This window comes from Taurulus bubalis (assembly GCF_910589615.1).
Source record: "Taurulus bubalis genome assembly, chromosome: 15".
NCBI lineage: Eukaryota > Metazoa > Chordata > Actinopteri > Perciformes > Cottidae > Taurulus > Taurulus bubalis.
Window position 1 is genome coordinate 9,186,833 of NC_136603.1, and position 144,179 is coordinate 9,331,011.

General features: G+C 41.2%; 1 protein-coding gene across 1 annotated transcript; it reads right to left on the reverse strand.

The window, feature by feature from the left end:
- Positions 1-31,017: 31,017 nt before the first annotated feature.
- On the reverse strand, positions 31,018-118,304 carry epha3 (eph receptor A3; the record flags this gene model as incomplete). The annotated part of the gene is made up of 17 exons (XM_079231028.1): positions 31,018-31,123; positions 35,985-36,140; positions 41,571-41,764; positions 41,956-42,105; positions 44,433-44,642; positions 46,367-46,428; positions 49,618-49,803; positions 53,874-53,999; positions 55,181-55,245; positions 55,780-55,885; positions 56,133-56,295; positions 61,660-61,784; positions 66,550-66,909; positions 70,546-70,701; positions 101,658-102,318; positions 110,354-110,418; positions 118,211-118,304. 17 exons carry the CDS (start codon positions 118,302-118,304, stop codon positions 31,018-31,020), a joined length of 2,985 nt encoding a protein of 994 aa, XP_079087154.1.
- Between the last annotated feature and the right edge of the window lie 25,875 nt (positions 118,305-144,179).

Sequence of the window (144,179 nt, forward strand, 5' to 3'; positions counted from 1 at the left end):
TTGAACATTAAGATGTTGTAATTTTGGGGATAATTAGTTGGCCTGTCAGTTTTATGGCTGTACCTTGCTAGCTCAGAGATTAGGCCTCCGAGACCTCCTGCTCTGCTGCACATGCAGCACTCTGCCATTGTGTGTGTGTGTGTGTGTGTGTGTGTGTGTGTGTGTGTGTGTGTGTGTGTGTGTGTGTGTGTGTGTGTGTGAGAAATAGAGAGAACAGGGAAGAGAGAAATTGAGAGGCACAGTGAATGCCACTGAGAAGGAATTATAATGCCGCTATTTAATTAGCAAAACCTCATTCAACTTCCATTAGTGATTCTGAACCGCTATCCCCCTCAGTCATATATTGTAATGCGTCTTTGCACATACATTGATTGTAAATTCATAGCTGTCATTTATATTCAAATACCCTTTGTAATCACTGTAATCGGAACTTTTCTGATAGAAATAGCAGGGTTTTATTTCAGGGTGAAAAAGCATTACTAATATGATCTGAATCGTATTCCAAAGATTAAAGAGGAGAGGGAAAATATATTCAACACGCTCACGGTGGCAGCAGTCTGACGCCCCACATGTTAAGCACCTTTTTGCCCTTTTCACTCGCCGTGTTCTCCAGCTCTTTCTGGGAGATGCTGATCCTGTGTTCCCAGGCAAGATGACATGTTTCAAGTCTAGGAAAATAAACAGAAGAAAAACAAAACATGAACAAATTATACAAATACCTTTTAATCATACAGTAAGCCGGTGAGAATGCATAATTTTACAATTAGAATTCTGAAGCTATTTAACTCATCATGATGGTTATATTTACATCACACAGGATAGTGTAATCAGTATGTTAGTGTACATTTACTGATAAAATGCATGCACAGCACACACATGGGCATTGGCAAGCAACTGTGCCTGCACACACATTCTCCGAGGATCTGACTTTTTTCTTTTGAAAAAACTCAACAATTATCCAGCAAGCACAATACTGAACATGCTGAGGGAATAAACCTGGCAGCACAACAAAGTCTGAGTGTTATTTTATTTTTTTAATAAGTAATAAAGGCATGGCTGAGATGCAAGAAAGTCAAATAAAGAGAGCAGGCAACAAAGAAAGACATCTCCATCATTGCACATGGCTGCAGCTTGTGGACATCATACCGTGTTTACTGGCTGCAGTCCATTAGCTCATACAGACTGTTAGTAATTAATTCCCTCAGACATACACTTATACTCACAAACACACTCTCCCTCACATGCACATATATGTGCATGGAGCAATTATTCATGACTTGAAACAGGAGAAGACAAGTAATTGAATTATGTTCCGCATAAACAATAAACTCAGGAGAAATAAACCTGCTGTTTCCATACCCCCGGCTTTCCATACAGCCGTCTTGGCAAGGCGCCTGCATGTGACACACATACACACACACACACACACACACACACACACACACACACACACACACACACACACACACACACACACACACACACACACACAGAATCAGGGTCACATTCATAGGGTCAGATTCATATTAATCAGTGTAGTCACATGAAAACCTCACATCACAAGCCAAACACTGTTTTGAGTGGATTCTTAGATTGGAATTTCTATTTATTTTTGCACCTCATGAATTTGCTATTATTATCCATATATGTCAAAGTTGTGCATTACTCATTATTACTGAAAAGATCTTGATATGCTGTGCATCTGGGCTTTTGGTCTCACTGGACCTCTGGTTATCTTGCAGCTAGAGTTTGAAGAAAAGATAGAGAGAAAAATCTGTGACTCTCAACCTTTAAGTTCAGCCCTTGGAGCTAAACATGCTTTCATCTGCTCACCGTCATCTCCTCTCTGTGAAGGAGATTTGATTCATGGTGAGTGACAAATTCCGTGCAAGCTGCTAATTAATGGAAAGCAGGTCTCCCTGAAACTCTCTTTACAAATTAATATGATGACTATACATGAACAGTGCTGCAGATATAAATCATCACAAGATTATGTTCGGGACTGACGTTGTGTTGTGAACATTTGATACAGTTAAAATCACTTTGACTATTTGTCATCTTATTTCTTCTTCTTTTATGGATTTTTTCATTTGACATTGGCACCATATGAGTTCACCACTAAAGTTGACTTAGTCCACAACAAATAAAATGATAAGAATTTATAGAAACAGACTCCATACCACCGTCACTAAACTATAAACACACATTGCAAGATGTGAATATGATTTCAGTAAAAAAGGCTTTATGGAGCTGTTTGAGGCACCGTTTCCTGGAACAGAAGCTTTATTTGGCTCGTGTTACAACTAACTTGTATTTGCATTGTTCATACAGAAGTTGGGAAACCAGATGGGGATGGGGGCTTCACATCTTTATCACTGCACTAGTGACTCCTACTGGTTACAACGTCCGTATCGGTCGTCTGTCCAAGGAGCTCATTTCGACCATAGACTATATACTGCTTGTAAAGAGAAGATCGGGTGGATGGATTAGTCAAACAAACATCTAGGAGACTGCTGCTCATGTCCCATGTGAAATCAAAAGTCAACTTTGACTTAATTTAATTAAGGTATCATTAACTTATGCACATATTCCTAAGTTATTCAACATTAAGTCATTTTGGGAGTCATTGGCAAGTGTTATAAGGACGTGTTGGTTCTACTAACTTATTTATGACATACTATATAGTATGACTTTTTGCTGACTTTTTTATTTCATGCTATACTATGACTTGTCTGGTTGAACAGAACACATGTTTTCCTTCTTGTAAGATCCAGTTGTATATATCTCTCCCACTTCTTACCTAAATAATGTCTCCGTGGCCCTCTAAAAGCAATCTAGATGACTTCCATTATCATCCATCTTCTTAGGAAACAGATGACATTGGATATGGATACCTCTCCATGGGTTTTTTCTCCTTCCCACAACTAAAGGCTCTGCAGAGAGGAAGCCTCTTTTTACACTTCACTTTCAACAGTCAAATTGTGAAAGCAGGAAGTGTAAACACTTCAGACAGAGCGGGCTGAGAGGAAATGAGAGCCACTAAGAACTGACGATTCATTCATCTTTAGTTTAGTCATGCCAAGAAAATAATACAAACTGTGATTCAATATCATTAAAAAAAGATGAGATCGAAACTCAATCGAAACTTTTTTTTTCCAGAGACTTTTGTACTGGACCCTAGTTTTTTACCATGCATTGTATTTTAGCAGATTTCTTAAAGAACAGGAGATATAATAAACACCTAGAATAAGGGTTAACTATTTCATGAATATTTAATCTAAAATAATCACATAATAAATACATCATCTAAAATGTGTTTATCATGTACCAAAAATAGCATTATTTAGTAAATGCGTTGTAAAAGTACAAAGAAAAATTTAAGTAGTAAGAGTAATATTTTGTGAAGCACTTCAATTGTCTTTTTACTGTACCAAACCCTACACGTCATGACAAACGAGTCAAATATGGTCAGACCCGGTGACCTCTGTGAAACAGACGCCGTCTAGCGGACATCATGCTGGTCTGAGGCTACTGCCTTAGGGTATTACCTTATCCACCAAACACACACACACACACACACACACACACACACACACACACACACACACACACACACACACACACACACACACACACACACACACACACACAAATTTCCCCTGGCTCTGTCCTGGGCAGCATATGGCAGTCCTTGAGGTTCAAGGACACCAGTGTTTTACAGATTTAGGAGATTCATCACTGACAAACACACATTCATCTCAGACCTTAGCCTGTGGAACGCACACACACACAGGCCACACACATCCAAGCTTGTGCACTCACACATGCAAACAAACGGACACTACATACATGATGGAAAAAGAAGGTAGGCGAGAAGCAGAAGTAGCCACCAGCTCTACACAGATTAGTGTGTATCTGATGGCTGGAGGTGCATGACAGTGGTTTAACAAAAGGACCCCAAAGAGAGAGCTAAACACAGACACACACATGAATACACACCATGTCTGTCATTGACCTTATGACGAGCCAATAAGTTATTTCTAGTACAGCGCTGACACAAGCTTAAGTTTCTCTTTAACAGTTTACATTAAAAGCAATGTAAATCCTCATGTTTGTTTTTCTGTGCCAGAGAGAAATGGAGAAACTGGCTTGTTATTTCTGTTGATGTGGATGGGATTATATGTAATCCGTGCACACAAATATTGAAACATGCAGACTTGCCGTACATGGTATGGTGCGTTGATCCAGAGATACAAAAAATGCACCTTATCTGACATGTAGTCAACCAACCACTAGCATTGGCCAGCTCCTCTTATTTATCAGCAGCCTGGCCTTGGTGTCTCAACACGTTTGAATAATCCGGCTTGTGTCTGAGTAAACACAGCTCTTATCAGCTTCCCGTGGATCTGATGGATCATATGTGTTGGAAAGAGCGTTTGTCACAACCCAAGGAATATACACACACAATACGAGACACAATAGCAAAATGTAACTTTGAATTACAGTAAATGTTAAACCATGATGTGTAAGTGTAGTTTGTGTGTATGCGTGCGTGCGTGCGTGCACGTGTGTGCGTATGTGTGCGTGTGTTTTTTTTAATTTCACCTCTGTTATTCTAATCAGATAATAGTCTTTTTGAATCTACTAAAAGGTTTCATGAATATAAACCCAGTGCTGTATAAGTGTATGGGCCGGGCCTACTGTAGATGTCAAGTTTTTATATGGCTACACTGATTAATATGAATCTGACCTAGTAAGTATGTGTGTTGGTGAATGTATGTGTGTGTCGAGGACTAATTAGCCTGTTTGTTCTACATGCTTTATGGGTCCTGGGGGGACGACAGGAGATGGGCACATACACACCTTCCTCCCTGCAGAGGCCCATCTGTTGTACAGACACACACACACACACACACACACACACACACGCACGCACGCACGCACACACACACACACACACACACACACACACACACACACACACACACACACACACACACACACACACACACACACACACACACACACGTACACATTGCCATAGAAAGCCACTATAAAACTGCTGATGAGGGAACAAGGATATTGATGGGATCACTCATTTGAGCTGTCTGTTCGGAAATATTGCTCCTCTCGCTGCAGAGCAGACACAGTGATGAAGAGGAAACGAAGAGGAGGAAGAACAAAGGCAGGGGAAAGAAGCTGTGCCGCAAAACAATCGGACCTTTTGGTGATTTTACCATGATTTAAATTGATATTACTGGTCGGAATGTAATGTTAAATGACGGTTCACAGTGTGCTTTTGGCCTATAGTGTTGCTGTTGTTTTGGATATTGTTTTTAAAATGATGCCACACATACACACACAGACACACACACACACACACACACACACACACACACACACACACACACACACACACACACACACACACACACACACACACAGACGCACATAAGACAGACAGATAGAAAGAGGAATATTAGCAATAGAAAACAGGAGAGGAGCAGATTTGCTCATTGACTAGCATAACAAAATGTGCGTGTTTTAAAACTAATCTCTTCAGATATAATGTTCCTAACACAGACAGGCATCAATTTTCCCAGGGTGAAATTCAGAATCAAGTTATTCTCACAGGTTTATATCTTTCAATCAATGGCAGAGGTCCATCACCTTTCTATGATGCTCTCACCCCCTGCAATTTCAGCATTATATGAACACATTTCAAAAGCCTCTGCAGAACAATGCAAGTCTTAATATTGATGGTAATTATTTCCTAATGCAACACATGAATGGTAATGTTTACAGCATACTTAGATGTTGATCACTTTGAATAATACATCTGTTACAATATCCGAGTCATACATTTGCTGTGTTAATTTAGTCAGTTATTGTTTTTTATTAGTCTTTTTAGTAAATTTTTTCATCCTGTTTTCAGGTCTGGCCATGTTAGTCTTATCTTAGTCAATGGAAACAGTTGCTCAGTATAGCATTACCATAGACGATAAGATGTGGACATCATCACTGTGACGTCACCCTTTTTTTTTTGACTACAGTTCCGTGTCTCAACCCCCGAAACAAGTCGATAATATTACCTCTCATTTAATTCTCATTTCTAATTCTTGTTACCAAAATGAACACGGGTATACATGCACCTGGGTATCACACTACTCTGCCGTTTGGCTCAAATACATTTTGAGGTAAAAAAAAAACTTCTGAAACAAGCAAACGGATCCATCCCCCTCTGAAGTGCTCAGAAGCTGCCGGCCTGGAGGCTGTGTACATCCCTGTGGAATCTATTTCATTATCACACTACACTAACGCTGCTCACACAAACTGAATGTATACAGTAGAACCTCAAACATCAGGGATCCCCCACTGTACACTATCAAAACTCTCCAAAGAACAAAGGGAGATAGAAGAGTCAATACGACACCTCACTGGGAGACGGATAACTGCGAGGCCGGGCAATAACACATCGTGTGGCAAGCTCTTTCTCACTTGGCTAACCTTGAATGACGCCTCAGATGAGAAGAAAATGCTATTTTCACCTCACTTCTGGGCCAGAAGTGGCTTCGCTATGAGCTGTGTGTGTGTGTGTGTGTGTGTGTGTGTGTGTGTGTGTGTGTGTGTGTGTGTGTGTCTATGCTCTATTTTCAGTCAGAGATTGCTTTCTTACAACTGAGACCATTTAATTACAGAGTGACCAGTTTATTAGCTCCACCTGTACCATCTACTGCATGTCTTATCTAATACAGTCCTACACAGTAACACATCAACATATAATATCAGGTATATTTAGAAGTGTTTATTGTTTTATATTTCATACAAGAATGGGACTGAATATTAGAGACACTTCTGCAATCCAACACAATACCGCCAGTAACAACAGACTCAAAAAGGACAATAGAGTTGAATTGACACCTCTCTGTCAAGGCATCAACAAAAATAATATAATACTTTAAGTATTACCTCATGCCTATGGGAACCATGGCAAGTAAACATGTCAAAGAATAGAAGATACACACACGTTGAGCTGGTGTTTACTTCACGGCAGGAAGTGTTTATTCTTCTCCACAGATCATACTTCAGGTATCAAACATATCCGTTATAAACTAATGTATTTAGCTTCAGTTCCTGTTTTGTCACAAAGCTAAAAATAACAGTTTGGCAGAATGTTTATGTTATGTTGACCATTTAGCGTGCTAACTAATGAATTGGCATTAAAGTTGGACCACCAAAAAGGTTCATCCTGAGGGGGACATGACTGTACCAAATGTCAAGGTAATCCAAAGACCTTTCTCCCAAAAAAACAAAGGTCAACCTCATGGTGGCCCAGAGGAAAAGTCAATAGGATTTATTCTCTGAGAACCATAAATATCCATTTGATATCTCAGTCTGAAGTGGTGGTCTGACTAAGGCTACATCGACACTAATATAGATCTCCATCCATACGAATGTTTCAGCATCGTTTTCGAAACAATCTCCATTCACACGACAACCTTTGAAAACGCACATCACATGGCCATTCACGTGTACTGGGCATGCGCATGACGGTGAAAACAGGAAGCAGATTTCTAGACACTGCAGTTCAATCAGGAGAGACAGTGAATGATTAGTAGTTAACGTTTACTATGCCAGATGATGCGTTCATGAGTTACAAATAATTAGTTTGGCGCTTGAACTCAACGCAGAGATTTGAGATTGCGCTGTGTTTGCCCTGAGCGGCAGCATTATATCAATCCCCCCCGAGGATGGCTGGAGGTTCTGCTGGAGTTGCTGGTGATGCAGATGGAGTGCTGAATCTGAGAAGGCGGATGGTGCTGGGGAGGCGGAGGGTCACATGAGACAGCAGCAGGACGCTAGAAGCGGGGATACAGCACATTTAAAGGAGACGGCAACAAGCTGATAGTCTAGCGAAGAGGGTGTGACTCTGCGCTGTCGGCTGGGGGCGCCCAGCTGTTAAACAGCTGAAAGAATATGACTCTTCTGAGGTGATGTCCGGCATAGGACGTGGGCTGCTGGTGAGGGAGCGGTACAAGTGAGAGGCCTACGAGGCTAGCGTGAGGGGATGGTCTTCCTGTCTGAACTTACACTAGAGCTTTATTTGGTTTAGTTGCAGAAAACGCTGCGGATGAAGAACGGCAATGGCGGAAAGATGAACCAAAGATTTCTTTGATTGAACGGCAAGTCTGACTGCTAAGACCCAACCAAGTAGCGTACGCGGGTGTCTACGTTATCGTTTGCAAACTTCTCCGTTTTTGTTCCCTGTTTCCCTGTAATGCAAGGAATCTCAATAAAATAAGAACCAGCTCGCTTATGGCTGAACCTTTACATACTTTTCATTTTCTTCTGGTGAGCTGTGGAGGGATTAATCGGATGAATAGATGGGTTATTCATAGCAGCGGAAAAATTCAATCACAGGGTACGACTGATCCAGTTAAATGAATAACACTAAGTGTGTGCAAAAGCTGGGTCAAATACTCAGATCATATTAATGTGTGTGTGTGACGTCAAATATTAGGGGCATGTATGCAACTGGCTGGCTTTGAAAACAAATAATGATGTTGTTTTTTAAATTCTTTTTGAGCTCAGTAGATAAATAAGTTACACTAACTTTTCTTTAACGTCCAAAAAGTAGGCTGTGTGTGTGTGTCTGTACTGTTTGTGTGCGACTGTGTTTCCCTTCCTACATACCAAACCACAGTTGGATGTCGTTTTCACAAGTTTATTCCTCTATCCATCAAACACTCAACCCTCGGACCTATCAGACCCCACCTCTCATTCTCACTGTGTGTCTCATTCTCTCTCTCTCTCTCTCAGTGGGATTCAGAGCCCTTTCCCTCTGGCCTATAACCTTTCAGGTCACAAGCTCCCTGTCCTTGACCCTCAGAGTCAGAGCAGCCTTGGGAAAGTGCCTGCTGTCTGATTTACAGATACACGGGATGGTAGAGCTCCGGGGAGGTCAGCAGGGGCTCGCATAGCTTCCCTCTCCCACGAACTAGGCCTATACTCTGTTAGTGGTGATTTAGTGATATGGTGTTCTGGATCCAAGGGGCAATGTCAGAGGACATGTGGGAGATATGTAGAAATCTGATAAATGTGTTGCAACTGAGCTCTTTCTCAGTTTGCAGCTCCATCATCTCAGGCAAGCAGGGATTGGGTTCAGATAGGACACGGTTTCTGTGCAATAAGGTTCACATTCCCCATTCTCCAGGATATTGCAATATTTTCTCTAGTTATAGACATTCAATATTTTAGAGATTCTGGCAGGTGGTGTTAGAAGGTTCTTGTTGATTAGAAAAGTGTTTTTTGGCAGACGTGATCAGTAAAGTACCTTTGTTCAATGGCTTTTAGTTGTGGTGGAATTTAGAGAATAAACATCAGGATATTTTACTTAACTACAACATTTATTCTCTGTGTTTGAAAAATATCTTCTACCCCTTAAAATATGCAAATTGGGATTATACTGTATCTCTAACAACCTTCCATTGGGATGTTTCTGAACCACATCTGCAAAAGTTATTATTTTTGTAATTTTCTCAGGTTAAACATAGGGAAGGAAGCCATAATGTTAACATGACACTTTGTTGGTCCCTGCAGGGAGATTATTTCTCTCTTGCCCCCTATTTACAGATAGGTCATAGGTCAAGGTAAACTACAAAGCAGCTCCACATGTTCAGGTCCATCTCAATAATGATCAAGTTTGAAATGTTTTGCACCCATTTATTCACTTTTGACAGCAGTTTGTTGAGAGAAACCAAATGGTTGTTTTACTGAGCAATTATTTACATTTAAATTAGATATATTATGAGTAATCTTCCATGATTTGGACAAACTCTGTGTTAATCATACTGAGAGCAAAATATTGGGTTCATAACTTTAAGTATAGCAATATTAGATATCCAGTTTTTGAATCATAAAGAAAAACAACAACGAACAAACTTCTTTTTGTTTCAAATTGTTTTCATTTTTGAATCAAGTGAGAACTTTTATTTTGGTCTGACTTCATTTTACAGGTTTTTACTTTCCCTTAAATGCACAGATGTTGAATACTCATGAACAGTAGTTTAATATGTTTTTGTAGTCACACGCGGGTGATTTGACAGGTTGGACTCATACACGGACATTTATACACAAGGGAACTGATAGAGGGAGTCGTGGATTTAGATAAAACCCAGTCTACATGGATTAGCTTCACATTCTGTATTCCTCCTGTACATCATCCGTTTTAACCGTGTTGGATTGCTTATCTGGCACAGGGGATGAAGAGCATTGTGTGACAGAACCATGGATACTCTCCTTACTTTGTCCCTCTTAAATTAAAAATAAATAAATTACGTCATCCATCTGCCATTTTATTTAGAGGTAAAACACAGTACATCATGAAGCTGGCTATGCACTCACTCCTATACTTACATTAATTTGAGGAAGTGTTATTTTAAACTGATATATTGTTGTAGTATTTTGCTGCATCAATTGTTTGTTGTCGTTGAAGAATCTTGGAGTAATAAAATGTAATGTTTATCGATACACATACACTTATGTCACAAGAAAGTTCAACTTAAGGTATTAATTTGATGTAATACACATACAACATATAGTGTACATCATTTTAAAAATTTTTGAAATTTGAGATTTCTGATTGTATAGTAAAGCTCTGACTAATTGATTGATTAACTGATTGATTGATTGAATGATTGACTCAATCCAAATGTTGACTCTTTTGCAAGAATGTGGCTATTATTATAGAATGTGGCTATTATTATATATGTACAAGACTATAACCTTATTACTATATACCTACCTACATACCTAATAAACTTAAGATAAACATACTGTATGTTTCCAGCATAATATTATGAAACTTTGTTTTAATTGTTAGCATATTTAAACAATGTAGTCTTCACTAATTTGCAGAGAGCAAGGTCCTTCTCAGTTATCCCGTAAAGCCTTGAAACACAGAGTTTACAGTAAATTAGGAAACTGAAATCTACTGAATAGTTTTACCATCAACAAGAATGGTTTAAAATATTGTATAAAAATGCTGAACAGAGCTTCTCTGCCTTCAGCCTCTCCATCATGGTGGTCCTTCATTTATTGCCTCTATTAATCATATGGCAGTCATCAATTCCGCCCGGGTAGAAATCACATGGATTTGTCCCATAACAAACATGAGCCAGTTCTGACATGTTTAGAAACAATGTCAAATCACCTAATGACAGCTCACACTAAACAGACAGCTGAGTGCATGGCATGGTTTCAGTTTTGTTCATGTTTAGAGCTTTACTCAAACAAACATCATCAATTTTATTCCACTGATGTTTTGCTTTTTCCATATGAGCTCAAACATCACATAAATACTCATACTAAAGGGCTCCTTTCAAAATGTGATCCATACTATATACATCAAATGCCACTCGCTGCTCAACTAAATATTGCACAACAAAATTATTCACTCATTCACTAACATTTACTGCATTACGCAAAGAAGCCATCGTCCGACTTATCCGTTCTGATGATGATGATGATGATGATGATGATGATGTATCTTCTTCCTATAAAACAGCCATGTTACATACTGTGTTCTGAGAGCACGAGGCAGCTTTTATGATTCATCATGAAACAAGCTAAAGACAGACAGTCACTATCCTTCACTGAGGAACAAACTACAAACAGTTCAGAGACTCGTTTAAAGCCTAAAGTGATAATTGGGTTCCCAAGCCAAGGTTTTCTTTCTTGGTATTCCTTTCAATTAGTTATCGGCATTAGAGGAAATCAGAAGCCTGACTGAGCACTACTTAATTACAATTTTAAACACTACAGAATAAACTAAAATGTTAAGAGTAGTAAAGAACAAAATAAATGAGTTTGGGTTGTTTTTAAATCATAGGCTGTATTATTCATATGAGCTATTAACCAATAATCTTTAGTTTTACATGGAGACATGACTCATTCTTTTGGTTAAAAAAATGTAAGGTGCAAAATGTATTTAATATCTCAATATATATATATATATATATATATATATATATATATATATATATATATATATATATATATATATATATATATATATATAGGCTATACTATTTATATAGGTCACCAAGCTGTCAAACACAGTCATAATCATAAATGGAGACATCTGCTAAGTTGGCTAGCATGATATCTCTGGGGAATTCATATCATGTACGGTGTGGTGGTGGAAGGCTTAAGTGTTGATGCCTGCACAGTATGCCAGTTTTGTTTGGTGACTCAGATGAGCATATGAACATTTTTATCAACTCAGATCTTTATTCACACACATTTTATGGAGGGTGCACAGTAAAACGACACGCACACTGTCCTCAGTGGGAATCACACCCTTGCATGCCAGTGGAACTGTTGGCAGCTTGAAGCGGATTCTGAACCGTTTTAGCTCATGTGACAAGTGGATCATCTTGTGTCACACTCAGGGTGTGAAAATCCATGCATTGATCATTGATCATGTTGATAATCTACTGCATGTTATTATCTCCTGGGAAGGTGTAGAAATTGCACGACATATCCACGGGACGTTAATACACATTTTACGCCACATAGTTGTTAGAAAGCGGTCAAGGTTATGTCTCTGCAACACGACCAGTTAGTTAGGTTTTTGGGAAGATATCATGGTTGGTTTAAAAATAAGTTCGCAAACTAATTAGGATACGTAAACAACGCAGAAAGTGAGTTTTTCTTTGTTTTGTTTTTCCTAATTATCATATTGTTTTCAAGTCATCATCATCTGACTGGTCGTACGATATTGCTCACAAAATGCACAGATAATTCCACCATAAGCTCACTCCCCTGTTTCCCCACGTACACATCAACTGCCCGTACACAACTGAACCCTTAAACATCAATAACGAATCATAAAATCCCCTACGAAACTCCAGCAGGCCAGATCTTCACACATTAAAGCAGCCGACATCATGCCAGCCGCATCAGCCACCACATTCTGTAATAGTTATACAGCTTACATTAAGAAGTACAGTATAAACAGCTCCGTCCATGCACCAGACCTGCTGAAAGGCAACAGTTGCTTCGACCAATCTGTAATAAGCATACTCAGCCCTATGGCACGCATTAAACATTAACACTGGGACAACTATACAGTCTTGTAATCCAGCACTCTATTCCTTCATGTGAGCCAAGTTCTTTAAGCTCAAACAGGGATTTAAACAACGCACACTCCTTGCTTTCTTCTGAACAGAGTGCAGCAGCCACATAGTGTGCTGCTTCAATGACAGGCACAAGTGCATCTGGTCACTTTGAACATTTTGTCTCCTACTTTCACAATGTGGTTACTGTCAAATGCATGCTGGTTTCCAATAATGTATGTATTACAGCAGGGCCAACAAATGGCTGTCCTTTGTGTGGTTGGACAAGGTGAACTTTTTACCCAGAGCATGCAAATTGGCTCTTGCTCTGAAGCTCTGAAGTAGCGAATAAAGCCATGCTTTGGCAAGTGTGTGCACGATACTGAGCATATGGAGGGTTGTGGATTGTGGATGTTTTAAAAAAAAATTCCCACCATTATAGGGTTATTTTTGACACGTTAAAAATGAAATTCTGAGACCAAAATGGCCTAATTCATGTCCTACACAAACAAACAGGAAGCAATTCACTGAACCTCAAGGACTCACTCTTTCTCTGTGAGGAACAATGATGAGTGTTTTCCAGTCCCCACTCAATGGTCACTTCAATTGAATTCATTTCACATGGTTACATTTGTAAGCGAGGTGTATTAGATGACATTTTAAAGTCATTAATCACATCGTTTTCATTTCAATCCAGTGTTTTTCAGTGCTGTACTTGAAAATGATTGGTTGACAGGAACCAGTGACTCAACTCATGGTGCTGAATGCAACTGAGATCATGGGATTCATTAGTTCACCACATAATTCACCTCTCTTTTCAACAGACAATGATTGCCATGTAACCTTTGCTGTGGAGGCCTCCTGGCGATGGGTGATGACCAGCCGATGCTTTTTGAATGTGTGTGTGCCTTTGTGTGTGTGTGAGTATGTTGCTGTATGTGTATGTGGCTGAGGATATTACTTGTATACTACTTCTGCACTGGTGACTGAATCCCAAATTGGCACGGGAAAACATAAAGGAAGACTTTCAGTGAACCTTTCCCCAGAAACGTAAACTGAATGTCGCATAGGCACGCACACCCAAAGCCTGGTCCTGTTTAAAGCCAGGAATTAGGCTGCACTGCTTAGTGGTTTGCAGTTCAACTCTGGTATTAATTGAAAGCTGGGTAATCTGCTTTATCAGGAGCAGATTGCAGAGTTCATGAGATGTAACCTTTCTTTTATATGCCTCCAAATTGGCTTCTGACGCTGTCAGAAGTACAGGATGTTGTTACGATATTTGAGACTGCTACCACAGCCACAGTAACGTTTGCCTTTTGACTTTAAATTGAGGATGTTGACTTTTGAGTTCTCATTATTAAAAGTAGCGTGAAATTGTTTTACTCTCTCATTATGTTTGGGATTAAAGGTCAGGGTATACGTTTGGTTCAAGTCTTTGAGGCTCACATCTCGTCCCAACGGTCAATTTTGGTTTCTTTCCATCATGACAGTAGTTTTTTTTTTGTTGTAATATGAATTCTATGAAAATACCACATTATGCTTTTGATTTAACGCCACTGCGAGGTACTCCCACAGGCCAGTGTCGGACTTGATACAGCCACTCTGAGGGTAACCAGACATGCTTCTGCAGCCGGTAAGCAGTTATTTGGGTTCTAGTTAGATGTATAAAAGCCAGGTGCTGAATGCCAGAACAATAATTTGGTGCAGACAATATACAGTTTACAGCAATTATAAGTGGAATAAGAAGAAAAGAACAAAATTAAGATTGACTGTAAATAAATAGACAAAATTAATGTAAACTAACAAGAGTTGGTGAGGTTAAAAATAATTAAACCAATTTATCCCACTTCAGAATATAAGGAAATAATTTACAAATATAATGTTCTAAAAGAGAAATATTAAGTTTGTGAGAAAAATAAACATTTGTTAAAAAAGTACATGAGATACAGTCACATTGAAAATGCTGTTAGACTCTTTTACATGTATTGTATAACATAAGGATAGATGAAGAAGGTTAGAATAGTTCCACCAGAAAAGGACAATGCATTCAACCCATTAACCGAAACATTTTGCTCCAACAGTAAGATAATTTAATATTATAAAACATATTTATCTATACTTTATTGGTTAGGTACAGAAAAGGTGTTCGATGTCTCTGTATAGCGATGTTGATGCACATATACATTATTATGAGTAGCGATATTCAAATTTTGTTGGACTTTTGGAGACAAACATTTTTGGGAGATTCAACAAGTGTATATTGATTGTTTTTGATGACAATGTACTTATTGACTCCTGTGTTACTATATTTGAGATGAAGATAAAAACATGTTTTGTTTATAACTGTAACTGAGGTTGAGAAGGGCTATATCAATCCTAAACTAACCATATCAATAAATAAAAAACAAAAACTCATCTCCTAATTTGTAAATCGATAATAATTTACTTAAACTTTGATAATTTGTCAATTAAGTGATTCTTCTTTCACCAAATCATTATCAAATGACCTGCTAATAAAACTTAACTGTGAACGCTAACACCCAAACGACCAGTAGATACTATTAACTGAAATAATTGTGGATATGTAAGAATATCCAAGGAGGGCGATGCCCCTTTGAAGGGTATATTTTAACCAGAGTTGCATGTGGCAGCAGGAGAGAAAGTGACTGTGAAAACCTGCCTGTGGTTGTGATTCAAGCCCACATTATGTATGATATATCAGCAGGCAAAATTGGCTTGATGGGATAGTAATTAGGAGCCATATATTTTCCCAGCAATGTGACGCCAGGATCATTACCGCCTATCGCTGTGATGAATGTTTCATGAGACTTAGTGGTTATGAATATATTTGTTCGCATTTTGTATGTACATATTAAAATTGTGGAAATTTCCACTGAGAGGTTGTTTTAGAACATTTAGATTTGAGTTGCCGTCCAGTCATCGGTAACAGCTGAAGGATGGATGCTGCCAAAAATAAACATTAATAAATAGATCAATCATGGCATAGATAATAAAATGGTTGCCCCTTTTTTCATATAATTAATGATTGCTATTATTTTCGTACCTGGATCTTTCAGTGTGTTTCCTGAGTATTTTCTAGTTATTAAAATATTGGCACACAGTCAGCTTTTGGCAGGATCACTCGAAAGAAATTTCCAATAGTGTACGTGCCTTCAGTATATCAGTCTATATCAGTCTCTGGATTAGTAAAAGTAGCTTAATGCATCAGATGTAAACGTAACATAAAGAAATGTAAACACAGACTACTCGGGGTTTCCGAAAATGTAATTCATCTCACACACAAATGTGCCCACACACACTTTCCCAGCGACTGAAGCTTGCACATGTACGTCTCTGTCTCTCAGAATGTTGCAGGTGCAGCTCGTTTGACTGATGAGCCTGTAAGTGTTTCCAAAGAGAGAGCCGCTCTGTGACAGCTGTCGCTACATACACCGTTAACATGAAACTGTCCCGTCCCTTTGTTCTTTGCCTCTACTCTCCATCCCACTTTCTCTTTCTCTCTCACTCTCTCTGGCTAAGCCACGCTGGAGTCAATCTTTCATCCAGAGGACTAAAGTGCCAACTCTCAAGGAACAGTAACAAGAATAAAACTCCAAGTCATCTGAAAGAACTCAGCTCTGCTCCATAGTCCGATAGGACGGGGTGAAAACCAATCTGTAGTGGTTTAGTGGTTCAGACCAAAGAAGTGAAGCAGCTGCAGCTATGCCACTGCCAGGATTGCATTTCTATCTCCACACATTGGCGGAAAGTTCAACAATCACCCCAGAGCCCAGCCTCAAAATATGATTAGCATGGACCCGGATGATAATGGCTTTTATATGCAATTATGCCAAAGGGGGAATTACCCAGTGTATGGGAATAATGTAGTTGGGGAATGAGACAATTGCTTGCTAATGTATGTTTTTGTTGGCTGACCCACTGGAAATTTGTTTATTATCAGGTTTTATATTCAGACAGGCTGTGTCTGCAATAAGTCATGTGATGGATATTCATGAAATACAAGTTTTGTTTTTGTATTCAATTAATTAATTAATTTAAATGTTTGAAGTAAGATTGCAGATTAGGCGATAGACACGCGCTGCACTGACTGAAACAAAAGAATAAAGTAAGTGAACAATTTGCACTCATTGTTTCCCTCTCCAATGAGAAGGGATGATCAAAATTTGAATTATCCGACCAGGATGCTCATAAAAGCCGTAGCTGCTACCCCACAAGGTTGGATTTTTTTCACTGGGAGTCAGCTGCCTGGTCTGGCGGTGTTGGGTAACCCAGTCAGAGCTCTGTGGCTTGTCTTGGTGTAAACAGATGGTCTCGGCTCTGACGACTAATTTCTGATCTCACCCAGATTAGGAATCAAGCTGTCAGATGAGCTTTCCAAGCTCTACAGAGGTGAGACGACTGAAACGGCTTGAAATATGAAGTGTAAATAAAGGCCAGGTCCCATTTCCTGGAATAACTTGACAAGTGACAAGCTCTAATGTAGGAGCCCATTACTTTGTGAATGTGTAGTGTATCTTACTACAATGTCTTGACATTAAGATACTCAGATACTCAACTTTAAAAAAGGTGGTGCCCAGAAAGTGCGTAACACAGTTACAGACATGACAAGTTGGTCGCACTCCTTTTTTATTAGACATTTCTCTTGCACTTAAAATTATACTTCTATTGTCTCTCATTTTTAGCACAAGCGTTTCAACAAGAGATACATAGGGATATAATTGTGTTGTGATGTGTCAGTTCGAAGTCAGGCTAACCGTTAGCTAAACATTTAGTTTGACTTTGAATTCATTCGAACTGTCAACTGAATACTGTAGACTCCCTGCTACTGTAGTCTGCTATTGTAGACTCCCTGCTTTTATTAATTGTATGTTAAAAACATACAATTAATAAAATGATTGCCTGGTACACCGCTAATAGTCCCAGGTTGATACAACTTCAGTTAATAGCTGTGGTTTAGTTTTAGCTAGTTTAAAGACTTTTCATTATATTAGTGTCTCTGTCTTCTTAGATAACCAGAGGAATGTTACCCTTTTGCTACTACAGTCTTATCATGAGAGACAGCAACGTTTCCTGTCTGTTTCAATGAGGTAGTCTATTGGATCATTTCACTCCAATACCAATGCCAAATAATTTCAAAGCAAGCAGCTGATAAGCCAGCTTTGTTACTGGAATCTGAAGATTCTTATTACACCGAATGTTTATAATAAAAATCCCAATTAAACAACCTCCCTTTTTTAAACCGTTAATCATCCTTGCAACTGCTGCAGCATATGCAGTTACAGCCTTAATGAGAACCAAATGTCCTTGACCTTTACTCTCACTGTCCTCCTTCCTTTGTGTTCTTCATACACTGACGGTATTCTTCCATCCTATGATGTCATCTTATAAGAACAGTGCAAATTCTCTAGACCAGAAAAGAGGGAGGAAGAAAGACTTTCCAAGTGGGATGAAGTGATTATCCCTTTAGGTATTCTGCTCGTAGAGCTTGTAGCTTTATGAGGACAAAAGTATCGTAACGAAGCGGCTGAGTACAATGAACATATTCGTCTTGATCTCTCCACCTTGCTTTTCAGAAGGGAGACAGGAGGAGGAGGGAGGATTTGGTTTGTGTGGATTTGATCAGTGTGGACCTTTACTAGGATCCCTTTTCACATTTTCCATCCAAAGAGTCTGAGGCGCTAGCAGACCATCACATCATTACAAGGGCTGTGATAGCCATACCTCTGTTATAAGGGAAAGTAGGCAAGGTGCCTGTGTGTGTGCGTGTGTGCGTGTGAGAGCCTGTGTCTCATCTACCAGTTTGGCTCATTTCAGATGTGTTTTGTACCCTTTGAAATAATCCAAATCATCAATTTGTAATTCTTTAAATTGGTTTGTCTATATTGCTCCCTGATGCTGTTTGTGTAAATGTTTCACAGTTCATAAATTGGGCATATATTCATATCTAAATTATGTTTAATAGCTTGAAGAGTTTTTCACAAGTAAAATAAGATAATAAGATACCATTGCAGCCATTGCTTTTAAAGCACATTTTTGGTTCAATAAGCCAAGACAGACACCAGCTTCCAACAAATGTGCATTACATAACCATGACATTTGTTTAATTGTGCAAACAATTTTGAACGATTCTTTCTTAATGTATTATCCCTGTATGCTCAAAATGTGTGTGATTAAAATGTTTTGTTCACACTATTCATTGCTGCTTTTACCTCAGGGTTCAATCTGTTTTAATGTGATATCTTTTCAATGCCATCGTATGGTGTGCTTAAAGTGGTAATAGTCTTGAGATAAAGTGGGATTTATAGAGGGTCAAGATTAAATCATTTTCATTTTGTAATCTTCACGTGCTATTGTATTCTCAAACAAAGAGAGTGGGGCTACTCAGCGACCAATAGTTGAAGTGAGATTAATGTGACGCATAGCAGTGCAGAATGTGTCTCTCTATGAAGACATTGTAAACATCAGGCAGGAGTCCAACCACAGTCTTGTACACTTTTTATCTTTTTATTCCAAAACCTACCTTTGGCAATCGTCAATAATACTACTACATATTTTTTTTTAAATCCTAATTTATATCATGATTTGCACAGTACTCTCCATACATGTATGTGTAAGTACACATGTAGTCAGACATGCAATCAATAAAGCAAAAAGGCTTTTATTGCCTCTAAATGTTAGGTTTGTTCCTTCAATGGCTTGCTATAATGCTGTATTAACAACATAATGCTTCCATTAGTACAAAGTGTCGTCTTACCAGATCAATAGCGACATGTCTGACAGTCCCCACGAGTCTGTCTGTCTGTCCCCTGCTCACTGTTCATGTCATTAATGCATTACTGCAGGCACTTCCCTGAACTGTTTGGACGGCTGTAACTGGAGAGGAAGTCAGAACCAGAGCATGATAACCCAGCCGATGCGGCCCGGCTCGTTAATGTCGTTTTCCCTCACGACAATCATCGGAAGTGGAATAGTTTTATAATTTCTCTTAGGAACAACAAGCTCAGTCCAGTCCCTGCAAAAGTGATTCTACATCTATGCAGGTGCACAACAAAATAACATATAAAATGTCCATAAATGCCAACCGAGCTTTGGCGCTCTTATCATATTGAGCGCCCACACTAATTTGGAAATGTACAATAAAAGCGTATGTGTGAGCACACATTTAGACACACATTTCTCCCTCCCCCGAACACACGCACACATGCACACACACAAACAATAACGTCCCCATGAAAGGAGTACTGAGATCTAAGGAGACTTAACCAAGTTTGACAGTCAACAGCCCTATTAAAGCAGGCCCCACTGCAACCAAATACGGCGGTAATTGTAAATGTCAGGCAGAATTAACACAAGAATAAATAGCTTTGCGTTTCTTATGTGTATATATGAGAGGGAAACATTACAGCACAGCCCTAAGACATAACATTACACAAGTCAGTCATCAACTATAGCTCCATAGCATGTCTTCTGTATTATGTTAATCTTGAAGGGAATATGAACCCATGCTCAAAAGCATCAAATTATACATTTTGACAGTATAAACAGATTACACATTTTCAACAGAACACATCTAATATACCATTACACTTGTATGTATTTTTCCGCATTATCTTCCTCCGTGTGATCAAATTGCGAATGGAATGGCGATGATTAAAAGGACTAACCCAGAGCTGGACTCTTCTTCAGCATTCCTGGAGGACTATTGTGGTATCACTGACTGACTGACTGACTGAGTGGCTGGCTGGCTGACACACGGACTATGGTAAAAAATCTGAATTGGCTTACTTTTGGGAAAGGCCGGAAAGAACTTGTCATGTCTCCTCTTCTGACACACATACTCACAAGAGGAAAGAAGAATAAAGGGGAAAGAGAAAAATAAATAGACAGGGAGTGTGAGAGAGAATAGAAAACTTGCTTTATGCACTATGTGGAAGCAATCATGCATGTATTCCTATTGGTCTCAGCAGTATGTCTGCTTGGGCCATTTGTTATTTCCTGTGTTATGTCCCAGTTGCCCAGTGCTCTGTGTGGATGTGTGCGAGCACAGTGTTTTGTTCACTGGTTAGGTCATGGTTCCTGGCCTGAGTCCTTCTAGACTGGGTATGGATTAGCGTATGATTGTTCTGGGAAGAGCTGCCCACACAGCAACTCCATTGGGAACATCCAGAGAACTAATATTTTACATACTGATTGGTTGCTCCCCATCATTGTGTCTTTAAGTCTTTAGCTGGAAAGCAAAAGTTAATGTAAATCAAAGTATTTGGGGAATGACCAAATTCAGGATGTGATCGCATTTTGTTGCAATGTAATAACATTAAATTGCAACGTGAGTAATGCCGTAGGGTAATGAGATCATCGCAGCAGGAAAATGGATGCAGCAGAAGAATCAGCTTTTTTATTTCCTGCATTTCTCCTCTTTGTTGCTTACATTTCAGATTTCTTTGGTTTTAAAGTGCTGCCGTTTTTTTCTTCTTCTTTTTTTAAAAGGTAATAACCAATTTTAGTTATTCTATAAATCACCCCATTAACTAATACTTTGTCCAATAAAGATAATTTTAGTGAAATCCATCTCCTCTAACCAATTAGTGCAGACCTTTATCAACAGTACCCATCCGAGAATACATTTGGCCATTTCTTAAACGCCACAGCAGCTGGTGAGTGCCGGCTACGACATCTTCTGGAACTCAGCTGTTTAAGTCAAAAGTGGCATTAACATGTGGCCTTGCAATTCACGGAGGTCAAGCTGAGCACGAAGGCATGAAAAGTGCTAGAAACACCAGTAGTCAAAGACAGACCTTGTCAGAAATGTATCCCTGTGTCCCTGGCCCTCGACCCCAATCATAAAACTCACAGACACAGAGGAAACCCACCAGTAAATCAGCCTGTCGCTGGCTCTCACACTGGGTTTGATCCTGTTGATATATGGCTTTAATATGTGGATGGGAAGATGGTGCAATGAAGAGAATGCAAGACAGACAAAGAGAGAGAGAGAGAGAGAGAGAGAGAGAGAAAAAAAAGAGAGTGACACAGAATAACTTTTGAGATTAAATAAAAGTTCTCTTAACAGCATTCACACAAAAAATACAATTTCATTGCACAACTTTTTAACTGGCAAGACTGGGAGGAAATATAATATGATCATCTGCATATCAAGAAACATCAACTGTTTTCAAAATCCCAAAGGCTGACAACAACAAATGCAAAAGGTTTTTCTCATCAACGTCAGTTGAAGTACACACAGAAAAGTATTTCCCCTGTTTACATGTATCAGGAAAAGGCCTGTAAACTTGCTCTATAATCCACATCCTTTTTTGTTTTTGCCAAAATGTTAATAGCTGGATGTGAAGTAAACAAATGGCAATTTTGCTCGAAAAGAAAGACTCCATCACACTCAACTGTGACATTTATTCAAGGGAATGATACAAAAAGTGTGACAACACTGAAATCGGGCTCCTATTTAGCATCGCGATCAACATGTAATCATCCTGCCTGATTCTTTAGAAGGAGAGAGAGAGAGAGGGAGGGAGTAGGAGAGCTGCCTATTTACTTCTGTTTAATTGATACTAATTAGATGTTAATGTCTAGAAATTGATCTTAATGAATAGTGCATACACAACTACGTGATGCCAATGAAGCGGAATTGACTTGAAGAGCAGAGAAGAGAGGCGAGGAGATGAGAGAGAAGTAGAGGAGGCGCTGAAAAGTGAGGACAGAGGGCATAGAGGTGAAGAGCGAGGAAAAGATACTGAACTGAAAAGAAACCGAGGATGAAAAGGAACGGGGAGGGGAAAAAAGACTAGAGAGAAAGGAGAATAGAGAGCAACAAAGATGATGGAGAGAGAGAGAGAGAGAGAGAGAGAGAGAGAGAGAGAGAGAGAAAGACGTAGAGAGATGACAGAGTGCTGACATCAGAGGGCCAGCAGTCCCCTCACATCACTCAGCTTTCATGGAAAATCAATTCTCCCCGGTATGGACAGCGTTGTCAACAGCAGGCAGGACCAGCAGCTCTATAGCCGCGCTTCAAGCATGAACATTAACAGACAGAACGGTAATAGACATCAGTATCACTACAGTCACTCTGATCCTCAGATAGGGTTCTGGGCTGTGCACCAGAGGTTCATTTGTGGTAATGTATAAGACGACACGTTTTAAGGTCACTTTGCGAAAATGCATTGGGGAAACACAAAAAGCAATACATGTAGAGCTGGAGCTGTAGAGGAGCAGCGTTACGCCTCTCTGCTGTTGAAGGTGAGGACCGGGTGGGCATTGATGTTGAGCACACTGTGAAGGAGTCACAGGAAGAGGGGGAGGACGGGTCCATCAGCTCCACTGCACCATGGCGACAGGCATCCCTGTGCGCCTGTGTCATCATTGTACCTCCCATCGTCCCTCCACGCTGGTGAACACCTATGCTGGCCGGAGTATGATCCAGCCAGTGAAGCCCAAAGAGGACAGCATCATCGAAGGACAGCAATCTCAACCGGCGTGAAATTAAGTTTACTTACTTACTTACTTACTACTTACTACTTACTGTTTTTTTTAGTGCATCGTATTTTAATTTCTATGTGTAATAAAAATAAATAATGTTCAACCCTAACCTTGTCTGACTACTTGGTTGCCTCTGTATTGATCTCTACCGCTTGCTGTTCTAAAATACATTTGGATACAATCTGAAATTATGCACACATTCAATGAATGTGTTATGGATAGCCAGAAGCTTTTTAACCTGCTATTTCAGAGACCTACATGTCTTAGTGTGTTGTGTGGGTTGAAGAGTAACACGGCACAGTACTTAAAGAGCTTTCTTTGGAGCTCATTGACCTTTTTTTTGGGAAGATTTCCCACTGAATAGCTGGAGCCAATAATTTAGGTTAATACTGGACAAATAGCTTGTTTAGCCTTATAGAACCTCTTGCATCTGATAATTCTGGTTTTTGGAAAAGCCAATCCAACATTTGAAATAGCTTGTTCTAAAAAACTGAAAACAGCAAGAACATTGTGTTGACATGCACAAATCCTGAGGGTGATTTGAAACTTCTTATGAACTTAATAAAACACAAACATTGTTTTCGTTCCTGCACTTGTACCTCCTTGGTGATAGTGACTTTACCTTTGGTCTCGCTTGATCAAAACACAGAACTACCTAAGTGAAGTAGTTGCCTCTCCGTCGTACCACCACCGGTGAGGATGCTGTGATGATAGCTTCCCTTTGTGATGGCGCCATTTATTAAAGTGACAGAAGCGGCCTGAGATCTGCAGTCGTGGGACCTGTGTGTGTGTGCTGTGATGATAACGCTGCTTGTTACTTTGGTGATACAATGATTGAAGAGTCAGTGTGTGCTTAGGTTCCATAGAGAGCACAGGCATTACAAAGCCAGCAACCGGCATCCATTTATCTTTGTATGTGTATACGTGTACATGTGTGTGGAGGAGACAGTATTGTGACAGCTTAGTGTTCCCTGCAGTGTACATGTGTACATATAAGACCTTCTTTGTGTCAGCACTGCCTCGCTTCGTGTGTGTTCTTGCACAGTGTGTACGATGCTGGAGGGCCAAGAGCCTCGATTCTTCCACAATCTACTGCACATAGATAAACACGGTTTGAAACAAAGATAATTCCCGGACGACATCACAAAGATAATTACAGGACGACATCCCGGTTCTTTATAAGTCAACTTGAACTCAGGAAGTGAGCTTACAAGGAGGACATTTTCACAGTAGGATGAAGGGGTGGCTGAGCGGAGCAGGATGAATCTGCAGCATGGCGTCGGGCCCTGCAAAGCAGCTGCAGACAGCTGGAGGCCAGTTTACCAGGAAGCAAGTGGGAAGAGAGGGAGGAGAGAGAAGAGATAGAGGGATCAGGCCACAGAATGGGCTTCATAGGGAGGAGACATCTCTCCATGAAGGGTGGGGTTTGGTCTACTGACTTTCTAACTAAACATGCTTTCGAAAAAAAAAAGACAAAATAAAACGTGAGAAATGTTTACAGTTCTTTGTTGGATGATATTGATGACTATATGTCCTGCTGTCTAAAAATGAGAACATATCAGATCAGATATATCAAACAAACCCACAATCATTAACCCTAGTAAACTGACGTCGGGTGATTTTCACCCGAGCGATTGTGGTTACGTTATTTTCATTGTGTTGCTTTTGTCTGAGTTGCGTGCGTCCTTCTGTAGCTTCATGCTGCTCACTGACGTTATTGAAGGTGGGCGTGTATCTCTGCTCCAATCCCTGGTTCTTTCAACATACAGTGCCTGTTGAAAGAACCAGGGATTGGAAAATCACCCGAAAATCATCCGAAAATCATCCGAAAATTGTGTGCCAGGTTAGATTTTGGATTGGTTTTAAAATTGAAGGGAGACTTTTCCTTCACAGGACAAGACTCACATGTCCCCGGAACGGGTGGACCAAAGAAAGTTTTATTGACGATTCCTTAATTTTTCACCCAATTTTGAGTCTTTTTTTAGGGTCCCCCAATGATACCTGTTTTTCATTTTATGATAACTTCTATAGGATAAAATAAAAGAAGAGTACTTCAATTTCCCTTGTATTGTTGTATTTTAATATATTTTGATGAGAATGGTGTACTAGTTTTAACCTTAGTGTCCTTGTCAAGTCGGCATACGCAGATTGCCACATTTAGTGAATAACTTGTGTCTCTTTGCTTTGTGAATGTGTGCGTGGGCTTAAGGAGGCGGTTTGCTCATGAAGAGGTTACATTATTTATTCAAAAATACTTCAAGTTAAAAGCCACTGCAGCAAAGCTGTTTGTGAAGGTTCTGAGACATCCAGGCCCATATTCCAACAGTGGTGGATGTGACAAATCTGGAAAAGTGAGAGCTGCATTTTTGATGATTGCATATTACCCTTGTTCAAAATGGGAAATACATTTTACACATCATGACTTTGTTTTCTCGTTACCGTTGCTCTCCATGTGGAACCATGTTTTCCGTATGTGTTGCAGCTATAGAGGAACGCATTGCAAGCAAGATGATGAATGATGCTGGTTAATGTTCTCCTGAATTATTGCATTATCATATGCTATTGTTTCAAAAGGTTCTTATCTATTTGGACAGAATTGCCACAGGCAACACACTCCAGCACACCTGCCTTCTGTCCTCCTCTCTATGGTTTCCTCTCCCCTTAACTTTTCAACCTCTCTTCCTCCTCCACTTCCGCCCTCCCTCTGTCTTTCCCATCACCCCAGTGATTTCAGCACCAGAGAGGTTTTTTAGACAAAAACAAGACTGAATTGGTGGCGTTGTCAAGCATAGTGTGTTCATTGTTACTTGAATTTGGAGAGGGCAGTGTCCTGTTTTCTCTCTGTGCACATCTGCCTGAGAACATCTGGATAGTGTCAGCCTGTCAACGCTGAGCAGAGCAACCATCACTCCTCTCCCTGTCTGACACATCTCATCTCCTCCCAGTCAGCAGAAGAAAAAAAGAGAAAAAGAGACAATGCAGATCTTCCACATTAAAATTACACAACAAATTGACTTCAACCATGGAGGATCGGAAACAAAATGCTTTATTGGATGTGGCCAGGAGAACAAGGAGGAAGTGGCAGGGAGGAAGGGATTAGAAACATAGGCTGAGGTGGAAGCTGGTTAACAGATGGAGGAGGGTTTGAGGACAAAGGTTCAATGTAGACAGGTGAAGATAGTGAAAGATTGTAGAGTGTAGAATTGTAGAATGTCTCTTATGACATACTGCTTATGACAATCCTATAACCAGACAGACAATAGACAGTTCTCCAAAACCCCAGATGTTCAATAGTAATTCTAAAAGTCATGTATTTATACGATGGGCATGCATCACAACCATATGATAACAGATGAACGTGGTAAAAGTCTGGTAAGGGTACGTATGAAGAAAGGAAAATAACGACCGATGGAAGTCATGGCCTGCAATACTAAAGTGAAATAATTAATATCATCATTTCATTTTCCATTTTTGAGAGCATAGCATTTTAAATCAAAGTTTAAAAATCGAATTATCACGGTTGTGTTTGCAAATGTAAAATTACTGTTTGTCCAGATTTCACCCAATGTGCATCATAGAAAAAAGAAACATACTTGTCCTATTATTGTGGTTTTATTAATAAAGGCAGGATTCTCTCAGGAAACATTTGAGGATATTGAGGTTATAACACCCATCCGGCTGAAATGCAACAATCAGAGAGACTTTTGGAAAATGAAGGTATATGTTCTCGATGTCTAGAAGTTGACAACACTGTTGAAGCTAAGATAGATATAATACATATTTCTTCACAATGTATGTATTCAAATGCTTTCTTTTAATTATGTAATTTTTGCCATCATATTATATTTTTATTATTGAATTAATTTCGACCCTTTTTACTCGTGTTGTATGTGTTACTTTGATGTATATGTATATTCTTTTGTGACTTATTGCCACATTTACATATCAGAATTTAGATCATTTTAAACTTTATAATGTTTACATTATGTATGTACTGATTCTTAGATTATAGGCATTGATGGAGAAGAGCTTTCTTGGCTGTGAATGACCTCACGGACTCCTTCTCTGTTCATGTTGATTGCCCTGTGAACTCAGAGATTTAAAACACATGTTCTCTACACTATATATGTCAGTCAGATGATTGCTGGCTTTTATCCTGAAGAAGGCAATATGTGCCAGGAGACTGATCTATGGACTGTAAAATAAAAAAAAGATGGCATCTGAGTTATTAGATCACCTTTGATCTGTTAAACAGATGGAAATACCCTTACAGTTAAAAGAAAAGTCAACATGTTTTGTTGTTCTGTGAAATAATCACGTGTTAGAATAAAAACACAGGAGCAGGTCTATCATCATCCATTTTTTTGGAAAATATTTTGCGAATATTTATTATAAAAATATAAATGTTTCCACTACAAATCATTTTACATTAGTAGACAAGGCAATCTACATTTGCACACGTAAACGCTCACACAGACACACGGGTCAGTCTTTAGACAGAGAATGAGGGATCTGGATATTGGGTGCATAACAGTATTGCTCTCTCAGATCTCCCAGGTTTATAAAGTAAGTCAAAAAAACAAAACACAGATAGCAGTGACACATAATTTACTGTATGCTACAAAGAAATTATCAACATTGCGCTGTATAATGTTAACAAATAAATAATAATGTAATCATAATTGCTTTTTATTGTAGAAAAAAAACAAAGCAGACAAATACAATCCCAAAATAAGATAAAATATAATACAGAAGATTTTTGTCTCTTTTTTAATTAAAAATGTTGCACAATTTTTATTTATTCTTTTATACATACAAACATTTGTACAAAGAGGGATGGCCATGTACATATAGTGGGATCTGTAGCGCTCGCTGCTATCATTACGATGGTTTACATTATGTACATGCTAATTAGAACACATAGCAGCAACAGCAGCATCCACAGGTAGACAAGTAACAGAGGACCGACTGACACACTCAGCAAGGATGAGTTTCCTAAAAGCACCGACATCACCTCTTTCCATGAGATCAGGTTAATCTATACCAAGGCCATAACATTTCTAAGGGTGCTCTAATCTGGATGTTTACAACAACATTGCATATTAAGTATCACAATTGGGAGATGCGAAAGTTCCGTAAATGGGAAACTGTTTATTTATTGGCTCATAAGCCCCTTTTTAAACAGAGATCCTGCAATTATGCTGTAAAAAAAGAGCCCTCATTATACCGCCGTTGCTTTTTCTTTTGACTGAACCAAACAAAGCCGGCATAATGCTGTCCCAGTTGTGATTTTAGTTAGCATCCTGCTTGACAGCGTCAGAGTCTGTACCTTTTATAGAAAACAGCAAGGCAAAAATAATGGAGCACCAGTCCCACCTTGCACAGGCTGTGTGAAAGGGGCTTTGGAGACAGAACTGTGAAGCCATTTTAGCGGCACATAGGAAAGATTCTCTTATGTGTTTTGTGTCTTCTGATCTGCCTTCATCGAGACCGCCGATCAAACTTTGACACATTAATTAATATGTTCTATTAAGTGCTATCAAGAGCACTCTGGTGGTTAAATAATACCCATCCAACATCACAGTACCAACATGCCAATTTAGACACACGGTTTATGTGTTGCACTGAGGGATTGACTGGGTGACATCAAAGCAGCAGACAATAAACGTTAAGGTTGGAGTACCAAGATCATCTCAATGCTACGGTGCCTTTAGGAAATCCCACCCTGGACATATATTGTACGAGAAGCTATCTCAGAAAGCAGTCACTTATAGAAAGTGTTCCATTCCTTTCAGTGCATTTTCACACCTTGTTAGTTTAGGGCAGTGATGAGAAAAAACCCCATGAGAACACAATAAAAGACCGAGACTTTGTTGAAAATAAATCAAAACTGGTACTTTTTGCTTGGAGATCCTTCCACAATCCAACCCAACGAGAGGAGGCACTCTGCTTTTTGCATGAAACCCATCAGAATTTCACGGACTAGTTTCACAATAGAACAAAGTTCCTTTTACAGCGAAGGTCAGATCCCACATGGCTTTTGTTAATAAGTTATGAACCTCAGACTAAAGCAAGACTACAACACTCTCAGATCAGTGCTGTTGATCTCAACCTTCTGAACTGATCGTATACAGAGTACGAATCCCACTCCAATGCGGAGAAAGAAAAGTATACCTGATGCTGTGTGGGGTTGATAATGCTAACCTGTCTTACCTGAAGAAGAAATTCAGGTACAAACTCACTTCCAGTTTCAAACACTTCCGCACCACAACAAGAATGTCTGAGGCAGAGGTCTGAATGAACCCACTTCATTGTATTTGTCTTTCTCTCTTACAATGTCCCCCTTTTCTCTCTTCTTTAACCTTAACTTTTCATTCCTGTCTCTGCTCTACTCCCTCTGTCTGTTTCCCCTTGTTTGTGAAAATAGAACGAATAACGTACACATCCTGAGATTTCACACGAAGGGCATCGGGTTGAGGGAACGGCATGATAACTGTACAATATCTGTTCGTAAGCACATAGAACATAGATGTCACCATAAAGGAAATACTGTGTGTGAAGTGTGTTATGGCCTCTGTACCTTCCAAGCACAGCATTCAATACATGTGACGGACTCATAGCTTCCCAACAATGAGACAACTTAACTGATTATCATAATTATTGCTTTTATGTGACATGTCTACTGAATGCAAATGCTATAGGTTAGAGCTACAGAGTAAAATGGCTCGGTTAACGTCTAGGTGTGTCCATTCCAGCTCGGTTCGCTCATGGATAGAGACAATAAATGTAGGTAGTTACAACAAAATCTCACACCTCAGCCCTCCATTAGTCCAGGAAGGGTCCAAATCCGGATGAGCTGCTGCTGTCTGCCATGCTATATGAGGCATCTCAGGCGTTTTCGCTGCCTCGTTCCGCAGGCTGCTTAGTCGGCGTGGTGGGAGGAGACTGTGAGCATGCCCGTCCCCTTTTCAGGTTTAAAGGGAAGGCTCTGCTGTCCAGCCGAGCCATTACTGGAGAGCTCCGGCTTTATCCCAGTCCAGTCCCAGTTTGTATTCCGAGGCAGGTCTCCCTGACCTTCTTGGCTTTCATTAGCTCTTCCTACCCTCCTAATTGTCTGTAAGGCATCTCAACTTGGGCATGGAGGGACGGATGGCCGAAGAGTCAGCCAGTTAACTAGCTGGCAGGTCTGCACTGAACTCTTTCCCATTTCTCTGTCAAGACTCGATATCGTCTTTCAACGAAACAACGGAAGCCCTCATTTGAATCATGTCATATTCATCCTTCATTTCCATCCGTTTCCAGTTTACATATGAAGCCCCTCTGTTGGACTGCGGGTAGCAACCACACCGACAGACAGGTCTCTGGTGTTTTTACTCGTTAGGTTCATTTCTTAAACAGGTACTGGGCCATTCTTGGTGTGGGAATCTAGGGCTTTGAGGCTGCTCACGATTTTTTTCTGCGGTCCGACGATAGTCACTCCAACCTTTTTCAGATCCCTGGTTTGGTGAAAGAGAGGGAGAGAGACGCGGAAGGAGAGGACGAAACCCAGACACAAGCAGGGAGGGAGAGGTGACGGAGGGAAAGATGGAAAGAAAAAAGACAGAAGAGTGTGCATTAGTGACAGTGGATGTGACACCCATGTGATATTTAATGACATGCTCCCAGCGCTGCTCGTCTCACTTTCCCTGTGCGTCTGTCATTCACAAAGGACTACATTTCCCAGACGGCCACTGGCCTGACACATCCCTGAAGGGGGGGGGGGAACTAGAAGTGGAGGGGGTGCTGCCTCCACTTCCCATTACTAACAAACAGGGAAGTGGACCTATGAGGCGACACTGACAGCTGCTATTATGACCCTGTCAGTGGAGGAAATGGCATGGGAGGGCCACGGTGGCAGAAAAGACCAAGTTTCCTGCATTGCATTGAACTGGATTTCTTTGACAGGGTAGGCATAAGTATGTGGAGAGGAGCAACACTGGTACATGTGGAGGATATTACACTCTGATTCAGATACATCTGTTAACTTGTTAAACTCTTAGACGCTCGAAAAAGATTAGTTACATGCATTCAAGTGTGATAAAAAAACATTTGTACAGGAAAGCCATTACAAATAAATCAGAGCTACAGTGTCGGTTTCACGTTATGGATCATACACATCAGATACAAACAGTAGTTAGTCAGCTCAATTAAAGTATCAGGCCAACAACAACGATCTTAAAATACAGAGCATTATACACAGAGTATTGTTGATATTGCAGTAAAGAAGGAGTCACAACGCATGTTGAGACTCATCTCTTTTACCTAGGAGTGATACCGATGGAATAGTATTAGTAGAAGCAGAGGAGTTACAGAGTGGTGACATTACAATAACAAACACTTTCGGGCATTATTACTTTTTTAGTTTCATTCAAACATGTGCACAATTATGTTTGTTTTATTCAGATGCAAGCAGAGCATTTAGTTGTTCAGAGCAGCCAAAATAGCACACATTAATAAACATCTTCACCAGCTAGAAATCGAAAGTGACAAAAATCACAATATTGTTTCACTCTGTGCTACAAAGTAAAGGGATAGTTCACTGACATTAAAGTATTGCTTTGGATGTAAACTGTACAATTTATTGTGTTCTTTAATTACGTTTAAAATAAATCAAACCAAATGAATTGTTGCCTTATGTTGCAGTAACAAACAGCTCTAGTATGCCATGAAAATAAAATAGCTTGGTTTCCATCCATACACTAATAATTACATTTTGGAGAGTTCCAAGTGTCTCTAACTCTTGTTTGGAGTTACAGCTCACAGCAGGATGGACACATGGCTATTGAGTTATCTCTGAATATCAAATAACTATCTATCCCTTTAAAATTCAGACGAGTGAAAGCCCATCAGTGATTCTGGAGGTAGGCTACTGCTCCCGGACGGGGCCAAGGTCTTTGTCCTCCACCCACCATCCAGAGCCAGAGGAGGCTGAGAGGAGCTGGCCGTTAGAGAGTGGTGATTCCCATGGACGGCTCCCATTCTGGGCAAGTGGCCGGTGTGACGTGGACCTCCGTCAGAACCACTCTACTGAGACACAGCCAGGCCCAGCAGCATTAACACATTGAACTGGATGTCATCAATAAGTGCATTCTAGTCGAGACCACATTTTAGTTGCAATAAATCAGGCTAACTCCTATACAATATAAATCAAACACCTTACAGTACATTACATTTTTCAGTAAAGAAAGAGAGAAAACACTCTGAAGTAACATGGCTGTTACTGGTTATAAACATGGTCGCAAAAATGTTATGACTTAAAATATACCTTTTTTTCACATTTAGTCAATAGTGGACAGTCACTTTAGAAAAAGAATGACTCACAGCCAACAACTACAAATGACTTAAAAGCCTAAATCAATAACTCTGCAAATACAAGTGGAGTTGACTATAATGGTGGTTGTTTGCTAAGCAAAGGTAATAATATAGGCATATTTTTATTACACACTATATTATTATTAAAGGGGACCTTCTATTCTGTCTAAGAGTGTAATGAGGGCAATGGTATTTAAAAAGCAAACATAATAGGATAATAGCATGACATGAACACAACAGTGTTAAGTTCATTTAATATGATGAAGAGAGATGAATTTAAAGTCATGTGTAGGAAAGTTGTTATTTTAACATTTTAACACAATAATGTATCTCTGTTGTGTCTTGCTCTTTTGAGAGACAAGGCAGCTGTAAAAAGCTATATTTAGCATTTTTGATCCAACATGCTTTCTTCATAAGAGCAGCAGTGAGAGGAGGTGAACCTGTTCCTCATCTTTATCAGACCAGACATGTTTCTATGAAAGCCACATGGATCATCTCAAGAACAGGCAGTGATGAACTACTGCAACATGAAACACGATTTACAATTATAAATCATATAGAAACTTAAAGAAAGTCACACGCGCCATAAAATGAGAAAAATGAACAGTTGAAAGTTTCTTTCTTCAGCGTGTCGTAGCAATTCCTCACATCCCAGAGTATAACGTCTGCAGGTTTTTTCTCTTCCGTGTCGTTTAAAGTGAATTTTAGTGTTTTTCTTGAAGAGAAGCCAACCATCTTTAACCACTATATCACTTTATGAATCCACATTGGCACAGGCCCTTGTCTCATTTGTTGTGTCACGAGTTGCTGAAAGAAAGTGGATGCTGGGTAACGTTTGGGTCGATGAGCACACAGCTTGTGCATATAGGCCATGTGTAGTTGTCAGTGTCTTGTCACTTCAGATTACTTTCCTTTGTCTAGCAGGTCAAGTTCCTCACTTACTCAATCAAAATGAACTTTGCATGCACTCTGTCTAGATGAAGAAAATAGTCCAAATGATGCAGTACTTCCTAGTCAATACATTTCATCCTATCTTGAAAAAGGACTTAAATTTCTCCAGCAGATGAGTCAGCACAAGTATGATTACCGTTTCTCTGAGGTCACAGAATTGCCAAGCCTTGTGCTGAATATCAAGGACTAGATTAAGACTGTACAAATCAATAGAGGAATCTATACTGAGCAATGCATAGTCTCAGCCAAGGCTTGTATCTGAGCTAGCTTTGAGTGCCTTAGGCTCAGCCTTCACTGGATTAATACTGCCCTGATCCAATTTAGCCTCCAGATACAGAAAAGCATCAAAGACCAATATAATTTCTTAAGTGGGAGGTTACTTGAGATTTATATTGTCTATACCCAATGTGTATTTCCACCCATTTGCTGTGCAAGTTGTTATTGTTTTCGTAATGTGTTGACCGGAGAGAACTTTTCATTGATTAAACATGTTGATTAAAGATGTTCATTGAATACATTGCTGGCAGAAAACACATCTTTTGAGTGGTAACCTTGAGAAAAGAGACAGAGAAACAGAATGGTGCTCCAACGGAGAAAATACGATACTTTCTTAATAGTTGCCAAAGAATAATACATTCTATGATTTCTAATACACTTCATTTCCAAGTCCTTGCAATTCGATTTGCCAACGTGGGTTGTGTTAAGCTCCTATTCTCTTCATAGTACTTTAAACGGCCTCTACTGGCCAACTGGTGGGGACATCAACGCCACAGCTCATCATTGTTTAAAAGGGCACACATTACGCACTGCTTCTTTCAAGGCCAACACAGCTAATGACTATCTGGTTTGGTAAGTTATTGACAGGAGTTACAGCTCGCTGACCGCTGCTCCACCACTGCCCCCGCTGCTGCCCCCGCCGCTGCCATCACCACAGTGAACGGCTGCTTTGATCACAATGATTAGACATGTCCAATTATTTACCCGGTCACATTCCACATCAATTAAACCAGCAGCAGGCCAACAGAGCGAGGGAGAAAGAGGGGAACACAGAGAAAAAAAGGGACAAATCATTTCTGCACTGTGACTTAGATGAAACTAGCCAGCTGCCCTTAATTCCCCAAGTAGCTGCACTCTGAAGTTTAAAGGTTGCATGCTGATCAGTAACTTCTCCCATCTCTGTTATCACTGTGCTTGGGATTCATAATGTTTAGGGAACCAAAGGTGCCACACCATAACCATGAAAGTGTCTGTAACACCACACATCTGGTTTGCATCACACAAGCATTTTCTGTTGCAAATAAGTTGTTTGCTCTATGAAGATATATTTTAGAAGACATGACCACATGTCAGGCTTTGTGATATGATCAGTGTGACACAGATGATATCACTTAACTGCAGCATTTGCTCCACAACTAAGATATCTCTAGATTTGGCTTCCAAATAGTTGTCTGTCTCTTTTTTTTTCCACGGTTTAATGCTTCACAGTATAGAGAGTGCTATGCATACCTATTTGACAGGTGTTCCTTTGCTTGCTCTTTCAAAGGCGCCCCTCTCTCCCCTTTTATCTTGTCAAATCTTCCATCTCATTCTCTCCATCAATAGTTTCTCTCTCATCCTCTCTCCCTTGTGGAACTTACAACTCTTATCCTCTCTTTTTTTCTTTCTCTTTTTCAATTTCTCTGCTATATCTCTCTTTTCCTTTAAAGCTCTCACCTTCTCCTTCTGTGGTCATACTTGCAACACTAAGAGCATGGCTAAAGGCCTGTCATTATGAATTACCATTACTCTCACCCTTTAGTAAAAGGGCTCTATAGCTTTCTTTACTTACAGACAACAAGTATGTGTGTGTGTGTGTGTGTGTGTGTGTGTGTGTGTGTGTGTGTGTGTGTGTGTGTGTGTGTGTGTGTGTGTGTGTGTGTGTGTGTGTGTGTTTTCTTCACCAACAGTCGCTTCAAATTTCTGGGCCTTGCTGTGTGTACTGGGGCCCTGTAGAGACTGCTGACATGAATGGGCATAGTTCCTTAGTGTGTGTGTTAGTGTGTGTGGTTGTCTTACTCGGTGGAGGTCTTGGCCAGGGTGTCACAGGAACTGTAGCTGACCCCAGAGAAGGCCTCTTTGCAGGGCAAGGTCCTCATTCCATCCATCCAGTCACCCAGCGTACCCATAGCGGGGACCTCCGAACTGCTCCTGTCCAACAACAAGTTGGCTGGCCTGATGGGACACAGGAGAAGGAGTAACATGAATGGACACTGAATACACACATTTCATTTACATTTAAATTCCTTGGTTAATGACCTGAAACATATTCAGATAAGTAAAATGTGTGAGTTTCAGAAACACAAAGGCATTAGCGTCACCCAGAGCATCAGCTGCTTATGATGTGAATATTTACACAGTTGGTGTTCAGCATATAAGTTCTGATCTTGATCCACAAGCAAACAACAAGGCAGCAGAGTCAGGAATGGAGAATGACGATAAGAAACACCCCATCCCACCCCACTCCTGGGAAATCAAAGCTTGTATGGACACTATGGAGGGCATGGCTAATGACATGCTACGTGAGCAGCAGCATACGTTGCAATGTTAGAAAGAGCAGTGTAGCAAAGTCATTGGCAGAACAAAAGCGTACACAGCACGGTCAGCAAATAGACAGAAGAGTCTGTCATGTGTGAGTGCAAAATGGTTAGCAAGCTTCGCTCTGTTGCTTATTTCTGCCACTTTCTACTATTGCTACAACTGTCACTAGCCAGCAGCCGGTGCTTCATTCCAAGCTGTGTGAACAGATTTTTCATCATCTAGTTGTTCTCATTCATGCATTGGTAGCTCTAAATAACAGTGAGCACAGATCATACTCAGATCTAATCACAACACTCCTGCACATGAAATTCAACTTTTCTTGACTGGTTTGTCCTTAAAGCTAGTCGTGTAGATGCTACCAGGAAAAATGCTAAATGTTATCCAATATATTTATAGATTTTTCCGCACTTATGCACAATCCACAGGGCACAGTGATAGTTATTACAGTAAAAGGCAAAATGTGTTGACTATCAAGTGCATAGTTGTACAGAGTTGTGCACAGTCTGTCGGTGGGAAGTTTGATTTACAGATGTTGAAACTAAATTTAATACATTTGAATTTGGTAGTCAAAGCAGCTGTGAAAGAGAAGCAATTGCGATTGGAATGGACGTAAATTAATATAAGTGGTATATATATATATTTTTATATAGCATTAAATAAGTGTATACAATGTGCTAGAATTCATTTGTGTGTTTTTTTAATGTAATTATATGTATACATTTGAGCATATATACTATTATACACATTCGGTGCTTGCATAGCCATACAGAATTAAATGTAAACCAAGCCTTTTGATCTGATTGAGCGGTGCTCCCCCACACACACACACACACACAGGTCTTATATGTCTGTTGCATACAGGACAGTAGACCTTTGAATACAGGGGGGAAATCAAACTGTCACACAAATTATTTCCATAATGTATTAAACATATTCAAGAACAAGATTAGTAACAAAAGCAGCATCAGTTTCTGTCTAATGTCATTACCGTTTCCTGCAGTACATGTACCATGCGGCAAAATGCAACATTAGATCTAATTAGAGCTGATGGCTTCAATTGGATTAAATCAAATTAAATGCACCGCGTTGGGCTTTAGAGGGCTCAGTCAACAGTAGAGGGTGAAGGAATGGCTGCAGGCGCTGTTCTGACTCGCTTTTGATTGATGGTTGCCGATTACGGAGGAAGAGGAGGGAGGGACGATAGAGGTGGAAATATATCTAGAGTGAAGAAGAGAGTGGATGGGGAAACTCTTGCTGTGACTTACACAAATACTAACAACTTTGTTGTTGGGAAACCTGATCACGGCATGGCAGGAAATGGGAAACCAGGTCAAACCACATACGGTCGAACTGGGACTCAAAACACAATAATCAATATCTGAATGAGGGACTAGTTAGAGTGTGTATGTATATTTCTGAATTTGTGAGGGGCATTTAAAACTGGGTTGCAAAGATACTCTTTTTTATAAGGACACAGTGCACCTGTCTTGGGGAGTCGACAAAGGCACCTGCGTCAAAACAAGCACAAACAAGCACACACACAAACACACACACACACACACACACACAACACACAAACTGGAGTAGAGTCTTGTGAAAAAGGCAGGACAGGGCAGGATATAAAAAAGGGTAGTTCTCCCACAGGGAACACTATTCATAGCCGTGTAAATAAACTCATTAGAATACCGGGAAGTCAACCTCCGCCTGACTGATTTGGATAGGCATTTCTGTTTGTGTGCAAGAATCAGGGAAGTGATACACAATGCTAGGCAACTTTCATGGAATAAGGAAAGTGTAGTAACATGTTGACATTGTCTTTTACTAAAACAAATTTCAATAATTGGGATTTTTGCAAATTAGTTCTTGTGAAAGGGACATTGGCATGTAAAGGGATGTAAGTACATGTATGAAATTAAATATTACAGATACACACTTTCACAACTCTTTTGGGAATAAATGTATCATTTATTAGCTGTATCTTATCTCAAATAAAGAGATATCTACAAAATAATTTAGTTTAGTTCTAATTAATCAAAATGAAATGACCACTGTAGGGTGTATACACATCCATATATATATATATATATATATATATATATATATATATGGATCAAAAGAATTTTACAATCAAAAATCATCACGCCAAACAACTTACTCAAACAGACAGGAAAAAGTGGAGAAAAAATGTGAATTTGAGGCAGTGGAGTGGGTGTTGTTGATGATTGAGTCTTTTACTGCCAGATCAGAGGCCTGTCAAAATACCGAGGGCCCCCGAGAACCTCCTGGAGATACTGGTTTGTAGGAAAAGGAGATAATCGTGGTCTGAGGGGTGCAAGTGGGGATGGTTCGGATGAGGGGGAAAGAAGGAAGTGTGTAAGTCTCAGTAGACATCTTTCATGAGAAAAACAAATGCAAAAATGTTCTTTTTCGTGTTGCGTAAAAAGATGATTGTGATGGTTATAACTGACTTTTCCCTATAATACATTTGGTGGAAAAAAGTTTGGACAAAAACGAATTCATACCCAAAATGTCTTAGATTAAACTTCTGGGCTGTCAGGATAAGGATGTTCAGCTTTTTTTGCAGGATTATTGATCGTCTCCTGTCCTTTCCTGTGCATTTTTCTTCTTTTTCTCCTCTGATCTCATTCTCGTCTTCATCCTCGGCTTTCCTTCCCCCTTTCCTGTACGCTCTGAGAGATAAACTGCAAATGACCTTGTTTCCCCACCCTCATCATTTTCTTTGTTTCCTTTGTTGTTACATTTTCAGCAACATCTCACGGCAGCTCAAGAGACAAGATGATCGGAGGGGAAAACCGAGAAACAGAGGGATGCTACGGAGGAGAAAATAAAGAGAAAAGCAAGCATATGTCTAACGGTGGAGCGGGATTAAAACCCCTCCTGGACTTAATACCATATAAGAAAGCAGAAAACACCCGCTTGAACAGAAGTATAAATACACCGGAGAGAAAATAAAGTCAACCCCCATTCTCGTTTTAGTTTTCCTTCCATCTTTCATTCTTCTGACCTCTAAATAACCAGGGCTGTGTAGTCTCTTGTTTTTAGAGCTCCCGAGGGAAGAACAAGGTGGATGAGGAGAAGAGCTGAACCGATACTGTACATGTAGGCAGGAACGAGTGGGAGGACTTTACCTCTGACTGTGTTACCAGGGACAATTCCCAGGGTGTCTGGGAGAAGTTAGACCAAAGCAGGCCAGCATAGGTGTCTGAAATACAATTTTTAAATGTGACATTTGGTATCCTCTGGATGGATGTGATGAAGTTTTAATCAATACTACTCAGGTGGTCTGCAGGAATCCATTAACCTAAATTGATTCAAGTGTGACATTTTGATTTGATTCCAGTCAAGCATGCACGGCTCTTACTCTGAAATCGTAATTTGTATTACTATCTAGTCTTTCAGTTTTATTTGAAATAATTTTGAAATAAGCTTACATTTGAACATATTCAATCTAAATTTCATTTAAAGGTTCTGTATTAGTTTTCAATGCATTCCAATTGTGTATCCCCACCCTGTTTTCTATACCACCTATTCAGCTTAAACAGTTGACATTTGAGATGTTCTCAGTTTCCTCTGCAGCCATGGCCCCTTTCTCCCAAGCCCATCACCAGCAAAACAGGTCAGCCCATTTTCAGCCCAGACCTAACTACTGAAAATGAACCACATATCCATATTCTCCAGAAAGAATTTGTTAGAAAATGGATTATAGAGAGGAGTAATGTAATACATTAGATGTTTTCTTACATGTTCACAAAAGGCTTGTCATTATTACTTTTGTCTTTTTTTATTGTGTAAAAAAGCTCAAACTGACTTCATCTGTAGCGGTGCATGACTGATTGACATGTATTCAAACGGAGTAGTAGTTGTATTCTAGCACTTTGGTTGCAACCACTGTCAAGTTTTGTTGAACACAAAGAAACAAATGTTTTAGTTTAAAGACAGGACAACCTGTGAGCTCATCTGCTTTCGACTCCCCGTAAGGCCAATCGGATAGACAGCGGCTTCCAACCCTGACTGGGCTCCTGTTGGCCCATAATTAGTCTCTGACAGCCAACCTTGGCCCACTGACCCCAGTCCCGCTTCATCCACATGCAGGGACAGTAAACTCTGACCAGGACCCACCCCCGAAGCCTCCAGATGCTCTGCTCTGGTCCCAGGCTTCGGTCTGGGCTTTGAGGAGGAGGAGGTGCTCCATTAGCCGGCCAGGACAGCCCAGAGACAAACGAGGTGTGTGGAGCTGAGTGCAGCTGCTCCTGCTGTGCAACTGCCACCGCCGCCACCACACACACACACACACACACACACACACACACACACACACAGTTCTCATAAATCACCACAGCTGCCTCTGTCGGCCAGCCTGTGCTTGCCCGGTGTTAAAAGCCAATCAGGAAAATTACATACAAACTCCAAGGGACCTATTTTCACTTTCTTATGAAATCATTAGTCAATGTTATAAGCTTTGACGTCTACATAATACTGCAGTCGTCTGCCGCAGCCCCAGCGCCTGTACCCCTTACTGCGCAGAATTGACCACTGTACACGGTCTGCCCTGGTTCCCAATGGCCCCCTGGGAAAGAATGGAGGTCCCAACAAAGGAGCTCAGTATAAGGGAGGGGTGGACGGCTATGCAATGTGTCATAAGAACAAGGGGAGATGGAAAGAAGAATAAGACTTTTGAATGCATTGCAAAAGGAAAGATAAATAATGTGTGATGAATCAAGTTAATTTTCATTTACCACTCTGCAAACACAGGAAGCAGAAAGGCAGGTTGGTTTTCCAGTACAATAATAATGGTGAATTGTGCTTCATCCTTGAAAAAAGGAAAAACTAAACTAACCTAAAGTCCTGTGATCCCAGAGCAGATAGTGTATTGAACTGCAATAATCAACAATGCTGCACAAGGAAGGTATAATGGGAACTACTTTCAGAGTTAGATTGCCTAAAGCCAGGTGTTTGTTTGTCAGCTGTATGGGAACCAAAACAGGAGGACTAAGATGCAAGGAAACAGTAGCCAAACAAACAAATACAAAAAAGAAAAGTAACCTGGATGTTGTGTTGGCCGTGATTTTGAGGCTACCGGGGTTGCGAATGAGTTTATCCAGGATGCTGACGATCTGTTCAAATTTAGGCCGGTTATTCCTCTCTTTCTGCCAGCAGTCCAACATCAGCTGGTAAAGGGTAGCTGGGCAGTCCATGGGCGGGGGGAGGCGGTATCCTTCATCTACAGCCTTTATTACCTAGATGTAGAAAGGAAAACGCACGATTTGAGAAATGACGTATGAGATTTTTTCAACGTCAAAACAATATCGTTTCGCTCTGATGTGCCATAAACCTCTTCACAAAACCCATTTCATATAAATCAGTGGTAGGTACTGGTATTTTGACTTTGACTTTGATGTTGGGGTGGGTGCAACATGGCAGTACTCACATCCTGATTGGACATCTCCCAGTATGGCCGTTCCCCATATGACATCACTTCCCAGAGCACAATGCCATAACTCCAAGCGTCACTGGCTGAGGTAAACTTCCTGTAGGCAATGGCCTCTGGAGCGGTCCACCGGATAGGGATCTTACCTCCCTGAGAGACAGCGAGGAAGAGGAGTATTAATCACTTGGACGGTCTGTCAGTCAGTCAGTGGCACAATCTCGCTGCATCGCCGTGTACTTTGGCTGATCAGGTGTGTAAAATTCATAAAATGGCACCACAAAATAACATCCTCAAACATGGATCATCAGAACAGTGGGTGACAGCAAGTCTATACAAGATTTTTTCATAAACGTAATATTGGATGTATTACATGCCTACACGCAGGTGTATGTGTCCTGAAACCCCTTCAACCCCATTGTGGCTCTGTGAAACCATCTCAGTTTGAAAGTTATACTAACGTGCTCTTTCACACTTCACACAAACATATACAATACAGAAATGTTTTTCAAAAATGTATGATGAAAAATGAATGTTAATATTCAACCTTACAGAAAGAAAGACACAACATGAATCAAACCACACTACAAAGTGTCCTGCATGTCCTCTCACTTCAGTGTCTGCTGCATTTGTCATTCTAGCAGCAAAGCAGGACAAATTAAGGAAATGGAGCTGGAGAAAGGAGGCCGATGGCAGCCAAAGCTAACAGAGACATTAGCCAAGCCACCCAGCTCTTGCCTGGTGCTGTGCAGTCGCACACACGCACACCTCTCAAAAACACACTCCTGTAGTGCATGATCCGTAAGGAAACACTGGGGGACGGTATGAGACATCAAAGAACACGCGAGCACACTCATAGTTGCAGAAATGAACACAGGTGCGCACAGAAACCGAACGACACACACACTGCTCTCACACTAATACTGTAGCCACCTGCTCCCCCCAAGAGTGCACAGTGTGTAAACACTACACTCTCACATCAGACTTTAACGCACACAAACACACAAACACGCAAACAAAGTAAAACTATATGTTTTGCCTTCAAATTTGTGGCCAGACAACTTCTGGAGAGGGCCGGGTGGAAATCTGAGTGCTCGTGTGGAGCATTGTCATTTACGGTAACGTGAGAACGTTTATTTTTCTGTCTTATTATTTTAGATTATGTATTTCTGGGAGAAAAGGCAAACGGCACACTGAATGTTTATTTGACAAGCAATTCTCAGCCAGCAAATTATACAGTGTTTAAACAGGCTGCACGCATGGCCTGCACCACAGGATCCCATGGTGGAAATGACCACACACACACACACACACACACACACACACACACACACACACACACACACACACACACACACACACACTGCACAATAACAGATGAATGCCTGAAGTGTGGTGTGCCAACTGATAATGTTTCATTTCACATTCACATTCATTTCACATGCGATTCATGACGTGAACAAAGTGAAATCTCCTCTGTCATCTGGTCTTCCAAGACGTTGACACTTTGAGGCTTTGTATATGTAGATGTGCATTATTCCTTGCTTGTGTTGTGAGAAAGATCCAAAGCACAGTTTAGTATAGTTGATGTGGAAAAGTTGATGTGAAAACATTCATGTTTTTGGGAAATCAAATCAATTGCTGGGCGAGCTGTTGTTGTTGTTCAGATTTTAGTGGCATCATCTTACAAGTTAAGAGAGTTGAGGCCAAGTTGCAAATTGAAGTAAAGTAGGTTGAAGCAGTAAATATGGCAGGAGACATGGGCCAGAACATGTGAAAATAGGATGGTCCATGTCTCAAACTTTCTTGATGGTACAAACCATTTTTTAATTACAACAAGCTTTTAAAAGTGAGATCGGTTGTCATTCAAAATAAGTGCATGTGTTCCCTTATTGGATTATGCATTTGTGCCACTTATGAGGAACAACACATTCTGTCGAGCCTCAGAATGGTTTGACATTGCAGTCAGTACAGACCAGATGGAGAAGACTGACACCCAAACAGCAAAAATTACTTTGTTATTGCACCCGAATAAACGCCATTTGGTGAGACTGGGCTTGTCTTATCACATCTCTGCTTTTATGTGTGTGTTCATCTCCACTGCCTTGGTAGGAGAATGGAAGACTGAATAATTGTGTCTGTTTGCCGAGATCACCTGAGTATGCAGCATGTGTGTGTGTGTGTGTGTGTGTGACAAAGACCAAGATGAGAGGACAGAGGCGTTAATGTGGAGCCAATTTCATAACAATTCCATCTACATTATCATGAAGCGTCTGTGCATGAAGACAAGAACATGGATCATCATTGCTGTTTGGTGTTCTGGTCATTCTCACTGGAGAATAAATATTGTGATCCATAAAAGGAACAGGGGATGCTTAAGTTAATGCATTGAGTATCATAATCCATTGTTGTGTTGCGGGTGATTTATGTGACATTGCCTGTCATTTGTGTCCTTAGAGTGTGTTTGTGCTGCAGCTCACCCTGGTGGTGTAAGCAGCCTCCGGGTCGTCCTCCAGGACTCGGGACAGGCCGAAGTCGGACACTTTACACACCAGGTTGCTGTTGACCAGGATGTTTCGAGCCGCCAGGTCTCGGTGAACGTAGCCCATGTCCGACAGATACTTCATGCCCGAGGCGATGCCACGCAGCATGCCAACCAGCTGGATGCCTGTAAACTGGGCATCATGCTTCTAAAAGAAAGACGAAAGGAAGAAAGAAAAGGACTTTTAGAGTATATAACATGAAACACAAAGGAAGTCTGACCTTTCTGAATATGTGCGTGAAATTAAACCGTTCTACATTAGTAGCCAAAGCATTTCAATTAACCTTTCAAAACCACCTTTGACATTCTGTACCTCATCTTCAACATTACTGTGAAATACTATAATTCAGAGACACAATAATATATGGAAATTAGGATTATACCAATATATTACAATAAATCGATGCATCCATCTATCTATCCATCCGTCGTAGTTAGGGCACTGGGCTCCATTTAGCATGCGAGTGAATAGTTTGTCTATTTCCACCTGTATTTCCTTAATTTGCTCCTTACATGCACTGGTTTGCTCCGTGATGGTCAAAGGCCACGTCATTTACCCGATGAGTGTAAGACAAGTTTGTTTTCCTTTGAAAATCAACTGGGCCCACCCTACTTCACAATTTTGTCTGGAGAAATTAGTGGCCAGACCACCTGGCTTTGTCGCTTCAAAGCTTTGCAGATCCAGAACACCGACGTAAGCTACAATGCATACAGTATGCATGTGTATGTGTGTGTTTGCACATGGGACACAGTTTCGATGATGGAGTGCAGGCCTTTGGGAAAATGTCAGGAAACAACAGCTACTGCTCCTTCATGAGTCTGGAGTCTGTGCAGACACATGTGGAAAAAGGCTAAAAAAGGCATCAGTACACATGCCTTCATGCCAGTGTTGTGGTTTGGCTGTTGTGCTTTGACTAATTTCAGTGAGGCAGGTCAGTTCCTCTTTAAGAGACAGAGGCATGGCAGGAATCATATTCTCTCCTGGCCAGGACAGCAGTGGGGATACAGTTCATGAAACTGTGTCATTTGATAAGTTCTGTATGGAAAGTTTGGCAGAGTCAGAACGGCTCAAATAGACCAATATCTGATCCAGTATTTAATGATTCATAGAGATGCCGTAACATGTTTTTCTTAAAACAGGTGATAAAATACTAATTATATATAATTATAACACGAAAAAATATATTTGGTCGTGCTGTTTAACTGATCTCTGACTGAAGGACTGACTTTTTCAATAAAAACCAGACTGAATACCATGTTTTCGCTGTGTGAAACTGATGCCATGTCTGGCAACGTTAGATATAATCTTTGTTAAAAAATAAAAAAAAAACATATTGAAAACAGAGGGCAGCTTTTAAGCCTTGTTAAATCCAGATCAGCACATCTTTTTACTCCCCCCTCTGATGTTACTCTCTTACTCCATGTGATCATCGAGTCCTGCACTTTGAAGGTAAATAGCTGCACTTTAGAAAGAGTTTAGTTTAGTTAGAGTTTTTTAACATCAGTTTGAACTAAATATATTTAGCATTTCAGAAATGCAACCTGTGCAGACTGATGTCATTTTTTTAAATTTAAAGGCAAAGAGTGACAAAGAGACCTGACGTGGGACATAGACCGTGTTGTACAGATGCAAGACATTTTTTTCAGCACATTAAGTTGTTCCCTGGTGTTCCTTAATCCTCAGATAGCCATCGAGTTGGTGTTCCCCAAACTTCCTCAGGGTCTGTACCACTGAAATGCATCATGATCCATTTCTACCTGTGTGTGTGTGTGTGTGTGTGTGTGTGTGTGTGTGTGTGTGTGTGTGTGTGTGTGTGTGTGTGTGTGTGTGTGTGTGTGTGTGTGTGTGTGAGGGGAGGTGTTAATACTCACTCTCAAGAAACTGTCCAGGGATCCATTTTCCATGTATTCTGTGACAATCATGACGGGTTTACCTGTAACAGAGGGGAATTGTTTTTCAACCGTCGGTCACAGCACTAAACAAAAGACACGCATAGCCCAACCCCATATTCACTTCAGATTTATTCTCTCAAACTGTTGTGAGTCAACAGGGAGGGCTGTAGCTTGACTTAAAGCAGACGTACACATGCCCTGATCAGGACCAGGTTGAGCTGTTTTCACCCACGCACGCACACACACACACACACACTCAACAGAAAAAAATTATCCTAGTCATTGTTTAAGGGTCCCAGCAGGTCACCTGTCAAATTGTGACATCTTTATTTCAGTGGAATATCTGGCTGTAAATCCGCGCCGCCTGCTCTCATCTGTACCTGATCAGACTACGGCCATCACAAGGTTTATCACAGGAGGGAAAAGAGAGAAAAAAATCTTTAAGAAACCTTTAAATCAGCCATTGTTAAATGAACAGCTTCGGTGTCAGGACTTGTTTGTGTCCCAGATGGCTTTGTTCTCCCTGCTACACTCTTGACTTACCACCAGCCGTATGCCTCTTCTCCATTTTATTCTGATTAATGGACCCACCTCCCTCCTCCCCCTGCCCTCTTTCAGTCCCAACCTACCTTTCCTCCATCATCCCCGTCTCTCTTTCACAATCCTTTCCTTTTCCTTCTTTCCCTCTTGCATGTATTCATGCGAACCCTCCCCACATCTGGCAAGACACAGACTTTTTTTTTTTCTTTAAGGCACGGGACTGAGCAGAGACGGTGATGGAATGGGGTTTTCAAAGAAATAAATCTAATACTCTCATTGGAAAAAAAAAAGTTAAGTAAATGTGCCAAGACAGAGAGTGTGTTGACTTCAATCAAGGTTGTACAATCAATTTTCTTTTTTCTTTTTTTCTTTTCACAATGACGTATGCTTTTTTGCTACTCTAAAAGAGATATAACTCTCCTAAGTGCATGAGTTATCTCAGTAGCTGCAAAATTGTTCTCTTACAAGGAAAAGTAAAAACTCTCCCATCATTGAAACACAGTCACAGCTACAGTTAAACACCCTCCACCCACACCCAGCATCCCTAAAAGGCTGTGATGGATCGCTCCGTTTACCAGCGGACGGCTTTTATAGTCTCAGACGGGAACACACACACCCGGTCCTCCCTCCTGTCTTCCGCCCTCTTCCCTTCCCTCTTTCTCTCTGTTCTCAACATTGGCAGCAAAGATAAAGGCCCCTAAGCCCTTTTATTCTGTGAACACAAGTGTGAGTGAGCGTTTCTTTGTGTGTGTGTGTGTGTGTGTGTGTGTGTGTGTGTGTGTGTGTGTGTGTGTGTGTGTGTGTGTGTGTGTGTGTGTGTGTGTGTGTGCCCACAAATATGCAGGCTGTGGATCAGCCAAAAGCAGCAGCAAGGTAAATGGGGTGTGAAAGTCTCAGGATTATTAAGAATTAACAGGAGCAGCTTAATAAATCACCCTACAGCCATGTGTGTGTGTGTGCGTGTATGTGTGTATGTGTGTAGGTGTGTGTCTGTGTGTGAGAGCATATCAAATGGACCTCCTAAAACTATGCCATGAACTCATGCTGTTAAAGCTAAAGCTCACGCACATGTGTTCAGGGTATCCCCTCAAATGTCATGTGTATACCCACTCATACACACACACACACACACACACACACACACACACACACACACACACACACACACACACACACACACTCATAATAATGCACATTGGCTTCCCCTATTAGTCTAAAATAAGCAAATGAAACCACAGTCTTGTGTTATTGCAGCATGTTTCATCATCTGGACATTAATATGAAGAGTGTTGTACTGTAAGATGTATAAAGGCAAACAGTTTAATGATGAAGGATCGCGGACATAAAAACTCTTTCATTTTTAGGATCCATAAGTATTCAAGGCTGAATAACAAGGAGGTAAGAACAAAGCAGAATCTGACAGTGAATGTGCTTTACCTCCCGAAGTTATGTTTTACCTCTTGTGCCCTTCGAAAAATATATACATGTATATATTTTCAAATTTTAAAATGACAATGAGGTCCAAAACCTCACTCATTTTGGTTTTCCAGAACATTTTCACTATATTCACTTTCCTTTCATTTTAACTGATTTCCAGAACTTTCACAGAGAAGGTATGTGCTAACTTAAATGTAAATATAATTAATGTTATTATTATGATTATTATTATCTATTTATTTTGTGTATGTTTGTGATCTTGTCAGTGGTCACTCGAAAAAAATGACTCGTTAAGTGTTTTTGTCATCGACAAAAACTGCAACTGAAAAAGGAAATTATGAGAAACAGAAAAGGACGGATGATTAAAATAATCAACACAATATGGCCTGAGTGTCCTGTCTTCTGCGGTTTGTACATTACATTGCAATTCCTTTATCCCTTTACAATGCTGTTTTTGATTAGAAGAAGTCATGCCAGTAAGTCACTGAAGTCAAATGCCGGAAATCCAAGAGTCAGGGAGCCATTAAGGCATTGAGATGAGACAGAAAAGGAGAGCTGAAGAAAAGAAGAAGGAAGTCAGGAATGTTCTCCTTGTATTCCATTCTACTCTTTATAATAACCACACTGCCACACTGGCAGAACTACTTAACTAGCCTGGTGCCGCAGGGAGAGATGGAGGCCAGGCCCGTTTCTCAGCGACAAAGTTCAGAGTCATTATTTCCTTCTTCTGCAGTCATTCCTTTTTAAAGAGGCCTTCTGTGTGCTAATGATAGTCTTATAAAGAGGCCCAGAGGGGAGCGACTCAGAGATATGGATTTATGCCCGCTTTGGACACAGGCTTTGATCAAAGCACATTGATCTGCAGAGATTTACACCACGGCAACTCAATAAAACTCCTGCTCTCTTTTACAAAAGAGTCGGACACTTTAGAGCCATTTGTCAAAAACAAATGCAAATCCGGAATCGGTAAAAAGACTCCCCGGAGAAAGTGAATCTGTAATGTGAATGAAAACCCTATCTCTGTTATCTCTTAGCATACTATTATATTTTACTCTATAGCGTTCTATTATATTATGCTTTTTGTACTTTGCTTAAAACAATATTGACAATTGTCTCCCAAAATGTTTATTTAATTGTATTTTATTTGAAGGGAAAATCCTATTTAATTAAAAAGAACAAATCATTGAATTTGTTTATAATAATAGTTAATTCCTTTCTATATTCTTTTATGTCACGAGTCATGATGCACTTACTGCGTGTCACCACCCCCTCCAGCCTGATGATGTTGGGGTGGTCAAACTGTCCCATGATTGACGCCTCTGCGAGGAAGTCCCGCCTCTGCTTGTCTGTGAATCCTCCTTTAAGAGTCTTGATGGCCACACAGATCTCCTTCTTGCTTGGCATCTTCAGGCGGCCACTGCACACCTCACCAAACTCACCTAAAGATGGATGCAGGGAAGATGCGACAACACAAAACGTTCTTTATTGTTGTTGTTTTTTTATCTCAAACATATATATCTCAGGATTTCCCTTACTCATATCAAACCCTGCTTATGCAACACAGGGATTAGTGCACATCCATCAGAAATGAAGATGTAGATGCATAAAGGATAGCTATTACGTGACGCTAAGATAAACACAAGATAGTCCTCACTTTAGATGGGGTCGTAGTAACTCAATAGTAACTATCTGAATTAATCATGAATTGGAGTATTAAAACATGTTTATAAAGCACATGTTAAACATTTGTGCATCATCTATAAGTCCGGAATAATTGGTTTGCATTATATATTACTTAATTGGTTGACAATATATATATTACTTAATTTACAAGTGGGGAACTTATCAATTATAAAGTATGAAAACCCAATCATGAAACGCATAATAGTCAAGCTTATTGATCAAGAATAAAACATTTATAAGTGTATAAGTTATATGTGTTTATGAACTGCTAATTACTAATGAATGTTCAGGTTTGAAAAATGCTTCATAAATGATTAATTAAGTGTTTACTCATGCTTTACTAATGCTAAATAGTGTGTAGTTATTATAAAGTGCTACCGGATTATGCCATTTCAATCTTGCTCTTAGTTAGTTGTGTCCATCAGACTATGGGTCATGCTAACTTTACACTCGCCACCGCCATTGAGCCGCTGCAACAAAAAGCCATGTTCAAACTGTCATGCATTTCTAAAGGATGTTTGAAGTCACTCAACCCGTGGTGAGCTTTGTTTCACCCCTGAGATCATTGCTAACAAGCTGAGCATGAGGCAGAAGTAATGTACAGTACGTGTCACGATGTACGAGTTAGCAGATGTAATGAACACTGAGAGTCATAGACGAAGATCCGATCAAAGAGGATGTTGATGATTACCCTGTCATTACTTAACTCCAATTAATCAGGGAAAGTATTTGTTGATTTTGGAGAGGGATCCTTGCATACTTATGTGTTATGACCACTAATTATAGTAATGACACCATGTGTAGCAATACACTTGGAAACGGATCCACCCGAATCCACGCTCCAAATAACAACGCGGACAGCAAAGGGATCTTTCAAATGTCCTACAGTGTCCTATTAAAATGCAGCGTGACTCAACATCCACTCTGGGAGAGATCAATTAGCATTCCTTGCTGGTGAGAGGATATGTGTGTGTGTGTTTACCTCAGCCCATGCCTGTGTGTGTGTGTGTGTGTGTGCTTTGTGAGTTTCACCAGGTACTGTAAGCTCTGTAGGCAGGCTCGCCACTTCAAAGGCAGCCAGTCCAGGGATTTGGCTGCACTGTATGGATGAGTGGAGTGTGTATATCTGTGTGTACGTACTCCCGTGTGAGCAACTTTTACCGCATAATGTACACGCATATAATGCGCTCATTCGGGGGTGATGTCAGAGCTAAGACATGTGCCGATCTCTCTCAGTCCAGTACAATCATCTCCCACAGCGGCTGTGGATCAGAGAGCACGGGTCAAACCTTGGACTTAAAGCAGCGGGGTCTGGAAAAACTTAAGCCAGACTAATTACAACCTGTCTAAATACCAAATGCATGCCTGTTCTTCTGGCCCTCAGCAGTGGACAGAGGAGCCAGGCCAAGGCACCTTTTTTCATGTGGTCACTCTGAAAGAGAAGATCTCGCTCTAATAAGGCTTGATTAGGGACACTCACTTCTTTCCTGCTCTGAGTAGAGCGAGGTATCCAACTCTGATGTTAAAGTCAGCCCCATGTAAGCAGAGCGGAGCGTGCGTTCTGTCTTTTAACACACAATCACCGATTGGCAAGAAGATCAAAGTCTTGCTTTAATGGAGACAGATGGGAAAGGAGGAGGACGAGGTAAGTTGTGAATTGTTTGGAGTGCTCCTGTGGTTTCATAAAAGTACAAATAAAAAATGTGTTTTACATCGTGGCTTAAGCTTTAATGCCCACCTGCAGTGTTCACTTTGAATTTACTTCACATAAAATAGATTAAGAGTAGAGAGTTGAAGTCCCACTCCCTAAACTATCTGCCAGCATATACTGTACAATTCATTTGGCTTTCTCATAGAGGGTTTCATGCTTTTTCTAAAAAGAAGAAAAACATGGTCTGATGGTTATTTTTGAATGTATGCTGTGTCTAATACTGTCTTGGTTGCTCAAAAAAACTTTCAGGAGCAACAACACTGTGTGTCCCAGAAATAATAAGTGTTGAAGCCTCAGGGGAGCTGCTTAATGCAAACAAAAGAATCATCATTTTGTCTTCAAGGTCTAAATGAACAAAGGTGTGATTCTTAAGCTAAGTGCAGCATCGAACTGTCCAAACAGAGTTTGCCCCAAGTGGTTCCCATCATCTAGCACCTAAAGTGTGTTGTTGTTGTTGTGAAGCGAGGCAATTATTGGATTTCCTTATTTGCTTTCCAGCACAGATGAAAATAGACTATACACAATGTGATGTTGAACTTCATGTAAGTATGGAGAGGCACTAAAATAAATATACTTTGTCTCTGTGATGCACTGTGCGCATTAAAAATGTATAGTTTACTGTAGTGTGGCCTTCTTTGTGTGTGAGGGTATTAGGGTTCAACTGATACTTATACACATCATGGTATTAATTACATATATTATGAATTTCCCCTCATGTTGTCCATTCATTCTATTTGTCTCTCTTCTTTATGCCTGCGACATTGTCCTGTAATTACTGCGCATTGTGTAAAAGGAATATTTCCCTTTAAAAGTAAATTCAGATACAGGGATTCCCACAGAGAGTCAGAGTAGTGTTAATAGACTCTATAATAAATAAATAAAACACTTAATATTAGAAATAGACACTGACTTGTTTGTATTTGATGAGACAATTCTTGTGCATTGTGACCCTATATATATATATATTCATATGCTTTGTGTGTGCTATATAGTATGAAACATGCATTGTGGAGTGTAGCGTAGTCCAGTGTGGATTCAGGCATTAAACTCTCAGGCTGGTCTGACAGCTTTACAGTGTGGAGGCCTGGTGGGACTCTGGAGGCCGGCCTGCTGTTATGGGCTGTGTGCTTTAGTCTCCATCTATTCTGCCTGCACTCAACATGAATCACAATGCATTACCCTCCCGTCGGCACTCCCGCTCAAGTTATCAGGCAGTACATGAAAAGAGGAGCGGGCGCGTGTTTTACTGTTGCAATCATTAGACTTAGTTGAGAAAGAAGAGAATGAAGAGGAAAAAGATGAAGGAAAGAAAGAGGAGAGGAAGCAATGAAGCAAGTGAAGGTGAGCAGAACAACTTCTAATGTCCCAGTCTGTCCCTCTATCATAGAGGAGAGCTGGGAAGAAGGGACATCAAGCTGGGGCATTAAATGCTTTCTCATTCCCAGCTGTGCAGTATATGGCACACAGTTAAACTAGCCTGCTGCTATGAAAATGTAGATATATGGGAGCTCTCCATGTACCTCATTTTTTTCTATATGTGGTTGAGTACTTGGTGTGTCTTTGTCATTTAAACAGAGCATGAACGAGTACAAAAGTTACTGTGAGGTGAGAGCGAAAGGAGAGGCCCGGGATAGAAAGAAACCATTAATTTCTATTCATAAACGTTCCATTTTTTCACTTTTTGATGTGGAGTGACTTTGTTTTCTGCACTGATGAACATTTCCTTTGATGACCTCAGCAAACCGTTGATCTGAGCACATGCACTATAATTTACACCCATACCTTATGCAGTGAGGCAATAGCTAATTGCTTATGTATCTAAAAATTCAGTTAGAATTAGGAATATAATTAATTTGACTAAATACTAGTGAAGGTCTACTATAGTCTGCATATTTTCGTAAAAGTCCCTGATATATTCAGTCCAACAGACTGACAGAAATTGACAACTTTATCCAAACAGGTTTTCAGAGTCAACGCTTGAAATGAAATAAACTGATAGAAGCAGATGTTCTTGTTGTGTAGTGTTAGTTTGACTTTCCATGGCTGAAATGACCTGCAATGGTGTCTGTGTACACAGCTAAGTCTGGACAAGCTTTTTCCTTTGTCCGTTCTCACCTGCTCCCACCACTTTATCGATGGCGATGCAGGAGGCGTCCAGCTCCTTCGCAAACTCGTGCACAGCCTGGCTCGGGTCCTCGTAGGTGTGAGGGTCCACGTAAGTCCTGATACCCGGCAGACGCACTGCAGCAGGAGAGAGCAGGTTGCATCAGTTCATGACCATTAAAAAAACTGTTGTGTGTCCTCTGAACATTGCATTACTTTATAGGGGCATTCCTCCTTGCTAGTGCTCAGTTTACTTTGAAAAACAGCACTCAGAACATATTGACGATAAGTTTATGTAGATATGTTTATGCCAAACACTGGGTAACGCTTCAACTTTGAAGATGATGTAGTCATAGAATGTCCATGCAATAAAGAGCTCGTGAACAGCGGACTGTGTGTTATGATAACAGTGGCTGCAGATGCTGCTAAGCTGAACAATATGGCACACAGTCATTAATGTACAGCTGATTTGTGATTCACACAAATTAACTTACAATGAATGACATGATATATAATGATATAATGATATAGTTTAAGACGGACTTTGAAAAAAAAGTGAAGCTATGCTTTAGGTAATAAATTTGTACTTTATTAGTCCCTATGGGGAAATTTATGCTGTACATCTGACCCAACCAAATTATTCAGGAAGCGGTGGACGGCCGCAGTTCAGTGCCTGGGGAGTGCGGGGGCCGAAACCTGGGTCAAGGTTAAAGGTAGGAGTATTCCATATAAATAACACATTGTATAGGAATAAAGGAGAACAAGCAATGAAGAGGGAGCAAGGAAATGGGAGTTTAAGCTTAAACATGTTACCCCTTTGTGTTGTTACTTTTACATATTGGTCCAATTTCAACTTCATAAAAAGTTGTGTGAGTGAAGACCTTTTTGTCACCGTTCGAAAATGTATCAATGGAAATAACTTTTCTGGAGTAAACCTATAATCAGAAATAGTGTAAACCTTGAATATCAGTTCCTGCTGTAACACTGAGGGACACTTGTTCCCCATCCAAAAGAAGCCTCCAGGATTGGTTTGCAAATGGACCGAGAAACCGTCTCCTCAACATGGTCTCGGTCCAATTACTGTCTTCTCATGTGACCGAATGAACCAAAGTAAAAGGGGAAACCACTTCAAGCTTGCAAACAGCTGCTCTCAAACAACCACCGTCAGTAAAGATGTGTTGAGAAAAACGTCTCTTCAGTTGTTACTATCAAGCTATCGCTTGAGCTATCGCTATAGCTAGTTGTACTACTCTGTGAAGGGTACAGTGCAGAGAGGAGATATTGGAACATGCATCACAGAAACAGGGGACAGTACTTACAGTGGCCGTTGCCAAAGTGTAGTCTTTTCTCATCAGGATGTTTGGATTTGCTGTGGCAACAGAACCTGCCAATCCAAACAGAGAAAGGTCATAAATAGTGCCACATGTCTCAATAAGACTTCACCCATTGGCCCAGCCAGAAGGCTAGTGAAAGCTGTGTGTGTGTGTGTGTGTGTGTGTGTGTGCGTGTGCGCGCGTGTGTGTGTGTGTGTGTGTGTGTGCACGCGCGTGTGTGTGTGTGTGTGTAATCCCAGCTCTTACAAACCAAGAGAGGATCAGTAAGTCTTTTAATGAGCCATGGATTTATACTCTCTCTGAACAGTACTGACTGCTAATTTCAGCCACACACACACACACACACACACACGAAAAACATACACATACAATTCTTAGTTTTCTCTTATACATTCGCACGCTGACAGGAATTAGAGAAGAGAAATAGAGGACATTTTACTTACAAATATATAGGATGCAGCTATTTAAACAAATATGTATACAATCAACTTTCAGGCAGCATTGAAGGGAGATAGCATAAGAATCACTGTGATTGGAGGAGGAAACCCCCAGTGAGAATCAAGTCAAGCAACGGGCGGACAGACCTGCCAATCAGGACGTAGAGCAGCACCGTGAGGAGGATGATGGCCACGGCGGAGGAAATGGCGATCAGAACCACCTGGCTGTTCTCACTGGAGATGGAGAAGGCTGCTGAAGGACAGAGAGCAACAGGTCAAGAGCAGTGTTGAACTTCATTCTGTAACAAACTCATCAAGGACACACATCCACCATCTTTCAGTGACTTCTTCACAAAACGTGTCTGAAACCCAGAACAAAAAATAGCATAAATACTTGAATGGTTTCCAATGAGAATGGATTCTCACTATTCTTTATTCGTGATTTCTCAGCACAGTGTCTAAATAATTAGGATTAAAGGTCTATTCTGTACTGCACTCACAGTCGGGGCTGGTCTCAAACTGGAAACTGGGGCTGCTGCCTCCATATCCGGCAGCTGTGCGAGCTCTGATCTGCAGCAGGTAGGCGGTGTTGGGCTTCAGACCGTTCAGAGTCACATTACAACCCCGAGCACGGAGGATGGTGTAGCTGGTCTCCTGCTCCTCCTGGGAGACAAGGCAGGCAAGAAGAGAGGGATAGAGGAAGGAATTAAATATTTGTAATATTCATTTTTTTTAAATACTACAATTTACACCAGGTTGGAACTATTAATGAATACATACATATACATAAAAATAAATACAAACACGGTATGCACTATGTGTATGTGTGTATGTACATAAACCCACATAAACATCCTGGACAGTTTGGCAGCTTTCTTCCCCTTCTGATGAATTATGTCCTTCTTATTTATGACTTCTCTCCTACTGATCTCCACTGATAAAACAACAGGAGGATTTACACACCAGGGCTGCATTCGGCACATTGTTTCCAGATGTGGAAGGAAGAGAAATGGTGGTGAGAAGATGAGAGGAGAGGAGGTAGAGTGAGAAGAGAGTGCAGTGATGTTTCCACACTGAGGATAATAGGAGGACCCAATCCAATAAAGTTGTATTTATTGTTCATGTGTATATTTACTGTGCAGTAGTATGCTCCATGTTACGCATGTGTTAAGATATACAGCCATCTATTAATATATAAATATGATACATCAAACAAAATAATAATCATTAATCAAAATAATTGGAAAATGGTTATTTAAAAAATAAAAGGGCTCATATATGGTTAGTGTGTGGATATGAAACAGTATGGATTACTTCTGATTAACAGTCAGTTGAGTAATATTTAACATGCATAAAGAATGCTATATGCATTTGGTGTATTTTACTTTATTTATTTGTGGGAAATTATTTTTAAATAAGTGTATATATATATATATATATATATATATATATATATATATATATATATAGGGGAATTATTTTTAAATGTTTCTCTGTCTGTGCCTCATAGCGTGTGTTTCCGTAACATTGCTCAGCCAATCCATGCGGAAGAAAGGCTTGCAATTGCATGATAACTAAACCAATTTGATGCTATGAAACAAACTGCTAAATAGGGGGAAAATAGGACTACACTGATCTTAAATCTTAATGACGACCTATTAGAGATGACTTCAACAATCCTAAAAATGAGCTACATGTTCTGCAACGTAGCCAAGCTCATAAAAATCATCCAAGGCCGAATTGTGTTGAGGCATAGTCAAATCCTTTTTTTATAGACCCAGTTATAAAGAGGCATTCATTGCTACGGGAAATAGCATAAACACAAGTCGACATTCACATGCACCCACGCACACACACAAACGCACACACAAACGCACGCACACACACACACGCACACACAGTGTCCAAAAGAAACTTCAGGTCCATTAATGGAGTGGATCAGAGTTTTATGGCGCACAAAGCTTTTTAAACTGCTCTATGTGTGAGGAGGTAACTGATACAGCAGAACTGCACTGGGACAACTCTTCATCACAACTATAAATCTACTCGCAGCTTGTCACCGTTACGCGTTCTGGAAAGCATGTGATCCGCTGAAAATCATACACAGGTGAGGTACAAGTACCTTTGTGTGTGTGTGTGTGTATGTGTGTGTGTGTGTGTGTGTGTGTGTGTGTGTGTGTGTGTGTGTGTGTGTGTGTGAGAGAGAGAGATACAAAGAAGAGAAAGAAACTCAAGTCAAACACCTCACTTTTATGCATACGGCAGCCTGACAGGTTTTGTGATTGACTATTCAATTGTGTGTGTGTGTGTGTGTGTGTGTGTGTGTGTGTGTGTGTGTGTGTGTGTGTGTGTGTGTGTGTGTGTGTCTGTGTGTGTGTGTGTGTGTGTGTCACCAGAACACTGCTAGAATTTAATATGGCCTCTGTGCTGCGTTTTACTTTGACAATCTAAACAAAGCTGTAGAAAATTATAGCTTGTATAACACACACACACACACACACACACACAGATGCAAACTCATACAGTCCAAAAACAGGAGATGTGCAGCCGAAGCCTTGTAAATACAGTGTTTGAGCCAGCATTCCTTCCATCTAAGACTAAATAAACAGGCCAAATTAAAGTGGATCTGAAGCTCTCTCTCTCTCTGCTTTTTAGATTGCAGTGATAAAACATACCAAAACAATCAGCAAATTGTATTCCCACAAATTCTATTTTCACAAAGTGCACTTGGAAATGCCTTATCGGCTGTCGAGCACCCTTTAGCTGGTTAAAGCATCAAGAAGATCACACAGCCGGCCTGGGATTTCTAAAGATGAAACACCTCTCTTCTTCTGGAGCGTTTTCGGGTTGAAAATTCGTAAGAATATCACCAAACATTCCCTCGGAATTCTCATATATAGGGAACAGCCCTTGCGCTTTGGAAACTTGGGCCTCTGGTTTTAGGACCGTGTGACAAAGTGGTATGTGTTGGCGAAAAAAGCAGCGCGGACCAAGACGGGGGCAAAAGAGAGGTTTGGTTGGGTTCATTTAAAATAATTTGCTGCAAGCTATGAACCACTTCAGCTTCTAATATTATGAAACGCTTCACATTTTCCCCTTTCTTAAATGTTTTTATACCAACTAGCCTAACACTAATTGTCTTATATATTACTATTCAATAAAGCAGGAGAAATGTATTACTTAGCAGGGTTGTATGAAACATATATTACTAAATATCATTCCTACAGTAATCATATCTGTCATTGGCACTGCATTTATATGTCTTTATTCAAGTTTGATTTAGTTAAAATGTTTCCTACCATATAGTTTCGTACATTTTGTTGTACATTTTAATCTTCTCATTTGGTATCAGTGTAATGCAGAGACTGCTGCATCAGTTCATTGTCTTTTCCTTTTAAGTTGAACTTCCTTTGAAGTTAAAAATCCATCAGTGGAAATGTGATCATCCCAGTTGTTCCCAAAGAAGACTACATTACATGTAACTCCAGAAATAACAGATGTCAAGTACATTGAAGGTTATTTATGCTCTTCAAAACCTCCAATGACTTCAACATAATTGATGTGATGCAGCAGATTATCTATTAGATGCACATGACAAATTATAGGACATGTTTTTGTCCGTTGGCAGGAAACCTTGCACTAAACTGGTGCGTTACTTTGAGCATGAGAAGTCCAATCCGCACTCAGGGGTTACTGTCAAAATGACTCAATGTTCAAACGTTTTACTTGTCCTGCTTAAAGGTCAAAACAGTCTTGAGTGATTTTTAAACCCCACAGATAAAACACAACTGTCATGACTGTCGTTGTCTGCCATTGGTTTGACCACAGACATCTATTGGTCCAAGTAATTCATCGACTATGAAGAAGTATTCCGAGTTTGAATGATGTTGTGTGGTTGTTGGCGAAATGTTCACTTTTCTCCATTAAGAGAAGCTCGAGTCATCGGTGAACGGCTATTGGATTACATGATAATGTACACTGTGTATGTCTGTCTTAAACTTAAGTAAATAAAGACAGAGGAAACCACAAACATCGAAAGGCAAGAACGTCTGACTGATGCCGCAAATCTGAACATCTTCTTGCTAAAAGCTCTCTTTTTATCTCAACTCAAGCTGTTTTCATGTTCTCTTTCACCATCCTGTTTATGTGTGCGCGCAATTATATCTGCGTGTGTCTGCGTATGTGTCTCTAAAAGCCTCTTTCTGCCTCCTAAGTGAGTCATGGTGTGGTCTCGGTGTGGGTTATTTGGGCTCCGACTCTTGTGCTCCTCCGGCCTTGATCCTTGGCGTGCTGGAGGCCCTCAAGCGTTCCTCTGCCTGCCACCCGGAGAGGCCTCTATCCTGGGTTGTTATGGGGGGTCTCCCCTGGTTGTCCCAGTTTGCTCTTCTGCATGGAAGAGCCTTTTGTCTGGCGTTTAAAACCCCTGGGTGTGTATAGCTGCTGTGAAGAATCCTCTGGGAACTTGTGAGTTTGTGGCTGTCGCTAAGTGTCTCCAGTAACTCCTGAGAGACGATGTGATTAACAGGGATCAGCGTAAAGGCCGAGAGATGTTTCATTACACAACTCTGTCACACAGAGTCTTCCTTACACTCTTTTCCATATCTTCTTTTGATGAATATGCATTTGCAATGGATAAGCATGTGTGTGCGATTGTAAAGCTACAGCTGCTGAAGTAAAGCTCTACTTCAGTCATTAACTTTTCTCTCTCGCTGTTTTCTGTTTGAACTTCTTAGGTAAGGATGGCTGAGTAGGGAACAGAGTTTAGAGAGGAAACAGCTTCTGTCTGCCTACTAATCAAGAGATTAGGGGCCACTGTTGGCATTCACGCAAACCGGGATCTGGGGAACACACATGCACACACGCACATGCGTGCTGAATCTGCCAGAGTGATTACATTTGCATCCACGGCTAATTTCACCATCAAATGTCAGCCATAGCACTGCATTGGTGCTGAAAGGCAGTGTGATTCGTTCTGCACTAATTTCCCTCACAGAGGAATGAGTGACCCCAGAGACGCATTTACTGTCGGCCATAAAACATGTCTCCATTAAGGAGAGGAGGACAGGATGAGAAATAGAGGGAGCGATGAAAAAGAGAGATGAGAGGTAAACATGAGCGGAGGAGGGGAGAAGGACGAAGCAAAAGTAGAAGGACAGAAACGCACAAAAAGAAGTAGAAAAGAAAACAGGTTGAGTAATAGAGGAGAAGGGCAGAGAGGGTGCTGGACAAAATAAAAACATAAGAATATTATCAGAAGATTTTAACCCATTCTTAAACTTCCCCATGTATCATTTGAACGCCATTTCAAATTTCCAAAAATGTTTATAGTATCTAACGATGATATTTTTGTGTGTGTGGGATTGAGTTTTTTTTTGTCTGATACAATTACAAATAACTTTTTCAAATTGTATTCAGTAAAGTTAATTAAAGTAACGTAATGCCAAAGTAATATGTAGCATGATTATTATCTCATTTTTGGACTCAATACCAAATATGCAAATCATAAAAAATCTCAGAATTTGAAACGGTCCTCTCATTTCCTTCAGTTATAATTCATCTTTTCACAATGGGATGGCTCTTGGCAGAAACAAAAATCTTTTTTGTTTTATTATCCTCATTACATGAAGCTGTTTCATGGTCCCCAAAACTGGTAATATGACACTTGTAGACAATCCAGCAAACACTGCTGAAAGCAATAGTTTATCATTTTGGAAATTAACTTGCCAAAAGTTGAATGAAGAGATTCATACCATGGCATGGGATAAATGGCATAACTGGAAGAGGATTCTACTGATGGGCCCAAACACATGGAGAGACTTTTTCAATGTATGTCAGCCTACTCTACTCCTTCATACCTCCATGGGTTACACAGCTACACAGCTCACTCATTTACACATTATATTCCATCACATGTTGGCCGTAGCCTTGTATTGACAGGACAGATCACAGTGGTTTCAATTCATGATGCAGCTGCGCTGAGAAAGGCACACAAAGTAATGCGTGAACAGCGACATGTTCTGCACCAACCTTTTCGTAGTATTTGATCTCATAGTCGAGGATGATGCCATTGGGTCTTTCTGGCTGCTGCCAGGACAGGGAGACACTGTTCCGGGACGTCTTTTCCTTTCTGATCACTGTTACCGGGGAGGGAGCTGGATGGGAGACACAGACAGACATGAGAGGGAAAGAGAGAGAGAGAGTGAGTTCCTTCGTTGGGAGGTTCAGTTGAAGTTCAGTCCCCCGGTGTTGCATCCTGGAAATTGTCTGTGGTTCCTGTTCGCCTAATTCAGTTTGCTGCCCGGTGGGGCTGCATTAAAGGCTTTGGCCCGGGGAACGAGACGGTGTACACTAATTCAAACGCTGGCTTGTGCGTATATGCACAAACACACACAGACACAGACACACACGTACAAGAACTAGAAGTATAATAGTGACGTGCATTTCAGCTCTGTGGAAGCGAAGTAGATAGTGCTCAGCTCAGAGCTTATGATTCGACTTTAACTCGTCAAAAACAAACTTAATGCATTGTACTATTTCAGTGGGATTGCAATGAATCAGTTTGACTTTTGGCAGCTTTTGGCAGCAAAAAACTGTGTGTCAGTCCGAGTCTAATTTTCACCTCAACTCTCTACATACTGAGAAACCTTTCCAGATTAAAGATTAACCTTAAAGCATTGACATTTTCTTCTCACATTCATTTGGCCGCGGTTGATTACTTGTGTTATGGAGAGTAAAAGCTTGTGATTGTGGGACAAAGCAGGAATCACAATGAAGAAAAACACAACTGTGCTTGGTAACAACGTTAAGTGTCGCTGGAGCTAGTCAGCATACCAAACTCCCATTCAATCACGCAGAAACGTTCCTGCTTATGTCGCATGCACAATGCATTAAAACGGCTTCTACTTCAGCGTTTATTGGAGCACATGCTACTCTGCATATTATTTGAAATGTGTACTCATTTGAATATATGATATATATAAACCACCCCTTCCCCTTTGTCCCGATGCGGGCCCTGTCCCTTTTGGTGTGGCGCTTTCTCCCTCCCCAATTTTCCCGTCCAGTCCTTCACCAAGGCATCGCCTTGCCTCAGGGAGTTCACATGGTCCCAAGTAATTTAGCACATCCCTTCCTCTATCAAGCCCTGCACCCCTCCCTCGTTCTTTCTCGCTCTCTTGCTCTTCACTCCCTTCCTCATTTCCCTTTTTTTACTGCTCTCTAATTGCCAGGCAGCTCCAGGGCCAGCCCGGCATCTGAGGCATCGACTTTTAATTTTATTAGACCACAGGAAAAAACATGTTTGTCTTTGAAATGTTGGAGCCTTTCTTGATTGTGATTATATAGCAGTGTGTGTGTGTGTGTGTGTGTGTGTGTGTGTGTGTGTGTGTGTGTGTGTGTGTGTGTGTGTGTTTGTGTATCTATTCGTGCATATACTGGCGTGTATTTCGGCGGGAAGTTATTTTTTCTCCTGTAATGAATCCAGATGGGGAGAATCTGTTTCTATACCCCCTGCTCCTTCTCTCCTCCTCTCCCTCTGGTTCTGATAGCGGGGTGATGTTTTTTATTGGCTCTGTGGTTTATGGTGGTAATGATTTACTGTGGCTGGGCCGCTTGGAGGCAGCTTCAAGTTCCTCTCCTCCTCCTTTTCCTTTGCCTTGCTTCTCCCCCCTCTCTCTCTCTCTCCCTGCATGTCTATTGGCGAGCACTTAATTTGCTGTCACTCTCTGTTTCTCTCTGTGGTATAACTGTAAAACTAATACAGCATACCAGGCCCATAATGGCCTTAAAAACTGGCCTTCAGCGTCGTTCATATGCGATGCAAGGGACACAGCTGTCGCAGCTTTTATTTATTCTGTACACTGTTGGACTGGTGGACTATTCAAAGTAGTTTATTGGCTGTAATGCTATAGAATCCATTGAAAAGAAATGTTGTCCTGATTATGCAGCGAGTTTTCAATGCAGCGAGTCCTCGGGACCCACAGGTGGTCATTGAGTGGGTCCCAATCCCATTTGTGTTTTGTGATTGTCGTGTTAAAACTCATGTTTGTTTTCTATACTTCTCCTCAGTTGCTTCCCCTTCTAGCCTCTCACACATTTGACCAAATCACAATATCAATATATATATATATTTTTTTTAAGAATAACTGCTTACTTACTCAACATGTTATAGTAAATATAATCATTTCATTTTGTTTACGAATCTAAAAAGACCATTCCTTCTGCAAATAGTTTTTTCATTCACGTCCTATGAACAAGACGCGATCTCCTTGTGTAAGATATATATATACGTATGGTGAGAACAAGTCGAACAGTGGCCGTGTGAGTGTTATGTTCCAATACATAGTTTGAAGTGTTGATGTTTGAAGTCAAAGCTGTGAGGCGAGGACTGGTCTTGCTGCAGCAACATTTAGTTTCTCCCTCGATGATGGAGACTACAAACACAGGATCTTGTCTGCTCAAGATAGATGCTCAGACGGCAGGATAATCAACCACCAGGTGAAGCAGTGATGTATATATACTGAGTGTGCCTGCGTTTTCTTCTTGTTAGACCCACTCTGTCAAGTTCAGCTGCAGCTCAGACTGTTGATATTAGACTACTCTAATGTGGATCCCAGCTACTCTGTTGTTCGCGTAGTTATAACAATGAGTGGAGGGCAAGGGAGGAGGGATAAGGAGAGCTATCTGACAGCACCTTGACAGCGCAGCAAGGACACACAGCTCCTTCCTAGGGAAACACTTAATCCATCTTTTAACAGCTTTGGCATCTCTACATGTGTGTTTGTGTGTGTGTGTGTGTGTGTGTGTGTGTGTGTGTGTGTGTGTTTATGTGAGAGAAAGTGTACTATAGCCGAGTGGGGCTAGAGCACTGACATACCTAATCCTTGTAAACTCTCAGGGCTGATGGAGGGTGTGCAGCTGCAGGCTGATATTTTTCTTAGAGAGAGGGAGACGAGTGTGTGGCTGTGTGGTATAATGAAGGGGCGTGTTTTTGTGTGTGCTTGATCTGTGATGTGGAAAGACACAGATTCATCTCCTCTGATGATCGCTCAAACCTTAAAGATGTTTTTTTATATTCAGATCACACACAGCCCTCTTAGTGTGAGTGTACGTCAAATCCAATATAAATGCGGATCCCCCTGACTAACCGCACAGATGATGGTTACTAATAAAAGACTCAAACATTTTTTTTTTTTTATTTTGGATGGCCTTTACTTGAAACGTGTGGCTTTTAATCTCTATTGCTTTCCCCTCATCACAACATATGATTTGACTTATCCCCAGGCTAGAAACATGTGCACGTACTGTATGTGAACACACACACACACACACACACACACACACACACACACACACACACACACACACACACACACAACACAATCTATATTTACCTCTCATCCCTGCCCTGTCACTTTAAAGAGGTCATGTCTAAACGTGTCACTTTTTATACAGTCAAGGTGTGTCAACACAATTTGTCTGTGTATTGTGTGTACATACAACCTTTGGCATTAGCATATTCATGACACTAAGAGAGTTGACTTATGTATGATGGAGTGCATCTACCCTCACAGTTTGTTTGTGTGCATATTTTTGCCCTTGAGTGAACTCCAAAAAGTTCAAGCTAAATGCTGTATGAGCATCATTATAATTCTAATCACAGAAAGAGAAAAGTTCTTATTTATGCCTTGATTTCAGGAAATGTGACATGTCCTGACTGACACCCATGTCCCGCCTCACTGATCACCTGCATACAGCCAAAGCACGCACCGTAACCTGTAAATCAAAGCAACTCTTGTGTGCATTCAAATCACGACAAAAGACGGGACTCGCTACGCTTCACGACATATACTGCGACCACTCTGTGTAAATGCACAGCTATTGCCATCTGCCTATCATCAAGGATGTGATGGAGCGTCTGACCTCGCTGTGTGACAACTTTTGAGAGAAAACACCCATCTGTTCACTCTGCTCAAAACACACCTTCCAAAGAGCTAAATCACCTCCCAAGGTTGGGAGCAAAAAAAAAAACTTGCAGAAACACGGGGAGGCATATAGGGAGGAAGACAATAGCATGCTGTGTGTTTGGAAGGATCCTGTTTCCAGATGAAGAGAGAGATAATGGTTGAGGGGGAAACAGTAAAAAGAAAACAAAGAAAACACTGAACTGCAGACAGAAAGGCATTACCAAAAACCAAGGCAAACTGTGTAGGAGAACATTGAAGAAAGTGGGAAAAGGAAAATAATAAATTGATGCACTAAAGCCAGAACACTGCACATTCCTTGCTAGAGTCAGGGATGTCTGAGGTTTGGCGCCTTCTACTGCAGCTAGATTTATTTGACTCTTGGAATTTCACAACACCACTTCCCTTTGCTTTCTTATTCATCTAAAGACTTGATGCGTGGAGAGATATTTGTATAAAAGATTGATGAGCGCTTTAGGTACCCATCCTCATGTTAGGAGTGTCTTTTTAAAAGGATGAGATTTTATTTTCATTTTGCAAAAGACATTCGATCCCGGTAGTTAAACAAGCGAATAGCGGCCCGGGATCGCCTTGTAAATGTCCAGTTCTGATGGTTGGAGTGCATATGTTTGAAGCACATAAACTACAGGCTAGTGTATGATAAGGATATTTAGAGGAAGAGGGAGAAACGGGGCGCAGTGAAGAGAAAAGTATTGAATATTATCTAAGTGCTCGGTAACTACTATTTTTTTATTGATAAACTTGCGGTTCTACCCACAGTTCAATTTAAATACACTCATGCCACACACCCATAGAGTATATGCATGGAGTCTGGAGTCTTGTGTTGGTGTTGATGGTAATAAACCACATAGTCGTAAAACATAATAATGTGATAGTGGTCTGATTCTGTGACTGCATGCCTTTATCTGTATATCCATCTGTTGTGATAGAAGCTCACCAGCTTGGTTGGTGGTGATGGTGACCGCGGCGTACTGTCTCATCTTGGGTGCCAGCGATGACACGCCGTTCAGTGCCTCGATCTCAAAGGTGTAGTTTGTGTGGGCTAGCAGGTCCCCCACCGTCACCGTGGTGTTGTGGAGGCCCGCGGCTCTTGGCAGGAAGTGAACATTGCTCCGGCAAGGCTCGCAACGCAGGTTGCCACCGTTACTGCCGTTAGCGGCCTCCCCTCGGCAGCGTTTGCAGAGGACGGTGAAGGTGACGTCCCTGCGCCCACCGGCGTCTTCCGGCCAGCTCCAGTCCAGGATGACGGAGGTCTCGTTAATGGAAGAGATCACATTTCGAGGCGCTGAAGGGGGTCCTGGTAGAGAAGAAGATGGAGTGGGATGGTGGTGAAAATAGAAGGATGAAAGAAACATTTAAAAAGGAAGAAAGAAAGTAAATTAGTAGAAAGGTGATAGAAGAAAAGGGAAGAAAGCAAATAAAGGAGAGATTGATCATCGTAAAACTTCAAGTGGCAGTGACATTAGATGGGATTAGATTTAGCAGCAGTCATGGGCCAAGTAAAATACATATAGAATCTACAAAAGGGGGGGTTGGTAGGTTTTCTCTCCAACATAGTGGTGCGTTATTGGTTGCAGTTTGTCTGTATTAGAAGCTCACTTGTTTCCCAGGAAGTGAGTTATCCAGGTAGAAAATATAGCCATTTAACAGGCCTTTAAAGTGCAAATGGAGGTTTTCAATCAATGTTTTTTTTTGTAAATGTTGCAGTTTAATTGAGCTAATATGGGTCTGTGTATGTACTACAACATGAATCTCCTTTCCTCTCTTTTTGGATCAGGGAAAAAAAAGGGCATGACAGCATCTTTGATTAAAAAAGAGAGAAAAGACTGTCAAACTCGACTGGCATATAAAAGTAAGAATTGCAAACAGATCCCTCTGAATATTTCCAGATTTGTATATCAAAGCTGTGACTGTAATTACATGGGGAACAAAACAAAACTGCCAAATAACTCTGTTGAGAAGTAGCAGGAGAAGAAGGGAAATGGGTTTAGCGGATTGTGTCTTCAGATAAAATGTTTGGTTTGGTTTGTTTGACTTTACAATAATTTACTTCATTCCCAAACTATGCATGGCTCCTGTCTTGGTAATCTGAATTACAGTTTTTGTGTAAGAGAGAAATCAGAAGGTAGATACACCAACATTGCATCAGGGCATCTGCAAGGCGGAGGAATGTAAATTACAGACTCCATGTTTGATGTTGTAACAAATCCAATATGGCTTCAAGTTCAAGGCGGTTCTGCAACTCCTAACCCGAAAATAATTGTCACAAGAAATTTCTAGAGCTCAACAGTGACTGCAGTTCTGGAAGGGAATTTTCCATTCATTCACTCAATTGTTTCAGCAAATCCTGATATAAAGAGTTTTTGAGAATGGAACTAAGCCAACCAACTAGGAGATGAATGTTGACCATAAACCATTTGATCTGGTGCAAGACAAAGGAAAAAAAACACAAGACTTTATACTTAAATATATTTAGAGTGAAGGAACTACTCATCCCATAAACAATTCCTGATGGCGGCCCGCCGCCTCTGGAAACTCCCAAAAACGTTCAAACAGCCGTTATAAATTTGAAAACAGTTTAGGCAACTGCATAGCTTATTTCTCGCCTAAAATGTTTTCAGAAACGGTTTGTGGTTAACTATTTCCGTAATAAAAGACACAGTTTGAAATCCGGGAGCAGCTCATGGAGACTGAAGACCGATATCCTCACATGCCGCTCACGGTCAAGGTAAACATAGCTGTGGTAAGGGAAAGCAGCGGGAAGAGTTTTCCACGACATTGTGAATAAAACACAAGTTTCTAAAAGGTTCATATGATGCAGACGTGTGGTTTTTACAGGAGTATACCGTTGTTTCACAATCCCATAGCTCCTGGTAAGTCTACCTTGGCTACGAATACAAACAGGATTTTTACTTCTGGAAACTAACTGTTGAGCTCTACTGAGAGCTTGTAATTAAATTAATTCAATATAAATTAGGACACCTCGAAGGGGCACACTTTGTAAGAGGCTACTACTATTCAAAACTAAGGCAAAATAACATCATTTATGGTTTTGTATGATCAAAGACTTCTCCACATGCAAATAATTTGACGTCCTTTTTCTATCATGAGAACAAAATCCCATCCCATATCTTTACCAAACATTGATATCAGTGCTAGCATTTAAGGAGCTCTCAGCCAATAGTAGTCAAGCAATAAACACCAAATAATGTGTCAACATCTCCTGACAAAACTATTACTCCTTTCGCTAACACAGTGAAACTCCCCTTAAAGCAAGCAGCTTATGAATGGATACTATCATCAACATATATTATTAAGAATGCATATATCACTCTGTGTATTTCTAAAAGTAAGACTGTGTGTTCTCTGATAGTAATCTGACCCTGACAAGCCTTTACAGCTAACTCCCTTGACCACATCAAACTCTTGGACCTGTAATGCATACAATATATTACCTGTGCAGGCATGCACATGTACACATGCAGGCAATCATACACTAATTCAAAATGTCAAAATAATACATTGGCATTTAGATTACCATGTGACATGAATTATGGTGTGTAAGAACTGAGGATGTGTGCATAACATTCAATCCCTCACAAAGAGACTCATGTATTGGCAATTCTCTTTCGACTCTTTCCAGCTTCCTACTCGTCACTGGAGGTCACTAGATTTGGGGAAAAAAAGGGGATTTCATGGTGTCTTTCAGCAAGTTATGATGATGATCAGCAAGGCCGACCTGCACATGTGCATTTTTGATTTTGTGGAGGTTAGGTGCATTCATTTTAATTGGTGGAACTGATTTGTTGGGGGTAGACATACTATACAGGAAATACCAAACGGATGATTTCTTTCTTTTTTCATTTGTTCCAGTTCAGTATCCTCATTTTCCTGCCAGCATTTTCAAATTTCCAGAGTCAATTCGAAACAACCTCTATCTCACCGCTAACAGTACAATCACAATCATTATCTTCTAACTACTTATCTATTCATTTGCAGCCTCTGTGTCGCTCAATCTGTCCCAATGAGGTGAAATTTGCCTAGTTGACAAGATGGCGTTGAGATAATCTCAACAGGGACCTGCCTGCCGTGACTGTCGTAATAATTAGGATTCTGTCTATGGCTGGGGGCATCGATTTGTATTTTCTACTGTTCTCAACATTGTGCAAGACGTTTTTTTGTCTTTATTCTCATCCCATTTAGTAACAGATGTATCCATAACCTGACACCAGGGAATGCAGTGATTTACAGTTTTATGGGGAATGCATTTTGGAAAGCTCGCAGGAGGTATATACATCTGCATCTGCAACCCATTTGCATCAGAGGGATACAGAAGAGAGTCACGTAGGGAGCGAAGGTGATAAAGAGTTTTTGAGCAACCATGACTATGATGACCTTTAAATAAATAAGGAATGTTAATGCTCTTTGTCTATTAGTGGCGCCTATTTGTTTTTAGTGGTGAATTGGGAAGCAATCTTTAACTGCATTATGTGTATGAATCCAACTTTAAATGACATTTTGCGAACTTAAAAAAAAATACACATGAGAAGAAACACAAGCCTCTGGATTCAATTTACGTTTAAACGGTGTGCATACACAATATAATGTCCGTTGTAGTATATGCATAACAATATGGAGCGAAGACAAACAAAGGTTTCTGCTGTGTGAAGAGCATCTGAAACCATTTCCACCATCATAGGACACTAAAACTCAATGACAGCCAAATTAATGGGTTTCAGTATCTCTTCACGGCAAGGGTCTGTCAGGTGTCATTGCATGTTTTATGAGCTAATGAGAACAAACCTCCCAAACCACATTGAAAGGCTTTTCTGGTCAGATATCAGATATCAGGATGTCACTGACTCCTCAAATGATATATCAAATAGTCCCAAATGTTACTGCATTGCTAACTGTGATATAAGAGCACACTTACTGGTACAGGCCATGGATGCAGGGTCTCCATCGGCACGGAAGTAGTTTTTCTCACAGCCACAGTGCAGCGACCCCTCATGGTGAGAGAAGCTATGAGGCGGGCACTTTGAACACTCCATATTTCCCAGAGTAGATTTGTAGAAGCCGGCCCTGCACACTGGAGACAGAAGAACACAGACAGATGTATGAGTGCCGCGCACATAGATAGCCATCTAATAAGTTTATGCTTTGCTGGTGCACCTGCAAGTATGAAATTAAAGACGGGGGTTATTTAATGCACTCTCACTTGCTCTCTCTCTCACACACACACACATACACAAACTGCAAGAGAAGGACTGCACGTACATCTGAACCCATTGACTGCTGGTAAAAATAAAAAAAGAAGGAAAACAATGAATCTCCGAATTGTCTTTGTCTCTATTTCTTGCTCTCTTCATCTCTCAAGAGGCAGAACATGAATAATGCAAATTGTCCCCTCAGATAAAAGGACTGCTCTCTTTAAATATCGGTGGTGTTAAATCTGCGCTCAGCAGCTCTTTAAACTCCTACTCACCACAAATCTGTTGCAATATGTGCAAGTAGTGTGACACGCCACCTCTGCAAAGTGTACTGCGTGTACATGTATGTGTGCCTGTGTAGGAAGGGAGATCAAACAGAACGCTCCCTCGTGTTTTTCTCACCTTTCTGTCTCAATTTAGTTCCACTTTGTCATCTTATCTCGACTTGATGATGAGATACACAACATTTACTGGCCATTTCCTGCAGGATTTAACACCAACAGTACTGTACTTCAAAGCAATAGTATTGTACTGCCATTACGCAATAACTGAAAATGTGAATAACACAGGTCACAGTATTTCACAAATATGGTATCTCTTTATGTGTGACCGAAAGTGTCAAATCAAATGTTTTTCTCTAAATCTACCGGTTTATTTCTTGCAATAGTGGGGAAATGGATTGTGTTATGACCTCTTGAGATGATTACTGATCCGTTACTGTATAAATCGGCACGTATTTCCATCAGCATTGCGTTTGCATTGGTGCATAGTTGGCCAACCGTTTGTGTTACGAGGTGTACGAAAAAAACTTTCAGATACTCAGGTGCCCATGACTGGAATTGAGTTCCTAATAGCATTAAAAACACAACGCACTTTCAAAACTGTAACCCTGTAAAGACAGTTGTGTTGACAGAAATAACATTTATTTTTACAATCAACACTTGAAATGATGAAGGCCCATGCAAATGACAAGGTAGTACAAAATGGAAACGCCGGTTCTCCGGCTTCCTCCCACAGTTCAGATTAATTGAAGACTTTAAATTGCCTGTAGGTGTCAATGTGAGTGTGAAGGGTTGTCTGTCTCGTTAACGTCAGCTCTGCGATAGTCTGCCGACCTGTCCAGGGTGAACCCTGCCTTCTTCCAATGACAGCTGGGGTCGGCTCCAGCTCTCTTTCTCTCTCTCTCTCTCTCTCTCTCTGTCTCTCTCTCTCTCTCTCTCTCGCTCTCGCTCTCTGTCTCTCTCTCTCTCTCACACATACTATATCCAAAAAAATGTCTTGCAACAATAGCAGCGAGCCAGCGGAATGTGTGTTCTCAGCAGAACAGGTCTGAGAGATCCCAGTGGAGGACAACATTCTTCTGCAACAGCTTCTGATACTACTGCCATATTCATCACTGACACTGGCACACCAAGGTCCCATGCTGCATGAAACACTCCCCTTCATCCCCTTTACAGTGTGGCTGTGATTCTGCATGCATGCATGCGTGTGTGTCTGCATGTGCGTGTGTGTGTGTCTGTGTGAGTGAGAGAGTAATAAAATGTGAAGCGGGTTTAAACAGCCCAATATAATCCCACTGATGGAATGACAACCACAACACTTACTGGCACACACAAAACAGACCACCCTGATTGGTAGACATAGCAGGAAATTAGACCTGACAGCCAGCGCCCCCGGCCAATCAGGTAAGAGAAGCAGCGCGATAACTGCTGGGTCAGTAGAAAATGCACAGGGAGCATGAAACAGAAGTGTGGATAAACAGACAAAAGTTTGAATGAATTAATCTCATAACAGGGACCATCTGATCAGATCTGATCCCTCTATCTATACACACACACTGTTGACAGAGCACACATGCACTCACAGTTTACACCTGGATAACACCAAACAAATGTTGCCCTGGGCAATGATGTGGCTCATTACTTTGGGTTTATTTTTTGGACAACAATTAAGGTAATATAACAGAGGACTGTGTCGTATAATTCTTTGGCTCCCAAAAATATTACTTTTTTAATATTAAGGTTAAAATAACATAAGACAAAAGCAGACTTATACTTTAAACATGGCCCTCTGCAACCGCTAGAGGAACTTAACATCTCACTTGACATGGACGAACGACTCTGATAAGTCAACGCTCCACAAACGGCAGAAAAACAGCCTAAATTCCACTTGAAAGTAAAAAATAAACGGGGACCTTTCAGTGCTTGACACAGCCGTGAAACTTATTAGGCACAGAGAGGATCCCATAAACCTTTAATGTAGGAATCAATAACCAAAGCTGCACTTACGGTATGAGGTTTTCATATGACAGTACAGTGACATGTTGTATTTTCTTGACCGCAAACCCTAAAAATATTTTTATAGTGGTAGGAAAAGGATAATAAAGGCGCTGTTTCTTCCCTGTGTGTCTGCCAGGATAAAAAGCAGCTCCGACAGAGGCTGATGGGAATATCAGATTCAGCTCGCAGGAGGTTAACTACTCATGTAGAGGAGAACCAAGTTGTGTTACTCTGACATCCACCAACAGTGTGTGCAGGGGCATGAGTGGATAGGATACCATGTGTGGTAGCCTATGTGTGTGTGTGTGTGTGTGTGTGTGTGTGTGTGTGTGTGTGTGTGTGTGTGTGTGTGTGTGCACCCCAGGAGATGAAACACAGCACCTCTTCAGATGACAGAGTATGTGTGATTAATTAAAAGATGGGGTTGTGTGTGTGTGTGTGTGTGTGTGTGTGTGTGTGTGTGTGTGTGTGTGTGTGTGTGTGTGTGTGCGTGTGTGTGTGTGTGTGTGTGTGTGTGTGTGTGAAAATGGCACATACAGAGACACACATTTCACAAGAGGATCACTGCCTTGACAAATATAGAGAAAATGAAATATTTGCAGAGGAGAAAAAATTTGAAGGTTATCCCCCTGAATCATCTTTTATTTATTTTCAAATCAATAACAGCAGCAAGAACAGCATGTACGGTCTGTATCACTGTATCCCTGTAAGTAGTCTTTTGTGATACCCGTACAAACACGCATCTCCATCTCACACACACACACACACACACACACATGCACACGGGCACATGTGCACACGTACAGCTGCAGCAGCCACATGATATGGTGGTTGTAAAATAACTGGGGCTGCAATTCGCTCAATCAATAGTCTAGGTCATTGATGAGGTCATGGGACACCCTCATCAATAATTAACGTGGCTGCTGGATGGTCCAGTGGTCACATGCAGTCCCTCTATTTTACTACATGTTAGTTGATAACCTGACCTGACCTTGGTGAGACCGACTTTTGGTACCATGCATCTCTTAAAAGGGAAGGATTTCGAGACAACAAAGAGAATTCATTGGCTAAATTGGTGCTTTTAAAGCAAAGATATTCCACAATGTTAAGAGTGATTTTAAAACAGAATCTTTTTGGGCTTTGAGCTAAATGTTTTACACCCACTGTCACTGTGTGAAGAAATGACATGAACTTTAGAACTGCAAATCCATGACATGATTATAATCTCATCTGAAGCATTAATAAGCCTTTGATAAAATTGACCTTAATCATCAGAAAAACGTGAGCGGCGATTACACTTCACATGTTACTCCTCACATGACCTCTTGACCTCAAATGACACGTATAAATTGACTGGTGTCACGTAGGGGAAGTGGGAAAGCACCTCTTCCCTTGACCCCAATCTTGGTGTCAGCCTGACCCGGAGGCTTCACATTTGGTCTCCATCGCTTTCTCTTTCTCGCACACTTCAAGGCTCAGTCTCGCTGCAGCCGGAGCAAAACGCCGACCCAACAATTGATTTCCTGTTTCCATACCTCCTCCACCTCTTTTCTTTTTCAATCCGACAAGATCCCAATGACTTTCACTCCCTCTCTCCTCCCCTTCCATCTTCCTCCGTCTCCACCTCCCCTTTCATCCTGCCCACCCTCATCCAGTCCTTTTCTATGGCTTTCCCTTCTCTTTCTTTCGCTCCATCCTTCCCCCTTAATTGGAATAGCTCTCTTTGAAATGGAAAAGTTATTTACTCTGACAGCTCAGGCATTTGGCCGGCGGTCTTATCCGGAGCCACTTGTAATGTTACTGGAAACATGGCAACAGTAAACATCTTGCCCCCTGCCATGAAATCCGCCTTCGGTCCAACCAGTAACAAGCCACAGAAATCTGGAAAAGGTCAAAGTCTTTTTCAAAACCGTGGCAAATTTTGGTGGGAAATTTCCCCCTCCCTGTTAAATGTGTTGTTATGTTAATGTGTGGTGCATTTTGGACGAGCACATAAATGAGAGGAAAACATAAAAATGCACGCACAGCTACATTTTCATCTTTTTACCAACCATCTGAATCTGAGCCGTACGTTAAAGTATTGAATGCATCATAAAGGATTTGTGGCATATTTTAAACATTTCGAAGACTCAGCTGGCATACATACATATTATTATCTGTACAACCTTTCTAAATCCTGGATGATCTAACCTTGAGATAGCTGTAATAACAAGCACATAAGTTACAGAAAAGTAAAGACACATTGATATACTGAGGGCTCCAGTTCAGTGGCACAGACATCCAAAAAGCTGAATCACAATCAATTTGTTAAAGCTAATACGTCCGTAACCCGATAAAATGAGCTCATTTTTTGTCAGAGATATAAATGAAAGCAATCATCAAAATTGATAGGTTGTGTCTCGGGGCAAATTGCTCCGCATTCCATCTATCTTATGTTCAATTATTTTGTCATTTGCCATGATAATCACATCGGGAACATACTGGAGTTTATTCATATGTCAGTATGGTGAGCCAGAGTGCTGACGCTCGCCAGCTTGAGCAGAGAAGTGATTCTGGACATCTTCAAGTCTGTATCCATCAACTGGAGGACACATTACCTGTCCAAACTTTTAAGGTAATTCTGATGAGAGCTGCCAAAGCTAATCAGAATGTAACAAAGGCCTGTGATGAGCTCTCAGCGCTGGAGGTTGTAATTGCTCGTTGTCATTTCAGTCCTGTTCTGGCAAAGCACGAGTACGAGGAAGGATCGGGTGTGATATATAGCTGCAACATGAGCAGCATTTTGTTGATTTTTTTGAGATCTGTATTTCTGTAATGTTATGTATAACTGCTCAAAGGAATTACTCCTAGATGGAATATTATGAAATGGGCGCAATCATTGACATGTTTGAAAATGGAATGGCCGACTCAACTTCCCCACTGCAGGACTAATAAAGGATTATCTTATCTTATCTAACTTCAAATCTATAAAATCCAACAAACAGCAATATTTCAGCCAGAAGACAGCTGTTTGTTCCCCATGTGAAACGAGAAGTCAGCGTTGATGTTATTGACACGTCCGTAGTTATTTCGAACCCAAATGACGATCTTCTCCTGAAACAAACCATCTCGTGTTGCTGCCTCAACCTAACTGAATTGTTTCTTGTGAAGACAGCATTTTATTTTGAAAAGGCAGTATTCTCATCTGTTTCTCATCTGTTGCTGGCTTCTGTAGGAACACTGTAACATTTCGTAAGATATCTAATAAACTTGATTTGTTGTATTTCAATCTTAGTTCAAATGTCTTACTAAAAGTAGCAATAAACCAGCTTTGTGATAGGAAAACTAGCAACAGTGCTCATCTAAGTTTCCCAGAGCATCTGATCAATGCACCTGATCAATTTCGGACCCTGATGTTCAGTTAAATCATTGCCATGACCTCATAAGCTGCATTTTCAGCAGCCATAGAAAGGAAACAGTTGGCTTCATCAGCTGCAGCGACGTGGAGGGCCAGATTGTGACGCTAACTGCAGGCTAATGGCCTGGAGAGACCCCACTATTCAAGTCTGTTTATCTATACACACTCAAAGAGACTCTTATCCTGCCTGATGCAGTGCGTGTGAGCGTGTGTGCATGGGAGTGTGTGTGTGTGTGTGTGTGTGTGTGCGTTTGACTCAGAGTTCTGAATACTAATCATTATACCACACAACCACCAGCAGTTTTCTGTCTGTGTGAAAGAAAGCTACCATGTGTTAGTGTGTGTTTTGTGCATGTGAGTGCAAGTGCAAACTGGCACAGTAGAGCTTAATTAAGTGATCTGATCCAACACTGATTTGCATAATAAAGCAGCCTGATGAGGAGGATAAGACGAGAGGAAATAGAAGACGATGAAGGGAGGTAGAGGAGCTGGATGTGAGGAGGTGGAATAGAGGTGGTGGAGGAGGACAAAGAAGTGTAAGTCTGGAAGGAAAGCAGACAGAAAATACATGTGTATAAGTAAAAACACTTCAAGCCTCACAAGTCCATTCTCGTGGAACAGGCCAGCTACTGTGTGTGGTTTGTGTGCCTCAAGGTTGTATGATTTAAGCAACCTGTGATATTGTGTTTGTGTGTTAAATGATACATCACTTTATTGTCCAAAACATAATTACTTTATCAATGAAAAACACACTATTATTTCCAGTAGATGAGGAGTATGTTAGTTATTAAATCCAACAAGCAGTTTAGCCAAAACGTGCTGCCTGCACTGAATTACAATTTGAAAGTAGCAAATATTGGCCATCATAATTCAGTCTAATATTCATGAAAATGACAGGTGACTAAACTCCTCTCATTGTTTCCTCCCCATCTCTTTTCACAAAAGCTCTGCTCAGTGCAGGGGGAAATTAGCAGGATCGACACATTATTATCATATTATATATGTGTTTGCTGAGCTGCTGCTGCACTTTGGAATCAGCTGGGGACACCTTTGAATCTAACAAAAACACTCATGGGCAAGACATACGTGCAACCATATTAAAATTGCAAATTTAAGGAGATTTCAAAAACAGTGTTGAATCAAGTTGAATACATTGATTGTGTGTGTGTGTGTGTGTGTGTGTGTGTGTGTGTGTGTGTGTGTGTGTGTGTGTGTGTGTGTGTGTGTGTGTGTGACTGTGAAAAGCTGCTCTTATGTGAAGGACAATAAACTGGGGCACGACAGGGCAAGTACTGCACAAACCCCCCACACACAGAGGCATGGATCAACTCCCTGCTGTATCCATCAAGAATGCAATAACTGTTTCCTACACCCTGCACACTCCAGAGATCAGCCAGGTCAGTAAGAAAATCCAGGACAAACCAGCACACACACACACACACACACACACACACACACACACACACACACACACACACACACACACATTGAGGTGATTATAATTTCAGTGATGCAAGGAGAAAGAACGTCACCACACACATAGGCTAAACACAAATTAATCTACCCTCATTACACATGTTCAAGTTACACATTGATCACGTTGCACCCAAAACTGTGTGTGTGTGTGTGTGTGTGTGTGTGTGTGTGTGTGTGTGTGTGTGTGTGTGTATGTGTGAAATAGATTGGGAGATGGAGACAAAAGAGAGGCTGAAGGAGGTTGACAGCAGAGAGCGAGTGAGCGAGAAAGAGAGAGAGAGAGAGAGAGAGAGAGAGAGAGAGGAAAGAGAGAGAGTAAGAGTAGGAAACCCCAAACAAAAAGATAAGAAGATGCTCGAACATTCCCACACTAACCATGCACACACACTAACAATAAACCTGTTTGTCTTGATCCATCACTCTCAGCCAACACACTCGCTGGCCAATGTGTGTGTGTATCTGTGTGTATATGCAGACATTGTGTTGTGTTTGAAGATGACACTGACCTCTTAATGCCCTCTCGCTTGCCCAAACACAGACACACACACACACACACACACACACACACACACACACACACACACACACACACACACACACACACACACACACACACATTCCACCGTTACACACCTTGGAAACACACACTGCACAACCACAACGGCCTTAAACCCATTTGCCTCCACTCATCCTTTACAGGACTATTGTGCTGCTTTGAATGCAACAGATAAACAGCCATGTACACTAAGCACACAAACACAGTAGCTGTCGTCATCGTGGTGATTTAGAGCCGGAGAAACCATTGTGCCATAAACCCATGCGTGACAATAGTAGTCGGTGGCAACCATGTCACCATTTCTATGCCGATGTGGGACAGTTGATGTGAAACTCAAACAGTTTTGCTTGGTTTTCCATCTGCAACCAGCAGATTTATACAAGTGTTGTTACGGAAATACAATTCTAAATAACCTTCTAAATAAAATTGTAGTAATCCATTACAGTGCATTTGTTTTCTGTTAAAGGTTCTATAAAATCCGCTCTTCACAGTAAGATCCAAATAAATTAAAATCTGAGTGGGTAATAGACGAATGCACAGAGGAATAGCTGTATAATGAATGATAGATGGATGGATGGGAAACTGGAGTGAAATGATACAGGGTGAGGGGAGAGAGTGAGGAAAGAGGGCGAACGATCAAGATAGTAATTCCAATTCCATAAGCATCTTTCAACAAGTACAATTGTGTCTATGTGTGTGTTTGTGTGTGTGTGCGTGTGCGTGTATGAGTGTGTGCATGCCAGGTCCTCTTTTTGTGCCCAGGGACAGTTTTATTGACCAGTGCCAGAGAGGACACGCTCTCTACTTTGAGAGAAAATAGGCCATCTACAACGCTGCATGGACACACACACACACACACGCACACACACACACACACACACACACACACACACACACACACACACACACACACACAATGTTGGTGACCCACTTCGCTCAATGTGTTCAATCTGCAAGATTTAAACAAAGACCTTGATGTTGGGCACTTCTCACACTGATGCAAGACAGCACATAAACACAAACAGCTACACTATTTTAAAACCCTAATATCATTAAATATGTATACTTTTACCACACGTAGTAATTCATAAAATCATAAAAACACAGTCTATTGAAGACTCTTAACTGTAATTGAGTATAAAACAACATGTTGATGAGATGCAAATGAAATGAAAGTATTTTCAATCAATCATCAAGGATTTTATTGAGTTTTAGTGATGATGTAAATGCTATTTAAAAAGATTTCCCACCCTTACATTCATATATTTCTGCTTTTCTTTTCTCATTACATTGTAAATGTCACCGGCACATCATTATATTTCTTTTTTGTTGTAAATGCCATTGTTGCATTGAATGTACGTATAAACTGCATTTCACTTATGTTATATGGGAATATTTATTTTCCATCTTTTGTGTCGAAACTCAATTTCATCTTTTATAAATATAAATGATGTTTTCAAATTCCAGTTTGAGCTCCTGTGAGTGTCTAATGTAATTCAGAAAAAAAGAGGCGTCCATATGGTTGCTGACACAGAGTCAGAGAGAAGCTCTGCCTGTTGAGGTCTGAGTGGAGAGTAGCAGAGAAGCCCACCAGGGAAGACCACTTGCACTGCTGGAACACCTGAGGACGGCTGAAGGACACACACACACACACACACACACACACACACACACACACGTATATGCATACACTGACTGACACCTACAAGCAAGCCTCAGTACGTGGCTGCTGCCATATGCTAAAGAGCCCCCAGGCTCCTCTCACTTCAGACAACATGACATTCTGGCTTTCGGATTGCCCTTCGTTTAACTCTCACTGGGGTCTGTACCTCCACCGGAGAATGGATGCTGGGAAGAACTGAAGGAAAATAGAAACATTTGGCTCAAACAACTGCATGCTGTTGTTTTCTAGTTCTTTCCTAGCATCATTGTGGGGGATTATCGCAGGATGAGGTTTCATTGATAACCATAATACGTCAGTGTTGCACTCACCTGCTCTGTGCTCTCCTGAACTCAAATCTGATAATCATCATCCTATTGTTGAATGTTTTGTTAGATTATCATTTGGACTGTAGATGATTTCATTCTGACATAAATAACGGCAACACTGGTGCTCTGCAGTCTGAAATTCCAACATCTGGTTTGCATCTGTTGCTACGGGAGACAACATAAACTATCATAAAAACAGGGCGAGAATCCATAACGGTTTTATCGACTTTAGGTTCCACTGTCACTAAAGCTGTTTCTTCACATTTTAAAGACTCTTAGTCAAGCTTTTTGTTTTGTTTTGTTCATGCAATGCTGAAGTGTACTTCTTAACATTAAAACGAAGCCTGTAAGGGATTCACGTGTGTTGAACCATCAGGATTTGTTTTAAATAGAGCACAGCATTGATCAGAGGGGCACAGGTGGAATGATTTAATACAAAGACAATACAACTGATTCCTCAGCTTAAATGTGATTTTTCACATACCATTCCAAACCAGCACGCCTTACCATATCTCATTACATCACGCCAAACCAAATAATGTCCGTGTATCTCATTAGTTCTCACCTTGAAAGTGAACATCACCCTATGAATCTCTGACAGAGGCGGGAAGGTCAGAATCTATTCGTTAAGGTCTGAGAATTCCTCTGTGTAGCCCGTGCCCAAAGTGGCTAATGGGATTCTCCTGCGATGCCGCGGGGGATAAAATGAGAGGCAATTCGATCAAGGTCTCATATAACAAAATAATAATCACATTCACAGCTTCATGCCAATGTCGCAGCCCCATGCACTTGCAGTGATGAGCATTCAAATTAGCCCCATCTCATTTGATGCCTTGTAATGTTCCCAGCATACATGGGGTCGCTCTGGAATAAGATTATGTGGAGGGAGAAAATTCAGGAATTCATAACTGAACTTCTTGGTTGATGATCCTCTGAGAGCTGGTATGCAATGCTTTGTGGAAATAGCAAAACAGGGTCTCCTCAGGCAACAGGGACTATAAGTGTATTAGGTGAGTGCTGAACTACTATGAGTGTGTGTCTGTCATGTGGACAACTGTGTGTGTGTGTGTGTGTGTGTGTGTGTGTGTGTGTGTGTGTGTGTGTGTGTGTGTGTGTGTGTGTGTGTGTGTGTGTGCAGCGGGATTCCAGGGGCAGGTGTCTCAGCAGTGGTTGGGGCAGAGCAGTGCTAAATCACTCCTCATCTGACACACATCACCACAGGGTGTCCAACCATGTGTTACTGCTGAGAGAGAGGGAGGGAGGAGGGGGAGAAAGAAGAGAGAGAGAGAGAAAGAGAGAGAGAGAGAGACAGAGAGACAGAGAGACAGAGAACCGTCAGTAGCGGTTACTTAGTCGAAACAAATGAACTTCTATAAATCAGCATATTGTGATTTTGGTTTTAGATAAATGTGTGTGTTTGTGTTTCTGTGTGTTTGAGACCGATGGAAAGACAAAGAGGAAGAGGGAATGTATGTCCACATGCTATGCCCTTGGAAGTGTGTGTTGTTCTTGCATGCATGTGTGCACCCAGTGTGAATGTGTGTGTGAGAGTGACGGACCAGCGCAGGTGAACCACAGACAGAGCCAGACATCTTGGCACGATCCAAGTACACATCAAGGCTCTCGCCTTACCCAACTCTCTTGTGGCTCCTTCTCTACCATCATCCTCAGCTTTGGCACTGTATGCCACACACACACACACACACACACACACACACACATACACACACGCACGCACGCAAGGGTGCAAACAACTCATTAATATTAAGTGCTAATGAGTATCATCCGTCGTTCTTTACTTGTGGGCTTTAAATCAGACGTCATTTGTGTTTCACTGTGCTGGTGTATTTTACATATCATCCATATGTTCACAGCAATGCAACCCGGCCACAATCAAATCAAACACATGTGTACGCAGAGGGTACCGAGCACAACCACAGGCACAGAAGCCCTGTGTGTGTCAACAACATTTTAGTGTGAATAGTGTGTGTGCGGCGATGCGTCACCACTGATGATGACATGACACGAGACTGGATAGTAATCGCATGGGTCTTTTCAAAACTAACTTTGTGTTCTAATCTTAGAACACACACACACACACACACACACCACAAAGGATGCTGGAGAGATCTATTATAGCTTTGTGAAACAACGCACTGGAGGCCAATTAGAAATAACCAAAATAACTACAACAATTAAATATATGAAGATGAGAGATACCCCTGAGAAGATGTAGAGGAGTATAAGAAAATATACAATGTACATATAGCTGAGATATATATGTAGCCATTGGCAGGATATAAGCAGCATGGGAATTGTGCATCAATTTACCAGTGTAGAGTCATATTGTGGCCATGTGTTGTATTTCATCTTTACAGTTGACCTTAAAATGGATTAAGTTGGATTAAGAATTAAACAATTATATTAATTTAATTGCAACACAGTATGAGGGTGTGCCACAAACTGAGATAATAACACACATGTATGATACAAATAGATGACAGCAATTTGGTTTAATATCAGATTCACATATATTACCTTTGCTCAGGAATGACTCAGCCACGACTTTCTAAACTTTCATTTTTGCGAGTGTGTGTGCCATCGGGGGTGTGGTGGAGTGGGCGTTTGTTGAAAGTGAGTTTGAGGCACTTGGAGAAAGTGCAGGTTCAGCAGAAGTGTGCATTTCCTGTGTGGCGCCCTGTAGAGCTGATGTTGGTGGAGTCCCAGCTCATCGCAGTGGGAAACAAAAGTTAAATAACCAGATTCTAAATCGTCATCCTCCCAAAGCCATGTTTACAGATGATACAAGAGTCTTTCTCTCTCTCACACACACACACCAACTGTGCCCAAAATGATACGCCCAAGCAGTGAGAATTTTTTCCCCTGACACATTGACTTATTCTATTATTATCATTCTTGGATCTTGTAAAGCAGGATGCGTAGTATGCACTGATCACACTGACATTGCTGGTGTCCCTTGAGGACCGAAGCGGTACTGCAAACTGAATAAATCCTCTTCGTGTACACACACAAACACACACGTCTGACCATCGATCAAAGAAAAGCGTCTTTGTGCAGAAGAAACCGTCAAGATGATATTGGCCTTTTAATGGAGATCAGATACTGGCCAGTATTTGTCTTCCACAGCTTCCTTTCTGACCACAGCTAGTGAAACTGAACTCAACACTCTGTAAAACCTGCAATGAAACCGGCCTCACCCCGTCTTAAAAGCTAGAGAGTTATAGTGTCCAGTGATGGTTGAAATGCTGCTTCAGGAGCTTTTCTCGCCCCAGGAAGAGTCACGTTGTGTAAAAAACATGTTCAATCCTTATTAAAATCCTATTACAATTGCATTATTTAACAATGAATGCTTATTATCGCAGGATTTTTGTCAAACTCTTCTCCTCCCACAGTCTATAAAATGTGTTAACAGGCTATGTGGCAAACTGTCCAACTGTCAACAGGGATAGGACGGCAGCAAAAGGAATCCATAAACTCTTGTTCAAGAAGATTATCCTTTCGTTTTAGCATCATTGGTTCGCCTCACTGTAGGTTAATGTTATGAGGAATGGCGAGAGCAAGAAAGGCTCTCACTGCTGCAATTCATCAAGGGAGAAAGTGGACATTCATCATAGGGTTGCCAAGGAGTCGTGTAAAGAATGGACTGCCACGGCCCATTTAGGTTTGAACTATAATTTGAATGCTTTTGCATATTATTTCAGTGTTAAGGCCCATTATTAAGGAGCCAAGTATATTTTTTCTTTCTATTTGAGAAATAATTTGCAATTAGTGTAATGGCGAATATTTGGAATAACACAAAAAAGATGAAAAAAAATCTCTCTTTCTCACACACACATACACACTGGTGTCCCCCTTAATGCTGGGGCCAGTGACAGGCTGAAAGGCGAGAGTGATGGATGGGCAGGGCTTAATCACCTTTAATCAGCCTCGTCCTTGAATAATGATGAACAGCCCCTTTTACGCACACAGAATGCAGAGAGAAAGAGGAAAAGAGAGAGAAAGAAGCTTTGAGAAAAGATAAATACTCTTTGTTGAATTCATGAGTCGTGGCAGATGCCGTTCCTCCTCCTCTGCTTTCATTCCATACATTCACTCAGTCAATGCAGCAGATTCACTTCCTATAAGTCTTCCTCTGCTTGGCTCTCACAAACTCATCCATGTTTTGGCCATGTACAAGAAAATCAAGCAACAACATACGCTGTCTGCATATAGACAAGCAAATGCGAGGAGGCGGTGTTGTTTTGTTATGTGACTGCCACATTACTATAGAAATTCCACGAAATGCTGAGACGGAAATAGGCTGCGACTCTTAATACCAGGCGCTGTGAATGGTACAATGTACTCTCGGCTCTCCAGGTGGGAAAAGCATGCTGGCACTCAAAAGTGAAGATCCCGTTGGATGCAATAGTTAATCATTTTCAACCATTACATGGTGAAGTGCAACTTAGTACGTGTCTTCTCTGCTTCCAGGTTGAATGTCTCATCTTCAGCAGCTATTAGAAATAGCAATTAATGAATTGCACTGCACGATTCACGTACAGTATGAGTATGAATTCAGATATCACCAGACGCTGAAGACAAAGAAGGAAATACTGTATAAATAAAGCATTTTAATAACCTGATTGTAGAGTTGGCCCCAGCCTCAGCCTCTTGACCCCTCCCACTCTCCCATCAACCACCCCAGGTTCGGTGTGGATGACAGGCAGCTGAAGGGCAGTGCTGTCAGGGAGGCCAAAGGCTGAAGCGTGGGGGGCCCGGCGGGGCGGCTGAGCCGCAGGACAATGCCATTACAGTGGGGATGAGGACTGCATGAATGACCTGAGGAAATCATGGGGCCAGAAGGAATGTTCTCCTGCTGGGCGCACACATGGTATTTCACTCTGCAGCACAGTGATAACCCCCACTCTCCCCAATAACAGCCACCCAGTGCAGTCCATCATTAAAAAGAAACCCGATGAAGGGTTCTCATTGGACGCAGATGCAAAATATGGCATGGCTATATGTATGCAAACATATGAAAGCTGCACACTGCTCTCAATCATACGCATACTCTACATCTCATTTCCCCCATCCTCTACTGCTCAAACACGAAGCAGACAGCCTTCCTTTATATGTGACATCAGTCTGTGTGAGCGGCCTCCCATTGAGCTCCATGCAGCATCGTGTGGCCCCATGTTATAAGCCTGAAAGGAGCCAACTGCAGCATGTAACAAGCCCTCATAGACTAGTCTATAGTGTCCGTTACATTCTCTTTATTGACAGCAGCAACAGGTTACTCTAGTTCACTGGTTGAGAAGAGTCCTGCAGTTTTAAGTCCTTGAGGCTAAATACCCTGTAGGACACAGTGTAGGACGGACAGTCCAATAGCTGCATATCATATCATACTCATATCAAGGTCATGAGTGACTGTGCTGATGCAGTTGATCAAACATAGCTAGCTGAAAAGCCAACCTCACAAAAATAACATTGATATATTAGTAGAATACCGCATGCAAAAGTTAGACCAACCAAAGTGCTATTTGCTTTTCCAATTGAATAACAGAATAAAGTCCAGTAGTATAGAATGCTTACCTGCTTAGAGATGAATTTGGTTCAAATTGAGACACTCAAAACATGAATTACAGCCTCTGCTAGCTTCATGAATCTGCCCAGTCTCTAGGTCCTATTCACAAAACCTATTGTGTTGATGATATCGCAGCATAATCACGGCCTATAACGTTGCAATAATGCAATTTGCCTTTTTTTGATTTGCAACTGATTGCAAATATCCATGTGGCAAAGTATAAATGTGGACTTTGCTCCCAAAACACAGTCAGCAGAACATTGGCAGACAGAAAATAAAAATGAAATGTTCAGAATACGAGAATGTCCTCACTGACAAGGTGCAGACGCATTCCTCAAAACCCACAGGCGAGGAATTTAAAAAACATGACAGAGAAAAAACCCATTTGGGAGTTAATATGCCATGATCTCTGGAAAGTCTGGGCGTGACTCCCGTTATGCATGTGCTTCAGTTACCACCAGCTCTCTGAAAACACTAATAATTTCATGTAACAGCATGTGGCAATTAGCGCTGATCTTTGTGAATTGGACTGTTTTTGCAATGAGGCTGATTTGTATAGAGAGGGGACAGTTTTAGTATGTGGGTTTTACTGACACAATTTGGTCTTTCCAATTTCTAAAAGTCAGTTTGCATAGTTGGGCTTGATTTTCACTTATGCCCTGAAATATAGGACCTACTAGCTGTGATGTGTCAAAGAACATACTGCATATATGAAAACATCTCACCAGATGTTAAGAATCTAGTGAAATTAAGTGAAAGTGATGCGGTATGCCCCATCTAACTCGACGGGCTTCCTCATCCCGCCCATGCTCTGGAAGCGTCGTTCGTGCCAGTGAAGCCCTTCTTCTGTTTCCTTATTGTTTTTATAAGGCCATAAATAGCAGGCTAAATTAATGAGGCCACAGAGACGGTGATGGAGGAGTTTGGGAATAAAGGAATGGAGAGATGAAGGGAGTGATAGATGGCATCATTATAAAACAGCACATCTCACTTAACAGAACTGTTGGCTTTGGAAGTTGCATGTTTTAGCATGTGCCAATTTTTGTCTCGCTTTGCTTGAATGTACAAACAGACACACACACAAAGTAGACAGAGTGGAGAAAGCAAACAAAGCTCTCTGATGCACCATATGCACACACACACACACACACACACACACACACACACACACACACACACACACACACATACACACACCAATTTGCATGGACATACACAGACACATACAAATGTAGTATATGCAAGCTGGACCAATGAGCTCCTGTTAAGCACCACAAGCATAGACAAAAAAAACATTCCCAAGAACAACTCCACTCACACACACACACACACACACACACACACACACACACACACACACACACCACCATAATTAGCTCAACTGCAGCTATGTGAAATGAAGATAGCCTATTCTTTCCCCACCTGGGGACAATTTACTGAGTATCCCAGTTAAGCTGAGCACGGTGGTAATTAACATCGAACCCCAGTCAGTTAGCTGGCTGATAGCAGCACTCTGCATTTACGCATTGTTTTAGACTTTAAAGAGACCATTTTTTTTGCAAACCAGAATGAGCAATTGTGCTGCGGTATCCTCACACGATGTAGGATAGAATGAGAACTTAAATATTCATATGGAGTGAAAAACTAATTACTGAAAAACTAGAAGAGTGCTACACTGAACAAATCTCCAGCACTCTGTTAGTGCTTTAAAACTTTAAAACTAGTTTAAAGTTTTACATGTGAAAACAGACAAATTTTTGACAGAAATCCATAAAATCTAATTGGTCCTTAACTTGGGGCCTGTGCAACAACAGTTTGCAGACAAATGCACTTACCAAATACATGATGGAGGTAAAAGATGTACCTATTTGGTCTCCTAGAATTTGCTGTTTTCCACACAAATGTACTATTGTCAAGGAGGAGATGCAAGAGCAAGAGAGAAAGCATGATTTATCTTCATCAGAAATAAATGACACTTAATGTAGTTAATGAAGTAAAAAAATAGACAGACAATCCTGATACAGAGGCAGAGTGATGGGGGGAGATTGACACACAACATTAAAATATGTTTGCCTCGTAATTAAAAGGTGTGCACTCCCGTGGTTAATGTAAGGCACGGCAAATAACACCTTATTTTGCTGTTAATGACATGCAGAGAATTTACCAACGATCAAGCAGTCGGGTTTCTCTTTACCACACTTTCCGTCTCTCAAGCCCGACATCTCTGCTTGTGTGTAGTGTCACTCAGCCAGATATTAGCATGGTAAGTACATGCAGATGGCAGCCAAAGCCAGCAACCTTCCAGGAGCCATTTACATGTAAATCGATGGATTAATTGGCTAAAGCTCATTAGAGTTGGGGTCTCATCAATACCACACACCTCAATTACCCCTGGCAGAGAGCTGTCATCCTCAACACACACACACGCACACGCACACGCACACACACACACACACACACACACACACACACACACACACGCACACGCACACGCACACACACACACACACACACACACACACACTCAAGAACAAGTGGTGAACATAAGGCCTCTTCAATGGAAACTTGTGATCGCCCAAGAAGTGTATTTTCTGTTATTTTATCATACAGATTCATACATAATTCAGATTGAATCAGATCCAACTTGGCTGTAGTGATTGAATTAACAACAACAAAATATGAGAAGAGAAGAAAGTGATATCCAGGTTCCCATCAACATAGCTGTTTGCACCAACAGCAATACAAAACCAGTGAGAAAAGCAGGGAATCTGTCATGGGCCTTTGCATTAATCAGTGAGATTTATCTAACATTCCTCGAGGCTTTGCACTTTGGCATCGCCTCCAGGTGCTGAAATTGAATACATGATAGCAAAAGACCAGCAGAGCGGAAGAAATGGAAAAATTGGTCGGTTGTATCGCGAGGCGTGGGCCGCGCTACCTTCACCTTGACAAATGCCTGGTGCCATCCATTTGAACAGGAGAGAGATGAAGGGAAATGAATCGGAGGAGGTGGGAAATCTGTGGAAGATGAGTACAGTAATCTTGTTGGACACCGCTGTCTGCCATTTCTCTCCGCTCGTCTCCAGACCACTTCTAACCTTCCATGCATATTTGTGTGTGTGTACGTGTGTGATAGAGAGAGAGAATGCGTGAGCGAGTATTTGTAATTTGTAAAAAAGGTCAGTGCTCATCTCCACAGTATCCCTCAACCTTTAAAGGTTGGATCCTTTATCCTGGTATAAGTGATGCTTTATTCCAGCCCCTTCAAGAGGAGAGACTCGGATAAAGACAGAAAGAGAGGCCTTTGGTTTAAGAGGAGTAGCATTAAACATTTTTGGCAGTGCAAACACTTGTTGAAAGACAATGGTGGTATTGGTCCAGCCAAAGAGAGAGTGTTGGGCGAACTTAGAAGAATGAGCTGCATAGCTTGCCCCGGTACCAGCAACAACTACTTGATATCGTGAGCGCAGCTAACAACAATATAACTTTAGTTGCATAGCCATTATCTTTAACTTCACCATCGAGACCCGGCAATCTCCAAACAAAACAAACCACATCTACTTAGGCATTCCACGAGGGGACATAAGTCAGATTTTTAAAGTATGGAAGTAAAGAGCAGCAGATTTAAGCTACAGGCACAATGATGAGGAAATTACTCTTCTTCTTTTTTTTATGTGTACATTTACAATGTAACATGCATGTTTAAACATGTAGAGAACTATAAACACACTCTGAAACAGAACATAAACAACACATTAGATGTGTGTATGGAGAGAAACACTTCAACCGTGCATAAAGTGTATGTATTTTCCAGCAAGATCATTTTAAAAATATGATTTTTAGACTTGTGCGGTTGTTGTTTTTACGCAATCAATAATTTACCTGTACAAAGTACATTTTATTTCCTCATAACTTTTTTTGCCAAATGCAAAGGGATTGCACTCTTTGACTCTTAGAAACTGTGGCTGAGAAACATTGATGACTTGAAAGGAGTTTGATTGACAGTTAATGGAGAAAGCATTTGATGCTGGAAACTGCCATTGGGTGATGAAAACCCGTCAATCGTTCTTATCCAGATTGCTCTAAATGGTCAAAGACGACATAAAGACAAACACAGAAGTGGGAAAAGACACACACACACACACACACACACACACACACACACACACACACACACACACACACACACACACACACACACAGCTGCAGACCGTTAAGGTTGTCTGTGTGGTCTAGCGTTGCAGCCTCCATGCTTGGCTGCTCTGGGCATGCTCTGCTGTGTTTGGCATTCAGAGTGCAGGGACAGCTAAAGGCCTGATCACTGAGGCCTGACCGCTTTTAATCAGCACACACAAACGGACACACACTCATATGCATACACAACAGAACTACATATATTGCACGCAAATGACCCCTTTCTCTATCCCACAGATGCATACGTTCACACAGACACTTGCACACACTAGAGGGCATGTTATTCCATATGACACCAGTTCTAAGTCAACTGCCACGGCTGAAGGTAAAATGTCACCACTCTGCTTCTTGCAGGGTGGATAGAGTATGCAATAAATGAGTGCAGGGACCTTTCCCTTTATCTCTATCAAATGTGGGGAGTAGGGAGAGTCAAGGATGCATGAAGTCTGAGTCTATGGATCATTTCAGAGACACTTTCTGGGACATCAGTAACAATTCAACAGGGGCCTATGCTGAAAAATAAGTTCTCTTGAGACTTTATCGTGTTTCTGTTCACGTAATGGTGTGTGTTTTAGCAAAGGGCGAATGGATTCCACTGACATTGGATCGTTCCATTTCTTTGCAGTTAGAGGAGGTACACCACTGCTTAATTCATGGTAAATGTATGTTTTTGTCCAGTGCCTTTGAGTCTGTAGAGAGTAATAAAGTCTCTACAGCTGATGTACTGGAGGTTTCCAATAAGTTTCCAATGTTTCCAAGGTTTTGCATCTCATTTGGGCCTTGTGCCCACGACACATCTTTACGCCAGGGTTCTTTTAATCGTCACTGAGAGTGAAATCATAAAAAGAAAGGTCACTGCTGGAGTGACCTTTCTTTTTATGGTTTCACTCTACTTGTCTCCACAGCGACACAAGCTCAAGCTGAGGTCCTATTTGATGGCCACAACAAAAGTTGACCTGCAATTCAAACGCCTTTCGTGGGTAAACTCAGTAAACCGCGGCCCAATAAAGCCACTACCAATGGTGCTTACACTGTACTTTTTATCCATAAAATCCAGGTAGCAGTTGGAGCAGTCCAGAGTAGAGACCGTGCCCTCAGCCTTGCAGGTGATTAACTTCATGACACCCTTAATTAAACTGAAAAGCCCAAGTCTGTTAAATTACTATTACAAACAGAAGGGAACAAGGTGCATCTTGGCCAAAGTCTGACTTCCAAACCGGACTGGATGCCAATAGAGTTCTACTACTGTCACTGTATGAAGTCCACATAGATTGGAACAGCCCTGGTACCCCACACTGTCAGATAGTCTCCAACAGGATACAGTCTGTCAAAGTGCGCAGGAAAAGAGTGCAATAGACAACCTCGGGACCTGGAACTGGAACTGAAAACTGCAGTGCAGCCTTTTCACAGCTTTTCATTCCAATTATAACTTGCCTCTGACCAGGTTCCTTTGATCCATTCCAGCCTGCTCCTGGTCAAAGAGAGGAACACTACTGACAAGCAGCAAGTTCAGCCCAAGGCTGCGCCAGAGCAAAATGTGAATACAGGTGGAAAGTCTGGGAAATGATGTCTTAATGGATAAGTGTAGACAGCAGGACATTTGAATGCATGAGTGGTCCATGGCAAACGACTGCACAGAACAAGTTAAAGCACATTTCCACATCATAATATCTGTGTGTGTGTGTGTGTGTGTGTGTGTGTGTGTGTGTGTGTGTGTGTGTGTGTGTGTGTGTGTGTGTGTGTGTGTTAGTGAGAAGCGGTTCGTGCTGTGGTAAGCACTTTGTCTTCCTTTCCTCACCTCTGCTCACTTCTGGTCTACTAATGATGCGTAGATATTGACAGACATGTCTCTCACACTTATGTTGTGCACTTATTCTCTCCTTCCCTCTTCCCTCTCTCTCTCTCTGTCTCTCTCTCTCTCTCTCTCTCTCGCTCACACACACACTCACTCACACACACACACACGGATTCACACATTCAAACACACACACAAACACGCAGAAGCACACAGACATCTCTGAGGAGTTCAGAAGCCTCACTTCCTGCAGACCTGAATAAGATGGAAGATGCAAGCAATAAACACACCAAGGTTAGCATAGGAAGGTCAACATTACACGAGCAGACCGGTACGAGGGAGAAAACTCACACAAAAAAACAAACTAATTAATTAATAAAAGCAGCCAAGGTTGAACCATGGACTAGTTGAGTAAGATTAGCTTTTTTATTTATATTTAGTCAGTTTTAACTTTTGGGCTGCATTAGTGGGCTGTTGGCTAGTCAAAACGATATATTATGCCTGAGTATTACCAAAACGATCCTTTAAAACATAAAGGGATAAAAGACTTCAAATACAGTACAAATAAAATGTGCATGAAAAATCACTCTGGTACACTCCAGCATGTTTAGTGGGTTGATATGATTGAATTGATTTGTGTCACATAACTTAGCAAAAGAGCAAAGTGTCAATGCTGTCAAAGTGATCCGAAATCTCCCAAAAAAAGTCACCGTGAGTGAGATTTCTGAGTGCAGCAGTTCTAACGTGTCACTCCATCAATGGCTACTCTGTGTGGTAACTGGCTGAGGCCTCTCTGCAGCATTACCACTCGGACTCCATGCTGTGCCCTCACTCTCAAAAGCGTTAAAACAGACATTGCTTCCCTTTAGTTGGCTGTCATTAAAGAGTGCACTATTTGTTGAAACGGAGTGGTTGTTATGCTGACATCTGTGATGTCGCAGCACAGCGCGATCAGACACCTGCTCGAAGACAGACATTTATTTATGTGGTGACGCTTGGGTTTTTCAAACTGAAATGACACTGAGAGTCCTCTGTTCAATGAGCGCATCGCAGCTGTACAAGGAGACGATGCTGCTGACAACTATACTCAGGGTGTTACTATACATGCCTACAGGACGGGTTTAGATAAGTGAGACACATGACAGCCGCCGCCCCTAGACGTGTCGGAGGTTGCAGCTGAGGGCATCTTCAGCACCGAGGACAGCAGACATCACACAAGATAGATTTACAGTTGCCCTATTTTATTCAAGAGTTACATACAGCATGCAATATAGTATTGCATTGAATATAAATTGCTTATAGTAGTAGTTGTAGTATGAGGAGTAGCAGTAGGCTGATTAGGATCTTTGACAGGTTATGGCTGGATTCAATGGTTATTTAAAATCCATCCCCTGCTGAAGGTGGACATCAAAGCAAAGCACAAATTAAAGGACAGGCAGTTGTGGAGTGAAACACTGATAGTAGTAGCAAGTGGTAATAGAAAGGTAAAATGCAAATGAGACCAGCAAGAGTCACTTGAAGTAATTGCAAAGAAATAAATGAAAAATATATCCATTTTTTAATTATGTTTTTCTAAAGCAGTTTCATAATGGTTCAGGTTTCATCCATTTTATGCAAATAAAATGTTGTTAATGCAACACATTCAACCGACGCTACATTTGTGGCCCTGCCTTCAAACTATGACGCTCTATCCATCACTCGAGAGTCAGTTTTGTAAGTCAGCTGAACTGATGTGACTAACGACCGACGTGACACAATGTCAACGTTTACTTTTGGTTTTGCATGAACAGTGGTCTCCTGGACAGAAGTTTTATGTTTGTTTGACCCATCCACCCCAATCGAAAGCGCGCTATTGACTTTTGTAAATGTCCCTGATAGTGACCTGTTAGTGTTCAAGTTGTGGTGGAAAATCTTTCTATCAGCCAGCTTACAGCAACATTTGAGAGCAATGCACTCAGGAAACAGATCAGTGGTGCAACGCTGAAAAAATACTGACAAATAAAAGAAACATACATTTCAGCCTCTGGGGATGTTGATTTGAAGCGGTAACGTCACAAATCAAGAAACTGAGTTTTCAGCGGGGGTCTATGTCCCAGTGACAGCTCGCTTTCTTTCTCTCTTGCCTTCACCTCCCCCCTCTCCTCCCTCTTCCACCTCCCTCCCCAGCCTGCTCCGTCTCATCTATCAGGAATGATGGAGTGACTCCTCTGTCCTACTCCCCTTCCCCGTCCCCTTCCTTCCCTCCCCTGTTACATTATATGTGTATCCAAACATCCACTGTGTCTGTCAAACAGGACGTGTCCCGCGGTGTCCGTCCCTCTGTCCCTGCCTCTCCACACAGACAAACACAAGCTCACACACGTACGCACACACTAGTAATGCTGAAGGTCCCACAGTGACCGTCAGTCAGTGTAAAGAATGACAAAATGCACAGAAACACATAAACAGACTCATTGTCTATGTGTGTTCTTTTATTTTGCTTATTTTTTCTGGATACTGCCTGCACATTGCAAACCATGTATCTGTGTACAGTACAAACACAAACCCACACATGTATACACACACACACACACACACACACACACACACACACACACACACACAAAGACTGATCACTGTGAAGTGGTCTTGTCAACCGACAGGGGCCTCTCCAACAAATAAACACCCCATCTATCTGTCCCTCCATTTCTGGCGGTGTGTGCATGCGGGTGTATTTGTCTGTGTGTTAAGTTGAATTCCTGAGCCTGTGGTTACCAACAGCTTTGAAGTCCTAAAAGCACCAGGGCCCCGGGGTGACGGGCTCACCCACCACCCCCAGCCGGCACTGGAAGGCCCATAAAGAGAAAAGCAAACAGGCAATAATACCCAGAATGAACGAACCTTTCCTGCATCTTTGGCTAGAGCCTCCTCCTTCGCCCTGTTTGCCAGAAACACACTCACACAGGCTTCCACACACTGACATCCACACCAACACTGCATCACAACGCTATAAGTGTGCACACAGAGAGACAGAAGTAGACATTGATTTAAGAGGGACTGACTGAGACGCAAACAGGCATGCAGTCTTTCAATCTGCATGTACAGCAATGGATGGTGATATGAATGTGCTCTCTCTCTTCACACAGATGTGTATATACCATACGGTATATGAGCATATATAACATTATTGCTGCGTTTCCTTGCTTAGTGAGTAATTCCCGCCTTTGGACTCCAGCTGAATGGTGTCTCTAATTAACACTATGCTCATTATCTCTCCCTCTCTCTTTTTCTCTCTCCCTTCCTCTATTTCCCTCTCTCCACTCAGATTCCCCTCCCGGCTGCTTTGTTGTGGAGAGGGAGTCAGTATGATTGCTGCGGGCTTCTCGGCATGCTTTAATTAGCTCAGGTTTTGTTTTTTTTAGCACATCAAGGTCATGGAAGATCATCAAAAAGTCAAACAGTACTAGAGGGACTGAAATTCTGGCAGACAGGATAGATACAACAAAATTACACAAATAGGCATAGATTGAACTGAGGACGCACGCCAATGCAACTTGACATGCGATGAGGTGAATGTCAGAGGTGTGGACTCCCAAATAAATCCCCCCAAATCTTCTAGATAAGTTTCCACCATCAACCATCTCTCTCTCGTCTCGCTAGAAAGAGATGCTGCGAATGCAGACACACCTCTGCTATTTGGGATAGTTCTCGATTTTAGATTTTAGAAGAAGCTGTTCTTTCACATTAAGAAAATGTTGTATACTGCAGTGTTAACATCATAATTCAAGCTCTTTCTCACTGGAGCACTAAATCCAGGCCGTGTCCTTTCTTCTAGCCTCTCCTCTCATTTTCAGCTCCAAAAAGGCAACATGCCAGGCAGTGCACAGCCAAAAGCCCGCAGCAGAGAAGGCCTCCACACTAAGCTAGACTGACAAGAGAGGAGGAGACTGATGCAATGGAACAGTACTGATAGAGCAGAGCCATCTACAGTATAACACATCATCCATACAAACACACACACAGAGGACAGTATGAACTGATGTGATTGCCTGGATTGGCTTTGAAAGTGTGTGTCTGAGTAACACCGCCTCTCAACAACAACGATGGAGGCGCCTCTCAATAAGGAGCTGAACACCCAACAGTTACTGGCTCTTGTTATACTCTGCTAGACTGTGCAGCTCCCACTGTGGATGTGTGCAACTTTGGTAAATGACGTGTAGCAGGGGGCCGCTGGAAACAGGAACAGGAACTTAGTCTCGTGAAGTGGATAGTAAAGGCTACAATGTACACAGAGAATCAAATATAATAATAGAAAAACACATTTGGACGCAAAAGAAGAACATGCAATGCATATCACCCTGTTGCTGGGTTAGACATACTGTCATTGTAATTTAGGGGATGTGGTATTCTGTGTGAGTGTGTCTGTAGAACTGACATGTTTTTGTGGAGAGCCGGGCAGTTATATAAAGGCCAACGCAAACAAACAGAGTTCTTCCAAGGGACCGGAGGAGAGCCAATAGCTCCATGAATTCACAGTACTCAGCCTCAACAGTCTGGCAGGACAAATATACAAAAAACACAGTAAGAAAAACAATGTGGGTAATAAGAAGAATAAGAAAGAACGTTCAAGAATAACCATAAGGAGTCTACAGTGCTGCTGGATCTCTTCTGCTGTCATTAATTGGCCTAAATGGGTATTCATGTATTTGTCCCAAGAAACAAGACCATATATTTAACACAAAAGCATGTGAATCCCACCTTAAATTCCTTCGAAAAAATATTGGGTATAACTGTAAAAGTCATGGGGGTCTCATTTGCTGCTTATAATCAAGAAGTAATCAGCTAGCAGCTGTGTCTTTTGTAATACACAATCAACCTATGTTCCAATACAGGATTTATGAACACTAGGGGGCAGAGAGACTCCAAAACGATCTTACAAAAACATATCTAGCAAGACAAAGCAACACTGGCATCCTTTTGTGGTCCGCTATATCAATATTTATTGAATGTAAGTCCATTATTTCTTGCCCTTGTAGCTCTGGTGTGGTCTGATCTCTCCTGGAAGTATGTGGGTTCCTTTGTTGGTTTCTTTCAAATTCCCACCATTTTGCCTTCACCCAAAACAATCAGATGCAATAGAGATAGAGACCCATTGGCCATCCACACAACACCAATAACCATACAGCAAGTCACGTGACTCACCGTTGATGCCGAGTACAGCTTGGCTTCAAATCAAATGATAACATGGATTCTGAATCATTCTGGTCCAGTCAGGTTTGCGTGACAACGCCAATGAAAGATGTATAACGTGTCTGCTTGAAAAGGCAAGCATGTCTGTGCATGAGGACAGCAGCTAAATCACTTAAGCTAGAGAGTGAGGAGTGATATAAAACATTCGACATGTGATGGACGGTGGGCTTTGAACCGGCGGCCAAGACCATTAGCCACAGGGGTGAGCGGAAAGAGAGAGAAAGAGAGAAAGGGAAGAAGGAAAGGAAGTAAACAAGGAGAGACAGGCCTTGCTGTTAGGAAGTCATCAAAAATAAATCATTTGAGAACATATATCATCGGTGGAAGATGATCTTCTAGAAGTCAAAGAAATCTTTACTGAATAGTGCCTTGAAACCTGTCAAAAAAAACCTGTATTTGAGTGTGTTTCTCTCTTCTTCCACTAATAAGATAAGATATGTTAAGTAATTTCATGCAAAACCAGCAACTCAGACTCATGTGTCTGTGTCTGTGTCTGTGTTTATGGATTTACTGTATATGTGAAAATCACAATAAGCATTATGGTACTGGCAAGTTAGGGGATTGTGTGTCCTGATGAATCCAGTAAGAATGTAAACCTGGGTCTCTCCGCAACATACAGCAGAACAGCTGCGCGCATTTGCAACACACACTCGCACACACTCAAACTCGACAGACAGACATCCGTTTGCTGTTTTAGGATCAAATTAGGGTTGCAGGAATTTCACGCTGATGGTAGATAGGAGTTAGTTCACCTGCTCCAGTCTGTTCTAATGACAGATGAAAGACTGACTTAGCGAGATTAAATCTGGCCTCACATTCTCTATGGAAAGGCTGAAGCCTGCTCACAAAACACACAGTAATCCAGACGATGACGGACGCGTCCATTCACCTCGTATACAGTCTGAAAAAAATGCCATAACCACTCACTGAGGTTCACCCTGACAAAAGATCCGATGACATTTGCTCTGATAAGGATGATGAAATATCAAAATATGCTCACAGCAATACACGCCGCAATCTGTGAAATATGTAATGCAGCCATCAGCCACACACACGCATACATGCACACACACTCTCATAACGGCAGCTCGCACACAGCGTCCCAATGCCAAAGCCAGACAGAATTTGTGTGTTCTTTTAAAGGCGCCACTGAAAAAACATCCTCGTTTTCACAGCCATTTCTGGCTATTCACACATACACACATATATACACACACATACACACACACAGCCAGCAAGATAATGATGGTCTAATACTGTGTATTCTATTAAAGCCCTTAAACACACTTCGGAGTCTACGTAAACAAAGGCAACTGCTCTCCTACTCTCTCGCTTCCTCTCTCACTTAAAGACACACACACTCTCTCTCACACACACACACACACACACACATCGAGCAGAGACTTCGGTAAACAGAAGATGCTGCTTTGAGGCATTCGGTCAAAGAAAACAAAGCATGAAATATTCCGTGACGGCGCTCCATCAACATCTGATTTGGAACAGTCAAAGCCAACAACCACCCGATCCAAACTCTGGGTCTTAAATCGACATCGTTGCTGTCGCCTGACAGCCTGCGTGTTTACAGTAATTACTAGATTATTCATTTGTGGCCTTAGCTGAATTTCCCTTTGTTTGTTTATTTTAGAAAAACTACAATGGTAGGTATACGGTTGTATAATGTATGTTTTCTTCCCATGTACAGCCAAGCTAGTAATAAATCAGCAACCTAATCAATGGAGTCATGGGGTAAAATATGACCAAGTGGTTTTGTGACACGTAAATACTTCTGTTTCAGAATGTGCTATCTGGTTGTAGCACTTTAAATATGTTTTCATCTTTCTCGCTATCTCTCTGTACGGTGACCTAACCCGCATGCACCCATCTATCTGTTAACACAGAGGGCCTGGAGAGCGAGCTGCACGCTGGGGCCCCCGACGGCTGCACGCGGGGGGTGTGGGGGCCTGTTGGTGCAGCTGTCCCACTCCAGGGTAACATAAGACCTTATTAGAGTCCATTAGACCTCTCTGAAACTAATAAGAGATTGTCAAATACATCCAAACATTCACACAATTCACAGAGAGACGGGAAGTGAAGGGGGGGTGGTACGAGAGGGGACAGGGGTCTGCCATTTGTCTACATAATGCCCTATTCTTATATCAAAAAATGTTGCCCTTTAAAAATTGTGTGGCAAAGGCTAAACTGGCGAATTAAATGTCCAAACACTTTAACAAATATATATATATATAACCTTTAATATATCGATATCAAAAGGATAAATATTTTAAAATGGCTTGTAGACATGGGACACTTCCAATTAAGAGCTATTCTAATAACACCTCTTTATTAAGGAGGAAATACAACTGAAAAATAATTAGCACAGATTCGATGTGGAATCGAATGGGGATTGTGTTTTGTTGTCATTTTATGCATACTTTACATCTCCCCCAACCTGTTTAAATTCTGCACATATAAGGTTTTTATCTGACAGCTGCGGCAAAGATTCTCCTCGCATCTGGACAGTGAGACAGGATCGTCTGGAGTCCGCAACCCCAGAAAAAGCGCTTCCCTTGGCCCTGACAGCAGGGGCTTGACCTGGGAGACTGCCTTTGATCCTTAATTAACACTGGGCATGGCCCTGGAGAGGACAGAGTTGATGAACACAGAAACATTTAGCTACTAGAACTAGGAATAAGAGAACTAAAGACAAACTGCTTTTTCCCTCCAACTTCACACACTTTTTGAACTTTGAAGCCACTGTGGAACAGCTGCAGTGCAGAGCATGAAGAAAGTGGCTGCTTTCAAATAAATGCTGCATCTGGCTTCCAGAATAAGGAGCTCGCTGAAACTGAGAAAAGAGCAGCACATCGAGTACGATATGGACCAAAGAAAACCAGCCACAACAAAGGGAAGGTCTGGATTCATGGCACATGCTGTCTCAGCAGTCCTCTCTATGACGTAAGTAAGTATATACCCCTGCTATTGTAATTTTACATTAGGTACCGTGGTATTTCTATATATCATGTGCTTTTACATATAACATTTATGTGAATCAAATGCAAAACATCTTGCTGCACAGAAAAACTAATGAAGGATTGCAACTGTAATTGAAGAAAGCTGTTACACTGGCCACAGAAGCCACATTCAGGAAATTTAATTTCGCTAAGTTATCTAGTTATGGTATGTTATGTTATGCAGCCCTATATAAAAAGAAAGCCAAAATAAACATACTTTTGGGAGGGTTATAACACATTAGACAAAAGTTGGAATCACACTGGGATGTTATGTGGTACGATGAAAGGCCCATTGTGACACTTAACCTCTGAACCCACTGGTTGCTTGATCCCAAAGGGGTTGTAGAAGTTGCCAAATCATGATCATGTATTTAATGTCTAAGTGGTTGAGGGGAGATTAAGAGAAATAAAGAGCCAAAAAACAATTGCAAGCAATACAGAAGTTATCTGGTAAACAGCTGTATCTGTTGGTAGAACCTGTAATGTGTGTTTCACAGAGCAATATGTCAGGTCTGGAGCACCAAGAGCCAAAAAGAAATCTTCAGTAACTTCTGTCACTGAGACATGTTGAGTATTTCCAATAACCAAAAAGCATGTGTGATGACGATGATGATGATGATGATGTCGCAGACAGTTTGAAAATGAAAGGCAAAGCCAGGCAGCCACACATTTACTTTTTGGCTTTTCCAACCACCACCTCCAAGGCGACAACAGACTTTGGGCTGGGATCGAGTATTTCCAGGCTCCAATGTCTACCCATTCATGACTCCACCAACACCCGCAACCATCGCCGCAGCTATTCCATTATTCACCATCCACTCCAGCCCACTCCTTTCTTCTGGGTTATCAGTCCCATCCCTGCTACTCTGGTTAAGATCTTCCCATAGCTAATGATGTGTCACACAGAAGATTACTATTGAACTACTGCACGCGGCACCATGTAGCTCAAAGACCTGGATAACACATCACACACACATGGAAATACACATGAACAACTTTCCAGCGATCTTTTGAAGGTATCCCACATGCAGAGTGCAGACACACACACACACACACACACACACACACACACACACACACACACACACACACACACACACACACACACACGTATACACAAAAGTTGGGTATCAGGCATTGAAGGTTCTCTGCTGACAGATATTAAGTGTGATGGTCTTCTCATCAAACATTTTGCACACTTTGCAGCCTTGGGAAACTTTGCATTGTATCACACAGTATATTAAACAAGGACAGAGAAAAGGACAAATATAGGGAGTATGAGGGAACTACAATGAATACATGAAAATAAATAAAAGCCGTCTTACTTTGGCAGGTGTTGCTTCTCTCCTCGTACCCCGCGTTACATAGACACTTCCCAATAGGAACGAGCCACTCCCCCTCTGTACTGCAGTACATTCGTGGAGGCTCCTCCTCTTTGGAGTGATTGACACAAGAGCCTTTGACCTCCACCAGTGACTGGGAGTCCATGGGCACCGTATCGGGGAAAGAGGCCAGATTCCTCACAGTGTGAGGGCATTTCTTGAAGTAAACCCTCACTGAAACTAAAGCTACGCAGGCGCCCACGTCCTGGAACGCCAGGTAGAAGCCCTTCTTGGTCATGGGACCCACCTCGCGCACCTCAGTGTTAAGCTTGAGAATGCGATCTCCGAGGTCCATTTGGGTGAAACTTTCATCAGCGGCGATAGTGTCAATCTTTGTGTACTGGTGTTCTCTGAAGTGGCTCCCCTGGTCGTCGTCTGTCTCCTGGTAAAGGAGGTTGAAGGTCTCCTTGCAGGTGCCCAGGACCAGCGGGATGGAGTTGCAGTCCCTCAGGGTGAACTTCAGCTCCACATAGATCTTCTGGGCCGACTGGCGAGGGATCCAGTTGGTGCGCAGCCAGTTGTTCTGGCTGTACTCCATCACGTTGCAGACCTGGAAGGTCCTGATGGGAGTGTAGTGCTCATCCACCCCACTGATCTCCTCCCACTGAAAAAGATGGAGAGAAGGAGTGGTGGAGGATGGACACAGAGGAAGACGAGAAGGAGCAACAAAGAGAGAGAGAGAGAGAGAGAGAGAGAGAGAGAAAAAAAGGGGGGGGATGTAAGGTTAAAATAGGAGGAGGGGGTAGTGGAGGAAGCAGATAAGGAAAGGTATAATGAAGAAGGTTATGAAAAAGATAAAGTAAAAAAGATGTGAAGGTAGGCAGAGAGCAAGTAGAGCGAAAAGAGGGTTTCCAAGACATTGAAAGAGAGTTGAAGAGGAAGGGGTAGGATAGAGGGAATTTGGAGCAGAGAAGGAAGAGGATAGAGGGAAGAAGGGGTAGATAGCAGAGAGAAAAATAAAGTTATCTCCACCCTGTAAGCATTTACAGATTAATTATTTAGATTCAGATTCACTCTTGCTGAATACTAAGCATCTAATAAACACTTAAGGGTGAAAAATCACACTACCAGATCTCTTGTATCTTACTAAAATTAATTAAAAGCAAACTTGCTGCCTTAGCCAAATTGTCAGAGCACTGGGAAAATATCTCAGAGGAAAAACCAGTGTGATTTCCTGTCTCAAAAATAAATAAATGTGTGTGAAGCTGCTTGTTAAAGTTGATAAATATTAGCAAAATCCTATAGTGTGTTTTTCCACCCTTTTACTAACATGTTGTTTTTTTCTCTACAAATGAGGACTTTCAAGCTGCTGGTTATTTGCATCACAGAGCTACGGTTACTAAAGGAAACGTGCTGAATCCACTATGAAACAACAGAAGCTACGAAGTACAGACAGATGTGAGTGTATACCAGGGACGTTTGTGTCTATCTTACATTTTCCCTCCACTGGGAGAAAGCAATGAGAGGAGAGGAGAAAAAGAAAGCGGGGTCATTCCTTTTGAATTCAACACAGCGGGAAGACTCATTGATCATGCGCTTTGGCTTCGCTGTCCAGGCAAATCAACACTGAATCGGAGCGATGATGAATGGGCAAACACCTGAAACACTGGGCTCATTGTGGTTAAAATGACAGTCATTAGAACGAATGGCCCTAAATGTGTAAATTGATGCTTTTGCTACTTTTTTCAGTCAGTGAAAATTCAGAATGGATATATGCCTGAATGAGCAGTGCGAGTGAGAGAGAGAGACAGAGAAAGAGAAACGCGTTCTGGGTAAGTGGAAACGGAATTATCGCTCCTTTCACACAAGCATTAAAGGAAACATAAACCCACACACACATATATACGTTCGCATAAGGCTCATGTGAAGTGTTTAGAGTCCCGTAGCAGGCGGACACAGCAGGTGCTTTCAGCCTGAACACAGAAATTAATGACGAGCAAAGAAAGTCGAGGTTCTCCATTACATGGTTTGGTGTGTGTGTATGTGTGTGTGGGTGTTAGGCATATCTATGAGTGTGTGGTGGTCAAGGAGCTCTTAGGCTGAAGGATGGCCACTTGCTTTTCATCTCACAGTAAACTTAATGAAACACCCCTGAGAGAGAGCGGGAGAGAGAAAGAGCGAGAGAGAGAGAATAATGAAGGGAAAGGTAGAGAGAGTAAAGGAGATATAGTTGAAATAAAGCACTAGGAAGAGGGAGGGAGAGATAAAGTGAGAGGAAACTTGAGGGGATAGATTCCGTTGGTGTTTAGTCTCCCCCGTCTTGCTTTCCTTGGCGTCACCTCATTTATCTGAGTGCAGTCCCAGCTCTCTCTATATCTAACAATAACAGGCAAAGTAGACATTACTGAGTGGGGCTAAATATTAAGAGACGAAACTAAAGTTAACATTTCACCTCGCGTTAACTCTCGAGTTTAATAGATTGACTTAAAATATATGTAGAAATAGCGATGTGATGACATGCAACAAAGATTTTATGAGAGAGAAAGCAGAGGGAAGACAAGAGCTGCCACGATGATTAGTGACTGTGTTGACATTATGTTTGATAAGACAATGTACTTACATGAAAGTAATGCAAACAAAGGATTCTAATCTGCCTCGGCTTTATATAAACATACTTTCTGCCAGAGTTCAACAATGTGTTTCTGCCAGGATTCAAAGCAGCACGACTGAGAATCTAACTTTTTTTGTGTGCAGATGTGATGCGTCACTTTTGTTGGTTAAAAATATTATCGGCTCAAAATATTCAATGCAGAAATACACATATTTACATTATCTGAAAACACATGAAAGATGTGTCCATGAAGGTGTTGATACTTCAAGCTTGTCACAAAAAGTTGTAACATTTGTAAATTAGCTGTCACAACTATTCTATTTTAATGAAAATATCTGTACATTTGTCAAATATTTGTCTTGTCTGTATATCTGTGTCATTGTAACGTAAACCATGAACATTGTTTTTATAGTTATGTTTAGGCATCAAAGCACTTGGTCATGATTAGAGAAACATTTTTCTCTTTGTTAGAATATTTAAAAAGTTAATACTGACTTGAAGCAGTGGACAGAATGTGCTTACTTGTTTCTATATTTGTCCAAAAGCTAAATCTCTTCCTAACGTTTCCCAATGTGTTTCAAAAACTAAACGTGGAACTTTGGATTTAAACCAAACCATTTTTTAAAGAAAAAATACATAATCCAAGCGACAATTTCCTTTAAATTGTATTCGAACAAAAAAACTAATTAAATGTAATTTCTGGAAGACAGGGTTGTTGTGTTTGCTTCTCTGACAAAATATTATATAAGATTACAAGTTGTTGCCTATTGTTTCAACACAAATCACAACATGGCCATGTAAATATAAATATAAAAATAAAAAAATAAAATATAACATATTCAATGTTATACATAGAAAAACACACTTGTGCAGTATTGGAGGACTGGCTCTGTGCCTTTCTCTCTCCCTCTGTGTGATCTGCCATTTGATGAAAAGGCTAAGAGGATTGGGCAAAGGTAAATTGAGCAGACTTAAGTACATACTCTATATAGGATTGCACCTATCTCACACTCTGTTTCAAGAGCGCCTCCACTTATTGTGAATATTATTGCTGCATTTCATCGTGCCACATTTGATTTTCCGTCACCCTGAAAAGTAAGCTACTCGTGCAAAATTGGTTTCTAACGGAACAAGTGGCCCAAGGGTGGAGGGCACAGTGCTGGTGCGTTACTGTACATATGCCTGTATATATTGAGCTATAAGTGTGTGTGTGTGTGTGTGTGTGTGTGTGTGTGTGTGTGTGTGTGTGTGTGTGTGTGTGTGTGTGTGTTGTGAACATGAACTGTGTTCCACTCGCTGCCCCGTGTACGAGCACATTGTGAGCGGCTACGCATTTGTGTTTCTGCATGCAATGTGTGTGTGTGTGTGTGTGTGTGTGTGTGTGTGTGTGTGTGTGTGTGTGTGTGTGTGTGTGTGTGTGTGTGTGTGTGTGTGCATCATTCTCTTTCTTTGTAAGCAGATGTCTGTGAGAGCTGCAGGATTTCCATCTTGTTCTTTTATGTACTTGTATGTCCACCAATTTGATACAAACTGGGCAAAATCTAAAGTGACTGCGAGTGATTGCTCTCTGCTTTATAGATGTCTTCGGGAGGAGTCTGAAGTTTGCCGAAACACAAACGCACACAGGGTTCAAAATCAAACCCAGGTGTGTGTATGCCTCTGTACGTATTTGGGGATGCTATATCCTATTCCAGAATAGATGACTTGACTTGAGCAAAGTCTCTGCCAAAGTAAATGAGACCTTCGCGATGATGTGAGGATTCCACTCTGGAGAATAGCATCTCTAACAGCGAGGTATCCTTTTCCTCATGCCCAAACATTACATCATAAGAATGAACAACCTTGATCCCTTCCCTGGGTTTGCGAGCAAAGGCTTGTTTTCTGTGTCTCTACATAGTTATCCAGATGCAGAAAAATATTAGTTAGCAGAGTACTCACTCGTACATATAAAGCATCCAGCATGAAGAAACAACCAGCAACAGACTCCAGAGTTGAAGCTTGTTGGGAAACTCCCACTGTGAGTGTGTGGAACTGTTTGTGCGTCAACCAGGATAAATAAAGGTCTAGTAAAGTGAGCGGCCACCCTCTTGTTTCTCTCCAGGGGGCATAACTCCCCCCTCCCTGCCCTCTAATTGATATATAACAACACCAGCACCCTACACCAGTCCTTGTGACCTTTGACCCCGACCCCTGATGGCCACAGTCGGGGCACAGTTTGGTGTGCTCTCGCCCCTGGCTCGTCTGATCTGTGCTGTAGGTAAGGGACGCAGTTAGAGGAGCATTAAAATGGAGTGCGGTAACTTGATCTGCTCGGGACATTACAACTACGGCAACAGGCACGTCTCAAAGTCACAGAGTCAGCACACCAGTTCACCCGCTTCAAAGAAGCGCAGGTCAATGAGAGTTAATGGACCAGTGTCGGGTAACAATGCTTTTAAACCGAGACTAGTTATGTTGACGGGAGACTGAGATGGGCCATTATAATAACAAAATAATCTACGACCGTCCGTTATACTGCTCCAGCTGGAGAGGGTAAACGTAAAACTGGTGCGCCACAACAAGTGCAGAGCTCTTGGGCTCCACAGAGGTCAGTGGGGTCACAGACGCAACAACTGCTGCATATCAGTCAGAGGACATTTCATCAGCCGGTCTTAAGGGAAACTTGAATACACGCTTCATACATTCTCCTCTTCCTGTTTTTAAACAGCTCCAAGCCTGGCCCTGCTACTCCCTGTTCATGCTTTGCTGGAGGCAACAATTGCTGAAGGATGCTCGAATTATTACATTTTTTTCAAACATTTCCAGTGAACCACCTCTGCAATAGATTTACAATACTGTGGGGTGCAATTGTTACATTGGTATACGTCATGTTGTTAGTTTGATGTGTGTTTGTGCTTTTTAATTATGCTGAGGTCTAAAATGTCTTTTTATTGTTTTGGGGAATATTGACACGTTTCTTGCACCAATGGGGGGATTTGATTATTGATTGAAGACGTTGTCGTGCTGTTTACTTGCTCAGTGTGCATCAGCTGGTCCTACAATGTTGAAAGTAACTACTAACACTATTCTATACTTCATCTTCCTCTTCCTCCTCCTCCTCCTCCTCCTCTTCCTCCTCCTCCTCTTCCTCATCCTCCTCCTCCTCTCTGGACCCTTGAAACAGCAGTATGACAGCAACATAAAATAGCGAGCTGGCTAATTGAAGGGGTGAACCTGGAGTCCAAAAGATAAAAAGCCATAAAAAGCCATTATACTGTACATCTCCCCCTCCTCTTCCAGACCTGAGGGTTGGAGGAATGTGAGAGGTGAATGAGTCTGAGTCTGAGTGAGTTAAATATTTCTCATGATTCCTGACAGCAGATGCAGAGCTCACGCACTGGGACTGCTGGCTTATTTCAATAGATGTCAAGCGGTTTCATTCCGATACAAAAGCTCAGGAAATGCCATTGTTACTAGCTTTAGGACTTACACAGTCCTGTAGAGTACGAGCCTAAACATGTAAAAACATTTCACTGTGCATTGCATGCAACACACTTTATATTGTATTGTTGGTATTGTTCTTCTTTATTCATTGCATCCTGATGTTCCCATGAGGAATCGTTTGTTGTTTTAAATCTGCCAAAACTTATTTTTATTCAAGCAAAAAATAAAAAAAATAGCTGTTGTTTAGTTTAGAATTGACTCGTTAGTTGAATTGAGGCAAATATATTGGTTTCAATAGCTTTATTTAACGTATTAACTCTAACTTTATCGTATAAACTTCAATTATTTCAGCATTTCAGTTGAAGAAATCAAACTGCACATTGTAACTAAAACAAGCAAAGTATTATTTTAATCAATCAACTCCAAGCAAAAACAGCAATGCAGTTGTATCCCCTTGTGGTTCCTATGAAAAATGGACTTTACTTTGTATGTGGCCATTATTTCTATTTTGTATGCAAAGCCAGTGTCTGGGGTGTTGGTTTGTTTCTGAAGAATGCTTTCAAAGCACACAAGAATGTAATCTTTAACACTCTTTAGTCTTATGAAGGTCTAAGCCCCCTGGACACTGCTCAGCAATCAGCCTGCCTCCCAGACAGATACCAGTATATCTGGATCACACACACACACACACACACACACACACACACACACACACACACACACACACACACACACACACACACACACACAAACACTTGTCAATCTAGCCGGTGGCTCTGGAGTGAACATCCTGGGGAGCCTAAGCTCTTAATTTGTTCTGACCAGAGCACGGTGTGTCTCGGTTGGCCAATAGCCATGGCCTCTTCCATCAATGTGTGTGTGTGTGTGTGTGTGTGTGTGTGTGTGTGTGTGTGTGTGTGTATGTGTGTGAGAGAGAGAGAGGGCTCAGTGCCACTGCCACATTATGAGAAATCATTTGTGAACAGCAGTCTCCCAGGGCAGGCTGCTTATCGGAGCGCAGTCAGTGGATGACGTGAGTAATTACAGATGATTCACCTTGAGGACTTGATCATCAGCAATATCTCTCTCCTTCTCTCTCTCTCATCCTTTCCTGTCCTCCCCTCTCTCCTCTACTCTCTCTCTCTTCCTCTCTTCCCTTTGTATCTCTCCATCTCTCTCCCTTTTTTTTGATCCTCTCCAATCCCCTCGTTTTCACTCTGTAGTCATTATCATTAAAGAATGACATTGGCTTCCAGCTTTGCAGCCTTTTTACGAACTGTATAACCACACGCTTTTCTTCTGAACTCGTTGAAAAACGGGAAGTGGAGCAGAGCTGGCTGCGCACACTGCAGAGCCTCTGTCGCACATTCCAATGTCCCACGCTGGATCAGGTCTCTGATATCGGTCGTCATTTTCCTAAACTTTAATAACTTCTATCAGCACAACATCATCTATCCCTTCACGTGGTCACGCAATCGTCCTGTAGCCCACACTTGTGCACTGAACGCATTTCAAACAGCCTGCTGCACTTTTTCCTTTGGGTCATTTTTTTCATTGTGGTTCAACCTCATGAAGAAACTGAGAGTTTTGACGGTGCCAGCAGTGTATATGGCCGAGGGAAACAAGGTTTGGCAGCTCCACGGAACAAATGACTGGATTACCTTAAGCCACTGCCAAGGAGTAATTCTAACACTTAATAAAGAAAAAACGAGGAAGTGTAGTGTGTGTGTGTCTGTGTGTGTGTGTGTGTGTGTGTGTCATTGGGCCAGCCCCGAGGCACAGTAGTCTAACTAGCTACACAAATAAACACTAAGCGGGAGCCCGCTGGAGGGACTTTGGTAGCAGAGAGAGGCTGATAGATGAGGCTGCTGAGATTCTTTTTTTTTTGTTCCCCAATAGTATGGAACTGAACGCTGTGCAGTTCCCACATGTAATCATATTGTTTTGTTGTTATCGAATTCCAGCAAAAAATACATCTTTTAAAATATATTCTAGATGTAGATGTTTGCAACTACAGTCCTACCCAAAATCTTGAAATCAAGAAGTGATCATTTTGATTGGGAATGTGTGAATTTTCTATTTTTTTATTTACTCACAGACTTGAAACATGTGTGTTAAGGGGCTAGTATTAAAGCATGTGTGACAGACAGAATGGGGTGGTGCGTATTTTTTATCGAGAACAAAAATGGATTAATGAAATCTTCACAATGGAATTACAATGTTAACATGAAGTAAAATGTTGTTGATGTAATATTTACTAAAATGAAAAGGGGCTTATCGGCTATCTTGTGTAGACGCTTTAGAGTCCACAGCCTAAAATCCTTTAATGCCTTAATCTTTCTTTAAACACATGCACACTAAAATACACAAACACCCGCACAGTACATTTTCCCTTAAGCACCTTGACCATATGGCAAGCACTGAATGCTTAACCTTTAACCCGAGAGACGAAGAATGAACAAAAAATGGCGAAAGAGAAGTGGGTTAATCTGCACTTGGCTCATTGGGTCAACATGGCATAGTGAGAACCACAGGAGTTTGAAAATCCTGATGTCGTGTGGTGTGGGGTTGGATCCAACACTCAGTTCATGTTGGTGGATCTGCCCCTCAAATGTAAGCATATGGAGACATGATGTGGGTAAATGTGGAGATAGAAGATACTCACCCCATGCGATGGGTAGGAAATCCATCCTAACTCCCCTTGGCTTGCTTTAGAGTCTAACAGGTTGACTGTGAGAGAAAGAGAGAGGGAAAACAAAGAGAACATATGAGTGTCTAGTCCTTGTTAGCCCCAATTAGCCTTCATCTAATCCAGCAGGAGGGATCACCAACCTCCAGCACTGATCATGACTTTATTTACTCAGCTGCCACACACACACACACACACACACACACACACACACACACACACACACACACACACACACACACGTACGCTACACATATCCTACGCTGACCAACAGAGTCGGCTTTCCTGTCTCGCTGTGTAAAGCATCAAAGCAGTTGGCCGGGCAAAACTGGCTTAAACTCAGATATCCTGAAGAGATATTGAACTGAACTAGAGCCAACATTTATGAAAACAAATAAAAAAAACACAACGAGAAGCCTCACGCTTTTGACCCATATATACTTAGCCACGCACAAACACACACACACACACACACACACACACACACTCATGGTGATTGGAAGCAAAACTGCATCAGAATTTCGGATGCAATCCGAAGTTTCAGAGGTGGTCAGAAATGCAATTATATTTTCTTTGTTCCAAGAATTCATTCATATCAAACAGAAACTAAGATGCAGAGAAGGTATTCTGTGTCTAATAGATGGAATATGACACATCAGGCAAGGAGCTGGAGTGTGAAGGTGCAAGTCAAGGGTTTGGGTTTCATCTGGTGAACGTTATGGTCCCAAAGCAGCAGTGTCAGTACTAAAGGTGCTCGGTGTCATGACATGATGGTCACCTTATGACAATTCTATTCCACACCTTCTCAGACCAAATCCGTCCACACTGCCAAGTGCAGGTCACGTTGGTGCACAGAGGAACAGATTCGACCGAGCAACCCTTTATGTAGGCCGAAATCCACTCCAACACAGAAATGAGCCACTCTAGCTATACTATTCTTAGTGTGTACACATGGCTGTGGTGTGAATGATTGTCATCAAGCACAACTGTCAGTATGGACCATGACATATGAAGTGGGGAATGTGAAGGCAGCCTTGTGCTCCATGGATTCCTCACTTCAAACCGGCACTGCGTTTTGGCACCAGATTCTGTTTGGGTCAATCAAGACACAACAGCTAAATACAGCTTGTGAGTACTTCCAACTCGAATGAAATAACATAAACTGTTTAAGCGGCGACAATAAAACTGAGGAAAATAAGTTGGCGATATACATTTCCATCAGTTACATGAGTCGAACTTTTGTTCCTTTTCAGTCTGTTTCCCAAACCGAGACATGAGTGAATTATGATGCTTTATTGTAACGTGAGATGAACAGATAAGCCTAGTGGGTGGAAGTTTGACAAATGGTGATACAATTATTGTCAACCAGACTCATTTTAAGAAATATGTTCAAACTGGCTTTGCTTGCTAACATTGTTTGCTTGCTAAAGACCAATGCCTCTTTTGGGTATGAATCTTTAAAAGAATAGTCAACTTATGTGTATATGTAGTCACACATTTAAATTAACATGTTGCTGTGATTAAGAACATGCACACTCAGCGACCAGCATGAGAAAGTGCAGGATGAATAATCCGCTTTAAATAAATAGAACAACAAGGTCTCATCGTTCTAATGGTCTCCTCTTTTAAGTTTGAACCTGAAACTGATTCAGCTTCTTCCTCATCACGAGAGCAAATCAGTCCACAGCTCAACACACACAAACAAGTGCCTACTTACAGACACACTGACACACACTTACCCAAGCGAGTGCACGCATACAAAACTAAGTGAAGCAGCAGTAGTGCAGTCGGGCCCTGCAGCTGTAGCTCTATTCACTGTAAGAATATGAGGAATACAATCTCCCTGTACGCTCCCATTCAAAGCTTCAGTAAGCAAGAGTGTACACATCTCCGAAGACAGCCGAAGAGAGTATTTGTGGGTCAGGAAAGACTGCCGTGGATACTGTGAAAACTATTTTAGTTCACAAGCAGCATGAACTAAATGTGCAGAGAAAAGGGATTTTGCCGCTGCATGAACTAATTGTTGTTTCACACTAGAATAAAAGGTTGAGATGGAAATCATAATTTTCTTCAGGCGAGTCTGATAACTATCAGCCAGTGTGGCATAATAAAGAGCCTAAAGAGCCTGAAAGGGAAAGTGGAGGAGAAATGAAGACAGGCGCACACACACACACACACACACACACACACACACACACGCACACACATTCCGGGGTCGAAAATGTACTGAACTGAGGCTCACCTGAGCTGAGCCAGTTGAGTGGCAGTAGACACATTCCTATTAGAGTCTAATGAAGCTATCTGTTCATGTCAGATAATAGCAGCTCAGCATCCAGGGCCATTGCTTCCAATTTACATTTCTCAACGAGCCGAGCCCACCACTCAAATTGGGCCGAGCGGGGGAATTTGAGAGCAGAAAATTAGACGGCTCTCATATCGCTGGAGGAAAAAAGCCCCCTCCAGCTGCACTTGGCTGGGGAAATCAGTCTCCCCCCCCCCCCACACACACACATACTCACAAATGCATGCATAAACACTACCACTGTGCACAGCTACGAAAAATACAAAATCGCACCAAGAAATGCACCTCATCCAAGAAACTAGAGTAAACACACACCATGAAACACATGTATTTGTGCTAAAGCGTAATGAGACACATGCCTTTTGTATGCGTGCACTCTTTAAGATGCTCACCAAAACACACTTCCCCGCACATGCATACTCAAAAGAGGTACGAAATAAGAGCGTATACACAAACAGTGTTTCTCACTCTCACTCCCACTCACTCACACACACACGGCCGGTTAGCAAGCTAGCGTCAGCCAAGCATATAGCCCCTGCCCCATCAGGGAGTGCCTCTGAACGGGAACTAGGAGTATTAATAGCCAACTGAGCCAGCCTGTCTGGGAGGGAGCAAAACATCACCGATGTAGAAACAGGTGAATCAATATGTAAACCTATAGGCCACCATCCAACACCCACACACATGAACGAAGACTCCGCGCAAACAGGATGTCCTGCGAGGTTTCATGAACTGATGGGAATGCATGAATGTGGGCGTGGCGGTGGATGGGTGTTTGCTGTGTCATCCAGCCAGTAAACCTAATGAGCAAATACATTTTGGTAACTTATCTTCGCAATGCTCTTCTTTTTCACTTGGTAGTGACCTACTATCACTCAGCATAGCATATGTTGAAATATTCACATGAAACATTGGATCAAAGAGCTACAGGGGGCCCATTTTGATGTATATGTTCTCATAATTCAACAGCTACGTTAGCCATCGCTGTCTGGCGCACACTTGAATCCAATAGCCGCTCGCTTCCAGTCAAATATGATGACGTAAAAACCGATTTACAGCAGATGCACATGGAAATGAAATCCTCAGCCGCAGACACAATTAAAATGTCGGATGAGCGGTGGAAGAAGCTGCCAGTCAGAGACGATGTTGTCGAATCAACACATGGCTTGATCAGTAAAGCAAGACCCCTGCATCTGGACCAAGTCACTCCACTCAGAATAGAAAAGAATATAAAAGTTGCACCTGTGTGTGTAATATCTCCCGTGTAGTTGTGAACACACGGAGAGGGCTTTGTCTCTGCAGCCTGGCTCTGTGCATGTAAAGGTTGGCAGGCCGCAGTGCAGGCAAAGCGAGGCGACTTGTGTCTGTGCTAAAGGGTGAAGTGTTCACCTCCCATTATGAATTATTCAAGTGCAGAGTCGCTCTGTCTGATGTTGCTGCTGCTTGCCCAACCCCTCTGCCCCCATTCCTCTTTCTTTCTTTCTTTTCTCTTTCTTTTTCTGTCTTTCTTACTTTCTTTCTTCTATCCATACACCACCTGCCTTATACTTATGTCTGTTGTACACAGAAACATGGAGGTTCAAATACTCACATACACCCCTGCACACATACTGTATGATTGTATATCTCTTTACATATAAGCCTGAGCACAAACACACACAAAAACACACACACCTTATTTTAAATTATTATATTTTTCAATCTGAAGGCTTAAACCCATGCTGTTACATTGAAGATGGCACTCCCCATCTGCAGCTCAATGTTTGTCCAACGCACACATGTGAATATAGTCCTATAATTTGCGTAGAGAAAAGGGGGTATATTTTTAAAGGAGGGGCACGTGTAAGCACATTCCCAGCACCTCTGAAAGGTACCATCGCTCACAAACGCCCATCCGTCCCAGCGGGGCTGCAGCGCCGGGCTCTGCGGGCCGAGCCTCCCTCTCCGGCTAAAAATACCCGAGGCCTCCCGGCGCCCTGCAGCGGGCAAACATCACACCACGCAATGGGACACGCTGCTCCACAGCAGGGCAAGCAACTTCTTTGTGTTATTTTATTTTTCGATGTAATATTGGGAAATATATATATACATATATATTTTCAAACAACTGATCTCTTTTTTTTTCCCCAGGCAAAGTTCTAATGAATCCGCGCCACAAATGATATTCTCCGCGACTTCCTCTGAACTTTTCCCCGAAGTTTTATTCACGATCCTAACGACCTAATGGAAGCCACAAAGAAAGAGTGTATGCTGTTCAACGCGGTGCTGAGATGGGGAAGAAGATAACACGACCTCTGGTTTCCTTATAAATAGAGAGGGAAATAATCAAATATATATATACGTTGCCCTATGATCCAGTTCAAAGTGCAGGTTTGTTTTCCATGAAAACATATTTTTATTTATTTATTCTGTAAGTAATTAATTAATTCACATGAACTCAATGAAAAGTCCCAGGAAGTCTTTAATTTGGCCAAAATAATCTTTAATTAATTTCCTCATTTACTAATATCGATGTAATATAAGCGACACAGAGATATATATGATTTGACTCTAATCCTTGTATGACTATGTGATCGAAGTCTACAAGCAGGCCTCCTTTGTTAACTCTGGGGCTCTTTCATAATCTGCTGCGCGCTCCCGGGCTCCATCTGATCAGCAGCAAACTGTCGCCATGGAAATAAAAGCCATGTAGAACTTTATTCTTTACACGTGTGAACACTGTTCAAGGTTTCGTGATTTGTCAGCTGAGTCTAAGCATGGATATAATTTAAAAGGAAGACACGTGCACGTTTGGTGACTTTAAAAAAAAGACAGTTAGTGAATCAGATCTGGTAGCCTATATGTGTCCTCTGCTTTACTTCAATAATTCCATGAGGTAGAATGCAGTGCAGGTCAGTGAACTTCATGATGATTTTATTATGCTTTACTTTTCCTCTCCCCAGTATTTAGGATAAGAGCTGTGCCAGAGGAGCGCCATCAGCCAACACACCATTAAACATTTCAGTCAGACGAGGGAAGCAGCTCTGCGCTCATTGTGAGTGTGTGTTAGCCTGTCAGAGAGTCACAAATTAGCAATCTGTATGAATGTATATAGTCTGCAATATGGAGACGGAGCAGCTCGATACTGACACTCTCTGGTAGATTTACGTCTTGGAAAGGTGAATTGAATTGCCCGATGTGTTTCACATATTGAAATTTAGCACTTTGAGGTTATCTCTCTCTCTCTCTCTCTCTCTCTCTCTCGCTCTCTCTCCTCCCTCTTTTTTTTAACTTACACCACTTTAAACGTCTCTCTCTCACACACACACACACACACACACACAGACACACACAGTCTTACCAGCAGATTGTATATTTTATCAGGGTGATGTTTATTTTATATGGCTTTCCTTTTTTTCCCTCCCAGTGCTGCTAAATGAACATTAACTTTAAAGCTCATTAAGCTCCTTATATCTCGAGTATTATAGATGTTGAAAATAAAAGTTTGCGGGGCAAACGCAGTTCACAGATCTGCTGCAGGCCTACAGTAGTTGACCTTGACACATGTCACTTTTACTGCAATTTTTTTTCACCAGCTTTCGTTCACTCGTGATTCCATGGGATAAATGAAACCCAGTCATCTCTAAGTAGTAACACCTACGCACACACACACACACACACACACACACACACACACACACACACACACACACACACACACACACACACACACACACACACACACACACACACACACGGCGTAAAAAAAACGACCAAACCGTAATCAATTAGGTATTTTGGGGGGTTCAGATGATTAGCCAACACAAATAACACATCCGTCCAAAAGACTAATTTAGACTTTCGGTTCAAACTTCTGAAAGAACAATGAAATCTACACATATAGGAATAATTGTGCGTGAAGATTAAACAGGCTTCAGTGGGCGGGTTATCGGCCCATGCAGTTGCAGGGTCCCTGAACATAAAGTCATCGGAAATAACACAATCGATGGTGCATTTTAGTTCTACTTTCCCTTTTGAATGTTCTTACTAGAAGAGGGCTGCTGTTCTGACCTAGACACCAACACTTTCCATCCGACAGGATGAGTTACTTTAACAGTTCTCATGGACGGATCAGGAACATGCTTCTGAGCCTCCACTTCTGTCTGTGAACATGTAATTACCGTAGAGCAGATTACTCCCACTAAAGGCTCATTCTGATTCAATTAATTACATTATCGGTAATACGGTTTAAATCATTCACACCTATGTTAATATCATCACGTGAAGCATCAGTTCTGAAGGAATTAAGCTATCCATCCATTGATATGTACACTGAGTAGACTGTTTTATTTCATCGTTGTGTTTCTTCCAGGGAATAACTGTAATTGTGAGCTTAGTCCCTTTAGACAGTTTGACCCAAATCTTCACCCAAATGTATCCCCCCCTCCCCGTGGGCAGCTTTAACCTTTACACAACTCAGAGCACGCACGTGCCTTTCGTTTTTACTTTGACCCCGCTACAAAACACTGCAACGATGACACGTATTTACAGGACGGGGAACTGGCGCTGTTTTAGAAGAAGAAGAAGAAGAAGAAGAAGAAGAAGAAGAAGAAAAAGAAAAAAAAAGAGAGAAATAAAGCAAGTTAGGAAAATGTGCAAGTAAAGAAGGAGTCTGCTTCATTCATGTTTGAAGAAGAGACTGCTGAAAGTGGACCGGTCAGTTTTATTCTGCCGGGTCTCGAACTATATCGCCACATGCTTATTATCGCTGAAGAAGTGGCCGGAACTTCGGCTGGAAATAAGTTAAATTAAATCGTAAATGTGTCGCTGGTTTAATTAAATTTGGATATCATTTCAAACACAGTCATTAAACTCCATGAGATAGTCGGTTCACATTTCAGCCCCTCAAGTCAACTGTTTTGGATGTATTCAGGTCACAGCCTTAAAATCAGACATCCGCGTTTTTACGCACAATGCGATCGAGCTCATCTTCTATTTATTGTTACATCTGCGAGCCTGTCCGCGTACCACGGGGCGTCCACCCCAAATGCTGTTTTTGGATGAAACAGATCAACATGAACCTCTAACGGAGACACAGACAGCGGACTTTCTCAACATCTCTTTGCCCCACAACAACTCCGCGATGGGCGCTTTGGGAGCCGTCTCGCCATCGCTCACTTCACTCGTCCACATTCAAATAACTGTTACCCCAAATGTTCGCGAGATTATCCGAAATTAGGCTACACTGTCTGGCTTGTTTGGATCTACTTTTTAATGTCTAAATATTGTACATTAGTGCTCATATTCCGGCTCTACGTGATCCCCGGCGTCTCCTCCACGCGCTTTACATCACCGTGTTATTGTTATCCCTATAATTTGCCATAATAAAGTCCGCGGCGAGGAGCGCACAGCATTGCTCGCGATGCGTGTCGTAGCGCACCATTTGCACACACACACACACACACACACACACACACGCGCGCGCGCGCACGCACACACACACACACACACACACACATTGACACTCGTGTCCGCAGATAGAGTTGACTTACCTTCATTGGGAGGGTAGATGACGGGGAACGCAGGAATAACGCAGGACAACAAAAGCGGCAAAATGAGAAGGAGTGATCGCGGACTGCAATCCATGGCGGCGGATCAGAGGTACATAACTCCATGAAGCCACTGACTGATCTGAGAGCGTCTTCTCTCCACGCAGCTTTCTCCCTCTCTCTCTCGCTCCGACTCCCTCCGGTTGGAGCACTTTTCCGCTGGGTCCTACAGAGTCTGACAGACAGCAGAAACGCAGCGCGCAAGTTCACCACAGGTCACGTTAGATCCTTCACGTCTTCTTGACGTGAGAGACACATTCAGTTCTTCAGCATATTTTACAAGCTGAGTCGATGCAAAACTCAAACTTTATTCCCTGAAATTGAGAACAAGGAGGATTATTATAAGGAATATCAAAAAGGGTGACAGCATCCATGTGACCTATAACTCAATCTGCTTTAATCAAGCAGGAAGTTGGCTTAAACAAAAAGGATTTGACCACAAACAGAAAATATGTGACCTATTATTGTTATTATTATTTATTTTTATAGAGGAAAAAGAACCAGATGTTTTCCATAAAACAGCCAGAGGTGGCCTGTGACTTTGGATCTTACTCAATACAGTAAGTGTCTTGGTTTTCATTTGGGCTGTGGAGCAAACCGATATTGCTCAATAAGTCAGATTTTGAAATGGCAATGAGCATAATGCTTTATCAGCTTATTATGGAAATAATAGACCGTCGGTTGTTCAGGTCAGAGAGAACGTGATGCAAATTATACGAACAGTGACTTTTTTTTAAATTGCTAAATGAATACATAAGCCAGTGTATGTTGTTACTGTGGCTGTGCCTTGAGAAAATCACAAAATGTAGTCATAATTCACTTTTTTATGTTTAAATATTTCAGTTGTTATACTAACATCTAAAATGTACATTTAAGTACAACTCATAACTAATAGCATCCATGTGAAAAAAAATCACGTTTATCTCTACTGTGCACGTGTGTCAACAGTTCTATTCGTCATTGTTTAGAGGGACATATTACATGCTTGTATTTGGGTCTACTGTGTGCATTTTTCAGTGAGGGCCATTAGGGGCCCCTGACACCACAATACTTGATCCGCACTGAAAGACTGGGGTGGCAGTGTAACGTCAGGGCCCTCGCTGAGACGCCAGCTGTTGTGGTGGGGGGTTGGAGACTGGAGGCATCTGACGTATGGAAAGCGTTAAAGGACACACGGCGCACACTAGCAAACGCAGCTACTCTTGGATTTTTAGAAACTGCACCAAAAAAATCTAATTACTTTATAGTTTCCTGAATGTAATTTATTGCACTGTGTGGCTGCAGCAGGAGGTTTGGCGCAGAGATACAAGACACGTCTAAAGAAATTCCTCTTGCATTGAATAAGACAACATGTTGTCTGTTATGAGAAACTCATTTATTGAACTTATTTCAATGTTTGAAAGGGGGATTCCAAAAGTCCAAAAGTTACAGTTTAACTAATGCTAATGTTATGTTCCACTTTATGGACTCAATTTACTGTCTTTTAGAAGAACAATTAGGAAAAAATTGCAGCATGATAGAAAACATTGCTAAATTTGAGGAAACGTGTAGAAGCTCTTTGATAAATGTCTGTTCGTGTGGAGCATTACTTTCACACACTGCTGCATTTTCAGGAGGAACATTTTTTTTTGTCTCAGTATATTATGTAGCTATACATGGTAGTGTGTTCAAAAGTTCTTTAAAATGAACTGGAGCATTTTACAAAGCATTTGATGTAGATATTTTAGAACAAATGACTTGTCAGCGAACTCAGAGCACCGTCATACTCTGAGAGATTTATTGCTCTCAGGTTGTTGATGGCTACGGTGAAGAATGATGCCGCGAGGTCTCTGGCCACATTATTAAGAGGTTGTGGCATGTGGATTTACAGCAGGTTTTAGACGGGCCAGCCTTCGTCATACATCATCTTCTACATCCCACTAATTCACTTATTACACACTGAAAGAGATTAATACAAGAGGCCCCACAGCGAACAATCAATTCAAAGGCTGCTTGTTCTGGGCTTGTAGTTTACAGATGCCGTTTCAGTGGAGAACGTTCTGAGGAAACTACTGCATTTATTTTAGAAGGCTTTATACAGTATTCATGGAGAATTGTCAGAATCACAAATACACTAGAGGTTGGAAAAGAAAGGGGAATTTTCAACTCAATTTATTCTAATTTGAATAATATTACACTTTACGTGCACTTTCCCAACAAAGTTCAACATACATAAAAAAGTGTCAGAGCATTAATATATTTACACCAATACAGTAAAAAACTGAGAAAATAAACAGAAAAAAAAGTGATCACAAGCATTTTTGATAGCAAAGTATTAATATATATATATGATCATATTGTAGCATGAGAAAGAGTTTGACAGTCAAATGTGATCGGTAGTAATCGGTTTCATTTGGTTGCCTTCAGGGCGCTGTCGCTGTGTTTTTAGTCAATAAACGTGCATGTTGGTTCTGACTAATTGTTGAAAGTCTGTTTGTAATTGTGGTGAATTGGAAAAATGCAACCGGTTCCTCCCGTCTATCCGCTCCAACTTTTTTTCCCCCTCGTCTCAATGAGCGCTTGTCCATTCTTGAACTCTTGCCAATGGAACAATCCAGTATGAGATGGAGGGAAATATTGATTTAGAGCCCCAATTGTAAGTCCCGATGTGTCTGGACATGGCGGTATAGGGCCGCCAATTCACAGAACAGATGTTGTTTAGGAGCAGCTTTGAAGCTGCCAGCACCGGGCCGCCTTACACAGTAACATACAAACACACAAACAGAGAGGCTGACTGTGTTTACTGCTTGCTGCTGTCAGTACCCTCTTCTTCCCTGTGGTTCTCAGGCGGCACATTCCTCCATACTCACAGAGCACAGAAGGAGGAGAAGCCAGCGGACTGCTGGCATGTAATACTACCCCCCCCACCTACCCCCTCCACACACACACACCAAACATCATACCAGGGCCGATTCCTCACCATCGCCAGCACCATCATTCTTCATCCTTTTTATTTTGTAGCAGCCCTACAGGAGATTCTAAAACTGACAACAATTGCAATGGCCTGGTTGTTGTTTGAAATAAAGCACAATTTAAGTGTTTTTTATGTATATTGTACCCATGTGCATTATAACAACTCCAATACAACATGTATCCTTCCATTCAAGATAATAGTCGCTTTTAAAATACGTATAATATTGACAATATTTAGTTTTTTAAAAGCATTAATTGTTTCACATCCTCAAAAAGTTTAATGGGCAAATAATATGAATTTATTGAAAGGATGTACAAACTTCCAACATGTACTCGCGACCATTTAGTAGAGACGGCACTACTTCCTCCCTTAAAAAATGCATTAATATTGTCAGAAAGCTAACAAACGGCGTACAAATGACTCCAAAAAAACAAGACTTATTGCACGCTAAATGATCTGCAAATTATTCTGTCATTCATATGCCATTTGGTGAGAGCGGGCTGAATGGCTAGATCAAAATCAGAGTTAGCCGGTGCCTCTGATTTTGATCTCTGACAGTTTCGCACAGTCGCAACCGATTTCCAGTGAAAGTTTGTGATTTAGCGCGAGGCATTGTGTTTGAAACGCGTTAATGTCAGCGTCACACAAGCAGCGTTCATTCTTATCTAATGATGAATGTGTCTAGTTGAGGTTGTCGAGATGTTTATACAAAGAAATCAAGTGCCACCCCCCCCCAACCCACCCACTTCCCATTTCCTGTATTTGCACCCATGATTAATTGGGTCATGGTTCATGGAGCAAATTCTCCTCGTCACCCTCTGAGAGACGGCTCTGATAGGACAGCCCGACCTGCCATAACAGGGTCCTGTGAGACAGAGCTGGGCCTCCTTCCCACTACCAACAACTCTCTCTTTCTTTCCACATCCAGCCACAATAATGTCCCATCAAGCTGCGATACAGTGGGAAGAAGCTGACAGCGAGGAGAGTACAAAGTATGATGGATGAAGATTCATGGATTTGCTTGTTTTTTTAAATATAAGAAAGTATAGATTAAAGGATTATTGTCGAGAGAAAATGCTGTCACCTTCTTTTGAATCATTATTTTCTTTAATAAGGTATGTCATTCTGTAAAACTTGTAAAAAAAAGTAACATTTTCCATGATTTTGTGGTCTAAAATGTCTTTTGTCAGGCTTATTTCTGCCGTGTAAGATCATTGATCTTATCTACGGTCACATGTGTATCTGTGTGAGCGACTAACACTAAGGCCAGTTGGTTGTGTTATTCCCTGAGAAAAGCAACAATATGGATCTTGGTTCTTTACTAAGGTAAGAGTAGTGATATGACTGTCAAATGCATTACAATAATGTATTCACCATGTTAGACAAATACCAATGCATGAATGAGTAAAGTTTAGTTTCGCTGAAAGGTGAATACTGGATATTACGATTTTTATGATTTAAAAATCAGCAATAGTCAGGAAGCCTAGAACAGAAGGAAAAGAAAGAAAGAAGAAGTAAACTAGGAAGAGAGGGAACAAAGAAGGACAGAAATAAAGATGTGATGTGAATGTAAAACCTGAATGTGAAACCTCATTACAATCCCCAGACAAATGTACCGGGGTAAAAAAAATAAAAGAAACCCAATACACCTCTCTGAAAAAGAGCGACGGTAGAAAAGAAAATGGAAATGAGTAAAAGTTCCTCAAAATTGGACTCATGTACAGTAACTGAGTAATTAAATTGTTACTTTGCCACTCAGAAGTAATACTGCTATCATTATGATCTGATGAACTGGCCATGTTCCAAAACTGTTTCATATTCTCCTCGAGACAACCTCACAACAAATAAATCCAACAGAAGGATGTGTTTTCTATGTCTGCATAGTGGTACACCAGTGGTACACCTCTATCTGTCACGTATCGACGTTGTGTTTTTATGCTTTAGCCAGTCAGTCGAACAATGCAAAGGACACAGCGACTCTTTTCCTGTGAAAGTAGTTGGAGCTTCGGTTGATGGTGCTGTTTTTCTATGTCCGTTCAGGGTGGATATTGTTGCTCATGCAAACCAAACTGATTACCCAGGAAAATGTATGACTCGTAGCTTCTCACATTCCTGAGGACATTTCCTTTTTTTTTTTTCGCTGAGAAGGGCTGACCAGAAGATCAAAGCCTTCACGGAGCAGCTATAGGTTACATCACGACTTACTTATATCCACAGTTTATGCTGGAGATAGAGCATTATAACAGAGCTCTAACTATGTGAATGCGAAAAGCCCCGAAACAAAACAGTCTGACATGAGCGTTTATTTACTAGAGGATGGCTAAACAAGGCTTAACCATAAGTGCTGGTAATTAGAGAGGGAGGAAACAACATTGGGTCTCCGTGATGGCATTGAGGTTTTGTTACAAGGAGACACAAAAATACAAAAAGCAGACAGAAACGCTCTCTCTCTCTTTCTCTCTCTCTCTCTCTCTCTCTCTCTCTCTCTCTCTCTCTCTCACATACACACACACTCTCTCTCTCTGGTTGGTTGTAAATCATATTAAAACCGACTGACTGATCTATTCACCTTCTTTTTCTCTGAATATACATCCATAAACCTTGCATACCTTAGTGTGTGGGTCCCCGACTCAACTAGAATTGAAAGCAGTCATTTTGCATCATGAAATAGAGGCAAAATACTAAATCAGTAATTTGACAGCAAGAATGATAATAAACTAATTTCATGGTGTTGCAACATGACAGCCACAGCCAAGCACTATGATAATTAGCTAAAGTGAGTGGAATTATTGTGTTTTCTGGGAGGGAGTTCTGTCCGAGGACATGAAGACATCCGTCATAGAACGAGCTCTCATCAATCTTTGAAGGACACTGTCTTAACCCCCATCTCACTCCCTCTGCTGTCCCTCTGCCAGTAGTGTCTTGGATATTATTCCTCCTCCATCTGCCATAGGATTAGATTCATGCACATGCCTTCACACACACACACACACACACACACACACACACACACACACACACACACACACACACACACACACACACACACACACACACACACACACACACAGAAATGCAGGTTTTAGAGCAATGTCTGTCTAATAAGACCTTGAAAGCAAGTACTTGACTTACTGTATATAACAACAGAGTGACCGAAAATACATTTTGCAATGTCATAAGTAAAATTAACTTTCATAATATATAAAAAAATATTGAGGATGCTTGAGAAATCTCAACTATTTTGTTTGAAAAAAGTTGTGAACACATTTATATATACATATATATATATATATATATATATATATATATATATATATATATATATATATATATATATATATATATATATATAAATATATATATATATATATATATATATATAAATATATATATATATATATATGTAATATAAGTAAAAAAAATATCAAAACAACAGAGTTGATTATTGGGTTTTGAGTACCTTAAGCAGTGATTATTTATTTATTATTTGTATTATCTAATATTAAATAAAATGTTTATACTAATACATCCAAATGTGAGGACAGGAAGTACTGCATATCAATCAAAAGTGACTAAGGTGATATCAGGCACTGTAATATAGTTAGTGTGTGTGTGTGTGTGTGTGTGTGTGTGTGTGTGTTTCCAGTATTCTTTCTAATGGCTCCACTCTTGGAGCACTGGTCCTAGACAGCCAGCTCTGTTGCTGAGCTGTTGCAGAAACATTACCTAAAATATTCAGGAGAAAAGCACCTTAATTATACAGATGATGGAGTACAGGCCCTGAAGTTGTGTGCGTGTGCGTGTGTGTGTGTGTATGTGTGGCAGTATGACACAGCTTCCATATTAGCATCTAATTGGCCTATAGCTCCGCAGATCCCTCACTCTTATTGGGTGCGTCTGTTGTTGAGACTGTTGCTGCATTTTTGTAAATGGCACATTTATATGTTCAGATATACACACACACACACACACACACCCACATACACACACATATGTATGTATGCATCTTTGCACCGCATACATATGCAAACCACGCATATAGAGACACACAGACAAGTGCGCATACACACTCACTCACTATGCATGTCCACACGAACAATGTGTGGTGTATTGTGACAGACTTCTGGTGCTGCGGGAGAGGAAGACGAGACAAAATGGAAGACACTGTGGAGTCAGGAAGCACACACTCACACACACACACACACACACACGCACTTGTTGCCTGCCTCCTGCCAAAGCTACTAAACGAGGTGTTCCTTTTTCATTAATCATGGCTGTTGTTAAGGTTACCTGAGCAGCACACAGTCAAGCTGTTTGGGGAATAAAATGGAAGCTGGAGCACTGAGTGACACTAAACAGTCGTGCATACGCACTAATTATATTTCATTAATGTGATTATTTCAACACCTACTCATTAAATTACCCACTCAGCCTAGACAGTGCACTAAGTTCAATAAGGGTGCACGGTTTGATTTATTTGTGAAGGAAAACGTACCGGGGCTTTGACACAGAAGCATGTAGCGTAGATAGAGAACAACATGAGGATCAATGAGCGCCGCAGATGTAAAACAATTGTTGCTTTGAGACTGGCCAGTTTTACTCCGAGCAAAAAGTAAAACAGAACCGGGTGTAACGCAAATGTCTCAATAGTGATGTGTTTGTCTGCCATTGTAAACCACCCATATGAGGATTCCTGTGTTTCCGTCATCTGCTCCGAGTCTCGCCTGTGGAGCTATGAACAGTTGGCAAGCATGGTGCAAACCAAGGCTGTGGGTGTGGTGCACATCTACACATTTAATCCCAACTGCGTTAGTAGAACGTTTTGTTGCAAATCCAGGGCGTCCCGGCTCAGTTCTTACTGAAAGCCTCTCTGTGATGCGTTTGTTGCAACACTCCTAGACTGTGCTACGATGCACGATATGCAGATTACAAGCCTCCTGCTGACATAGCTAAACATGTCTTACAATGTAACTAGTCATTACCTTTCAACCACAAGGCCTTTTAAGTACTGTCAAGGAATACTTGCCTTGAACTGTTGTGTGTTTTAAAGAAGATTAGAAGCAGATATAAACTTTTCTCATGATCATAACAACTGCAAGACTTCTAGTTAGATTCTTTATCATCTTCTACCGCCAGCCCGAAAAGTGTTAAGCCTTGACTTTTTATATGTTGGGGGCTGTTTTGAGTGCAGCAATACATGCCTATTTAAAAAGGAGATTATGGAGCATTAAAAAGCTTTATAGAAACTGTTAGAAAGTGCAGTCTACTCATGAATAAGCAAACCAAACTCAGTCAAAGAACTCAAGTAAACCGTCAGAAGATGGCGAGGCTGAGTGAACAATGTGTGCTTCTTCGACTGGGAACGATTATATTTCCTCAGTTGAAAATAATCACATCCACTCATAATAAGAGGTTGTCACATTAGTGATTATACATTGCTGAAGGTGCTCAAATTGCTTGCTCATCAAATAAACTGCACACAGGGACCAAAGTTGCCATGTATGAAAAATAAGACATTGTATCAACTTGTTATTACCCGCAGCTGGATGGGTTTAATCTTTTCCAGCAACACTTTGCCACAATTATTTTTTCACAATAACACCTTAGCACAAGCTGAATTATCCACCCAAAGCTATTTAAACTCATATATATATATATATATATATATATATATATATATATATATATATATATATATATATATATATATATATACATGTATATATATAGATATATGTTGAAAAGCATAGTAGGGCAACAACTTCGTATGACAGATGCAAAATAAAAAAATATTACAATTTGATTTGCCCTCAAAATATGCTCCACATTTGACCTTTTTTTTGTTGGTTTGGGTGTTTGTTAGTTTTCACTAACATGCACTAAGAGCTATGTCCAACTAGCAGAGAGAAGCTGAGATAACGACACACACAGAGTGAGAGCGACTTCACTCTGGCTACTTGACATGGCAAGTCTGCGGCTAAGGTCTCTTATGCCAAGTGCACCACAACACCATTTAAAAACCTTTCTATCAGCCACTGACCTGAAATGAAATTACAACAATGAATAACAGGACGTTTCACGTTGCGCGCCAATCCAGAGCTGTATGTATTTCTAAGTCACTCAGTACAGCCAAAGCCACACTTTCTTCAGCTTTGCCCCGCTTGCCTTAAATGACCCATCGCTACTGTATGTGTATATTATTCTAAATCCCTGATTATGACTGATTGAAAGCAACAGTGCAGGTCAAGGCGAGCCAATGACTCCATCATTGCTCATCACAACCAATCCTGTTCCCGTAACAAACAACCGCACTTCATCATGGGTCAGTTATGCTGGCATTCATTACCCCATTATTTGTCGGTGCAGTCAGAGTATGTATATCCTCTGGCACACATGGTTACCATCAGCGCGACTCTCACCACAAAACCACAGTGTTAGTCTAATCTCTAAATACCGTGTGTAATGGGTCCGTGTCATTACGTTGCTTCGTTTCATGACACACACACGGTCCTCAATGCGCCGCAGTGTGTTTGTACCACATCCAACCAGAAACACTGTAATACTGAATGGAAAAACCCTCATCAGTCCTCACGGCGGCTCTCTTTCATGTGAAGAGTGTCTGATGCTCTTCCTGTCTTGCTTCAGACGTTTTCAGTGCATTCTGGAGAGGGATTAACACGCTTTTACCGACATGCAGGCACACGGTGTGAACACTTGGAAGCCTTGGTTCTTTTGTGTCAGGCTTTTATCTCTGTGGGTTCATGGGTAAGGTGGGGGCGTGTCTGAAGTAGAGACATTTGGGTAAACTTACATCATCCTCTGTCTGTCTTTAACTGTCACTATCTATCTCTCTTTCTACGTCTCTCCGACTACCAAGACTCATCCTGAGAACAGAGATTACCTCCATTTGTCTTCATTAGCATATAGGCAAACAGGCCCTTTGCTGGAGCCCGTGGGAAACTGCTGTAATTGCTAAGATAGCTGTCGACTAAACCACTGAAGGAATCTGTAGAGCTGTGTGAGCGCATGTTTCAGTAATGGAGGGATTTCAGCGATGAACTTCACCTTGACTCTCATGCCTCAAGCTCCTCTCTCTGTCTTGTATCTCTCTGTGTGAACTGCATGCTCGAGGAAAGCGCCGAAGAAACACCAGCCCAGAAAATGACTGAGCAGCCAGCTGTTTCCCAATCTCATCCTAGGAATGTATCAACAAGCAAAATTCTGGGCAGCAACCTCCTATGGAGAAATGAAGATTTCCATGAAAAGATTCATCACACACATTTTGCTAGCTGCTTCTAAGGGGTATGTTTTGACTTTTCAAATCATTCGAATGAATGCAGGAATGAATTACCCTTGCAATTCTGAACTACTAAGGAGGAGAAGTTGTTTGATCCATTCTAATATATGGATGATTGCAATACACTGTGATTCAAATTATGAATAGTGCGCTCATCCTCAAAAACAACCTATACAGTCCAACTCGCAGCTGAAATGCTCCAAATTGCAAGGCACAAACAAACACTAAAATTACAGCAACTGTGCCCAATTAGGGGATATTTTTGCATCGCTTTCTGTGGTTCTATGGTTGATTAGCTGCCTGTTCAGGTAAGCCGTTACCATTGAGTACATCTGGAGTTCAAAGAGTTCAGGTCAGAAGTGTGACTCTAAATTTGAATTCAATGGAATTTGCGGGAATTATATAAATATAATAGGGAGTTGATTATATTATTTCAATATTCAGCTGAAAGTTGAAGGTTAGCCATTCCGAGTGGACGAGTGCATATATTCATGTAATTTATTTGCAATTACTAGCATTTGCTCTCTTGTCCAAGTGTCTCATGTGAAAAGAAGAGCAGGGATAGGAAACAACAATGGAGGATGACGAGGATACTTGCCTGTGTATAGTGCACATTGTTCATATTCGTCAACATGCGTTATGATTCATACTGCCATCCCAAAGTATAACATTATATCATTCTTGACAAAGAGGCTAACCAAAAAGAAGGGCACACAGAACCACAGACCACGCTGCACAATTATTACTGTATGCGAGCACACACTCCACTAATTTGGCCCGGGGGTTGAGCGGCTTGCGTGTTCAATGTGACCAACATTCACACGCATGCTAAAGCGCTGTGACACAGTCCCGGTGGCACAGTCCCGGTGGCACAATGCCACTGACACACACGCTAAGCATCACGCCATCTATTACCTTCAAATGATCTTTTTTTCTGAACTTAAGCAGAGAGCAATATACTGTGTAGAAACAACACGTTGTGACAGTGATTTATAACCTGCTGTCATCAGATGGTCTTTTTTCACAATATGTACAACAATTCACACAACTATTGTTGTCTTTCTCGTGTGATTATCTCAAGTGAGTTGAGTGTGTATCCAGGCAGGGCGTTCACACATAAAGACACTTGCAGTGTCGTTCATTTCAGCGGATCTGTCACAGCAGAAAAAGATGCTGTGTTACAAAATCCCCACTGTTAAAAGCACAAGATTTCTCTCATTCTTTTTCCTTTTGACCTGGACTGGCAAATAATACAGCGTCTTCCATGTTACTGTCATTTCAGAGTCATGCTTACCAAAGCTTGTCTGCAACTAATTACATTTTTGTATTTTGCAAATGCACTTTCATTGATAAATGACATCAATGCATAACACAAAGTGGGCGGAGCTATGTACTAATTTGAAAATTAAATGAGAAAAAGCACTGAATGTTATGAGTTGACAACTTCTGGACATAAAATAAAATGTAAATATTCTACTAAAGCAAGATTTTTAAGAGTATCAAAATAATAAAATATCACTAGTCTGTCTTGAGTGAGTGATGGAGGCTGTGGTGGACACATTGTTCAGATAATTCAGCAGGGGGGTCACTGATAGTGATTTCATAGATCAGATAAGTTGAAAATATTAAGAATACAATTTCCATTCGAAACCAGTATGTGAGTAAGCTAACAGTTAGGCTGAAAGGAGGCGGAGTCTCTAGACATCCATGCAACATATATGCAGGAACTAGCTTGTGTAGTGCAACCAGTTTTAACTTATGTGATGTGTAAAATCTCCTCTTAATTTAACCATTACGTTATAACTGGACTAAATTTGTACTTATGAACAACTGGTGCATGGCCCGACCAAATAAACTGAAATAGATGATACAAGGTGAGAGACTGGTGGAGTTTGGCAGTCAGGTTGTCTAGGGCCTTCTCCAAAGGATTGATTGATTGTGATTTGAGGTGCCATGCAGTCTGCCAAGGTACTCCGCCACCACTTAGATTCCGCTCACTTTGCCAACCCACCCAGCTTCCACTTCCACCGTCCTCCCATCTCTCCTCTGCTGCTCTTCATCCATCTATCCATAGGAAAGTGTTTGCAAGACATTTGCAATTAGCAAATCATGGCAATTCCAGGGAAAACAGCCATTTTAATTGTGTTGCCTGAAAAAAATATGCTAGATTGAACTGTCTGATTAAATGAAGAAGTGCAACACTACCTTTCTTCTTCCACACTCTCCTGTCTCACTTTCCATCCCTCCCTCGCTGCTGTCTATACTTCAGAGCCAAGGCCTTTCCAGGGGATGCCAGGTCGGAGAACTCAGCTGCATGTCAGACATCTCACTCTGACACACTATTCCCCCCCTCCTCCTTTCTTCTTTCTCTGCCAAACCCCCCACACACACACACACACACACACACACACACACACACACACACACACACACACACACACACACACACACACCTCCCATAGGCTTACATGGAAAGTTGCCCTCTTTTGTTGTGCCAGAAGCTGTATTTTAACATTCCACCATCCCTCTCAATCATACCAAACAGAGGTAGCCGAGTTATTCAGGGCTGGATTATTTTACTTCTTACTAAAGCAATACATCATATGTTGGACCATCCAGGGCATTAACGTTCTTTAGTAACAGCAAATAGGGCGGTCTGACAGCTGGGATGCCTGTTCAAGGATTCTGAGGATACTAATTCACTCAACTGGCCTCACACACATTCGGGGTCAATCAGTCGAAGTAAACAATCACATTTAACCAGATCAAATCAATAGAAATAATATCTATTTTGTGATGGCGATCTGGCAAGGAAGGCAGGAAAGACAAACATTGAGTGCATGTCAATTTCAATAAAATCTAAACAAAATACATTATAGAAAAAAGCTTAAGTCCATGCATCAACAGAAGAGGTTAAACAGTCACAGACAGTGAATGATACATGTAGACACAAATGCAACAAGACACAATGACATTGTTACACATTGTTGCAAGATGTTTGTGGTTACAACAAGAATAAAATAAAAATAACTAAACTTTTGATAGTATGCATTTCTTCTTGCATAAGATATTGAGGTCAGGCTTGTCAGAAAACCACTGTGAAATCTATCAGTTACAACCTCACATACACTAATGTAGCATGGATGTATGGGCAAACTGATGCGTTTGCTTGAACCAGTTAAACAAACGCATGGCGGCAGACTGCCAGAGCAGTAAGCCAAACGTTATATAGCTTTCCACAAGATACATCCATACCCCCACCTTCACACCTCATGACATGCATGTTGTGTTTATCTGTCCTTCTGATCACCTATATATTTAGAGTAGACCACCTGTGAGTCTCAGAAACCAAGCATCCACGCACACGAAATACAACCAGCTGGCGGACAGAAGACATCCAGTAGGAGAAATATATGATTGATGTCTATACAGACAGAAGAACAAATGAAACCAATCAAAACTAATCAGGAATGGCAGCTCAATACATCGGAGGCTGGGCAAACATAAGGAATATGTCCGCGGGTTGACAAGGATGCTGCTACATCCTCTGATTACGACAGCGGCCTGCCATACTGTATACAATCTGCTACGCTGTTAGTCTTTTTTTCTCAGTTCAGTGTTTACCTTGAGCAGTGGATGATGAACAATGACTTTCATGGGGAACATATAAACAATGTTTTACTGACATTGAAAACATTCACTGGGTTTTTGGCCGGGGATGGAGCGGAAGCATCCAGCTTCTCATCACGTTGTCTTCAAACTGCAAAGTACACCAAGCACGTCCAGGCTGAAAGCAACATGGGGATATTGACTGTTTTGAAGCTCAGAAGGATGATTTCATTGTAAAAGAAACATTGTTATGCACTTAAATGACTGGCCAAAAGTATAGACCCAGTTTTAATACAACAGTCCTGCAATAAGTCCTATCTTATTAAGGTTACAATGTTCATTCTTTTATTGACGCTGTTAAAAAGAGGTGCTGATTTGATAAACGTCATGGTCTTTTTGGAGGATGTAGAGGTTGTTGTGCTGTTGAACTGGATTGCATTATACAGAGAGGTGTTTCTGTTATTTAGCCCACCCCAAATCATGAAGTGGACAAAATAATAGTTATTGAATACATTGGTCAATTACTGTTTGTAGTATGCCACTTCTATTCTGTGGAATTTGAGCTCATATTGTTTCTATTAACACACACACACACACACAATAAGAATCAACGCAAAAAATATTGTGGGAGAAAAGCAAGCTTTTAAGAAAACAGGCCTGGATTTATTTAATGGGTTATAACTGCACAGGGGTTGACAAAAACACCTCAGGAAAGGGGATTTAGTAAAGGTCAACTACTGTAGTAGCATTACTGAGTTAAAAAAACACACAACACAGCTGGCAATCATCACTTTTATAGGTGAGTTTTCCAAATGACTTGCAGGTGGATTGATTAAAATACAGTTGAAATGATTTGATTTGTCAAGACAAGACAAAGCGTGCACAGCAGAGAGAAACAGCAGCGTTCATTGCTTGGAGTAATCCTTTGAGTGATGTTTTCTTTCCAGGAGGAGCTTTGGCCATTTCATTTGTGAAAATGAGTTCTGCCTGTCTGCCACTTTAGGACTGACCAAACAGCACTTATCAGTTCTGTGTATTGGCCTTAAAGTTGAAAAGTTTAGGAAGTTATAAATAAAATAGGGTGGTAACGTATTAAAGGTATGGAAGTAGTTAGCACAATATAGTAATTAAGTATTGGTGGAATTGCAGTATGGGTGCATACTTTCTTAGTTACACTGCGGTGTGCTGTCTCCTGTAGAGCTGGGGGTGTTGGTGAGGCACTTTATGTGAGCAGGAACAGCACATTGCAGCAGGAAGAATGACTTTCTCCAATCTGAAGGTTATTCATTAGGCCTTTTTCATTGTTATTGTGCTACAAACATGTTGACAACAGATGTCTTACTGGTACTGGCATCACAAAGTAGTGGCAATAAAATGAAGTCACAGTAACTGTACATAACTTACACACCCCTTGCAATACACACACACACACACACACACACACACACACACACACACACACACACACACACACACACACTAAATCCACACATTCAAAAAACACAAATCACTTCAGGGAAATATATCAACAGATGTTGTCAAAAAGAGATGCCTTTAAAATTACAACAAAGAATCCTAAAGTGAGGTGAACATCTGCACATACAGCACTAATAAGGTATGATTTGTTATGAAATGAGACTGTGGCTTTCTTCATTTTACATGTTGCATCATGATCACGTGAGAGAAGGAATTATCCCTGATACATTAGAAACAGAAGATAATGTACAACAGAAGTGTGTTGTGCATGTGTTCTTTCTCATCCTGGCAATTTGACATAAAAGAGACATTGTGGCAACAACGTGCCAACAATAGGGCAACAAACAACTAAGAATAGCACTGTCTCAATAAAATACAAGGTTTGCGTTGGTGTGGCCATTTTAAAAACCCCAGCTCATGTAATGTAAAAAGAACAAACACGACGCTTCAGTTTGAAATGCACGAGACCAAATTCAGAATGCCACCATCAGCAAACGTTATAAAAGAAGTAGTTACTGCATGGCATCATTGTTGCTGTGCTTTCTCTGATATTACTTTTTAAACCTTCTAAAAATGACACCCACTAGAAAGTGGAATATCCCAAAAATAATTAAATTTCATGTGGGCACACAAGCACTGAAGCGATGCGCTCTAAAAATATAAAGTAATAAGAATAAGCATTTAATATTGGGCATGCTGATGATCAAGACAATGGTGGCCACATGGAGCAACATAGAGGCATGTCTCGTTTTTATTGTGTGTGTGTGTGTGTGTGTGTGTGTGTGTGTGTGTGTGTGTGTGTGTGTGTGTGTGTGTGTGTGTGTGTGTGTGTGTGTGTGTGTGTGTCGCAACTTGTCGGCTACATGTATTTTCTGTTTAAGTTATTTGCTATAAAACAGAAGAAAAACAGGAGAGGTTGTTTCCTGTGATGTTTTAAATACTGTCAGAAGGCATTCTCAGCCCGCCAAGAGTAACATTTTCATTTATTTTTTTATAAATACATATTTAAACAACAAAAAATCCAAATCAGAAAATGTTAAACGAAGTATCAAGAATGGTTGATCGATACTCGTGAAAGTTTTAAAGGCATGCTGGAGTCATTGAGGCCACATGGAAAGAAGTCCATCTTGTTTTCCAGACAATCCCAGTGTTGAGCTGCCCTCCCAACAGGCCTTTCCTCTGCTGCGGCTGGCTTAAGTCATTACGCAGTGTGAGGACGATGATGTCTCCCCTGGAGATGGTCAAGAGGTAAATTGGAACTGAAGTGAAGGGCTCTGTGTCCACTGTGCAGAGCAGGGCCCAGACGGACCCCGGGGTCTTCAGGCCCCTCGTTAGCGGCCTGGCCTACATGTTTTCATTTGCTGGCGAACTGCAGGAGGTCAATTGCTGCTAAATTACCAGCTTTGGCTGGGAAAACAGCGTGCAGATAATTAGTTCACTCTGCCTGTCCACACGATTAAGTTTTCTGAAAAACTGTCTACGAGAAGATTTAAGGCTCCAGTGCTGCAATTAGACCAACATTAGTCCAGCATATGTGTGTCTGTGCTTGACAGGCAAGTGGGAAGCATGGAGAAATGCTGATCAGTGTTCAGCAGATAAAAAAACAAACATCTTTTAACAAATGTATGCTCCTTAGAAACTGCTTCCAGCTTCTGCTCTAATTTACACTTTTTCAATAAATGTTTTCAATATGTCTCCACTTTCATGCACATATCAGCGGTGGCATTTTTTCTCATGCTCCAAAAAAAAAAAAGAAAAAAAAGAGAATAATAAGTACTTCAATACTGTTACTTTCCTGTTCATTCCCCAAAAGAGATACTTCATCCATTTCCCAGACAAAGAAAAAAAAAACTGTCGGACTGAAGATTAAACTTGATGTACGACGAATACGTTAAGAGGTGTGGGATAGGGATTGATTTCTTATGAAAGTTTACATTCCCACAGCATTAGCTGACAGTATATATAGCATGAACTGAATATGTGTGTGATCTTGTGTTTCGCTTCCAATGAGGCTTTTTTTTCTCTTTTTTCTCGTTTTGGAGCCTTAAAAGCTTGAAAACACCTTAATAAGCATATTAACGTTGTCCTGGGACACACTGGATTCAGAGGACAAATGAACAAACAACTGGATACAAAAAACACCCACCATGCAGAGTAGTTTTGTTATGTCTTGAGATGTGACATGTGGTTATCTGCAGGCTCCTATGAGTGCTTTGATGGTTAAGTATTTTGGTGATGTACTCAAAGATTAAGAGGTAACTTTCTTCAAGAAGCCACTGTGCATTTTTCAAGCTCTCATTGTGTAATTGTATCGGTTTTTGGGCACTTTGTTTTGTGTTAACAAACAAATTATTACAAGTGTGCATAATTATCACTTGCACACTGGAGACATGGAATACTGATGTGCAATATCATGACTCGAGTCGTGACCCTTTGGTCGGACGACAACACAGTAAAGACAAAAGAAGTTTTAGGTCATGAGGCCCGCACTAATCCCTGGAGACCTGGGAGGATTGAGCTGTGGACCCGGTCTTTTCTCTGTGTTTCATAAACAACCTGAGGAATTTGGAGACAATTACATCCTTAGAATGTTGCCTACATTTACAGTAATTGCAGTTATTGTGTCCTTCCCACTGGCATCTGAAGAGAGGAAGAAAATATACACACATTTCACATAAAATAAAAAAAGACATAAACATGACTAGAATTATAAATTTTAGGTATGAATTGATTTACTTATTACAGATATTTAGAACATTTCATACAGAAGGCGAGGATCTAATTAAGAGTTAAGGCTTTAATTTAATTCAATATGGGAGGAAATAGAAATACAACACATGAAAAGTGAGCTTGCCTTTGCATGTTCAAATTTAAATAATTTATGATGGGACATTTTTTACAAAACTAAAATAGCTACTGAATATATCTCTTTCTTCTACAGGAGTCATACACTTTGTCTTCCAGCAGCAATGTGCTCCCTGACCCAAAGAGCATCGACCAGGAACACAAGAGAGAGGCTAACCCGCTTGACAACATACAAATGGATACCGGGTGTTTATTGTAATTCAGTTTTTGTGGTGCAAATAGGGACTTAATCGAAATAAATTAGCTTAATTTTTGCTCCAGTATTTTTAATTACACTCTTTCCCCTCTCCACTTACAATATTTCCTTTTAATGAATACATTAACATTAGATGTTTCAAGTTAAACACAAACACTGCGCCTAAAATGTTAAATACATATTTGTAATACTTAAATAAATGTTTACAAAGCAGTTGGTCATTGTCAAATGTGGCTAGTCTTTTGCAAGGTCTTTTTTTTAATCTAACACAAAAAACAAATATTGACATTTTAAATGGAAGAGAAAATGGAATAAAGGCCACACTGACAGATTTTCTAAGCAACCCCTGTTATCTCCAATTATCTGTAGTGTATAATCCATATGGTAAATACAAAGTCATATGTGGGCTGTGGACACAAGGATTTCCTCCTGATGTGTGGAGACAGCGATGCAAACATGGTTATCTGCTACACATGCACCTCGCCGCAGGCAAACTGCTCAGCTTTTAATGCTGGACCGACCACTACCCATGATGCACACATGGGCCAACAGACGCAAAAAACACCAGCTTACGCATGCATGCACTAGATGCGTGCGTGCGTGCGTGCCCCGAGTGTGCAAACACGTTGAATGGGGGGATTCATGCGTGTGTGTGCGGGCCAGGCGCACAGGCACATAACACACAACACATATATTGTTATTCTATTATCTCACTTTCTCCGGCTATCTCCATCATACAGGCCTCCTGTGAACCCGGGGGTCAGCGCATCCTCCCCCACAATGACCTTTGGCGAGGTTGGCCGGGGAGACCCCCAGGGAGGCTCTCCAGTGGGGACAGAGCCACACACATGGAAATGTACAACACTCAACTAACTCTGAAATAAATATATATGAACATAATTTAAGTGACTGTAGCATACAGGAGAAACAATACATTTGCTGTATATGTCTACTCCCAGTATACCTGCCTGGATGTACTTTACTATTTGTGATGTTTTGGGACACAAAAACCAAAGAGGGGGGGCCATCATTTTGTGGTTATTGTATCACAAACAGGCCTCCCCCTGAAGAATCAAGTGAACTATGTGAGCACCTGCTTCCTTACAAACTGGATCACCCTTTGATGGGTGGATGTCATCAAACTGCAGCACTCCCCTATACATCTGCATCACCAAGCTTCGTAATCATAATTAGAAATACATTTTGTTCATTACTGAGCCGTATGTTCAACAACAATACACACACACACACACACACACACACACACACACAGCCATCCAAATGGGTGACACCCCAGCTGTTACCTGGGTAACCAAACAGGTGGTCCATTGTCAAAACTGAATGCTGCTCTGATAGTGGACAACATAAAATCCCTCCCTCATTAATTCGCTCTCGACTGCGTACACAATAAACACTGAATGCTTTACTCTATTCAGTAATGAGCAGTAAATTTAGAATTCAGGCACTTATAAATCATAATTTATTATGTTATTATTTTATTTTATGACGACAGGTGCAGTGTTGCATAACTGCAATTTACACATTTATCAAATGTGTAAATTGCATTTAGCACAATGTAGTGCACATGCTTTGGACACTAGGTTGCAAAAAGGGAGCGATTATGGACATGGCCACAAACACACACATGGATGCTCACATATGCTCAAACAGAATGGATTGATCATTAGCAGTCAGATGTGCAGTTTAGTGCCCCAACAGTATATATGCATTGGTCAATTATTATTTTTGTGATAATTGCATGTATGAAAAGTTATTTTCCAAAGTAACTTTCAACTGTGGTTTTCAATTGAAAGCTCCAAAAGGCAGAAAGTAAGTAGACATCACAGCTTGAGATCTATGTTGTGACATACACTCTAAAATAAGACTTTCCTTCAATCTGCAGGACACAATTACTTCCATTCTCACCGTGAAAATCTGCGGGACATTATTGGCCAGCTCTTCCCCCCTCTACGGGATTGGCTTGCAGTTAATCCACCTATTGTTATTCATTAGGTCTCTCTCTTATCGCAGCTTCATCTATGATCTCTGACTTCTCTGTCAAGATAGATTAGCTCATTGACTCTGATTAGGACATCATCTGCCGCACATCGGGGGTCAAGTTCATTATGCGCCGTCCTAATTACAGATTTACCTTGTTTAATTGGATATGTTTGATTGAGCTAACGAGGGTCATCTCAAGACTGATTACAGATTCAAATAAGTAAATCTTAACTAATTAAAGGAAATTCCTGAAAAGGATCACATGGGTCAGCATTGCTTTTTTGATTTCAGAGATAGTCTTGCTGAGAGGACGTGGATGGCATTTCAGCTCCCAAAGTCTCCACAGAGCACTACTGGGACTAGATGAGTGTCATTGTGGAACATTTCAATCATCAAAATAATTGAACCTTTCATCCAAGTGCACTTCACCCTGGTTCTCCCATCTATTTCCAATTCCAATTGCAAGGGCCTCCTTCATTTGCCGTTGGTATAGGTGACTGGTGGCTATAACTCAAGGAGATGGAGTGAGTGTGAAGAAAAGGAAAAGAGAGGAGCCCCGGCCCTTGTATGAACAGTAAAGTGAAATATACACCTGACGTTTGGGAAGGACCATTTCTTTTTCTGAGTCTAGCTGGTAGAAATGGAATATATAATGAGGCTATATTTAGGGCTTGATAACATGACTGCACTGAGTAATGAAATCGCCAAGGTGGAGATTCATTACCTGCCGCATTATGATTTAATCAAACTGCACAAAATCATATTCATTTTTGTCAGACAAAGGGCTCCTTCTTATCTGGCCTTTTCCCCCTTGAGCCCTCCTGAGGTTACGGCTGAAGGTCTGTCGCAGAAAGAAGAGGGATCTTTTATTGGATGTGGTGATGAAAAAGGAGGATTGAATTTTACAATCCAAAGCATTGTTACACCGATATTGGTTTGCCTAATCACTGGGTTGTGTCAGCCTCTCATTACAAATCAGACATCTAAAATTTAATTAAATCGAATAACCGTCAACCTGTGGCTTTATATAACTTAATTTACAATAATTAAATATGAAATTAATTTTAAAAAGTGCTACATAGGAAGTCCTTTACCTCCATTTTGATCAGATTCCACACGAGCGTGTCAGAAGGAAAGACCCCTCCGGCCTTCTTGTATTACTTACAACGTTAAACCCCCAGTATTGGTCAAAGATCTGCTGTTTCTCAGCCTACATTATGTAAACCATGTCTGCTTGGTTTTAAATCATTTACACAGGCATGCATTAGATATGTGTAGACATGAACATGAACCTAGCTAGCCTGTAGCTCCTTGCACAGGTCAGCCGGGCAAACACAGGGAAATAGCAGGAAAATTGGTCTCACCTGCTTAAGGTTTTAATTTTTTTTTCTTTTCGTTTCTGTTACTGCTCCCTTTGACTCTCATTTGGCAGTATGTTGCAGATATGAATGACATGAAGTAGATTGGAATAAGCAGACTGAATTGACATTTTCTAAATGGACGTCCCTATATGACATTGTTTGTCTGAGCTTTACAAAACCATTACACATCACTTTTGGAAAAATACATCTTTATGATCTGGCATTGCTGATGGTAAGGTTTGGTTGGATTTCGGCCCAAACAAAGATGTGTTAAGTTTAGGAAACATTTGTTGTCCCGGTTACTATAACACTCACTTGGTTTAGGTGAGAGAAATACTGCAGACATGTTTAAAAAAAACACACATTGCCACAAACAAGACATCGAAAGGGGTCTCCTGTCATGTTTTGTTACCCCATCTATACACCTGAATTCCCTTGTCCAGACTATGTGGCTATGTAACATCATCCCACCTTCCCTACCTGCCTTAGAGGGCTCTGTCAATACATCGCTTTTGGACATTGTTATTCTCTTAATATGGATATTGTACAAGACAGCAAAAGTCTATGTTCAAACTTATTGCTGGTTTCCAACATTCCTCAATCATTTCTAGGCTCAAGGATATTATCAAAAACAATTCATGGCACAGCTGATGAATCTCATGGCTTTAACCAGCCTTCTCAGCTCTTGAGAAACTACCACACGAGTAGTTGAGAGCAGCGTTTAATGTTTCTCTCCAACTTTATGGAATATAGATGTCAACTTCCACATTAAACAAATACAAAAGTACTTTGCTAGAACTAAGCAAACTCCATCTCATGATGAAGATCATGCGATGCAACCACATGTTGGACATTGAGGTTGGATTGTTTCTTAACTTACTACGATTAAGCTTGTGTCTATCTCTCCAGTTAAAGGAACTCGCAAGAATAAGAACAGAATTAAATAGAATTCATAGGTTGTCAAATTTAAATACTCAGCCAAGTGTTGCCAACTCTTTTCCAATGAAAGTAGCAAGCAGCCCGAGCATTAAGTCCACAACACTGACAGCCCGCTCAATGGATTTATTGATTGCTGTAAAGATAATGTCAAACAAATATACAAACATTTCTAAGAAAATACATGTGAAATACAATAATACTTATGTGTTTTGGAATTGTCTGTTGGGTCATGGACAAAATGACTCCATGATATCATATCACGTGTTACCCATTGACTCCCAGCATGTATATCAGAAGGTCTCCTCGTGCCAAGTAACGTCATCTGCCCAAGAAGATTGCTTGTAAATGCCACTGACCCTGCAAAGCTTGCTGCCACTGCAATACATCATTGAGATGCACACTTTGGAAGGTAAACATCGTTTTAAAGGATCCCAAATGAGGCAATCCAAACGCGGCCTCTCCTCCTCCTGCCCCGGGCAGGGTTTTGAATGAGAGAACTGTTACACACCCTCTTTTATGTTAATCTGATCCGCTGGCTGCAAAATAAGAACCACATGTCTGGCAGAAAGTGCTTCTGAGCGCACTGACAGACAGGTCTTTCATGGAGTGGATGCTGTCTCACCTGGCAGCGACACCATCAGACTGTCTGAAAAGGCCAAGGCAGACAATCTTAGTTGGAGAGATCTTCCAACTTCTTCGTTTAAGAGGGATGTCAGCCTTGTAGAGATCAAAGCAAAGAAAACAGAGTGCTACCTCTCACACATACACACAGTCACACTTTCTCTCCCTGACACTGCCCTCGTTGCATTTTATTGAATCAAAAGTAACACGCCTGAGCTTTGATTCGACTCACACTTTGTTCATGCCCAAAGAAGGCTCCTCCCTGGACAATGGGCGAAAGCCTACTATTGAAATACTCCACGCATCGTGTTGAAGATGGAGAGAGAAACGTTGGTGAATACTGATAAACAAGACTACGAGTCTACATTTGTAAAAAAAATCATCCTGTGGGCACCATGGTTATCTGTGCCAAATGACATGGCAATCCATCAAAAAGTTGTGAACATGTTTCACGAAGAAATGAAATCTCATGATAGCACAGGGCTATAGAGGAAAAATCAGAGGAACATCAAAGTCAGTCAGATTAAAAATATGGGGCCATGGATATCTTATAAAATTCTAGCAACTGATCTTGCCGAGATATTTCAGTTTGTACCAATTTGGACCACAGACCAACATTGCAATACCTAGAGCCACACCGATAGCATTTGTTTTAATCATAAGGCCACATTTGACTTTGAAAGTGCCACACTACCCCTGATCTAGACCAATGGTTCATCAGCCTACAGTAGTGACTAATGGTGCCTGTATTTGGGTGGTTGCAATGACTTTCGATAAAGCTCCCTGAAGTGAAACCCTGACTCGGCCTCTTTGACCGTTTTCGATAAATCCCCCTCACTTCTTGTCCGTCCATCTCACTTTGTCTCTCACGACTTTTATACAAACCAGCTCTTCTAGCCAAAGCATTGATTTGCCGTCCACCTATCCGTTAGAGCGTATTCTTGTTCAAGCAACTGTAATCTCTCAGATGTGTTATTTTAATTAAATCTATAGTGTAGTTTACTTCTTTGACAGCCTATTCTCAACGTTATCCATCTTGCCCTCGAAACAGAAGGGTATTCACTCTGTGTAATTGAAAGATTTCCCTGGAAGTGCTCCAGGCTTTAATGTGTCTGGTATTTGCAGCTGAGAGCTGTTTGCCTATTTCTTTTGCACTTCTAATGCATTAGCCACCTTGTTGTGATTCATAGCAGCAACAGACCTTTGAAAAGGCCAAACAATTGGCAATTACAGTTATTGTTTCGTCGAATGCTGCGCACTTGCCGACTAAATGACAAAAAAAGTGCAAACAACTTGTTTTCTTTCATGTGCGTTCTTCGGATAGCAAATCACTAGCTGTTATTGTCAATAACTGTTTTCTAGATACGAATAGATAATTAGTATTAGTATTATACTTTATTTCCATTGAAACAAATAGTTACCAAAAACAAATTCCTTATCCTCATCAACAACTTTTTAAAAATTCCAACAGCTAATCGACGGCTATGTTGTGAACCACTATTAAATTGGGTCAAACAGAAGTATGACAAATTCCTCACCAAGCAATTATGAGACATTTATACAGTCTCCTATATCTCAGTGAAAACAGCATCTAACCACTCAGCGATGCACGAGGGAGGGCAAGGCAGTGCAACCTGATCCCTACTGTAGGTTTACTTAACCAGCACTATAAGCACAGTGCAATTATACCTATTTTCATGTGATAATACCATCTGTAATGCTCATACAGACTCACTGTTTCCTCAGTCCTCTCACCTAAAATTATTACCAGACCAAATCGACAAATTCTAGGAAGAAAGGCAATACTGTGTGTTTAGCCTGTGACCAACTCTGTGTGCACCGAGCGTAGAGCCACATGAGAAAGGAGTGGGAGCTATTGGAGAAGGGACTGCCGATGCGAGAGGGCAGCAGCGTGCTGAGTATACATGTGTAACCCATTTCACAGAGCCACACCATGGGAAATATCTACCTTACTCTCAGCTCCAATTTCCATAAGCTTAATTCTGAGAGGAATAATAACAAAACTGGAGCACTTGTTAATTGGGTCATATTTCAACACTTGCACAGACCCTTCCATTAATGATATTAAAAAACAAGAATGTTTTTTCTTTGCCAAAGTAGGGGTTTCCCCATGTGCACAAAAAAAGGAGCTTGGAGTTGCAGAAGATTGTCTTGGGTCCAAAACAATCAAGCTCTACACACACCTAAATCCAGCCCAGTTTGGAAAAGTCTTTACATCTTTGTGGGAATGTACAGTAGAAGGTCAAGTGGATCACTTGCTCATTTCCTCTTCCTGTTTCTTTTCCTCAGGTGCATGTGTGCATGTGTGTATGTGTGTCGGACCACGTCCCTGTCTGAGCCAGGGCCAGTGGTCATTAACAACTCAGGGCGTTATTGAACGGCTCAGTGGTCATTTCCCTTCTTAATGCCAGCATTTACCACATGAGCCTTTAATTTCCACTTCTTACCCAAATATACACTGACTGACACACTCACACACACACCCACCCACCCACACACACACACAGAGAAAGAAAACCACCTGTATGAGAATGGAACCCCTTTTTTGTTATTCTTCCAGAAAATTGACTCTG